General features: G+C 46.5%; 1 protein-coding gene across 1 annotated transcript; it reads right to left on the reverse strand.

Moving 5' to 3' along the window:
- Nucleotides 1–10,330: 10,330 nt before the first annotated feature.
- Nucleotides 10,331–95,373, reverse strand: RGMA (repulsive guidance molecule BMP co-receptor a). Its single transcript, XM_085644498.1, has 4 exons — nucleotides 94,988–95,373; nucleotides 59,064–59,185; nucleotides 31,248–31,759; nucleotides 10,331–13,331 (listed from the first exon to the last, which is right to left on the reverse strand). Exons 1-4 carry the CDS (start codon nucleotides 94,999–95,001, stop codon nucleotides 12,645–12,647), a joined length of 1,335 nt encoding a protein of 444 aa, XP_085500624.1. The 5' UTR covers nucleotides 95,002–95,373; the 3' UTR covers nucleotides 10,331–12,644.
- Nucleotides 95,374–144,179: the final 48,806 nt, after the last annotated feature.

A 144,179-nucleotide genomic window follows, 5' to 3' on the forward strand; every position in this document is an offset into this window, starting at 1 on the left:
AAAAGGTGGAAGCACAAGGATCCACCAGAAGTATCACACTGGGTGAAATCACTTGAAGTCTGGGCACGGGCGAAGGGTACCACCCTCCACAGGGAAGAAACGGCAGGGTTGCAAAAATATCCCATTGCACAGTCTTGGGATGAAATGCTAAGAAATCTCACACACCCTCAGGCTGCGCCGCAGTCGCCTCCAGCGCACCAGGCAAGACCTGGCGCCTAAAGAACCTCCAGGTCGCCGACACCCCGCTGCCTTTACATGTCACCCCACTAGTAGTCACTAGGCTAGGCAGGAACCTCACATTCCCCCCCCCAAAAAACCCCAAAATAAAACAGAAAATAAGAAAGGGGGGGGGGGGAAACCCAATGCGAAAGCAGCTCCTGAGCTCCTGTAGCGCATCACTTCCACAAACATGCCCTCATTCAGAACATTAGCATAGCAGCCCACACATCATACTTGCACGCCGGTCCGGCCCCGACTCCATCTGAAAGATACTCTAAACACAGGTATAATACACCCTAGGTTAACCGATGTCTCCATTTTTTTTTCTTGTTTAATAATATTAGTTATTGTTGTTGGATGAGGTTGAATTGTTGTTACGCAGAAGGGGGGAAAAGAAAAAAAATATTTAATGCATAGACTTGACGCTGGAACGCCCATCGATCTATTTACCCATAACACGTTATATGATGCAATTCCAGAGTTGGATTTTTTGGTGAAATGTACTTATCGGCACGCACTGGTGTTCTTGCAAACCACCCTTGCTGGCATGGAGAGGTGTACATAGTGCCTTCCTCCTGGCCCTCCATTGGAGATAACAGAGTGTGCGGGCTGTAGGAGCCCGAGGGGACTTGTATACGTAAATGTAACTCCCACGCCCTAGGCATGGATGATACTGAAGTAAACTGACGGAAATATTTTGATTTATATGCAAAGTGTTCAGGAACAAGCGATGTCGTTGAAATATTGGTGTGTACACCTGCCTGTGGACTAATGTACCAGAAAAGATAAAATGCAATAAGGATATTTTAAAAAAATTAAAATAATAAATGACGAAACGTGTTGACTACTGTGAAGAGCCATTGGGATCACATTAAACTACTTGTAAAGAACAAGATTGAAGAAACTACATCGATTGAAGACTATATTATTGCTATAGAATTGTTAAACATAAAAACAATTTTCGCGTGTGATAGATCGCCTTGGGAGACCATTTAGCATTGGTGATCCATATGAAGTAACAGTCTTTTACGATCTTAGTGATTAACTTGTCTCTTTGTTATTTCATGTTCGCTCCACCTAATTCTGTTTTACCGTCCGTCTTAATGATGAGTCAAGGGGCATGCTTAAACATGTGCATGGGAGTTTCTTCTCAAATAGTCGATTATCATTGCCTTTAGCAAGCCAGGTGTAAAACTGTTCAACTGCAAATATTTGTATAGAGGTCATGATGAGAAGGAAGTCAAGTACTAAGAGGTTGAGTTTTAACTATTATCTGTAGATAGTTACCTTTGACTGTTTTTGTAACAGTTGTTATTCTTATAGGCTCAGGTGACAATTGCTACCAATTATAGGGTAGTTTCTAATTATGGTGACAAGCCCCACCACAGCAAATCTAAGGTGTGTCCAACTGAGTGTGCCAGTGCAGAGTCAAGTTGGGAGAACTTAGTTCCATTAGGTTTGTGTTAGACGGCGACCTCAGAGGAGCCTGGAAGAGGTCCTGACTACCCTGAGACCCACCCTCAAAGTATCGTAGCCGGGCACTGGCGGGAGACTCCCCAGGGGGAGGAATCTCGTAGCTAGGATCGTACTTCTGACACCACACGACACAGAGTGACCACACCGGGTATTCTGAGAAAACAATCTTTATCAAGTAGGTTATCACTGCAAATATGTACAAGGTGAGCATGGGCTCAAGAGTCTCGGAAGGGGTAGGGGGTAGCGGGACAGTCTCTGGTAAAGGTTCAAGCAGGGACGTATCCGGCGCACAGCTCACAATCCTCGAGCTGGGGGATACGATGTTGTAGTCGGGGTCCGGCGGGACCGTGAGAGTTGGTTGGAGCCGCGAGTCACTCAGCAGGGCTCAGGTACAAGTTCGGAGGTCTTACGATCTTCAGGGAGCCGCGAGTCACTCAGCAGGGCTCAGGTACAAGTTCGGAGGTCTTACGATCTTCAGGGAGCCGCGAGTCACTCAGCAGGGCTCAGGTACAAGTTCGGAGGTCTTACGATCTTCAGGGAGCCGCGAGTCACTCAGCAGGGCTCAGGTACAAGTTCGGAGGTTTTACGATCTTCAGGGAGCCGCGAGTCACTCAGCAGGGCTCAGGTGGGTCCAAGTTTCAGGAGCCGCGACCGCGTCAGCAGGCTCTCGTTGTTCCAGCGTCGAATCTGCCGGACAGCCCCAGAGCACCCCTTGTTATAGGTCGACCCCTCTTTGATGTCCGGAGTCTGTGCAGGCAGGGGTCTTGTCACCTGGGGGTCGCTTGTCGGGATTTCCTGCTATAGTCTTTTGATCCTTTCAGGGCCGGGTCGGGAGGAGTCCCAGACACCCAGCAGGCGTGGTGCCAGCCCTCAGGGAGGCCGGAGGGCCGATCGAAACCCATCGTCCCGGGGGAGTTCAGAGGTGCGATAGAAACTGCTCCTCCCTCTCTCATCCCCTGGAAGCGTGATGTCCTCCAGCCGGAGTGGCGCCTCTAGGCCCGGGTCGCGCTGGGGCCGGGCGGCCATCTTGGGGCATGAAGTGGGCACGCGGGCCCGGGGTGGCCGAAAGGAGAGAGGCCAGGGACGGGGATGTCCGGGTCGGTGCGTGTGTCCTGGTGGGGAGGTTCGGCTGGGCCGGGTGCTTGGGCTGTAGGTACCAGGTTTCGGTGGTGCGGGGGCACGGAGGCCCATTCTACGAGGCCGGGTCCAACACGCGTCCCCCCCCAGCTGAAAGCCGGAGAGAACTGCCCATCAGCTTGGGGGGTTCTCTTCGCTGAGGCGGAAGAACCGGGAGAGGCCGTCAGCATTGGCGTGGTCCGTACCAGGGCGGTGTTCCACGGTGAAATCCATCCCCTGGAGGGAGATTGACCACCGCAGTAGCTTGGGGTTTTCTCCTCGCATCTGCATGAGCCATCGCAAGGGCCGATGGTCAGTTTGGACTCTGAAATGGGTGCCGAACAGGTAGGGTCGTAGCTTTTTGAGTGCCCAGACCACGGCAAAGGCTTCGCGCTCTATGGTGCTCCATCTCTGTTCTCGGGGCAACAGCCGCCGACTGAGGAAGGCGACGGGCTGGTCTAGGCCTTGGTCATTTACTTGGGACAGGACGGCCCCAATGCCATGCTCGGAGTAATCGGTCTGGACTATGAACTCCTTGGCGTAGTCGGGAGCCTGGAGGACGGGGGCAGTACACATGGCCCTTTTTAGGGCATCGAACGCTTCCTGGCAGGCAGCCGTCCACTGCACTTTCTTTGGCTGTTTTTTAGACGTGAGTTCTGTGAGAGGGCCGACGAGGCTGCCATACCCCCGAATGAATCTTCGGTAGTAGCCCGTGAGTCCCAGAAAGGCTCGGACTTCCGTCTGGGTGATGGGTGGTTCCCAGGCCAGGATGGCGTCGATCTTTGGCTGTAGAGGGGCGACCTGGCCACTCCCGACCTGGTGCCCCAAGTAGACCACGGATCCTTGCCCGATCTGGCACTTGCTGGCTTTTACTGTGAGGCCTGCCTGGCGCAGGGCGGTTAGCACCCTTCGGAGGTGCTGGAGGTGCTCACTCCACTCTGAACTGAAGACAGCGATGTCGTCCAGATAGGCCGCGCTGAACTGTTCTAGCCCGGCCAGGACCCTATTCACCAGTCGCTGGAAAGTGGCCGGGGCATTTTTCATCCCGAAGGGCATTACGCGGAAGCGGTAGTGCCCATCGGGGGTGGAGAAAGCGGACCGCTCCTTGGCCCCTTCGGTGAGTGCAATCTGCCAGTATCCGCAGGTGAGGTCGAATGTGCTGAGGAACCGGGCTGCCCCTAGTCGGTCAATGAGTTCGTCGGCTCGTGGAATGGGGTGGGCATCGGCTCGGGTAACGTCATTGAGCCCCCGGTAGTCCACGCAGAATCGGAGCTCGGGGGCGACACCGGGGGCCGCTGCCTTCGGGACCAGGACCACGGGGCTGGCCCAGGGACTGTCAGAGGGCTCGATCACCCCCAGGGTCAACATCTTCGAGACTTCCGCTTGAATGCAGGACCGGACCCGGTCAGGAACCCGCTAGGCTCGGTGTCTCACCGGCGGGCTGTCCCCGGTGTCCACGTCATGAACACACCAGTTGGTGACCCGGGGGGTCAGGGAGAAGAGGTCGGAAAATTGTCTTAGGAGCTGGCGGCAGTCCGCTTGTTGCTGGGCAGTGAGGGCTGGGGAGAGGTTCACTCCTTCCACGGAGCCATCCTGCTCCTTGACACACAGGAGGTCCGGGAGGGGATCCGACTCATCTTCGGCCCCGTCATCGGTGGCCAGCAGGAGGCTCAGTTCTGTCCGCTGGAAGTGAGGCTTGAGGCGGTTCACGTGCAGGACCCGGAGGGGATCCCGAGGTGACTGGACGTCCACCAAGTATGTGACTTCGCTCTTCCGCTCAACCACTTTGTAGGGCCCAGTCCATCGGTCCTGGAGGGCGCCAGGCTTCACGGGGGCCATGACCCACACCTGCTGGCCCGGCTGGAACTCGGCCAGGGTGGCATTCTGGTCGTACCAGCGCTTCATCTCCTCTTGACTTGCCTCCAGGTTGGCCTCGGCCAGCTCTCGGAACTTCCTGGTCTGGTTTCGGAGGGCCAGGACGTATTGGAACACATCTCGGGGGGTGGTCTGGGGTGCTGTCTCCCACCCTTCCTTAACCAAACTGAGGGGACCTCGGACGGGGTGTCCATAGAGTAATTCAAACGGGCTGAACCCTAAGGACTTCTGGGGGACCTCCCGGTAAGCGAACAAGAGGCAGGGGAGCAGGACGTCCCACTTACGCCGGAGGGGCTCTTCTAGGCCAGCGATCATCCCTTTCAAAGTCCTATTAAACCTTTCTACTAGGCCGTTCCCTTGGGGATGGTACGGGGTGGTGAACTTATAGGATACCCCACATTGTTGCCACAGGGATGTCATATACTTCGAGATAAAATTAGTTCCGCGATCGCTCACGACCTCGCGGGGAAAACCCACCCTGGAAAAGATTCCCATCAGGGCCCGGCCCACCACGGGGGCCGTAATGGTGCGTAGGGGGATAGCCTCAGGGTAGCGGGTGGCGTGGTCCACGAGGACCAATATGAAACGGTGGCCTTGGGAGGTGGGGGGGTCCAGTGGTCCCACGATGTCGATTCCGACTCGTTCAAAAGGGGTACTGACGACCGGGAAGGGTTGGAGGGGAGCCTTGCACTTCCCCCCACTCTTCCCACTAGCCTGGCACATGGGGCAGGACTTGCAGTGGGCCTCTACCGCTGCTCTCATTCTAGGCCAGTAAAAATGGGTCACAAGTCGGCTGTAGGTCTTGTCCTGACCCAGGTGGCCGGCAAGGGGGACGTCGTGGGCTAAGCCCAGGAGGAAATCTCGGAAGCGGAGGGGTACCACCAGTACCCTTCCGGATCCCAACTCCACCGACTTCTGCTCGCTGTACAAGATGCTATTTTCCCAATAGATTCGGTGTGTCCCGGTCTGGTCACCTGCGGCTTGGCCCTCGGCCTGGCGCCGCAGTCCGACCAGGGAAGGACAAGTGGCTTGCTCCCGGCAAAACTCTTCCCGAGTGGGCCCGCCCTCGTGGCGCCAGTGGGCCAACTCGGGTAGATCTCCCAACTCGGGGACCGGGGCGGGGTCGGATGGTGCGGGTTCATCGCGGGCGACGGACCCTTCTGCTGGGGGGACGGGAGGACCCTTGGCGGGGACTGTACTGGTCTCTTCGATCGGGGTGTCCTCGACTTTTCTCCGGGGAGTGAGCCGGGCTGACATAGATCTGGTGGTGGCGCACACCCACTCGGGGAGTCCCATCATTCCTAGGTGGGCCTTGCGCTCGACGTGCTTCCAGGGAGAACTCTCTAGGTCGTTCCCTAAGAGGCAGTCGACCGGCTGGGAGGTTCTTACGGCCACCTTGAGTTTGCCTATCACCCCTCCCCACTCAAACGGCACCAGGGCTACCTGACACATACTTTCCCTATTGTCTGCGGATATTACGGGGCAAAAGACGTTGGGGAGGATCTGCTCCTCGGGAACTAGGTGCCTGAGGACACCGGTGATACTGGCCCCGGTGTCCCGCAGGGCCTCTACCTGGTGGCCATTGATCTTGACGAGCTGCCCGTACTTCTGTGTGTTGGAGGGTAGGAGGCTACCAGGGATCATCTCTCTATCTCCCAGGGATACTAGGGCCATTGCTGCGGGTTCCCACTCCTCGGCTTCCTCAACCTCCTCCCCCAGAGCTACGTTGGCTATCTGTCTCGCAGGGGTGGTAGGGGAGATTTGGGTGGCCATGGGGCACTCTGGGTCATTGGCGTAGTGCCCGGGTTTCTGGCAACGGAAACATGTGACGGTCACCCGGTGTCCCCGTCTCCCAGGGGGCCCTGTCACCGGTGGGGGGGGCGCTGGGAAAGGTGGAGGTTGTGTCTTCGGGGGGCTAGGCTGGGACTCTCTCGGCCCTCCCTGGTTCCCTCCCCCTCTCTGGCGGGGTGGTCCCTGACCGGCTCGGGGGTACTCTCCTACCATGCCCCGGGAGACCTGGGTGTTGGTCCAGCGGTCGGCCTCCACAGCCAGCTTCCGGGGATCTGTGAGCTTGCTGTCAAGCAGATGCTGACGTAGTTCTATGAAGCAGTTCGCAGCCAGATGTTCCCACAACATGAGGTCAGTGAGTTCGGCAAGGGTGGTGACTTTGCTGCCCTTGATCCACCCATCGAAGGCCCGACTGAAAAAGTTTACATACTCCACCCAGGTGGTGCCCGGGATCTTCCTGCAGTCCCGGAATCGCTGACGGTACATTTCTGGGGTGAGGCCGTACCTTGTGAGTAGAGCCTCTTTCATGTGGCTGTAGGAGGTCTGCAGGGAGAGGGGTAGGTCGAGCAGGGTGTCCCTTCCTTCGCTCAGAAACCGCCCCCACAACCCCGCCCCCCAGTCCTTCTGCGGGATCCGATGGGAGGTCATGGCGACCTCGTAGGCCCTGAACCATTGCTGAATGTCATTGTTTTTATAATATTCCTTGACCACATCCTTGGGGATGTGGACCTTCTGTTCCGCCGGGGAGGTCGTCTCTCGGTTTCCCGGGGGCCTTCCTTCCTCGCTTCTGGCCTTGAGCTCGATTTCTTTCAAGCTGCGCTCGTGCTCTAGTTGGAGCTTCCTTCCTTCGTGCTCCCGTTGGAGCTTCTTTTCTTCTAGTTCGCCTTGTACACGCATTTGCTCCACTGCTAGATTTTTTTCCGCTAACTTCAATTCGCCCTCGATTTTGAGTTTGGCCAACTCGAGTTCATGATTGCGGCTTCTCTCTCTGTCCGCGAGCTCTTCCGGGGATAGGCCCCCGTCTGGTACGATGCCTCGCACCTGATTGCTACTGCTTTCACGTTGGGGGGGGTTCGGCTTCGTCGGGGCGCTCCCCCGTGCCTTCCGGGCGGGAGGCCCCGGTCTCCACCCAAGTTTTCAGTGCTTTCTGCAAATCTTCTTTAGTGTTGAGACCAGTGGTAGCGATTTTAAGTTCTTTGCAAAATTGCTTTAGCTCCTTGTGTGTGTATTCTTCTAGCTGCTCCACCTGGAACACCCTGTTGGCGCTGGTTTCTGCGGGGCTCACGGCGCTTCCTTCTGCCATCTTTGTCGGTAGTGCTTCCGTTGTTCACGGTACGATCTCTAGGTGATGGGCCCGAATCCCGTCGCTTGCCACCAATGTTAGACGGCGACCTCAGAGGAGCCTGGAAGAGGTCCTGACTACCCTGAGACCCACCCTCAAAGTATCGTAGCCGGGCACTGGCGGGAGACTCCCCAGGGGGAGGAATCTCGTAGCTAGGATCGTACTTCTGACACCACATGACACAGAGTGACCACACCGGGTATTCTGAGAAAACAATCTTTATCAAGTAGGTTATCACTGCAAATATGGAAAAGGTGAGCACGGGCTCAAGAGTCTCGGAAGGGGTAGGGGGTAGCGGGACAGTCTCTGGTAAAGGTTCAAGCAGGGACGTATCCGGCGCACAGCTCACAATCCTCGAGCTGGGGGATACGATGTTGTAGTCGGGGTCCGGCGGGACCGTGAGAGTCGGTTGGAGCCGCGAGTCACTCAGCAGGGCTCAGGTACAAGTTCGGAGGTCTTACGATCTTCAGGGAGCCGCGAGTCACTCAGCAGGGTTCAGGTACAAGTTCGGAGGTCTTACGATCTTCAGGGAGCCGCGAGTCACTCAGCAGGGCTCAGGTACAAGTTCGGAGGTCTTACGATCTTCAGGGAGCCGCGAGTCACTCAGCAGGGCTCAGGTACAAGTTCGGAGGTTTTACGATCTTCAGGGAGCCGCGAGTCACTCAGCAGGGCTCAGGTGGGTCCAAGTTTCAGGAGCCGCGACCGCGTCAGCAGGCTCTCGTTGTTCCAGCGTCGAATCTGCCGGACAGCCCCAGAGCACCCCTTGTTATAGGTCGACCCCTCTTTGATGTCCGGAGTCTGTGCAGGCAGGGGTCTTGTCACCTGGGGGTCGATTGTCGGGATTTCCTGCTATAGTCTTTTGATCCTTTCAGGGCCGGGTCGGGAGGAGTCCCAGACACCCAGCAGGCGTGGAGCCAGCCCTCAGGGAGGCCGGAGGACCGATCGAAACCCATCGTCCCGGGGGAGTTCAGAGGTGCGATAGAAACTGCTCCTCCCTCTCTCATCCCCTGGAAGCGTGATGTCCTCCAGCCGGAGTGGCGCCTCTAGGCCCGGGTCGCGCTGGGGCCGGGCGGCCATCTTGGGGCATGAAGTGGGCACGCGGGCCCGGGGTGGCCGAAAGGAGAGAGGCCAGGGACAGGGATGTCCGGGTCGGTGCGTGTGTCCTGGTGGGGAGGTTCGGCTGGGCCGGGTGCTTGGGCTGTAGGTACCAGGTTTCGGTGGTGCGGGGGCACGGAGGGCCAATCTACGAGGCCGGGTCCAACAGTTTGCCATTATAAATCTTGGTTTGGTGAGATGACTTTGGTTGAACCAGATGTTCAGGTCTCCAAAGACAAAGACATATAGCTGGTTGTTTACTGGGATTTCGAAGATGGTATTTGATAAGACATCAGTGAGAGCTCTGTAGTATGGCAATAGTCTGCATTTCAATGGGAATGTGAATAAAGCAATGGGGAAGCAGAGGACCTGTGGCACTCAACCAGTAGCAATAGGCATTTTGGAAAGGGATCCAAATGTTCTAAAGCCAAGATCCATCCAAGATGGATTTTAACCAAATTCCAAGGGATTTGAATTGGAAGCAGCTATCAGCAGAGTAAGGTTCCTATCCCGAAGTATACAAGGTAGTTTCTTCAGGGTTTATAATGTATTATGGTACATATCACCTTAACACAAGCACTGTATTGTCTGCACTTTCTTCATTTGCCCATATGCACCTGTACAATATTCTTTTAATAATAATGGTGCACATCAGAGTTGCCTTTGAATCTTTGTTTTTCATGAAACGTAAATAATTTGGAATATTTCTGGAGGATCACAAGGAACAGGATGTATTGGCAGGCTCAGGGCTCCCCATCAGTCATGTAAGGGACTTCCTGGGGAAGCGCACACTCCCACTTGCGTTGTGCTAGACACAATGGAGAAAGGATAAAACGACAAAGTGTATGGAACAAATGGAAGTGGCGAAAAGAGGGGAATACGATTGATGACTGTTTTCCACAAAGACAGGATTCGCATATGTGAGACCATTTTTCTGATAACCCAGGATGACATCATAGGGTGGGTCATTTGTTCCATTCATCGCACCTTCACAGCTTCCTATTGACTAAAAGGTGTGAGGAGCGTGAAACTATGGGAACTACAGTAAACATATTGGGGTCTTTCTCTTCCTGCTGTTGCCTTCAAGACACCCTGTGGTCAAGGGCCGCAAGGACAGTGTCATAGATACAGAAGAGCAAATCAGGAGTGAATCTGTTAATCCTGACTACCACCAATTTACATGAAAATGGAAGGGGAGAAAAGAAATTAAGGGAGAAAACTGAAAAGAGGAGAAAGGGAGACCATGAGGTGGATAGAAAATTTGATTTACTATAAACGAGCTTTGGAACTTGGGCTCAGGAAATAGGATAAGAAGCAAAAGAGGAGGAATGCAAAAATGTAACATCAAGTACACAGAAGAATTGTGAAAATAAACTAACCAGAATAAATAAATGTCAAATACAAAATAAGAAAAACAAATAGGTTCTCAAAAAAACTTTACTTGCATTTTTTTGGACAATAAATAATTTACAATATTTACAGGTGGTTTACACGTTGCACATCTCTCAAAAGCGGACACTTTTTTTTTATTTACTCATATTTGTCTAACATTGGGTCTGCATGAACGAAACTTCAACTTTAACCAGAACTCTGTTAAACACAACCAAAATAAAGTGCTCAACATTAAAAACAAAACCACGGGGGCCATCAGAACAAACAACATGGTAATGAACAAACTCGGGTACAGATTTTAACCTCTGCAATCAGATGTTCAAAAGACAGAAATTAATATTTCACATTACGGGTGGCAAACAAGGATGCTGGGAAACAATCATTCCTTACCAAAAAAAGCATTTGAATAAGCCAGCTCTACCATAAAAATGTGAAAGAAGTGAAGAAAACTGGTTATTGTGAAAGGCGTCTTTTTGTAGGTAGTCTTTGATAATGGCAAGGGTTCTGAGCTGGGAAACAAGTGGAGTGTGAAAGTTATCTGCAAAATGGCGGCTAGAGTCAGTTCGAAGGACTTTAGAACTATGTTATGCATTCAGAATAAACATTTTTTATTCAGTAATAGCATGGTGAGGACTTTAGAATTTGTTTATATGTTTAACCTGAATTAAACATAAAACACTCGCATAGAACTGTTCCATCACATCAAAGAACATACTTTCTGGACCATTTCAGTTTTGAGTGTAGCTTGCTTCTTACAAAAGAAAAAACAGAGTTGAAGCATTCTTAGACAATGCTGTTTAACAGCATGTCCTCTAGCATCTGTCCGAAGTAAAATCCCAGTCCTTGGGGTGAGTAGGGAAATGGGACTAATTTACATAGTCGGACACACTGAATACTGAGTCAACATGTTCAGCCATTTGTACTGCTTAAAGATGCATTACAGCAAACCTTTTAATAAAAGGACAAATATTTCTTCATGTTATTCTTTGTCCAGAAAGTGAAAAAGTGGCAAAAATGTTTCTTCCATGTTCACTCTACCCGAAATCCCTTGCCTATTGCCACTGATGCTGAATCAGGAGGCGAGGGCTGCCCCCAGTGAGTATACAGCAAGACTTCCAGCGGATACAGATTAGGTAGTGGCCAAATCAAATAGCAGTTTCATACTTTTAGCCTGATGGAACATACTAGATGCTGGGATAAAGTAGCAGCCTGACCTAAACCAGTTCCCTCATACTCGCCCTCTTGTATGGAAACCTTATCAGCGAGGCCTTCCATTGTGTATAGCCTAGAAGAAAATAACGGGGGTGGTTGTCCATTGGTTAAAGAAACGTAAGCAAAAGTAATAAACACATTTGTTTTTTTACATCTGAACAAATTACATCTCTTTATGTACAATCACAACATGTTGAAAGAGAGAGCTTCAAATATTAGTGACAATATAAATTACATCTAACACAAGCTGCATTTTCATTTCCCTTGAAAATGATCTCTAGAGGTGTTTGATGAAGAGAAGAATGGCACCAGTGTGCGTGTCACACCCGGTCGCATACCTCTGCGAATGTGGTATATTTTGTCATGGTAGGATTGCGGGACTTAAGTCAGAAAGCATGTCTGTCAACTAATTTTTACTCCTAAACACATTGCCATCTGTGGGCAAGCCACTGCAAACTACATAGGCCCACCTTGAAACATACTGGCTTTAAAATCCCTTCAGGGAAAACAAGCCTCCAGTTCCAATACTGGTAAAAAAAAAATATATTCAGAATGAACAAAGAGGGCGTGCTTTGGGCAACTATCAAACAAAAGCTCTCCGTTGAAGTAGACAAAAAGTAGTATTCCTTGACTGAGAAGGAAAGGAGGAATATGCAATAAGGAAACTGACAAGGAAAGAGAAAACATAGGGAGGAAAACAAGAGAGTTTAGAGAAAGAAGAGAGTGCAAGGGAAGGAGAGGAAGAGAAGGTATAGAAGAAATGTAGGATGGATATAAAATGGAAGGAGGGTTAAATGTGATAAATTAGGCAAAGACCACCACTGCCAAACGTTAAGCCACTATCACAGACACGACGCCACAGTCACCACAAACGACTACGGGACTAAATGAGGTATGGTGTGGATTGAATGCATTCCAGAGAGTACAGGTCAAGAGCATGCATCCAACAGGAATGATGATCAAAAGCTGAACACATGCCCAAGTGCTGCGATTATAGTTATCTGATCTATTCATTCATTGCACCTGCAATCCCTCTCCTCCAATCCAGGAAGGCAGGTTTTACAATGTATTGAAGATATTAAATCCAACACCCCCTCAGATCACCAAAAGTTTTACATAGTAAACACATTTATGGGAAGACGCATTGAATCAAGAAAATCAATGCCACAATCATCGCAAGGCAATCGGAGGGCTTCCTGGAGGCCCTATTGCCTGGGACTTTGCCCGTCCTTTCATAGAGGTGAAGTTTGTCCTTGTTGGAGTGCAAAGTTTTCACATCTTCAAAGGCGTAATAAGCAGCGAGTGTAAAATTCACATCGCCTGTGGTGAGCAGGTCGAAAACGCAGGACTGGAAGTACAGGTCCTCCACCGGCAGCTTCTCCTTGCACTTTGCTGTAGCTGTCTCATAGGTGAAGGCCTCAGCTGTACTGGTTCCTTGCCTCCGGGGCCGAGTCTCCATGGCCTGCTTGTGAAATGTTCGGAAGTCTATTTGCTGGTTAAGCGGGCACCCTCGAAGGCACAGATACAGTCCTTGGTTCTCTTTGTCCTCCACTGCATTGACTACCTCCTCGGGCATCTTCACAGCGAAGGTCAGGTAGCGTCCAACCTGCCTCACCACAATGGTGGTCCCAATGTACTTGGCCTGAATCTCAATGTGCTGCCCTGATACCTTCTCAATTATTTTCAGGCTGTTGGCTCCACTCTTGTCACCTCCATTTTTGGAGCCATCCACAAAGGCCACGGGGAGCTCGTCCATTTCGGCCTGGTACACTTTCTGATCTACACACTCCTGAAAGTTCTTAAAAATGATTGTAAGCTGTAAATTAAAAAGAACAGAGAATTAGGTTACGATACATTGCAGATTTAAGAATTCAAACAGAGCTAAAATTTCCACCAGACATAAGTAGACTACCAATACCAAGTTCATGTAGACTTGACGATCACTTTTTGGACTGAAGCGTAAGCTAAATTACATATTTTTGCATATGGAGTTGCTCTTGAGAATCTCCATAAAAACAAGTTGTTGGCAATAATAAATGTGAGGCTGGAAGAGCACACTCCTACCCCCCCACCCCTCCCTCTGGCTTGCGAGTCAGGCCCACTGTGTTTATTAAATGTAGCATATGTGCACTACACTTACCAAGAGCAGAGCCATTCAGAGTTGCTCATTTTAGGCCTGAATACCCCTTCTGTACCCCCTAGCTTAACTTCCCTCCTCGCTCGTGGCAGTGTACAGCTTGCCTCTGCCCTCACAAAGTACGCCTGCTCTGCAGAATGAACGACTGTCGTGAGTAAGTTCACTCCTATTAGATTCTGCTGAGAAATGACCAGGCGAACAGTGAGTGCATACAAAGGTCTACAGGCCAAGGAGCAGAAAGAGACCTTTGGTGTTTATAGGGAAACTATGGATATTTGCCCTGAACACATCTGAAAAGTGACAATGGAACCCTTTTGCATCTTCCCGCCCTGCTCCTTTATCTCACAGATTGCAGGCCCTAGATCAAAGAAGCCAGGTGCAGCCGGACAATACAGCTCTAGCCCTGCTGGAGGGTTTAATCACAAGGAAGAGCAGGCCATTGTAACCACTGCCTTAAACATGGGCAAGGAGGGGGAGGGGGGATTTCCTGAAAATTCCATTCTGTAATTACAGCATAGGCAAAGTGTTGTAAAATGTAAAGGAGACGGCTAATGAAAGCAGCGGTCATATCTAGGAGTGTCCCCGCCCCCACACCTCGGGCCCTGAAGGCCTGTGGGGGCAGCACGTTAAAAGCCTTCGACTTTCAAAGAAACCCACATTTCTCCGGGGAAAGTGAGCCCCGCAGCCGGGCAGTTTCTAGGTGAAGGGTTTGCATCGGGCCCTTTGGGCGCAAAGCATCGGTGTCTGCACAGGGCTGGAGAGTGACTCTCGCTCCTGTGTGACAGGGGTTTGGTTGTGAAAGACACGCAAAACATGCGTTCAGTACACACAGGTGCACACGCATTTCTCCGCCAAACGTGTCTCGTGGCCGCCGAAACACTGGTACAAAGAGGGCAACAAAAAGGCCGCCACTAATTAGCTTTGAAAGGCACACAAACTCTTTCCTAATTATACACTGGTGCAGCTGCTGGACTGATGAAGGGAGACGAGGCCTGCCAGGCACAGCAGTTCTCAGTCCGGCGAATATCACAAGGAAGTGATTCCACTGGGTCGCGGCCAAATAGGTAAAAAAAAAAATAGGTGAAATTTTAAAGATGAATGTGAACAGGTGACTGTTTAAAGATGTTATTGTAGGAACACGTAATCTCCTGGATGGGTCTGTAGACACACCATGGACAACAGCATTCTCATCAATGACCCGAGCCCATGGATCAGCGGCACCCCAAGAGTGGGTTACTCCCCCGCCCCTTCCCTCACTCACTCCCTTTCCAGTCTAAATCCCCAAACGCATCTCTGGGATTCTTTAGCAGGCCTCCCTATCCTGCTTCAACAAACCCGCTAGAGTCCCTCCCACTCACTCCCCGTCAGTATATCCCCATGATACAGGTGATAAACAGACTCTGGCCCGGCTGGGCAATACCACGGAAAGGAATCCGCCGTGGATACCCAGTAACTGGCTGGAACTAAACGGAAAGTAAGTGAGGATCCATATGTCTGAGGACACTTGTTTCGCGCCATCACTCTTAGTCAGACAAGCATTGGCATAGCCAATAGGTCTCGCTTTTGGGACCTTCTAAGTATTTAGTTATGCAGCACAATATCCTTGGTGCAACAACATCAACTGTTGCATGGCTAAACACTTATAAGGTCCCAAAAGCGAGACCTATTGGCTATGCCAATGCTTGTTTTTTTGTGGAACTTGTTGGAAGCACAGTAATTTGTACTATGCAATACATTTTAATTGGTTTGCCTTGATTAAAGTATCATTTGAATAAAAACATGTTTATAGAGGTTAGCAAAATATGCGCAGACAGCATGAAATAGCTGAACCCTGGCCTTTGTGTGTGTGGTTTCTTTTGTGTTTTGTTTACATTGTCTATCAGAGCATTCATAAAATAGTTAAACTGGGTATACATGTTATGTGTTAACCATTCTTGTCTCAAATGTCATTAAATCCCCACTACCCATTTCCAAGCACCTAGTGTACGTGTATTTTGCCATCCACCGATTCAATTGATAAGTGTGAGAGAGACAGCAGTGTGTGTCCCCTAGAGAGAGCATGGTGTGTAAGAGAGACAGCAGTATGAGAGAGACAGCAATGTAAGAGAGGCAGCAGTGTGAGTATTTTGCACTCTGTGCATGTTTTACTTGTGTGTAAATATACAATTTACATTTATAGTACACGGACTGCAGGCCAAAACATAGTACTTTTATTTACATACAAATATGAAATCAATGAACCCCTAAACGCTGTCATATTTGCATGTATAAAATAACGCTTTATGTGTACTATTTTAATAAACCTAGGCAAGGGGACTTTTGTGCGCAGATATTAAGAGTAAGGCCGGCCTTGCACGCACTCACACACAAGCACATGCTATGAAATGTTTCCGTACCAGTCGGATATGAAAGTGAAAAGTGAACCCGAGAAGAGTAGCCCCAAAACGTCTTTAGTCATTTATAGAAATAAAAACACATTCTAGAGGGCTCTTTACATCAAAGTCGTCTCTAGCGATAACATGATTATTGCATCACTAACTGCTTACTATGCATGTATTTGAGAATATGCTGTGTGGTTCGCACCTGAGTGCATGGACGTCCAGTAAAGATCGCGTGTGTGTAAAAGGGGTGTAAGCTACTTACACCAGGAGAGACGCATTCACTGCGATTGTCTTCGAAGGGAAGTCGTTTGCTGTGTGTGTATTTATATATATATTTTATATAGCGCAAACTCGACCCGAATATACGCGAGCGCTTTACATTAGCACCGATTACGTTATACAAGAACACATTGGCATGGACATATCATTATGTTTACGACTACTCACAAGTGTGTACACGCAGGCGGGTACGCGCACACATGCACACGCCCCTACTGTGTTCCCTTCACAGACAATGAGTGTGTGGTTGCAGGGCTCGCAACCCCCCCCCCCCCCAGCAGTGAGCAGCCTCTGAAGTGCTGTGAAGCACTTTGCAGTGCGCAAAGGGCCTGCTCGGGACGCAGTGCAAACAGGAACCCCTAAAGGCAGGGCCCCCAACACCTTCTGCTCCCTGGATTATTTTCTGGAGCAGACTTTGTTGGCTTCAACTTCCATGCCCTGGGCTGCGGCCAGCATCCCTGTGCTTCGAGCAGGGTGGGGGAGCAGGAAGCGCCCCACACAAGTGCTTGTGTTTGGGCACATGGCACACAGAATTCAAGCCATCATCTTCACAGCACAGACATGAGGCTGGGGTGTCGCCGGTGAAGCAATTAGAGGGCCAGTGTGAATGCCCCGCCCCCCCCCCTGCACTGGGCTTCCCCGATGGGCAGAGACTGCAGGGGGTCTCCCCAGACCCCCTCTCCTTTGCTAACAGGTCTGTTGTGGATTTGTGTGGTGTGAGTAGACCAGCCTGTTGGTGCTCGGTCGTGAGTCGGGGCACTTTACTAACAAGCACAGAACATTCATAAATAAGCGCCCTGCTGGAGGCCTCACCCCTCCTTATCGGACCAGAGCTCTGTTCTGGGGAGAGGAGAGGGTGGGGGGTCTGTCCGTGGAAGGGGGAGGGGAAAGTGCATCAACTGAGCAACTTTAACACAGCTTGTGGAGAGCATTTGACGGCCTTTCACGAAATCTATTTTCAACAAAATATGCGTGTGTAGTTTATCGGCAGCCCTGAATAAATAATTACACAAATGTAATTTTATAGATTAAATTTACAAGCCCAGTCCTCCAAATTTGGAGTATTCTGTAACTTCAAGACGTGTTTAGCAAACAGTGAACCACGTTTTCTATGAAAGCACTGCCGTTGTTATTGTTGTCTAAACACACTGGTGTTTTTATGTTACACACTCTCCTTTCAGAACAAGGAGAGAAGGAATGACAGGAAAAAAAAGAGCGAAAGGCTCACATGAAAAGCTTTGTGTGCCAAATGCATAACATGTAAATGTAGCTGTTGGCTGAAGTCCCCCTACTCTTCCGAGCGCTGTGTGAAGGAGAACAACAATGATAACAAGCGGCCGTGAAAGTGAAAGTGATCGCAAGTGATCGCAATCGCGATCACACTTCAAAGCGCGGCTGTGTGACAGGCGAAAGTGAAAGAAAACGAGTGCTTTCAGGCCTCCAAATGGTGCGCGCGCCCGGCACACATGCACTGTATTTGGAGGCCTGAAAGCACTCGTTTGCACTTCCAAAACTCGCTTACTATAAGTCTCGCCAGAGCAGCGCTGAAGCGCTGTCTCAGGCGAGACCTAAAAAACACGGCTAGTCCTCCGAAGGCTGAACAGTGAGGCTCCCAAATTAATCCGGAACCCACCTCCTGCCTTTGCCATCTGCAGACCCTTATAAAGGTGCCCCCTTGCTCCCGTTTGTCAAGTCTTGCTTGCTGCAAGGACATCTGCGCTGGCCTGACTGTGCTCTTTACACGCGCCGAGGACTCAGACCGCTGGGGCACTCCTGGCATTTGGACTCAAACGATGCGCCACAATTCCCCATCTCAATCCACTCTTCACTGGCCGACAGCGGCCAGGGGCTTTCAATTCAATCCCTCTATACTGTCCATCAAGAATCCAACGAACAAGACACGCCCTTTATTGCAACTAAATCTTAACACTGCAAACCGGTCAAGCACTAAAAGGCAGCTCCTTATCAGTGCGAGTTAACACTACAAGGATATATTCTGTTTCACACTGTAGGCCGGGTGCACTGGCAGATAGTGAAATTCAGAAATTAAATGAATGTAAACATGTTGCTTTTTCTAAGCAAGATAAAAATGCCAACGTGCATATACGGACATTCTCATTTGAGGCAGATATGTAAACGTGTAATTAATAATGGCATGGATTGTTGAACTGTGAACAGCTTTATGGCAAGCAAGACAGAACTTGGGAACAAAAAACCCAGTCCAAAAGGCCCTAATTTTTCCTGCCAATAGTTTGGCCACATGTTTTGGAATTTTTGTTTAAAACCCACAAATACATTTCAGTTACAATACATCTATTCATATTTAGGGCATGATTTAGAGTTTAGTAGACGGGATACTCCATCACGAATGCAACGCACATTCCGTTTGCGGTATTACAAGTGCATTGTGTCCAAAGGTACTTGTAATACAGCGACCAGGATTTACGTTATGTTTGTGATGGAGTATCCCAGCCGCCAAACTCTAAATAAGGCACCAAGGGGCATATCAGCAAGACAATTATCGCCGCTTTAGCGGCCGTTTTCGGCCGGAAAGCGGCGTTAATTATATCGCCCTATTAGCAAGGTCACACTATCACGTGAATCCTTGCCTCAGCGCCCTTTCCCTTAACGCCCATCTTTGCATCTCTAATGAGATGCAAAGTGGGCGTTCCTCCCCAGAATAACGGGAGAAATGTCGCTAAGTGGCATTTCTCCTATTATCAAGCTTCACGCTAACCTGCAGAGCAATAAGAAAAGTTGCGCTAACCTCGGTTATCGCTACTTTCCTTACGCCTGCTTTTCATCTGACTTAGCCATGATATCCTATGGAAGGTGAATATCATGGCTAAGTCTGTCCCTGCCCTATCAGCAAGCATTCGCCAAAAGTTGTGCGATTATCATTATTATTATTGATTTCCAGCGATATTCACACATTTGGCAGTTTGCGCCTTTATTTTTATCGCTGTTGAGATGAGCGTTGCTGATGGCACGCTATCTCAGCGATAAAACTCAGCGTTAGCCAGAGATAATTATCCTCGCGCTAAGCGCGCCAAGAGATAATTATCTCCGGTTCTTGCTGATATGCCCCCAAGTATCCTCCATGAATTCATAAACGCAGCAGTGACGGGATAGTTGACTTCTTAAAAAAACAAAAGTAAGTAATTTTAATTTTACTAGGCGTAATGGCACCTTAGTGCTGCTATGGGTAAACGTTTGGGGTTTCAGGAGTGAGACCAGATACTGGCGGCTTCGTATTTTGCTCCTACATTCAAAGAGCGTGCATCTGCTGTCATGTTGCCTGTAAGGGCGAGCAGGCTGAGCGGATCCTCTTGAATGCAGACTGAGGTTACTTTCTTGCGACTGGCTGGATTGCTCTTGGTAATCAAGTAGCCAGCTGGCTAGATGCCCCCGCTTGAAAACTATCGTTCGCAGTCATTCACATACAAGGAAAGTGGAGCACGCTTGCAAAGTCTGTCTCTATGTTCACACTGTTTGTATCAACAGTGGTAAGTGATACTTATAGTATTGGCTGCCATCGGTTATTTACTTACCATTTTTTTTACAGGGCAGGATTAATTTTAAAAACGTGTAAAGCTGGTGGGTCATACCTTGTGATTAAAGTAAATTATTTATTTAATGCTCTTATTTTCTCCTGTAATTATGAAAATTCAAACGGGACGCACCCAAGTGTTCAACTAATCAGGTAGGCAGAAACATATTTTACTGATAATGAGAAAGTGTGGCAAACTTGGATTGGCTAGGAAAACTATTGCCAGTTTTTCATTGGCTGGGACCTGTTTTTAGCGAAGGGACTGGCTCCAAGGACATAAGGAAGATGATTTCTCTTTACTGGATGACTGACTGAATCGTGAACTTCAGTGATATAACAACAGATGTGCGAACTCAAACTGCTGACTTGACTGCCTCCGCACTCTGCCTTTCTGTCTCAGTGAGGCAGAGTCCAGGTAAGAGTTAAGCAGGGAGGCCATACTGCGCCATGGGAATGCTACTGTCGAGTAGAGTCTTTCCGAAGGTGGTTTCAGTCGGACTGAACCCCCGAGTGTCAGAGGTGCTGCCTCAGAGACACATTATGGTAAAGCCTGGGAAGTGGAAATACATTTGAATATCACAAAAGAAGAACCACAATGATGTTTTTCTTCTGAGTCTCATCTAGTCATTGCTCACCTGTCAACTTGCAATTATTCAATCTGCTCAACATTATATGTTGGCATATAATCGCATTACAAGAAATCCTCAAGCTTAAATCAAAGTTTATCTGTGATACATGTGCATTGCCAAGTATCAATTCTTCACACCTGCATACAAGTTAAATGTGCTTTAGTGTATTTTCTTTCTGTTATACTCATTAGTCGAGGTGTTCTACCTGTGTGGCGGGAATGTAAGTTTTAGAACTAGTGCCCTCAAGGATGAAGATTTCAGGAATATGCCAGGGTTGTACATTAAAAAGCATCAATCTGTTTCGGCTCAGTTTTTTCAATATGCTATTAGGGCATACAGAAGCATCAGACACTGATTTGTCCATCTCTACTGTTTTCTGGATGATTAAACTTTAGTTGAAAATACACTACTTTTTCCGAACGTCTAGAACAGCATGATTAGGAATATCTTGTGTAGTGTCCAAATGAACACTGCCTAGAGGTTGAAAATCTGAGGCTGAAAATATCACTGGTCTTAGGAATGTGCATCTTGATTCCTGTAGGTGCATGCAATCTGGCCACTCGGTGATCCAGAAGAAACACTGCCCTATCACGGACAGCTTCACTGTCAGATTGTGGGCTCCCTGTGACGTCCAGATGGCCACTCATTTGACTGGCTGGTGGATTGATGCACAATTCCCAAATGTTAAGTGTTTTTGTGCAGATAATAAAGAAAAAAAACCTCAAACCTGTAACATGCATTCATAGGATAGTGCAAATTATATAACGCAAGATGCACTTGTACTGTCATTGGATTATAAGTTTGACGTGTAATTAGTTGTGTTACAATTAGAGGGAGAAATTGTAATTTATTTTTAAGACAATAAACAGGATGATGGTCAAATGATATAGGTCTGCAAATAAACATTTTAACAGAACGGTTTATAATTACAATTATTAGCTGGGACAATAGCTCTCATTAGATGTAATACTATTGGCTATTATTATGATGTACAGTCCAGCTCCAGAACCATAAATGAGGCTTGGGCACACTCCAACTCGATCATCAAAGGTCAGTCCCATTCCCCTTTTGTTAGCTCTCCCATGCTTTCGAGGATCTACTATTCCATTAAATTAGGCCCAGTGACTCGGCCATGTGGTGGTGAAGAACAGAGGGTGAGATTCCAGCATCACTCATAATGCAACATCTGTTACGGTCTCCATAGCTACAAAGGTGAGGTCATTACAGGGTCCCTTATGAAGGTTCCTGTTCCCATCTCTTTTCAACAAAAGATTTCTACCCTCATCCTGCATTTCAAAACTTCCTCTCTGCGCCAGAGCAGAAATGCCTGGGCTTTGAAGTTCTTATGTGTACGTTTTTCTTAGGTAGGGACACACATTTCACTTTAATGAAGACTGAATATTTTTTCAACACTTGTGCTCAGATCCTTTCTCAGACAATTGTTCAGCTTAGTTTTAGGGTTTCACATTTAGAAATCCTGGACAACGACATTTCCAGTAAAATCTATGTTCCAGCCGATGACACTTTACTAAGGATACCTCATTGCTGCCCCCTTCGCCCCAACACGTTGACCACATTCATGTTCCCACTAGAGCAGCCACACAATAAGACAACCTCAGGGAGCAGGGCTCTGCTCTAACAAGAGGCGGGATTGTGTACACTGCCCCCGTGCGTGCTAAAGCCTGTGTTTCACTTTAGTGACAGGTGTGTGCTTTCAAATGAGCGATTCAACAAAGGGGAACTGTTTCTGGCCAAAAGTGAGCCGTATCTGGCTGCAAGACCTGGCCAGGATTTTACCTATTTTTTTTTTTAAGTTTGGTCTTGATCGGGTCAAATCTACTGGGATTCCACAATTTATTCTTTTTCCCGCCTGTGAGGTTTAAAATGCATTAAGAAAATACATCAGTTTGAGCAGCTATCCTTTCTGTGATGCTGTTTCCCCTGTGCCTGCAGTGGGAGAGGTACACAGTCCAGTCCAGCCTGAACCCAAGCACAATGGCCTCGCCCCATGGCACTGTGGGCTTTCTGGCGTGTGGCGTTCTGCCAGCTCAGAAAACGGAGTCTCGCCCGCTATGGACTGCTGTCTCGGATGCAGTATTGTCGGGTGTGTTTGATGGTCAGCGTGACAGTGTCCACTGTGTGCGATGCTTTTTGAATCATGAAGACTGCTCTTATCTGCTACTGAACTAAGGGTCCCATAAGTGGCCGTGGCATTTGTTGGCTAGCATGTACTTTTTCCTATGAAGAGTTTGTTTTTGCATGTGAGTGGCTGAGAGATTTGTCACATGGACTTTACCTATATGCTTCTTGGCGTCTGATGATTGCTTTCAGCCTGGCGAGCTGGTTCACGCTGCACATGCTCCTGGTGTTGTAGTGATACAGTGGAGCGTCTTGTACGGTATTAGATGGACTGTTTTGAAAATGTTGCGGGTCAAGGCTTAATTACGCAACATTTGCTTACATTTGCCAGAGAGTTGTATTTTGTCAGGTGTGGTTTGCAACTGAGACAGAGCTCTCTTTGTAGCTGTTTTGCTTGAATGAGTGGGCGGGGCTGGAGTATTCTTCTTAAGACATTTGCATAGATTTTCTTATAAAAACTCTAGAGCCTGTTTTCAAAAGTTTGCAAGCAGGGTAAAATGGTTGCTTTTGTAAGAAACAACCACACAAAACACGTGAAGAGATTCTGCTAAAAAAAAGTGGAATTTTCACCTACAGGGGAAGTTTAGTGAGGTTGAAAAGTTCGTAAACTTTGTGGGTGAAGTTCAAATTTAGCAGCGTTTATAGATTACAAATAGCGAGTCTAATGTGTTGACGAAGGAACTTTATTCAGCCTCTGCTACCAAGCGACAGAGGTAGGATTATAGCTCGTCTTCCTTTGACGCTGCTGTTTAAGAGGCCTCACTAATTCACAGCTAAATTCCAGAGCTTCTGTGGGCACAACAAAATTATATATTAATTTACGGTATTGCATTTGTTAATCATATGGAACGAAACTCTTTAGACTACTCCGAAATATAAGAATTGCAATGTGCAAGGAACACATTAGGGCAGTATCACCCTCCTTACATTGGGCTGGTATTTTGTGCAATATTTCTTGCGCGCGATCAAATCCGGTGAGTCGGAATTTAACGAGTGTAAAAAATACCACCGAATTACAAATCGTTCCCATATAATGGGCAATAAATAACATGCAGATTTTGGTGATTACCACCACTCTGCATGTCACAGTACTTACTTGCCATTTTTTCCTTGATAAATAAAGGCAAGATTGACGTGCTGAAATTTAAACTGGTAGTGTGATTTTTATCACAATACTCGTAATTCCAACATATATTATAATCAGCTCTACACAATGTATAGAAACTCGAGGGCCAACTCGTCATGAGGACCACATTGTGGCCACAGGCTTCACATGCGACCCCTGGCCTTAAATTGAGACTAATCCTCGTTAACATTTGCATCTCTGCCAGAAATAAAAGCCAAAGCATTCTGAGAAGAGTTGCCGCGCCCATCAGTTAAACGTCGGCTGCACAAATGTGCAGTGTCAGCGATCCTGCAAAGTGGGCCATGGCTACATTTTGAGCTTGATGGCCATATCATCTTCGCGGCGCAGCATCTCTCGCCCCCCAGCTGACACTCGATACCGAGCCCTGCTGCGCTGCTCAGGCCCTGCTTTTTCCATGTGATTTACTTAAGAGCCATGGCTGTGGTTCATCTATCTTCCCTGCACTAATGCATCGAACACTATCTTTAGCACAACATCTCTAATGCCTTTGGCGTAATGGGAGCTCGTAATGGAGAAAAGTTCCAGTCCAAAAAGATGAGCACAGATCAAACTCCTGATCTAGGTAGCATAAAAAGCATTACCAGTGTCCACTGGGAAGAAATCGCTCCAGCAAAGACGTAAATGCTTCAGCCCATATGGCTGACATCCATCGCATTCACCCTTCATGGTAGGCAAGGATGATGAAACGCTGGCTCCCAGAAACAAGACGTCAAATACATGTGTATGTACACCTGCCTTACCAGGTACTTGTTAGCCACAACACACAGAGCAAAGCAGGCCGAAAAACTGACACCTGCAGGTCACCAGCTGAACAAAAGGATCCAAGCAAGCCGTAGAGAGGCACAGGACAAATGTGCAAAAAATGTCACATCCAGGAGTCAAGCCTGATTCCCATCCACAAGGACGGCGATGAACCCCAACTCTGAACATTCAAGGCCATGGGAGAAGGCTGCGGTCTCCACCAGGGGCAATTCTTAACATACCATGCCCAGAAAGAGGCCATACATACCACCTGGGAAGAAGGCCATACATACCACCTGGGGAGGAGGGGAAAATGCCATACATACCACCTGAGGAGGAGGGGAGAAGGCCGTACATACCACCTGGGAAGCAGAGGAGAAGGGACCATCGATCTTGGAAGCTCTCACACTCCTATTGACATATGGGGTACAACGCAAAGCTCTGACCTGCGTCAAAAGTGCTATAGCCCCAGCGTACTATGCTGACACATGAGAGCTGAAATGCAAATGGGGACAGAAAACGAAACAAAGCTGACCAATAAACAATAGGACCGCATAGTAAAGCATGCGAAAATGGTCAGCAGGAACCCAAACATATAAAACTTAATTACACACATTGCACATATCTGTCTCAAGCCTGACTAGCTAAAATATTTCCGGGAATGCCATTGAAATGGCCTAAATGCCAAACGAATGCAGCCGAGTTCTTTCACGTGCTACATGGGATTGTCCCTACATACATACCTACTGGACCACCCTTATAGATACACTAACAGACCAGACAGGCCAACAGCTACCACTAACGATGGCAGCATACCTCATGGGACGATTCCCCAAGCCAATGAAAGCCAAACGTCCACATTTTTAGGTCGAGTATTCAAGACCTCTTGAATATACTTTAGTATATACTTATATGTGTATGTACTGTGTCGGCTCTGGATATCCGCCCTAGGACTTGTCTGCTTCCGCTTAGGGAGTTTTTTTCTGTTCAACTGCCTCTATTCAACTGTCTTGATAGAAAACGACTAGTAGAGGTCAGTAAAATACCAGAATTGCTTTCTGCTTGTTCAACTGCCTCTTTTTAACTGGCTTGATGGAAAACGGTCATTAGAGGTCAGTAAAATACCAGAATTGCTTTCTGCTGAGGGACTTCATTTTTCTTATTTTTCTGGCAACTGCCTCTATTTAACTTTCTTGATAGAAAACGACCAGCAGAGGTCAGTAAAATACTGGAACCTCTAGATTCCCGTCCATAGAAATTGTCTTCCACAAGCACCCGTAGACAATTTTTTTTTCCTTCCAAATCTTGTATTTTCAGTGATATGACCACAGAAGGCCCTGATTCTATATCATAAACAGAGCTTTGGACTATACAATTTCCCGCTGAAGGGCAATATTTCTCTCCATGTGTTCCCATACCTGGCATGTCATGCAGTTTGGGGCTTACTTTCCCTCCATATTAAAGAACAGTAGATGTTTCAGCACCCAGGCTAATATGCTGCATAGTTAAATACGTATAAGGTTTCAAAGGCGAGACCGATTGCATTGCAAATGCTTGTTGGACCTGGCCTTATTACTGGGGAAACGCAGCATTGCAATGCACTGTAAAGCGCCCGCGCCTCCCCCGGTGGCTCGATGCCTACAAGACGTGATCAAATGGACCACTGCAGAGATCGCAGTTCAACTGTGCAGACATAAACAGACGGGGAGAGGAACATCATGGACTGAATGAGACATCCGACTCATGGCACTCCAAGCCCAACCAGACAAGAGCCACCCCCTACACCTCCCTAGGAGGCACTGACCGAGACTAACCAATCACTGCACTGGAGGGAATACCACACACTATAAACAACATGAAATGGGACCAATGAGACTTCTGTGTAAATAATCACTCATCCCAACTTAGAGGCACGGATACGTGGAATAAGAGACCCATGCATGAGAGGCTCGCCTCACAAGACATCGAAAAACGCGTGCGGGAGAGATACAAGAGTACGGGGTGACATAAACAAACTAAGGGGAATGCAAAAGGGAGTGAGGGGTCCGAAAATAAATGGATGCACAATAGTGCGGTGCATCCAACCAGACAGATTGGAATTGCGAAGGATACATTGTAATGGGATTGCTAAATTGTATCAAAGCTCAAGACTGACATTTATCAATGGATCCCCATGTTATCAATGTGGATAACACTGATGTTATATATGCACAAAATTGGATGCACATGCAGCAGATGTTAAAACCAAAAAAAGAGCTATTACAAAATTCTAAAAAATGAATCACAACTCTGCTCTCACTAGGTTTCCACCTTCACTCCTTCAATTCAGAAAACACCTCATGGATCACTCAAACAGCCATTTGAGCTACTCTGTTGACTGGGATGATAAACAGGTGCCACCCGTTCACATATTACTGTATGCTATCTTGAATCATTCATTCTCCTCTGCCATGTACGTTGCTATGGCCCTTATTGTTATATGCAGTGCCTCATTCCAGCCCAATTAGGCTCATGCCTACACATACATATGTACTATGAGACATTGATTCCCTCTATTTAAATCCCATGTAACAACATTGGTGCGACCTATGTAGGAATGTTTATCCCAGCATTTACTTAAATATGGAAGAGGTAGAATTGTCAGATTACGCAACGAATAAAGCGACTGTGGCTGGATGTAAAATGCCAACGAGGATTGGAAAACTGAGTAAGAACATTGAAATTCACCAACATATGGTTGACGCTAAACATTTACCCAAATGTATGTTCCCTGACCAATCTGCTAAATGCGAAACTATCTAGTTGACCTAGATCTGGCTAAAATAGTTTCTTCTCTTAATAAATCCTAGCAAAACAGAACTCCTAGGCAACCTAGCTGAATATCACATTCCCACCTATCTCAGTCTTTTGTGACAAAATACATATGAAGGATCAAGTTACCCATGTCCCCTCGGATAAATCCTCGAGCTTCCCTCTAGATTCCAGTTTCTTTTCTTTCCAAACACAGATCACCAAAATTACAGTTAACACTCCCCACCAAAAGTACGGTTAACATCCCATCCCCGCAGGTGATCAGTCACCCATGTCCCTGGAAGGTTTAGCAGTGGTTCCTCGGTGAATGTCACTCTTATAAATCGATGGGGAAAAAATATTTTAAGAGGTCTACAAACCCTTTCTTATGCTTATGAAAGCAACCCTATATTATCTAGCCTCTCTTGTCACAGGGGTGAAGAAATTGGATCCTATTGCCTTGCTATTCTCAAAGTTCCCAGCCAACTTACGGTCGCAAAACAGACTTGACCCCTACATCGCTCATGTAGTTACACACCTCCAGTTACAATCATAAAAAGCTTTCTAAGACAGGGGCTGGGTATCTCACTTCTTTACAACCAAGTTTCGAATCTGCTTCAATATGCCCCCGACTGGGAAATCAATCTAAAACCGAGTGTTCACGCTCCCTTTGTTGCTGGGATTCCACATAGCACTACATACTGCTTCACAAATAATGTTACTGATGAACTATCCAACGGTGCTACACGGTAAAGATAGTTCACCCTCAACAAACTTGTTGCCCCATTGTTTAAGGGCAGTGGAGGTGGCTTGCCTACAAGGGTTTTTGAGGAAGAGTTCAACTAGCAGAGTAGGGAGGTAGGAGCAGGAGGTCAGTAGACTCCTCTGCTGGTTTCCTGCTCCCAAGCAGGGCAGCAGGAGTGAAGTAGCCGAGCTCGCATACACACACACCCATTCGAAGATGTGGTGCCTTCAATTTTGCCCCAAACGCACATGAGCAATGTATTTGTATGACGCAGAGGAGAGGTAGGAAGCCACTACCCAACACAGAATTTGTACCAAGGCTCACAGTGGAAAAAAAACCTTCCCATGGAGGAGCTCATCCCAACCCACAGGCACCAGCCTCCCATATAAAGGTCGAGGTGCAGGACTGCACTTTTCGGTGCCCTGTCTACAGCTAGTCTGAAAGCAAGGCATCTTACAGGCGCACCAACATCTACCTAACATGATTTGATGAACTTTTCCAGTTCTTTCATGTCCAACGAAAGCACTCTAAAGCCACCATCAACAGTAATCGATTTGCAGGCAAGTCGGCACGTGCTACGGTAGTCTGCATGTATACAAATATGCATACAAAATGAGGATGCCTGCGTGCAGGCATGTTTGAATGGGTGTGTCTACTTGCAAGTCTGCCCGTGTGTGTAGTTCAAGTGCATTTGGAGAGGGCAGTATGAAGGCCAAGATATAACAGTGGTAATAGAATATAGCGGCCTCCTTGTAATTATGGTGGACTCTGTATATTATGTGCCCCCCTAGCATATTGTGCCCTACTTAGCATTAAGGTAGCCACCCATGTTACAAGCCTGCAATATAGATCATGGAGTTAACTGCTTAACACCGATATACACTATGATCTAAAGGTCATGAATTTGGTGAAAGTATTACCATTAACTTGGGTATTAGTGCCACCCATTAGTAGAGTACGTTGTGGTGGCAAACCATTATTATCATTCATAACAACAATGCTGGCATACTGTGGCTATTCTGGTGTCCACTCCTGGCATAAAGCTGCTCATGTAATATTTGGTTCATCCATAGCACATTGTGACCAATGATTGCCGTCAACAGCATAAAGATGGTTTACTGGTTCACTCTGTTCATTTGGCTTTTTTTATCCACCCCTGGCATATGCCTAAGACACACTGTGGAGTTTCCAGCTGGCCTTCTGTAAAAGCCATTCGAGGCACAGTTATGGTTATCAACGGCATGATGGTTTCTGCAATCATTGAATAATGATACCCATGGCATTTTGTAGGCACCCTCTGCAGTTTGGTGGCTATCTGTGGCATACTACTACTCATTCGATTTATACTGGAGGCAATTCCGGCATCATTGAGTCCAAGAACAGCATCAACTGCAACATGTCAAACTGTGGACATCCTTGGCGTGATGGTGGGCATTTGGGGCACCGTGGAGGCTAAATCTGATATTATGGAATAGTATGCAAATGCTTGACATAATGATGGCCAGCTCAGGCACAGCAGCATCTATACTTAGGGTAATAAAGCCCACCACCCTTACACATGGTGGCCACCTCTACCTTCTGACTGGAACCACTGGCATTGGAGCATTTCTGACATATTGGGCTAACACTGCTCCGTGGTGGGCATCCATTCCTCCCTGGGATGGTGATACCTGGGCATGTGAGACACACTCTATGGGGGGAAGCAGTATATGATGACAATGGAAAGCTGATATTTAGTGGTCGGATTCATATCTACTAAAAAATGAAATCTGTTTTTAGGGTTATTATCAGAGACAGTGACCAGTTATTGTCCAGGGGAATTGTGCTTATTTCACCAAAACGAAAAACTAGTATTTACTTTGGACCAAACTGTGTGTACTTTCTGACAATGGCAAAAACTAGTTAGTGTTTGAGGAAAAATCTGTTTAACAAAGACAACATTTCGAATACTATGTCAAAATCCGTGTGTTCTGAAAAATAATGAGTTTTGATGAAAACGGGATGCATGGACCTACTTAAAAATCACTTTTGAGTGATAAATCATGTGCAAAAGGACACCACTTTGTGTGACTGTTCTATCACAAGTAACGTGGAAACATGTTAGCATTAAGACTGATTTTTATGTTCGTTTTTATGACATTATTTATCTGTACTCCTTCTATCCGATGCCCAATACTATACAATTGGTGTAACCCAAGAGATATTATGCAGATTTTTTTCTGAAATTGGAGTGTCTTTGCAAGTTTCAGTATCTGGGACTGCGAGATTTTTATGACTAGAGGGATAGCTTAGCAGCCTATGATCTCAAATCTCTAAATCTGTACAAATTTTCTCTTCCCATCTGCCAACTCCAAGTAGATTCTTAGTCACAAAACAGGGCTTTCATCTTCTTATTGGGGTGGATGGAAAACTGGACTATAGTGTAAAGCTGAAGTGACGAAAGATGCTAAATACATCGTGGAAAACACAGAAAGTCACGACAAACTGCATAGGTAGAACATTTCAACTGCCTATAAAGCATATGATTTTTTTAAAACACCATTTAAAGAGGCTGCACGGTATAAAGTAGAGCTTTGTCATCATATTTTTGTCTTTTTCAGGCTCTCCCTAAAAAATGGGAATTCTAGTCAAATAAAACCTTTTTATTTTCGGGTCCCACTAGTTGCACATACTCAAAGTTTTCTTTTGTTTGCTGTGCCGAGAGGAGATTAAGTATTATAGAAAAAGGTAAATAAAAGACGTGGGCAAAAACCTTTTAGTTCACTGACTTCTCCTGTTATGTCATTCAGAAACAACATTCAGAGGTCTCTCATACTGTCTGCCACGGAGATAAAGCAAATCTTCTCACAATCACAGTCTGACCAAGTGAAGAATCCAGGATTAGAACTTCTGTTCCCTGGTACCACATACCTTTGATACTAGACTATATTTAGTCTCGAAGCAAACAGCTTCACCCTTGCATCAAAAAGAATGGGAAACTGATTGCTTGGGTGACAATGCCCTTCGAAGAAAACTTAAAGCGAAAACAAACATGAAGTTCCCCTTTCACTAGCTCAGTCTATTAATGTTTTATATATTACCACTTAGCTGGGTGCATCCTTCAAGGCACAATGCTACTAATAGAAGACATGGATGTTTTTTATACGTATTTCTCTAGTTGCCATATGTTTAAACAAACGGGACACTCAATTTACCTTGGTTGTTGCTGTGGCTGCAGATCCAGGTAGAACTGGGGAGTTGGTAACTTGTACATTCAAGTAGTTATTGTCTATTAGGGGCCAGGCGCCCTGCACTTTGCACGTCTGAAAGCTGTCACTAAAAGTCCTGAGGTGCGGGTCCCCGAAAAGTCCACAGTGGGTGTAGTTGGGAGGAGCAGAATGCTTGTGGAAGCTCTTCTCATAGTGGCAGATCTCCGGGCTGTCCGACCGCTCCTGACTGTCTCCTGGAGGTAAAGTTCGAAGGCGCGGCTGGGACGTCGGGCCATCCTTGGAACAGTTGTTTTGGCTCATGAGGTCATCTATGCCATGGACAGCAGAGTGGTAGGCAAGGTCTCCCCTGCAAGTGCGGGCGGTGCGCCGGGTGCAGTGGGCGTAACCACGCAGGGCGGTGCAAAACTCAGGCGAGTCCTTCGATACCACGTGATGGGAACCTGAGGTCGCTGCCAGGAACTCAGAGTTACACCTCAAAATCTTGCACTCATAACTCACTGCAAATAGAGAGAAACAAAATACTGTTACAAAGAGAAACATAGGCATGTTACAACATTTCATATAGCTTCATTTTGTCTTTTGATACGCCTGGTCTTGGCTCTGGATAAGAAGCTGGTTCTGGTTAACAGAGCAGTCTTCAAATTCTAGTGAAAAGGCTACCAAGACTGAATAGTGGTTATTTTAAAAACTCATAAAGATTGGTAAAAAGTGTGCCACTCTATAAATGCGCAGGATAAGAATAAAAACAGGCAGTGGCAAAGCCAATAGGTCCCACTGATGCGATATCGATTGGCTTTGTCAATGTTTTTAGCCATGCGAGTCTCGGCGCTAGCTCAACATCCTGTATTCTGGGCACATCATTTTAATATGCTGTTCCTATTAAATGCTACCTTGTGTATTGTTGGTGCTCCTGTAAAGGCACTCGGGTTGCGTTCCAGCTATATAAAAATAAACATAGGCAGTGAATGAAAATGTTGGTGTAGGCAGGAGGGAAAGCAGCAGGCGTGAGGTGGAGATGCTCACAAGGAAAGCAGCAAGACAGCAGGGGTCGAGATGAGTTCGCACTAATAAAAATTAAAAAAACAAAAAGAAATAGTACCTTAATCACGGGGCGAGCGGAGGGACACTACTAACGTTTAATCTACCTGTATTTGGTCCATGCTTCACACAAGGAGCAGAAAGCGATGGAAGAAGTGATGTGTTGTGACCGATGCTGAATTAGAAGGCAGCAAAGAAGAGTTCTTATGGTTGCAATAAATGGTAAGTAATGGGCGGGGTAAGGACCCCTTTTAGTAGAGGCTTTTTATTTCTTAGAAATATAACAGATCGTCGCCATAGCTACAGCGCATGCGAGCTGCCTGCGGGCTTGGCCTAAAAACGACAGAGGAAAATATTACAAAACCATGGTCATGAAACCTCAGAATAAAAGTTACAGTAAAAGTCGTATTTGATAATGTTTTTAGTCTTATCATAAAGTAATGATATTTTCAACAATGCAGAGCTAAACACTATGCTGAGATTGGTCTTCTAAAACGGGATTGAGAATAGGAAATGTTAATTTTGTGTGCGAAAAATGTGTTGTGATGACTAGATGCAAAAAAGGTTTTGCACACCAAGAAAGCCAAACGTTAAAGAGTATTACTGTAAGACAAGTGATCACAAAAATGTCCATAACCACTTGGAATTAGCTGCAAACACCTGGCTGCTGACAAATACCCGACCCTGCCACCCAACTAGAACTACAACTCAACAGGAGTTCAAGCTATAATTGGACACCCATCAATTTAACTAGGGAGACCAGAGAACATAGCATGTAGGGTTTTGCTTGACTCAACCTACCTCTTGCTTTGGCATCTCTGACAAGCATCTGAACTATAGGGAACGGCAGCTCATGCAAATATTGCAATAGCAGTCCCACAAGGCACTGGGTGAGAGAAAGTGCTGCGAGCAAGCCCAACCTTCTCAAAGAGGACAGCGAGTCCTCTCCGATAACAAAAATATTTTTACGTGCTTGAATGATTCACTTTACAGAAGTTCTACAAAAAAAAAAAGTTTTGGATGTAATAGGTTTTACAGGAAACAGGGAAAAAATGACATATTCCAACACTTCGACATATGGCAGAAAATCTAGGTGCATTTTTTCCCACCGCGGCAAATAATGTATGTGCTCACAAGAATACTGTAAGCACCACCACCAAGGCTGCTCCGAAAATTAGACTGGCTGAGGATCCCTGCCACTATGACCCGCACTTACGAGAGGAAGCCCCTTCTAACAGAGACTCAGAATCTCAGGGTTCACGATCACAAAATAACTCTGTAGGTCTGGTCCTAAAAGTCTAAACGTTGGCCCATAAACACAAACTATTCACTGTGGAAATTAATACTTGGATCAGAATATTTGTTTAGTACAGACATTAGTTTTCAGTTTCAGGGATGTAAGGGGAAACCTACAAAAAACCCTAAATGTCAGTAAACAACTGTCAGGCCACCGAGTGTATCCTCCTTTCCTGCTTAGCATACTAGGAGACAGGAGTTCTCCCCTGGAGTTGTCACACTGTGCCCGAGCCAGTTTAAAATGGCTGCTGTGAGGGGTTGCAACAGTGTCGAACATTAAAAACATGCCTTGATATTCTCAAGAGAAAAAAAACACACACAGGCTAAAAAAAACACACGCCTACTGCATGTGAACAGGAGAGTCTGGACTATTAAGTAAACAGCTGTCCTGCTGCTAGCAATGCAGGAGCCCCCCGGGGATCAGGAAAATGATACTCCAATCACATGTATGTCAATAAAAAAAAAAACAGTATTCATATCCTCCAAGAGTCATGGGCCTCACTAGAATAAACACCATTGTTTTCAGAAAGTCTGCCCAGCCCTTTAAAGAAGGCATTGTCACTCTGTGAAAATAGCTATTTAAATAATTTGGATTGGTTGGAAACTAGTATTAGGTATTTTGTGGGTTCAACTATTCCCTACTATGAATGGCATCAGGGCTACATTCATGTTACCAAATCTAATTGGACTCAGTGTATGGATTCACACTAGATCTGCCCTCCAGTGTTCAGAGTCATTGTAGAAGTCAAGGCTATGCTGCCCCTAAGTGCCTCAGACAAAAGTAACATTTATGATCGATCATCGGAAAAACACATCTGTAGGATTCTGGCTGCAAGCAGCTAATCACAAGCTACTCACCACAAGCCCAGCCCTACAAGGTGATAAAACAGAAGTTGATGGTCCAGAATGGACAAAGCCAGATGGCTGCAGGACATCAGAAATAAGCACTACATAAATCAGGTATTTTGTTTTATTAATAATACCAGCCTATTTGTTTTAAACCGTTAGATCTGTCTTCATTGATTACAATTTTACCGACTGTCGTCTTGTGATATCGAACATGAAGCTGTTATCTTAAAGCCCCGGCGGCATCTCGATGCACAAAGCTAGCCACACACAAAGGCACTGTATCTACACCGAAATTAACAACCAGCAGAGTTCATAGAAGCCTCCACCGACGGTTATTGACGACGTGACCTCCTATTCCAAGCGCCAGAACAATGCACGCCTGGCCTGTTCCGAGTCAACGCGAGAACGGTGCGTGCTGACCTCTGACCCCTGCGCCGGCGCGGTTTCTTGAAGGCTAAGGAGATATGAGATATCAAAGGCAACTGTGTAGAAGGAAGTGGTGAGGGAGAGGAGGGCGGGGCCTCTTTGTCCTTCGCGTCACCTGCCTTAACCACACTAATCCAGCAGCACAACCTAGAAGGGAACCCTGCATTCGGTTGAATAAACAGGCTATTTTACTGTTGTATCCCGTATATAGTCAATAATGTAATACCAATCAGATGCATGTTAGGTTTACGGTAATCTGATTGGCTACTGATACCTACGTCATTTTGGAATGCTGTATGGGGTATTTAACACACGTCACTGGCGGTTCGTGACCTTTTCCATTCAACAGGCGTGACGTGAGAGTGACAATCTGTGATTCCTGCTTGTTATTTCATGTAAAGCCGTAATAAATATCTTTGTTACAATTGTTGGAGCGGTGAATGATTCTTTACCATTGCACTTCATTTACCTTTATTTCTTTATTTATTTTTTCAAACATTTTCAAAGCTAACATAGGCTTCATGCACTCAGAAGCATTTGAGTGTTTCGAGCAAGAGACTTTGTGATTGGCCTGGCACTGATAGGTTCAGTAACTCTGCTGTGCTGACTTCTGCGCAGGCGCAGGACGGGCTCCATGTTGAAGAGCTGCCTACTGGCCGCCGGCGAGCTATGTGCACCTCCCAAACTACCCAGTGGACACTCCTGGTTTAACTCAACGGCCTTCCGGTAGGATCCTCGTTAAAGGTGGCCTGGTTAATTGGTATATGAGCGGTAATTCCTCTCCTTACCGAACACATTGCAATTAGGAGTTAGGGGGCTAAAACCGCACCCCCACAGTCTGACCTTCTAAAATTAGCAAGAGGTGTTTTTTTGGTGCGATAAACACTAAAATCTGCACGTTAATCTCCATTATTGGGGACAAGTTGGTCATTTATGAGACCAGGTAAATTCCGACCAGGGGAAGTCAGGGATTATGTCGAATAAGCATCCGCCAAAACACCAAGCCTGGTAAATAAGGCCAGCTTGTTGCAGTGAGTCAGGATATGTTCACAGTGCCTAGGTTTTGCATCAAGCGAGGCTGGTGATTTTTTTCATCATGGCTACTGCAAACCAAATACCCTCCAGATACTCCAGCCAGACAGCACATGGACATAAGGAGATCTGCTCTGGAATGCACCAATTGGTCCAGGAGGGGCCCGTTGATCCCAGATTCGACATAATGGAAACTGAGTCACATCTATGCCATGAACGATCAGGCTGTGATTTCTGCACGCACTGACCCACACATTGTAGTCACAAAAAGAAGGAAGATGGATCGCTTGGTGTGCGTGATAAGGCGTTTATAGGGCGGTTGCGGCACTAAGAATAGGTCCCTCCGAAAATGACAAGATGGTGGAAGTCTACAGCACAAGCGCAGAGACGTTGTGGACGCTGTGCTTCAGATGGTCATGTACCCTGGTGACCCACAATCGCTTGAGAGTCTGTTGGTAACTTCTCTCAGTCATCACTGGTCTCAGAAAAGCTATCTGGGGCACTGGGTGATAAACAGTAAAGTCTTGATATATACACACTTCAAAAACCACCCAACCTATATTTTCCACTTTCAAATTGGTATGCAACTTTCTTTAAATCAACGCTGTCACAGTGATTATCAACAAACACTGGGCCTATAGTCGTCTTGAAACCCAAAAGTAGAAAGCATGCAAGTTGGAGTCGTAGCCCACCCTGTGTTCCCTAGAGGAGGATAGGGGTGCAACAGTTCTCACATTGTGAGGAATGCAGGCTATGCTGCAAAAAGTGTAGTGAGGTGAAGGACAAGGTGGATTTGATGAACAAAAACAATAACAAGGTAGCATTAGTAAGCTAAAAGCGCAATATTAAATGGGATAAAAAAGTACAAGCCTTTAAGGCGATTAAACTTAAACCAAAATAGGTGATGATGGAAACATGCTGGCATGAATTCTGCCCGGCTACAGACTTGATTTCCACTTGCAATTAGGTACACCGCAGCAGAGCCAAATCACAAGCAGGGGATGAGTAGGTCTCCAAGATGCACACACTGCAAGCGATGAACAATTAGGGGCTACAGAGATGCCTTTTCTGAAGGTTCATGTGGTAACAGGCATTGGCAAAGCCAATAGGTCTGCTGTTGTAAACAACCTTGCTAATGCTCATTTTACTTGGTCATGATTTTGTAAAACTTAGTTGCAGGGTGAGCTGTCTGCCCTCATCAAAAGCAAAAAAAGATTTGTTCAAAAAACAAAAAAATAAATTAATTACACATTGCCATAGTGGCCCCTGGTACTGAATGGAACTATGTTGTGTGTGGATGTGTTCCTTGTGAAAGAACAGAATGACACCACTCATAGTGAACTAAATTAGCCAAAGTTGTATGCTGTACTGGGTGGATGAACAAGAAAATGACACAACAGACCTAGGGATGAAGAGGGCTGGCTGAAAGCACATATATGTAAGCAGCTGTGCAGAGGTTGCGTATCTGACATATGCCATTTTTCGGTCTGAGTCTAGACGGTGCACCCGTCAACTGACCTATTGCCAATAATATACACAGAGTGGGCTTTGGGCCTGCTTTTTTCAACCACTGGCTTCTTCAACCAGCCTCTTACAGCCATATGCTTGAGACATAGGCAACCGCGTCCTCATTTATCACAATTTAATAATCACCGGTCACCTATTAATATTGGCTGTTTCAGTGAATCCTTCCATTTCCACTCCTTACATGGAATTCATGACAAACTACTTAACAACTATATCCCTCAGAGCCCAATCTTGCTTCATTTGTCTCTCTCTGATGTGCTAATGCCGCACGTGTTCGCACATTAAACCGGACCTTTTGGCTTTACCAATGCTTATTTGCACGAGAAGTTCTAACATATTGCCATTTTCAGCCCATCCCACTGGTTACGTGGATTCTGCTTTCAGGAGCAAGTAACAAAACACACCCACTGTGAAAAGTTTTGTGAGAAAATATTAAAAATGCGAATGCCTCCCAATGAGCTCTGAAGGGCTGGGAACAATGACTGCTGCCATGTCACGGAATGCTCGGTTGGCTTCTGACAGCGTTCACTGGCTCTGTGACAGGTCATAAAGAAAGAAATGCCTGAAGGATTGTAAGCTCAGCTCGAATGGTTGAAGAACAGGTTTGTAGTCAGGAGTTTCCCAATGTTATAGGTAAATAGCTATGGTAAGGTGTTGTGCACATGAAAGTGTGGTGGAGTTCCTTACGTTTGTGAATTATAGTTTTGTTAAAGAAGTAGAAGGATTGTTTTGGCAAAGGTGTGGTGGCTCTGCGGCAGTGTTGTACACGAGAGAGGGGGGGAAGATCTGCCTAATGTATGTTGGGTTGCAGCTGTGAGGTAGAGAAAAGGCATACATTTGCTTAATTATTTCACCACACTTCTCTTGTGCTGTAGAATGTAAGTGCAGCTTTCTGTGCTAGATTATTGCTGTTCTCTCAGTAGTAGTGAATGACGTAGGTTAATAAGCTTTTCAGGATTTAGTGAGGTTTGGAGTCACTGCTGTCACTCGCTTAACAAGCAGTTGCTATTGACACAGCGCCTCTATGCACAAAACTGAGATATAGGACCGTAGAGGCTGCACTCAGTCTATACAGGGATACCATGTGTGGCAAAGACTTCGACAGCAATACTGTGCTGTCAGGTCGCACAAATTTCAATACAAGTTTTTGCTCAGTCTCGCAAGACAGAGTACAGTTAATCGTTGTAGTAAATATTTTTTATCCAGTTGTGGTCTTCTAAGGCAGCTTTTATACAGTTTCAAAGTCTGTGTTCTTGATGTTTTGCAGTCAACACGTTTGCCCCATATATGGAATGCAAGAGTGTCCCCCCCCTCTTCCCCCGGCTCAGCTGATGTGTGAGCTGTACAAAGTATGAAAGTGTGCATGTATTGTTCGGTATCCCGCAGGGGGGGCGGACACAGTAAGGCCTCTAAGGTGATTCTGGGGGGCTTGTTAGGCCGAAATAAGGGAGCACCCCCTGCCGTATATTACTGCAAGTCACTGAGGAGTTACATACACATATAAAGGAACGAGGCTGAAGGCCAAGTTCCCTTATAAGGTTATGGAACTCCGAGGTGACTTGCAATATCCTGATCACGCACGTCAGAGGTCATTTATCCCACATACATGGTCACACCATCACCTTTCCCACAAACCACTTACAACCTTGGTTCGCAGCTCTTTCATACGAAAGGGCAAGCATGTTTGCAAACATGAAGAATAAAAATAAAATCTCTAGTACAAAATTAACATAAAAAATCTGTTAGATATTTGTTGCAAACAGATATTAGAAACAGTTCAATAAAAGTCAGTTTAAAAAAACTGCAGTAGCTCGAAATGTGTAGAAACATGCAGAAAGATTCTATCTTTTCTCTATCCAAATGCAAAAAATCCATATATTCTCTAAACTTCCCGTTGTAAGCTATTAAAATAGTGTGGTAGAAAGAAAAGGAACGTTCTGTTTTCAGTTGCTTTAAACAGCTGCTTCAATTGCTTCGTGACCTGACGAGTTCTAACCTCTTTGTCGTAAATCCCCGATTATAAAGAAATTAGAGGTGCATTTTTACAGGGATTACAGAATCAATGTATTATAATCAAATACTGCTGTAATACGTCGTTACTGCAGGGTGTTGATTTCCTGTGGAGATGAGCTGGGTACAGCACTGAGTGATGGAAGGGGCGCGGTTATGCCCGCTGTATGCACGGTGCACCGTGTTGTGATGAGAAGGGGCAGCTTTTGGTCCAAAAGCCGGTCCGGCTGCCCTGCCAGGAGCCAGGAACCACTTTCGTTGGTTCTTGGGAGGCAGTGTAGCGAATTGTAGGAACAGGGCACCTCGTCGGATGAGGTGATGGTATAGTTTGGGGGTGGGGGCATGGTTTTCGGTCAGGTGCAACTCCTTATGCGGTTTAATTAAGGGTTAATCGATCTCATAAGCACTTGCAGCCTGTTTCTGAACCTGGGTTAAAGACAACAGTGCCCAAAAATGCAACTTAGACGACACACATTATACCATTTGTCAGATACCAGAGAGTGTATCAACAGGACAATAAATGCCTACCCATAAATTGTCTATGTGTATTATCCGACAGACATATTTTTTGTTATCTGACAAATGTTTAAACTGTGTCGAGCAAGTAACACTTTTTGGACATTCTTTCAATACGATTACCTCTGCCCAAATTGGTCTACCCGTTCCTTGTGTGGTTTCAGATGTGTGAAAACGCACAGGCGGGCCGAATACTACGCGCAATTTCCGAATGTGACAGGGCAAAATCCAGAAATCCAGGCAGTGGATTAGCAAAATCATTGTCTGTGGGCAGTGCGGATTGCCTGATAGGCAAGTGTGGCTTGGGTGTACAACCCCAAGTTCTGACTCGGCGCGGTTAGGTTAACACATGCTGAGTGTGTCTTGGGCCAATAGCCCCAGCTGCGGACTGTGGGCATGGCTACATAGATTGCCAAATGTGGGCAGGGTTTGATCCAAGCTGGCGAGTGGCGTCTGAGCTATGCTGCCAGTTTTTGACTGCAGATAGCGCTAAAGACCCTGTTGCAGGACATCGGGGGAATTACTCCCCACCCTCCTGTGTGCCGGGGCAGATTAAATCTTTAACAGCTTGCTGTGGACCACGAAGGAAGATGCCAGTTTAGTTTAACACCACAAAGACGTGAGGCAATGAAGTAAATCGCGTGTCGGTAAGTTTATCCCATGCGCCCGTTAACTGGCAACATTTCCTCCTAAGTGCTAGCTAGATAGGGAAATACACGCGCTATTTTCTCACGAGTACATTTTAAAACCACTTTGCTCAAGACTTTGAAACTGGTGACTTTTCTTTTTTTAAAATAAGCACTAAATACAAGGGGCCTCATTTATGAGGATTTGCCGCAGACCTTCCGGCTGCGCTGCCCTACGGCAAAAGAAAAGGGCAGGAATGCACCTTACCTATCAGATGTGGCGCATTCCTGTCCTTTTTCCCTGTGTTGGCACACAATGGCCTGCCGTGCGCCAACGCAGGCACCTTTGCACCATGGTACAATGGTGCCTGTGTTGCAGGATTAATTATTTTTATGCAGGAATAGAAACCTTCCTGCACATAAAGTATCACAAGAGGTTTTTTCCTCTTTCTATGTGTGCTGCATTCAGCACACATAGAAAAGGAAAAACGAGGAGAAATAAAGATATTTCTCCTCTTTGTGCCTCCCTTAGGTTTCCCCTGGGGAGGCGTAAGTTTTTGGTGCTGCCTGAGAGTTTCGATTTCTCGTAAATCTGGGGCAGTGTCAAAAAGCCATCAAAGTTGCTGGGAACACACCCAGCAACACCCACTGCACGCTCCTTTAAGGCAGAAAACTTCTTTAAAGGGACAGATATTTACGAGGCAGCATTAGGCACAAAAAAGTGGCTTAGTGCTGCCTCGTAAATATGGAGCAGGCTTCTTTCTGCACCACTGAACATCACAAGTGACGTGGACTGTCCAGCGGCGAAAGTCACAAATGACACCCCAGACTGGAGCGTGAAAAGCCACGTGCAGAAATCTTTGCATACTATTGGTACTTAAGGCAGTATATGCAAGAACTACACGAAGTTTGCGTAGACACATTTTGAGTCTTTTTTTCCCCCTTGTTTGTCATGTTTGCGTTGGTTCCGACAGTCTGACAGCATTCGCTTTGTTGTGCTAATGATTTCATGAAATAGAGTGTGGATATCGAAGGCGCTGAATAAACGAATCGACGCAAATGCTACCGCACTGGGAAGTTTTGCCCAACAACTAAGACTGGCCTCTAGGGGGAGTAAGTGTTTTACTTATCACCAATCAGACAGAGGCTGACAAGCTGTAACCAAACAAGGTGAGGAGCACAACCGGAAATATTTACAAGCGTCTAAGAAGATCTCTTACACAGCATAATGTCTATCGCCTAATTGTAACATAACTCTTGACAGCAAACAATCATATAATACACATTATTCTTCCGGATTACTTTTCATCAATTTTGATTCATAAATGTCAAGTAAAAACAAGATGACATATCCAAGATGAACAGACTACGCGTTTCGTTCCTATTCACACCTGGGACTCCTTCAGGGCGGCGCTCTGTGTTGTTGGAAGCCTTATCCTTAAACACCAATTGTCTGCACAATACTCTTCATACACTCATTCAGACCTCATACAGTTCCTCTATTGGTTCAAGATCTGTTGTTCACATCAATAACGCAATCAATTTCTTCTGTGATGTCTTGTTCCTTTCAACACTCTTTTATATAGTACTCCTCGTCTTATAACTTTAAGCATGTTTATGTGTTGAGGTCCTATTTTGTTCAGGCCTCACTTCTATAGGCCCTATCACGCATGCCTTCCACCAGCAGAGCGAGTAATGTCTCCTGGTTCTCACACGAGTCCGAATCCGGCTGACAAGCTGTAGCGTACATTTTGTAGTCGACTCTTCCCAACTCAAAAATGTAGGAGAAATTCTGGTGCGTGCCTTTAATATGACACAGAATATACATATTTTTTTAATACATGAAACCAACTATATATCCTCCTATCTTTAATCATCGATATCTTCACGTCTACTGCTCCTCCGTGTTAAACATTAAGATTCTGACTACAAAAGAAACATTAATTCAAGTAGTAACACACGGAATATAATGGTACGGCGAGCATAAAAGGGACAACCGTAACAAAGTAAGTGTTGTATTGCGGCTACACTGCCGAATGCGTTATCACAAGAACTGCGTTCCAATGCTTGGCTTCTCCACTTCATCACACTGTGATCCTGAGCAGCGGACCTCAGATCCTGTGCAAATGCCTGGATCTCACGAAGCCTCGGTTTATAAAATATGGAAAGTTTGGGACAGATATAGGTATGGTTTGCAAACCTCATCTGACAAAATAATAATTCACCGCCTTAGCAGTGTGATGGTGTTAAGTGCATAATTGCCCAGACAAAGTTCACAGTTCTTCGAAGACATGCTTTTTTTCCTAAGACCGCTGTCGTGAAAGTCACATCAGCAACTTACGTTTCACGACCAGCAGCACCCTCGGTGGAAACTCCTCCTCAGAACATTCAGCAGCATTCACATGTGGAAAAGTATGCTCACCAGCCGCTGACCACCCTGGCGCTGAAGCAGTGCCAGGGCCGGACCTCACACGTGCACACCTGGCTGCCAATCACCGCTGGCAGCTGAGTTTGGCACGCAGAATACTACGACACTGTGACTTGTTTATGGAGTCGGAGGCGAGCAGAGTTGCCCGCACACCCTCCCCTGTCCATTTCGTGGGCAGGCCATGTCTTCGAGACCATCCAAAAAGTAAATGGAGTTGATCGAAACCAGCATCAAAAGACATGATTTTTGCATTTCAAGCAGAACGATTAAACAACTTTAAAAAGGAGTGGGATTACACCAGTTAATTTATCTATCACCCAGGTGGGTAACTATGTGGAAACCACACATGGCATGGCACAAGCCATTCATTTTGTTATGGGTCTTGCGCCCAAACATTTTCCAGGCATCAGATGACCCGACAGAGTCCTACTCTGGCACTAAGATGTTTCGCTACGGCTGAAAGAAATATTTACCCACAAAAGCACTATGTATTGAACAACTTGGGTCCTGGATTCTAGAACACCCCCAGTGACTAGCAGCCTCACCCCTGATGTTAGCAGCCAGATGGAACTGGAGCAGAAAAACAAATCTCGCTCCAAATATGTCCTGCTGGGTTTGTTTGCCATAAAACAAGAACTTCGTTTTTCAGTTAAGAAAAAAAATCTCCCCACGTTCTCCTCTCGTTCTTTAAAGACTATTTTTAACTGGTAATGAGTTATAGCGGTACCTCCAAGCCCGCAAGTTCCCTCTGGGACAAAATGTCCCACGCGTAATTTTTTTTTATCCACACCATGGATTTAATGAAAGCGTTTGCCATCTGCCAAATTTCAGGGCAATCATTTTTTTTTAACGATCCTGTCAAAATATATAAAAATACACACAGATATATACATATACACGTAGGAACACTGAGCAGGTATGAGAAAAATGTATTATATAATGAACGTCAATAGATTTATTTGCATGTTAGCCATTCTAAGCCAGATTGCACTGTATTAAATCGGTGGTTCGACAAGAGCAAAGTGTTACTTGACACAAAGTTGTGATACTCAGAAAATTTCCCGTAATTTATCACAGCCCATGCATTATTCCACACATAACAGGCACCACCCCAACCCACCTTTAGCAAGGGGTTGAGAAGTAGCAGGGAATTACTAGGCCTCTCCAAGTTATCACAGACTGAAATGTGCCCAACGAGTGATGTGTTTGTGTCTACGTGTGACAGAACGACTGAGTCCAAAGCAGTAGGAGTTAATTCAGTAAAAAAAGACAGGGCGTATATTTTACTATGACTATTAAAAACAAAATTCTGCAAAGCCAGTCACTGAAACAATAGATATGCAGCCAAATGCATTTCTGACAGTGGAACACTGATCGGAAACTGCTAGTCAGAGGACCAGTGCTTAGAATACAAGCACCACTTGGGTAGAAGATGGCAGTTCCTAATTTAAAGGGGTGAGGGAACATAATGTTAGAAATACATCAGCTCTTTCAGGAGCGTTCTCAGTAACAAACACATCAGATACGAAAAAGAAGAATTTTGCACATCATACTGTGAAAGACTCTAAAATACCCCAAAAAGTCTGCTGAGGGGAACACAGGCCTAGCAAGCAATCAGCTGGGATGCTGCAATGACAAGTAGGGCGGTAGGATACACCCAAATAGCCAATAGCCTAATGGCAATACTAAAATACTTATCTGGCACCATTCAAGAGGAGGTTGCCAATGGTTTAAATAGGGTTGGTCCAAATCCCACTCTTCAAGAGGCTGGCTTTGGCAGACCTAAAAATATGTCTAGTTCAGGAAGTAATGGGGATAGTACTAAAAACAAAGCTCTGAACTATTTTCACTATGCACACCATGGACGGGACTAGATCTGATGCTCTTTATCTGGCCTAAGACCTATGTATCCTTTAAGGACACACTTTAAATCTCAGTGGTTCTCCTTGAGGATGTGAACAAAGCAGCATAATGTTGTCATTTCTCAAGTCCCCATGTAGCAATAGTCTAGTTGGCAGACCCAACATGAAAATATAACTGCATAACGAATCAGCCAAGCTCTGCAACTCCATTAAGTTTCAACTTTGAAAAGCCTCTCTTCATTCGGTGTTTTGACCGCTTCCTTGGTCCTTTTAAGGATGCAAGTACAACCCCTTTGGTAGGTTTTAGGGTGTGGGATGACCTTGGGAGTACCAACAAAAAAAACAATGAGGACAGCTTGGATGTGTACCTACCTATTAACTTCAGCAAGAAACTATCACTGTGTTTGCAGTGAGGCAGACAACCTCTCTTGCCGTGTGTGTGTGGGAGGGTGAGCGAGGTCCGATGATACACTCGACACTCAGCATTAAAAGGGTTGGGTACACTTTGAAGAGGTTGCTCTTGTGTACAGAGCCAAAATCCCATTATCTTGAGATTTTAGTAGCATGCCCTTTAGAAGGTAAATGTAACTAGGATTCATCTGATACCTTGAAGGATGCTCGTGCACTGTAAAATACTCCGATCCATACAAGATGTGACCACACATTTAGTGTTAGGTTGCTTGTTGGAGACTAGAAGCAATTCATCTAGAAATTAAGCATGCTTGCCTGTTCTGTTCCATTGAGTTATGTGAATCTGAACGAAACACAAGTTACGCAAAAAGAGCGTCGTAGCGTGAGTCAGCCTTCTAGATGTAGCCTGTCCACTGCCTGGGGCAGGCTCATCGCCCGTACACTAAAGTTCTTGTGTTCATTCAGCAATGGTTGAGACAGATACAATCAGCACTTGTTTAAACACTGTCAACTTCAGAAAGTTCAATGCAAAACCACCCTACATTCCCCATGACTATTTTCCCTTCAACGTGCTTGATTATGGGAAAGCGCCTTTCTAAAATTAAATCCACTCAACCTGAATACCATCAGCAAGCACTACATAGGCCCTCTGGCCCGTAAAAGTAGAATTGCTTTATTCTGGAAGCAGGACTACACCTTCTTGGACACTGACCGATTGGGCATGCTAATAACGGTAAAAAAATTAAATATATTACACACTAGATCCTTATCCTTCACAAAGGATTATACTTTAACTGATGTTCAGGGATTATGAACTTATTTCGTTTAACACATTTCTCAATAGGGAGTAAGAATTCTGTACTCAAACTTGATTAAATCAAGAGACAAGGAAAAGGAATTTTTTCAATTCAATTAAATTAATAATTAAGTAACCTGGAAAATTATTTACTTCAGCCGAAGTAAATATAGTTTATTTCACGAGTAACAATATAAACACAAAACAGTTTTTTGCCAATATACTACAAGCACAATTGAAAAGAGTGAAAGAGTGAACCCAGTGAGGTGATCATAGCCTTTAAAGTGAGAATTATGTGAATCAACCAAAGGTCTTAAAAACAACAACGAGAGGCATTTAACAATAAAATGAATCTTTCTTGCTCTCTCTTGGTTGGTGTCGACGACGTTTCAACCCACACTGGATGGGGGGTCTCTTCAGGACAATTATCTGGGGGCTTAAAATAAGGGAACTATAAGTACCAGTAGTATACTAAAGCCACTCGTTATTAATTTTAGACCAGGTTACTATTTCGCTTACCAATTGGTAATCTGTATCTTCAAAGTATTCTATAGCAGAACCACTGACCGAAGCAGGGTTACAGGAAGGACTTAGTCATATTCAATGGAGCCTACATTGAGGGAATAACATGGCAACCTTTTTAGTGCATAACGACCTAATCCCAAATTGCTAATACGGTTATGTTTCAATCTATGGCGCATAGAAGGGTAATTGTAAGGTGCCTTATGTACATGTAACAAAACATGATATTATAAGGTGACTGAACTCAAAGGGTCAGAGCCGATACTGCAATTCGTAAGTATAAAAATGTTAATAAATCAGGACTATCTCATATAATTAACTAATCATCAACATAATGCCACTATCTTAATCATGACCACATAATGTGGTCATGATTAAGATAGTGGCATTATGTTGATGATTACTATCAATTGAAAAAAATCCTTTTCCTTGTCTCTTGATTTAATCAAGTTTGAGTACAGAATTCTTACTCCCTATTGAGAAATGTGTTAAACGAAATAAGTTCCTTGTGGACACTGTTCTTGCTTAATGCAAAATACCCAGCTCACAAGAACATATGGGTTGCTCTTGTGTTTTGTAATAATGTTCAGGGATTATGAGGCATGAATTTCAGCCTACAAAGCACTGCTGCATTAAACCAATCCCTCTTAAAACGCTTACTGACCACCAACACGAAGGAGCACCAAGATGAGGGACATGGCTGGTCATGGAATGGGGAAAGCTTGGGGAAATGGATGAGCTGCTCAAAAACAACAACAAAAATGCAGAAGGAAGGGCCGCTACCCTGACAAGAAGGACGAGAGGGGTAAAAATGCAGCATCAAACCAGGTGTATGTAGTACGGTCCAGTTAGGCAAAGGTCCTGCCAAAGTGGCAGGTTTTCCTGGTGTCTCCCGTTTACTGGCCAGATGTGATGAGTTAATGCTCACCCTACAGACTATATATATCACCTGCTGTCGAAGTTTACTGAACCTTCATTCTATCCCTTTATTGTAGGTAAATTGAAGTGCTCTAAATTGGTTAACTATAACTTCTATTTACTGTACTAGATTGGCCGAAGTGGGGTACACAATGCCATAGAAAAACAAGTTTAAGTTTATTACTACTGTAAAGATTCCAGAGTTGTTCCCCTCTGAAAATCTCCGAATGTTGATAAAACTGCAACAAAAGAACAAGACCGATGACTAGGCCCTTGTTGGGCCATCGACGATCCACCGAAGGGTGTGTTGCAGATGCATTTGTGATGTTATGATACTGGGTAGCGACATGGCGTGGCGTTCGCCTATTACTTAAACCGTGGGTGCAGCACAGGTAAACGGGGGCCTCCTCGTGCATTGTAAAAGTGAAGTTTCGTTCAGGAAAAACGACTTTGGAAAGAGGTCTGTGGGGTCCAGTGAAGGGGGCTCACTAACTGCGCAGGTTTGAAATGTTCTTCGGTGGTCTCTGGAAAGGGGTGAAGCTGCAAAAAAAAAAAAAAAACGATTTGGTGGGGGGGGGGGGGGGGGTGGGGTGGGGGGGGAGATTGGTGTCCAACTTTCAGGGCGCTTATTTCCATTTCCTTACATTTTTGCCCTGAAAACTACACTCTTAGTTGATTATGTATGTAATATTTTAGGATCTTCAAAAATCGAGGCAAGACAGTGGCACGTGGCTGTATTTGTTGTAACACCCCACATGCTTAACGTAACCCCCTTTATTCTGCCTGAACCCACGCATCCCAAGGGCCGCCGACCGTACGTCATTTCCTCTGCGTCCAAAGTTCCAGAACTCTGCCGTTTCTTTCTTCCCACGCTCCTTGTTACAAAGGTAACTAAAGGCCGGTACTTTAAACAAAAACAAAAAAAAACATTCACATGACCCCTTTACGTCTGTCTGTACCCCACAAACCGAAACAATGCCTACAAGCAAACATAAACTTTGCGTGGCAAAACAAATTTCATCATAGGCAAATGGTGACAATTTGGAGGAAGGCAAATAAATGAGAATCTCAACTTTAAAGTCAACAATCTCGGTCTCGGTCTCGCGATCAGCATGTAAACAGCTCGTCAGGCTGGGTCCGGCCCGGAAGCACAAAAGAGCGCCGTTGAAAGGGGATGGAGCGCAGTGTCTGCAGCACAGGTCTGGCAGCGCGGGAGTGTTTGTGTGACTTGTGCAAGCCACTGACTTCCCCTCACTCCCCTTTTACTGCTAATCAGGCACAATCTCTGACAAGAATAGCCCCAGTGTTATTGCCCTATTTGCACAACAAAGGGACCCAATAAAACGGATTTGGCTGTGCTCAGAGGGGGTGTGAAAGGCTGAAAGCCCAGCTTTCAGGAGAGGGGGAAAAAAATGAAGCTGCCAGGAATGCAGTGGACTCCTCCGAAGTCTGAACCAAGGAATAAAGACAATACAATTCGCCTTCAAGAAAGGCCCAACAGACCAATAAATCACCAGCAGTGCGAACGAGGAGAATAGGGGGGCGGGGTGGGAGAGGGGCGAGATCAGGTTTCAGCTGCGCTGAAGTGGGGGTGGGAGGCCGAGGGAAAGGGGCAGATGGGGGAGGGGGCAGCTCTCTTGGAACAGAGGTGTGCCACGCAGCTCTCCTCTGACCACTTTCATGTTTTAGTGGAGGGGAGGGTCTTTTTCTCTGAACATCTCGACAGGACAGCCTAGTGCGGAGATGTCTACTGTGGAGGTCATGTGTTCACGGGGCAGACATGGTGTTTAGAACGTCACTTCCACGGTAAGAGTCTTGGAATTATGTCAAACTGGCTAGGGGCAGTTGTTGCTGTGTTTCGCCTCCATGTGTCACTCTCTCCATTCGCCAGGCTTATATTAGGACTTTTACAGCCCTGCGGCCTCTTCCGCCTTGCGTTTCGCGCATAAAATTAAATACAATCATTGGCAAAGCTAATAACTCTGGGTTGACTGCCAACCTTTTGGCTTTGTCAATGCTTATTTTGTTTACCACTGAGGGAGCTGCCAGCCCTTGCCAATTAAAAATAAAATACAAAAAATGGCTAAAATCGAAAACATATTTTGGTCTCAAATAGCACACATTGTCATAGTAGCACCCGTTCACATGAACCCTCCAACAAGCATTGAGATAGAGTCTGTGCAGACAATGTAATGTATTGGCAATTGCTACTGTGTAGTTATAGTTAGGACCTAGTTGCCATAGGAAGAGTGCTTTTTGGTTTGCTAATAACTATGACGCCATTTAAAAAATGTTCAAGAAACTTTCCATTTAAAAAATAAAAAAAAATTACCTAGCAAGCATGCTTTTTGGGGATTTGGTAAACATGTAGTTTTTGCGAAACTAAGATTAAAAAAATTATGGATATCTGGACGATTGGGTTTGCAGAACTCTCACACACTTGCCATGCACCATATATGACTGCCCATATAACATCACTTATGACGTTCTAGGACATCATTAATAACACGACTGATGACATCTGAAATTACATCACTCATGACATCAGTGTGCATTGTGGGGCTGCAAGGTATCGTTACGTGAAATAACTATCGCTGAGGAATTTCAGTGTTTTTTTAGGTTAAAATGTTACCTTTAATCTGACATTATTACCTACTACGTCACTTTAACCTTTGTGATTTTTTAGTACATATCAGAGGTTGTTTTTTAATGCAAAGTAACATATTACCATACCTAACTTTAATGTCATTTTACCTTTGTTTTTTTCAGTGAATCTATCTATTCATCCAAGTGACTTAAAACATTTAAAGCAGACTGTGAACTAAACATTAAATACAGTCTATGGAAGGGGTAGTGGTCTTTGGAGTATTTTAATCACTCCAGTTCTCCTCTTCACATCACTTTCTTCTGTAGTCTCCTGGTTAGAACTTTGCTTTATCTCCAGATATCATTCTGAAACCCTCGATCTACATATCAGACTCCCCATTTCTTTCCTCCTCAGCATCCTTTCCCACTCTTCTGCACATAAGTCCCTGCATCTCCCTTTACCTGCCAAACTCACAACACGCCCTCTCCCTCCTTAAGCACTGCATTTTTTTTTACCAGTTGTCCTGTCAATATTTCAACAGCTGTGTAACTCCTTCACGCATTTTAGCATAGAATCACACCTGGCACACCTGAACATTATACACAAAAAAACAGAAACAAGTTTGCAACAAATACAAAAAGCATGAAATATTTTCTTTAATCCACAAGTAAGAAAATATATACAAAAAAAATAATAATCGCCATTTTAACTGGTGAAAAGGCTGGAGTTTTAAAAAATTTACTTTTAGTTCTAAGATATGAAGTGACATGCCAGACTCTAAAAACTCAGGATAGGATTTGCTGATCATAAGCATCAGAGGACCACAGAATGGCAAGGCGCCAACCGGGACTCTGGCACGCCGCATCTATGGCGTTTGTGCTGGTCCACTATGCCGGAAGGGCGGCGGGGCTGGTGACAGCACCTGTGACGTGTCCGGCGCCAGACCGATCGCGATTGCTGGTTGGTTGTGGCTAGGGGTGCCTCAGAAGCACTTAAGTGCTTCTGGGGCAGAGGAGGTGGGCCCTATCCAGATTCTGCCAGTCAGAGGTAGTTTTTGCAGACCCCCTTTGAAGAGGGCTGTGAGGAGGATCAGAACCATGGGGGTGAACAACCCAATGTTAATATACCCAGCTGGACTCCTTACCGTCCTGATGACAAGGGCGATGACACCGACAGAACAGACCGCGCGGTAACAAAGAGTCTTTTCCCCGCCCCACAGTATGCTGGACTTGACCCGGAAGCCGTTCCTCCCGGAAGCGGCGGTACCCAACGGCCTGACCAATGGGAAACCAGCCAAGTAGGTCGAGAGCAGCAGAAAAAGCCGGAAGCTGAAATAATCAGCGTGCCACCTGAAAGGAAGCTTAGGGAGACAGGAGCAGACGCCGACGAAACCGAGGACGTCGCTGTACACCGAGAGACCGCCGAGGAGAATCCAGCCTAAGATCTAGAGTGTCCCAAAACCTGGACCGAGGAGTGGTGGAGCGCGGAGGACATGCACGAGCCGCCACAACTCAGAAGAGTTGTGGCAGACAGCGGTGCGTAACGAAAGCCGCGGGGACAACGAGCGAGTGGGGTGGGGCAATTTGGGGGAGATATTGTAACCCCTTGACTCTCATCTTGCTGCACTAGCCCATGAGCCATCCTACACCTCCCCGCCTGGTTAGAGTCATACATGTGGTAAAACTTCTAGAGACCCGCATATGCCAGGAGCCCAATAGCTCTTACTCTTGATTTTCCGGTGCACTTAGTTAAAAGCCCTCCCATGCGTTTTTCCGTAACTCACATATGGTAAAAACAACCTTGCACGTGGTGTGGTGACGGACTAGCTAAAAACATGTACGCAGGATATGGACAGTGAACGCTATTTTTCTTTTCTTTCTTTGAGTGGTTTTGGTACTCCGGGGGAAACCATACCAATGAGAATACCAAGAGCAGCATCGACCACCTGACAACACAACTAAAAAGAGGACCCTTTGAAGACAACTCCATAGAATGTTCTGTGCTCTACCAACAGGAATATTTGTTTTATGGACTTTAGTTTAAAAAAAATTTAAACTACATCCTGACTATACAGCGGGTTATTAAATACCATCAATAAAACCCTGCAATATTCACCCTACACGGCCTCCTCGCTTCGGTTTCCGACCTTCTCTCCGACAGGGGCTGAGGAGCGGCAGGCCAGCCCTTTTCCTTCGCCGCTCCACTTGTCTTGGTCCCACGTCATCGACTGCTGTACCGGCTACAAGACAGAATTTTCTTCTTGTGCCCACCCACCATCCCGAGGCAGCAGATTGATTGGTTGCAGTGTTTGTATCTTGTAACACAAGTTGTCTAAAAGTGTTTTCTTTTGCAGGTGGCAGTCTTTATCAATGCAGTCTTTATGGTATATATAACAAAGATTTTCTCTTACAGGGCAGTATTTATGTTGTATTTAGTTATGGTATCCTTGGTCTCCGGTAAGGTCATGATTGGTGGGGCATTTTATGGTCCTTAGTAAGCATTGCCATTTGTTAATGGTGATGCCTGTGGGGGGGGCATGATCAAATGGAACCCAAGAGGGTGTTTAAGGCCGGTAGGTTGGAGGGGGCAGGGAAGTTCAGCTTCCTGTAGGCCTTTGGGCCAATTCCCACACAGGCGCCAAGTTGGCATAACAGCACAGCTCCTTGGGGGTAGTATTTGAGGGTGTAGGGGGTGCCTGAGGTGGGTAACCTTTCTGGGTAATCGGGCCTCCTGCGCAATGTCACTCCAGTGGGAAGGGTGTACCTAGCATTTAGTTGGACCAGTCATGACCTTCCTTGCTCGTAGGCTCATTCAGGATACGCAGGAAACAGAATGTACATCATTTCGTTTTCGGTTAGGAGTGGCTATGTATTAGACACTGTGTTATGGTTAGCCTTCCATAAGCAAATGTAAATACATTGTATATACAGAATTTGATTTGGTGTACGAAGATTCAAGACTGTTTGGCGGGTTTTCTGCATATTGTAAATGTGACAATTTATTCAATGTTTGTCATTTTAATAAAATACATCCGGGGTTCTTCGACCCCTAACCCAACCAGTCGTGGTTTCGACATTTTCTATGCCTCGGGGGAGAATGGAGAGGTTGGGTCTCCTTGGGTGGCTCTCGGCAATACCTGGCCATACTGCGAGTGCAAGTTGTAGACAAAAATGTGAATGTTTGAAAAAACATAACCTGTGTACATCATCCTGTCCTTCTCCCTCCCCCCATTCTTGGAGGATCAGCCATGAGGCTACAGATGTAAGAAGATACATTTTTTCTTCAGTCACTTAGGCTGATATTGCCAGTGAATCAGGTTACTCTAAAACCTTCCCCAGAATGCCTTGCACCAAGGAAAGGCTGCCACTGATCTGTTCCATAGGTAGGGGGAAATCTCCTGCTGGGAGCATGCTGCAGTACAAGCGAGCATGTAAACTCTTGCAAATGGCAGCAGACAAATGTGGGCAATCAATGGCAGCCGACAAATGTGGGCAATCATTTCTATGCAAATACACCATGCTTGGATTCCACAATCACTCTCCCACCCACAGCTGAACCTGAGCCACAGTATGTATCCTTCAGCGAAAAATCACATACAAGTCTGCAGCTCCCTAAACTTGCCACTAAGGTAGTAGCCAGCCAGATGAAAACTTAAACGCACTCCACGAATAATCGATGAAGCACTTTCCTGACCAGTCCAGTAAAGTCTGACTAAGACTGTACAAAAATTACAAAAATTACAGATAATGGAAAGACAATACACCAAAATAGATAACTGGAGCACAATGGCAAGGGATGGTGTTGATGCTCTGAAGATAACAATATATCCACCAAGGAACGCATTGCTAATTGGAAATAGAGGGCCACATTTACTGTTTTTCATGCAGCACAGCAAAGCACCCAAAGATGCTTAGCTGCGTGAAAGGGAAAGGACAGGACAGTGCCATATCTATTGAAATTGGGGTTGGTATTGCCACCCCATGTGCTGATGCACTTTCTTGCACCCTAGCGCCATCTACACACCTTTGCACCATACTACAAAGTGGTTTGTGTGAGACTAGCAATGGTTTTGTACTGGACAGGTACCCTTCCACTTCAAAATGCCATCCTCAACATAGTCTAAAACGTTCCCACCTTGTTTGTGTTCTGTACGGTACCGCACACATGAAAGGTTTGACAACTTGCCATGTCTACAAATGTTAGTAGAAGGGACAGTAAAATGTCCAATACGAAGCACCAGCACTGCAGAATCGGTATGCAACACACTCCTACCGTATAATTCAGCGCCTTGAAGAGGCCATATGTTAGCACAAGTGCATATACATCTGCTGCACGGTAGAACCTCTCAGACAGGGTTCGATGCACGTGTGCATAAAATACACCAGTAAACAAAAACATGCCTGTAATATCAGTACGATTAACGACTGTCCAAGGCACCTCACAGGCAGGCACTAATTGATTTTCAAAATATTCCTTGTAAAAAAAGCATCGCACTTGTCACAGAATATTTCCACTCATGCGTCACTGGCTGCGTGGCAGAAGTGGTGTCTCTTGCCAACATTTTTGTTTCACACGTTTAGCCCCCTGTGCAGAAAGCTCGTCGCCGGGGGCTAGCACGGGACGCCATCGCCCATCGAGGGAAGATTTATCTCTCCTCTCCAACGCCCTCCTCCCCCTCCACCTCGCCACCGGCATGTCTGCAGCTCAGGCGCAGCGCTCTTCGCTGCCATGTTGGACATGTGCCAGGATCCTGGAAGACCCCTCTAACTAAATCAGTGCCGCCATTAAACCTGCATCATAAGTCCCGTAAAATTCTGAAGTTCTCAAAACTATGCACCCACAGGCGAATTTGGCGCCCTTTTCACACAGCTTGCCTGAAAAAGCCCAATTCAGAATGAATGAATGAGTCAATCAACGTCAAGCGCGAAGAGCGCTGCAGCAAAGACTGAACCATGCAAGCCACCTTTCAGGGGAAGGAAGGGTGGCGTCTTAGAACGACACATTTTGAGTTGTCCATTTGCCAACAGACTTCGATAGAGAGGTGCTAGGGTTTGGGGCCACAGACCGCTTTAAAATGTATAATCGATCAGGACCATGAAAGGGGGTTTGCACAGCCGCCTCATGCATCATATTTGGTTTAGTGGCGTGGGAGATGGAGTGTTTGATTTCGCCCTATCTATAGTCAACTGTTTGGAAAGGTTGCCTTTGTTGGAGACTGGGGGAAGGAGGCGGGGGCGGGTTAGGACGATTATATGTTGGATGGGGGAACCTGCAGAGATTGTCCAAAGTGGGAGAGATCATGGCTGGCGAGACTGCACGTCACTTTGGCTGACCTGCAGGAACCCTCACACGGCCCACCGATTCCATCAATGTCGCTTCAATAACTGCTGAGGGCAACGAACGCGCATCACAGACAATCACAGGGCTGAGCGGGGCACAGGTTCACTGTAGATATTTCCGGCTGCCCCATCCTCAATCAGGAATAGCTGATGGCCTCCAATAGTGATGCATAAAGCAAATTCATGAGTACCGCCCGTGAGCATCCGCAAAGAGCAAGGACTCAGTGGATGAACTGTGCACGTGGACCCGGGACCACCCTGGAAGCCCCTGGGCTCACGAGAAATGAGGGGTGGATTACCATTCGTGCATTTTACTAAACAGGTTATGGACCATGTGATCTTTGCCACGCCAGCCAGGTCCCAAGACGCAAACAGGTGCCAGGAACTGCCATCTACCAGACATCCGAATTTCACACCAACAGAGTAGACTGACAACAGAGGCCATGAACTTCGCTTCATGGCTTGTATTTTCCTCTCTCACAATACCTGAATTTACTTACTATAGCCATCAAGCACCCAGCGGCGCAGTAATTGTAGTTAGAGTGTATTTCTAGTTTAATAAACGCAAGTCTACGTGTAAGGGAGGGAGAAAAAACAGAAAACATTGGCCTAACCCGCTGAGCTGCAAGGGAATTCCAATTCTTTATTCATTTCTTTTTAACAATAGTTAACAAACAATGAGGCCTACATACGAAGACAACAGAATGCTTCTGGAAACGAGCACTCAGTGGATTACAAGACCAGAGGGGTTCTGACCGGCCTCACCCCCATAAGCGCGGTATTAAAAAAATATGGCACGCTCAACCTCCGAATCTGGTGACGCTGCCTGGAGGTACCGGGCTGGCTGGACATCGCTCTCCTAGATTTAAACAGCAGTCTTCAGGTTGAGTCAACGCGACGAGATTTTCACTAAAATCCTTCTGGAATTAATAACGAACCACTAAGCTGGCGTTATGGCCAACACTGCAACCGAGAGGGGAGCGAACAAAACTGAAGTCTGCGTGAACTGGGGGAATGTGCCGCCCGACAGCCTCCAAGACTTTGTTCCCGGTTTCAGTTCAGTGCTGAAAAAGAATAACCCTGCTGCTCCCAGAGACAAAAACCATTAATCAACCGAAGAAAATTCAATGGAGACAGAAACCCACCCCACCGCCTGGACACAAAAGCGCACTTTGGAAAAGAGAGCCCCGTTTGCTGCCAGCAAGTCTGCTCGTAGTTTTAAAGGGAGCAGCGCGCGCGCCTGCCTGGGTCCGGGGATTCGGGTCTCCACGGACATAGAATACACACCCATAAACGCGTTCACACACACCGTGCGGTGCCTCGCGTTATCGCCGACCCGACCGACTTATCCTGCCCTGATTAAGCCTCCGCCCTCCCACCCCTAAGAAAAAGTCTCACACAAACACGACTGATACAAATTACTTCACTAATCTCCAAGCAGCGTGTTGGGGGCATTTCTGAGAAGAGCGGCCTCAAGTGGGCCATGTTAAGTGCTTCAGATAAAAGTTATTGCCAGTGTCCGGCTGCCCTGCAACTTGGAAACGGGATGTTGTGTGTATTTGTGTGTGGGGAGGGGCAGAGGAATGCCTAAGGGGGGCTGCAAACAAGGATCCGGGGTAACTATCAGTTCGGTAAAATGCTGAGCTCAGTCAGACACAATCTCACTCACAGAATATTTTTTTCTGCAGATTTATATAGCGCGAACTCGACACGAAGGTATTGGAGCGCTTTACATGAGCACCATGTAAAGCGCTCCAATGTTCATGCTTAATCAAGCAGCTTGGGCTACAAGGTTGACTAGACGGCTTGGAGTTAATTTTATAAAAGTTTGGGTGTCGCAGCACCCCGCTTTCAGGCTAAAATGTAAACAGAAAAGGAAAGCTGGAGAAACGGGAGAGCTTGGCCAGAAACAAAACCCCCTCTGTGGAGGCGCACCGCTCCCCTCCCCCCAACAAAAACACGGACTTAAGGCCCCAAGGAATTTGTAAGGCAGAGAACTGCCAGCAACACCGTGAAAACCACGGGATGCTCATTGGAAGCAGATGTCTTTTCAGCTTCAGTGCTCCACGTACCTTTGCCCCCACCTTCAGCAGGGAAAATAAAATGAACAGGAGGAATTTAGGGCAACACCAGCCAAAAAGTTTCCATTGCATCCTGGTCTTAAGAAACACACTTCGCACAGCAAAGGGGCAACACTGAAGTGGGGAGCGAAATAGTCAAATGCATTTTCCCTTGACCCCGCTCAGTTTCATACGGAGAAAACCATTTCTGAAGTCCGGGCGATCTGTACAAAACTGTAGCTGAGTCATGGATTGGGGCGCAGAGGGTGATTCCAGGCGTTTCATTAAAAATATCTGGGCCTCTGAAATGGCGCGCCAGAATACAATCTTTCTAGAAAACAGGAAATCCAATGGGTTCCACTTACATTCAAAGCTTAGCGCAGTACACAAACATCCATGAACGGACATGCCCATAAATACCAACACTACAACATGAAAATGTCTTAAATCCATAGGTACTGCGCGATGAGGTAAAATATATATAGTATGCAAATTCGCATAGCTGCATATATCTCCACACAACATTGGCTACATATTTTGCATTTTTGGTCACATTTACACTGGATATTGTAACACCATAAACAATGCCTAGAATAAGTATGCAGAGGAATGCACACCGCCACAAAATACCCATACATGTACTCGTGATTAACGCCAGCTCTGCAAAGTGCCGAATAAACATCGCCCTCGCCAGCATACACACATTCAGTACACATGTACTCGTTTACGCACCCAGCCGCAAATACAGACAATTACATGTAAACATATTGCAGAACGCCTTAACAATAAGGATAAGTACACAACGTACACCAAAAAACAGACATAATGGAAGAAGAGCGTACATTTCCGACAGCAGAAGTGCCAAAAAATACCCAAGGACGAAGACGTACACATATGAAACAAATATACCTGCAATATCCCCCACGGTAAAACCTATAAAAATTGAGATATCAAAAATATATAGTCCAGCGAAAGCAGACGTACAGGAAGGTAGGAGCTGTCAAACCAACTGCTCAAGTAAAGAAGACGCTGCCACCGGCAGTGTCAAATAGAACACACACATAGGAGCTATCACCCAGGCACTACTACCCACACATACATTACAATTATACAACCGTAAATGCGGTAATAACCAATACGCAGAAAGTTGTGAAAACACCATTCAGGATAGATAGTGTGCTATTACACTATGCGAGTCACACCTGGACATAAAATACACATAATCACATATTTCCAATAATGTATTATAAAACGGGGCTGAACACATACCTTCTATAGTTAGAAACGCAATCATTGCAGATACACATGCTTGCCTCACCCTGTGTATTTGAAGCGGGGCATACAGCTGCGCACATGCATAGCTGCACTTATGGTGTGGGCTGTCCGGGGCACACGGATGCGCGCACACACACACGCTGACAGAACCATGCACAAGGTCCAGCTATGGGACTGGAGCACGGGGTCCAGTACCGAGCGGGGGTGACGCGCTGCAGACACGAGGCCCGCGCACAAGTGCCGCGGTGGGAGTAGCGCTCCCGAGGCTCGCTCGTCTCCTTACCTGCAGGGCAGATGCACAGCAGCAAGGCGGTGAACAGGGCTTCCACGACTCCCAGGGCTGCGGGTCCTGCCCCTCTCCCCATGCCCATCCATCCAGCTCGGCCTTTGACCACTGCCCTCTCCCTGCAAGAAGAGTGAGGGAGGAAAAAAAGAGAGGGAAGGAGTGAGCGTCCGGGAAGGTACAGAGAAGACGCAGCTGCAGTCACCAGACTCCTTCAGCACTCAATCAAGATTACATATTCTTTTTTTCTGTTCACCTTCCTCCTCCTCAGCAGAAGCCATCAATCACCCGCGCCTATCCAATCAGAAAGAGAGCCCGCCCCCACTCTCGGGTAGAGTTCTTGTTGGAGCAGGCTAAGGCCGGGACAGGGAGGGAAGGAAGGGGGAGTTGGGATCCTGGCCAGGAGTGGAAACAAAAGAAGGACGCATTAACTATTCCCTCTGCGGCTCCATATCCCGCAGTGAGCCCTGCAATGCACGCACACTCAGTAGGAGAAAAATGCACCAATAGAAGTTGTACTTGTAAATAAACTTAAGCAGAAGTAGAAAACATATTACTGTTGGCGCATGCAAGCATTGCTGCTGCAGGCACCGGCCACATGCTCTCCCCTCAAGGAAAGAAAGCGGGCCTCACCACAAACCTGGAATCCTGCCTCGCGAGAACAAAACATCATGGCAGCCCTGCTGGCCTCACATGGCGCGTTACTCCTCTCGAGGGCTTGCTTGTCTTGGCTCAGTGTCTACACAAAGTCAAAACGCAGACTGTTTTGTAGAACTGGGCGTTATAAACGGTGCTTGAAATGGATATATAGAAGGGTAGATTCTGACTCCCAAAGAACCTGGTTGCTTCTGAGATGCCCGTACTCCTCTCAAAAGTATTGCCTGAATGCTGAGAAGTGTTGGTAATCCTTTTTCAAATTGAAGAAGTTCAAGCACTCAGCACCTGACAGCACCGGCCCATTTAAAGCACCGAAGCATCGTGACTGCGCTTCTGAAATGTGTGTGCACTAACGAAACCTCATAGCATAACATATTATTGTAATTAACGCAGGTAATCCCAAATGCAATACATTGTACACAGCTGCAGTTATCAGTGCAATAGCAGTTTACAAAACACCCAGTTACACACCAAGATGCTGCACCAAAACCACAACAAGTGAATCACACTGGTCCTCAGACCCATCAAACACTACTCACGCAGATCACATGGCAGACTGACACTTCCACCCAGCTGCCTGAAACCCACTTCAGCAACTCATCGGGGTTTGAAGTGTTAATGCAACTACAATACAATATCACATACAACATTTGCTGCTGCTTGAAGCCCAATGAAAGAAAGAACAGTGCAAAGAGGTACGAGAGGCAGCAAATGGGAAAAAAGAGAGACTTGGTACTTTTTGGGCTTTTTATTCCCCCTTTTTTCAGTTCACTACCCTCCTGTTTAACTCCACTGCCCCAGTACAGACATGAGTGTGGTCGGATCGAGGGATGGAAGGGCATGTACCCGGCTGTCTCATGGGGCTCAGAATATTTCAAAGTCCATTTGGGCTTCATATACTTGTCGGTAACATGGTTTGAAACCCATGGCACAATATATCCCTGTTAACAATGATTGGTCAATGCCTTCCACAGGTCTGTGCGTTAAGCTGTGGCATCACTCATTAGAGTGGTTTTACATATTCTGCGTGAATACCTGATATAAACGGAGGTTTTTGCACTAAACAGGAGTCCTCTGCTCTGGGAAGAAACAAAGATGGTGACAGGCTGTCCATCAAATTAGAAGAAATGCGCAGTCTCACTTTTTCAGAAAAAAATGATGGCAAGCATTTTAAATTATGATGTCAGTGGAAGATGTCAGCCTCCCTTTATTTGGGTGTTGACAAGAAATCTGAAAAGAGATTCACTTGTGGGACAGAAGATTCCTATAGACATTCTTTTGGTCTTAATATCATTTTAATAGATACTGTAAAAATGCAGAACCTCCGTTTTAAAAAAAAAAATAAGAGTGCTCCACCCAAAGAGGGGATATGGGCAAATTAATATTTAATATTCCAGTAAGAGACGAGGTAGAGTAAATGTACTCTATTTAAAAAGAAAGCATGTGCTGTAGTGTGATGAAAAACTGTGCTACATAAATAAGTGTAGGCAGACTTCGGGCATTTCTGTCAGAGGGGGATCTTAAAGGCAAAAGCTTGTGAATGAAAGACAAATCAGAGGGGTGGTAGTTAAGTCATTATCAAAAAGAAACAGTGACAGAGATGTAAGTGCAGGAATTGCTGGTGTCTTCTATACAGAATTAAAACTTGGGGGACCTAAGTGCTAGGAATCAGAGACAAAGGGGATGTTGCAGACAGGCCAATGTGAGTGCAATTTCTATTGGTAGGCACTCTTTGCCAGCTCAAAATACTAGCCTTTCTTTCAAAGTGGCAGCGCCAGAAAAATCACAACAGCAATCCACCACCTTCAATAGGGCAGCACCAGCAGGCCTATGCAGGCAGTGTATGTCAGAGAGCACTTGAAGGTTGTTAACATATAGAGGCGTATCACATCAAGCGAAGGCATAAAGACCGATATGTGCGTTTCCCAGGACACAGAGCGTAAACATCTATAAATGTTTACTCAGAGACCTGTTAAAAGCACGACCTTGGCACAGAGAAAAAAAGAGATTCCTCTCTTCACAGGTCTGTTCTGTTGAAGCTTGCGCAAGAGGCAGCGGGATCTGCGGTTTTGCAGGGGTTGGCAGCATTGTTCAGCCAAGCACGTGGGTAGGTCTTTTGGCGGTACAGAGATAAGATGCACAATAACTTGCTTTAATGAACTGCCTTTCATTCAAGTCAGGTGCCAAATCTTTTTATAGTCAGCCACCAAGGAACGTTTGAACGCAGACACCTGTGAGCGCGCCGCCCTGCCCAATCCTGAGGTATTTGCGTATTTATAAAGCACCCTTTTAACCCTTTGGCATTCTGGCGCTACCTCTATCACACCGTACTGAGAAAAAGGCCCAGCAAATTCATTAGTCAACAAAAAGAAACGTTTTCTGAGATTTCCCAAAGCACAAGTAATCTGCAATGAGGTGAAGTGAGAAAGGGGGAGAGTTTCATAACCTTTCTGCTGCAAAAGGAAAAAACACAGCGCCTGATTCTGCATCTTCTTTATGAATGAGGCGCTGTTGCCATTTGCTTTATGACAGATACATAGGACTTTGAATTTGATGCGTTTGTGAACGGGAAGCTAATGTAATTCGTTCAAGTGGTCGGTGATAGGTGCCATCTTGGTAAGCCAAGGAATACTCGGCACTAAAATGTGCATAATTTGAAGCTTTTGAATTTGTAGTTGTATAAGACGAAATAAATATGTTTCAGTAATCAAGACACAATCCCACAATTATGATGCGTGCCCTTGGCTAATCAGTATGTATGTGCTCACAGTCACACATGGCAAGCGTAACAGAAGGAATAATTATTTTGCCGTAGTACATATGTGTATCACACTGACTTTGGGAGCCACGCTTTTCAGAGGGTGCACCAGAACGCCATGCAAACCGTAGCGCTTCATAAACTCGCTGGATATATAAAGCGCTACATAAATAGTGCAACAGGACCATCCTAATAAGTGGTTTGAGGTTTGCAAAGGGTAAGAAAGAGCTTTACCACAAGCAGTACAAAACAATCATCCAGTGCTGGAGCCAGTGGCTAGTGTGCATGTATTGACGTCATGATTTACACCGCTGTGCTTGTTTTGTCATATTTTCACTGTAAGGCCTGCTTGTGGTAAGTGCAGTTGATGGTAGTGAATGACTTAATGAAACTGACAGCTATGGATGCAGCTAGAAGCACTGGAAACAGCTGATAGGATGGGCTGCGTCTGGTAGGACTGGATGTAGGTGATGTCATTCCTGGCTGCTGAGGTCTGCCATTTTAATGAATCAAAGACTGTGCAGTGCAGGACAATGAAAAAGACAGTCTAAAAGCCCAATTAGTGGTGGGGTGTGCCGTCTTTTAGCAGAAGCGATCCTAGTGGTGGGGTGTGCCGTCTTTTAGCGATCCTAGTGGTGGGGTGTGCCGTCTTTTAGCAGAAGCGATCCTAGTGGTGGGGTGTGCTGTCTTTTAGCAGAAGCGATCCTAGTGGTGGGGTGTGCCGTCTTTTAGCAGAAGCGATGCTAGTGGTGGGGTGTGCCGTCTTTTAGCAGAAGCGATCCTAGTGGTGGGGTGTGCCGTCTTTTAGCGGAAGCGATCCTAGTGGTGGGGTGTGCCGTCTTTTAGCGATCCTAGTGGTGGGGTGTGCCGTCTTTTAGCAGAAGCGATCCTAGTGGTGGGGTGTGCCGTCTTTTAGCAGAAGCGATCCTAGTGGTGGGGTGTGCCGTCTTTTAGCGATCCTAGTGGTGGGGTGTGCCGTCTTTTAGCGATCCTAGTGGTGGGGTGTGCCGTCTTTTAGCAGAAGCGATCCTAGTGGTGGGGTGTGCCGTCTTTTAGCGATCCTAGTGGTGGGGTGTGCTGTCTTTTAGCAGAAGCGATCCAGCTCAGTTTGATTCATAGATGATCATGAACCTCAGGCTTGGAGCTGTCTCTCTCTCTCATCATGTTGGGGATGTAACATGAACTCTGGGGGCTCAGGGACAGAGCGTCGTGAGACTTGCAGTGTTTGAATATGTTTACGCTGTGAAATTCCGAGGGAGAACGTCAAACTAGACCCCATAAAGTAAACCTTGCTGGCTGGCAAACACCTGGTGTGGATGATGTGGAGCAAAATTTTGAAAGGGTAGTGCCACCTCTCGGATGCAGAGGTCTAGCCACTGTTGCACTGGTGGGCGGCAGACTCTCAAGCTCCGAGGAAGCAAGTGCCCAGCATGAGAGAACGTTAACAGAGGGGCACCCTTCACGGGCCTGCGTGGCATAGCGAAGGAATGACATAGTGAGTTGGACGGCATCTCGATTGAGAAGAAAGTAAACAGGCCAATAAAGCAGTGATCAAGAAGAGCAAAGTGGCCAAAGTGCTAGAGTGAAGTAGGACGGCTAGTGTGATCCGCAGGATGAGATTCAATTTAGCATTGTGAAGAGTATTTGGCAAGGTTCATGGGGAAAAGGAAATAGCGGTGTAGAGTTTTGCCTGTTTGCAGGATAAAACATTCACAGAAACGTCGTTGTGGTGGATGTGCTACAGAAAGGTGTGAGAGAGTATTATGAGATGTCCGGTAGCACACAGACTTAAAGACAAAGATTAATATTCCACAGACAATACATTCCATGGCCCTGACTATAGATACACTGCAATTTATTGGAGGATTACAAAAGTACAAGCACTCTCACCCATTGGGTCTAGAGGTTGCTAAAGACATGGATGACTTGACATTGACCATCCCAAATGTGTCATTAGATGAGAGGGTTTTACTCCATATTACTACATATTGTGTGAGCAGGGTTGAATAGGAAGGCATTCCCTAGGATAGGCTGAAACACGAGTTGTCTTTAAATGACTATTGATATATTTAAGAGATAACTAGGATCATTATTGACTGTGGTTGCCGGATGCCTATCAGACTTAAAAGGCATGAACAGAGAAAAATTGACAGATTAAAGAATTAACAAAAATCAGGTTGGTACCATTGGCATTTAATCTGATAGACTTGATGTAGATGAAAAAGCCCTGATAGTAGGGTCAGGGATGGAAGGAATAGTACAGAAAATCAATCTATGGTGGAAAATCAATTTATGGTGAAGTAATTCATTGCAGCAGCACATTTTTAAAGATGAGAATTTAATTTAGAGCTCGGTCTTCCAAAAACACCAAAAGCTAGTTTTTTCTTTGATGGTCACTAAAAATGTTGCAGTTTGAATGACAGAATTAGAAGATTGGGAGCTTTTGCTGACTCACAAGTATATATTTTAAAATAAATGTACTTCTCGTTTGATGGAAAGAAAACAGCTGACAAGGATAGGCATGCTAATATTTGTTTGGTTGGGGTACCTCAAAAGAATAATCTGCCTAACTTCCATATGTCCCCTAAAACTTTTTTCATGAAAAAGGTAGTCAAAAACACAGTTTTTCCAGAATCAGTAACTCACGGCTTACAAAGAGGCCCATACAGCCATACAATCATTTTAGAGTATAATAATAAAAACCTCAGCTACAGAATGGAAGATATAGAGGCTCTGTTGGGGAAGGGATTGTATTTGTAGGCAACATGTTGAGGCCCTGAGAAGGGATGTTTCACAAAAAGTGGTATCTCTGTTTTACACTAAAGAAGTGTGTACAGTGCACATATGTACATTCCTGAACGCTAATCATTTGAACAGCCCCTTTTGTTTAGACATAGAAGCCAAGCAACACCCCAATATTAAATAATAATAGAAGTCATCACTATGTAAAGGAGGAGAAGAAACATACAATCAATGCTTAAAGATATTAAGTTGGAGAGTTGCATTCTCAGATAGCCTTTATTGCAGCAGACAGCATTCCACACCTGAAACCAAGAGTTAGGAATGTGACCAATAGTGCAAGACACAGTTACTTTCTGTGAGGCTGTCGAGTAAACCTTACAATAAGTTGTAGCTGCAAAAGAAATCATGCAATTCCGACAACATGCACATCTATATAGATGACTCAATCATAAAGCAAGTACTGATACTTGACCAATGTGCACTATTGCAACAGTGCACATTGGTCAAGTACCAGTACTTGATTCATGATTGAGTGATTCATTGACATGCAAAACATCATGTCTACCAATGTAGCACGCTAGATAAAAGGAGTAGGATTACGAAGCTTTAGAGTAACATAAAAGAAGTGCTCCACTTTCAAACATAACATCTATATAGATGTACATTTGAAAAGATTTAAACCCACCTTAGGTGCTTTGTAAGTATGGTCTATTATCTATGGGATGCCAGATGTGAGAAGGTAAGGTGAATGATATGTTACTGAATACATGTCCGCGCTCAGATTTGGGAAAGTAGCAGAAGAGCACGTCAGTAATTGCAGTGCAAGGATAGGCAGCCAGCAATGTTTTACCTTAACAGTAATCCACATTATTTTAGATAAGGGCATATGTTGTACTTGTGCGTAAACATAGCCAATGTACCTGCCTGCCAGGCAGGGTTTTAGAGTTAGCCCTATTTGCTTTCCAGCCATCTTATGCCCTTCTACCCAGGCATGAGTAACACAAAATCCAACTTACTAGTTCTTGTGTCAGTTTTTTTATTGCAGGCAGACTGGCAGCCAGTGCTGGGATGAAAGAGATCATCAGCCACTGAGGGTGAACTTCAGTCCGTGTTATGACCAGAAGCGCTGATATATCCACCGGGATACTTTCTTGAGTTTAGGGAGATTGGGTTTGTGAGAAATGAAAGACTAGAGGCAATGACTAAGGAGTTATGTGCCACCCTACATTATGTATTCCCACAAGAAATGGCTTTCTAATAGTCTCTGTATGTTTGTGGTTATATAGCAACCAAGGTAAAAAGCAATGGAGCGCTCCACATTAGTGCAGTCTAAAGAGGTGGTTGACAGAGGTTAAAAACTGCGTACCTGGTTACAAGTGAGCATGGTAGGTGGGTGGATGCTGGGGTGTGTCGGCTGCGGTTTGGATGCCAGTTGCAGATGAGTAAGACATGATGTGGAGGGTACGTTTATGGGGTTATTCTCTATAGAAGGTTAGCGGACACATCATCTCCTTCCAATTGCCATGTTGAGTGACGCCTTGTTTCCTGTCACACAACCTCTCTGTGTGTGGAATGGTTGGGCACAGGCACGAAAGATCATTGCTAGAAGCTGGTATTAACATCACAACACATTAGGATACTGCACCCTATGTTAACATGGGACCTTTTCCACATAGCCCAATAGACTCACTGTCGCCTCTGACCTATTCATTAACTAGTTGCACCTTTTCACTTTGTAAAATGATTTATCTTTTATAACAGTGTATATATAAATATAAACAATGGAAACAGGCATTTTTGAATTTTATTTTTTAACATTTTTAGTACATCACATATCCCTCTAAAAGGATTTAAAGATGCCTGTCCACATGGATGCAGCATTTAGTGATCTAGCTGGCTTGACAGGAAGAGTATGTCACAATGTCGCCCATTCCAAGAACTATTATTGCAAACCTCTATTTGAAAGAGAATTCTTGCACACCCTTCAAATCCTCACCTGTCTTCTTACAGCCACACAAAAGCAATGGAAGAGTTTAACGGACACCTCTATAGATCAGGAGACAGTGGATAGGAGACACTCCTCCGACATCACAAGTGACACAGAGATCACTCACAAACACTTCAGAAATCGTATTTTGTTGTTTTTAATTTGCACATTTAACCCACCGTTTCCCATGCTAAAGGATGTCCCTTTGCTCTTGCATGCACCAATAGGAAACCGCCCGGCCACACTATAACCCACAGTGGAACGTCTGTTCGTTAAAGTCTCATACATTTTAATTTCTAATAGAAGGAACTATATGTGAAACTAGCTCCTATGAGGAGATGACAGCAGGAATGTATGTACTTAGCGTGCGAGGGGCCATCCCACCAGCTAAGGCCTGAGCACAATAATGTCTTGTACATAATTGCAAGATAATAAATACATCATATAAAATAAACCCATTTATTATAGAGTCTTAGGGCATCATGGTAAACCACAAGATTTGTACACAGGTTTATTTAGTTGTTATACTAATCCACCCCAAAAGTATTCTGTTTTGTTTGACGGCACTTTATTTTAATTTTATTGCTTCGTTGGCAAGCTCCCAAGTGAGGGATTAACGTTAATATGCGAGATCACACAATGCACGTTAATCTACATTCATCTCCCGCTGTCATTCCTCTGCCATCGGCACCCAACTTTCAATTGTCATCTTGAGCCGGAACAATAGTGTGAGCCTGGCGCTGTTTGTAGGCAGACACATATATGAACTAGGGCAAAAGCTCGAGTTACGCCTATGCTTTCATTTGCATATCGGTTAAACTTTTGTGAATTTGATCCTTTTCATTCTCTGGTACTTTTAGGAAAATGATCTAAAATGGTGAAAAACATCATAGGAACCTTTTCTAGCAATCTTTTTTTTTTTGTTTACCATTGTGGCAAATGCTCTTACCCCTTGGTGCCCTTTCACTGAAATTCACCCAAAACCCTTCTGTTTTAATTTGCAGAATAATAAGGACAGATACCTAGAGGTTTTTTTGTGAGCCGACCACCACTGCTGCCGAACACCAGTGTTGCCAAATACCAAGGCTGTCTGGTCTTGGTTCCACCGTCTGGTTCTTCCTTCCGCCCTCTGCACCTCCTGTCTCTTTACATCACTTTTGTAGGCTCTTTTTCATCCCTGTTTCTCTTTTTTCCCCATTTTCATATCTTTCTCTTTCTTCTTTCTCTTTTGTCTGCCTTTCTCTCTTTTGTTCTGGATCAAAGTCTAAAGATGAAAAGTAAATCTTGGACCTCAGAAATGACTGCCAGTTCCCACTGCCAGCAACCACCTCCACAAACGAATCCCTTCCTTGAGGTGAACCAAAGCCTTCCTAGCACTGCTAACCCAATACTTCATTCGAGGTGCTCCTTAATTCCTATATTCACATTGGAATCCACCCAAACACAAGTTAAATAATGGAGATCCAGACATCAAAACAGAGCATTATTTATACCAACACATGCAGGCATAGCTCAAGAGTAGTCTAGAGTGCATACAAGGCACATAGACAGGTAAAATGCAAGCCAAAGACATACATAGCGTGGTTTGGTGGCCAGAGGCACCTAGAGTCATAGCTTTGACCCAGAGAATGGTGTGGGGCAGGCATTTCGACCAGCCACCACTCTTGTGTGAAGCAAACCGTGAGAGTTTTTTTAATTTTTTACCCAGAGCTGGTGTAGAAAACACTGCACAGGATTGCACATTGCTCAGGAAATGGATGGGTTTTCAGAGAGAACTATTAGATTATTTAAGGAAGAGGGAGATCTGGACAAACCCAATCCCTGCCACCTTCTTGACTAAAAGAAGTGTATCCGACCCCACTCACCCTCCTGGTTTTCTCTAACAAAGAAATGAGCATGTGGCAGGCTTACACCAAGGATGCCTGTGACACAGGCAGCCCTAAAATGCCTCAGACTCCAGGTGCTTTGATAGAGATATCTTTCTTCACTGTATTCCCTCTAACACAAATATTAACAAGGGCATTTTTTGACATTTGATGTGTAGAAGCAATTGTATTGTGAAAACGATATTTGATATGGCATGGTGGGCCTGATCAGCCTGTTCCTTCTAGTGGATAAAAGTCCTGGTAAGGGTGAGTCTGCGCATGCTTAGTGATGATGTGCAGAGCGTTCGAAACTGAGAAAGGCGAGGTCAAGAGAGCGTGAGATGAGGCATAGAGAAAGGTAAGCAAGGAATGGAGATGTAAGGCAGAGGGAGATAGAAAGAAAGGCCATGTAGTGAGAGGTGGAGAAGAGAGAAAGGTGAAGAGAGGTAGGGAGTGGTGAAGCACAGAGAGAGAGACAGGACACAACACAGGGTCATACAGACCTCGCAGCAAGAGCCCCGCCAGAGATAGGGAGCAGGAACCCCTCTCTTATATTGAGGTTTTTTTCATCAGCCAGGCATTTGTGTAAAGAGGACAAGCATGCATACCACACACATTCATTGCTTCTTATGAGAGTCTGTCATTGACAGCACCGCATCCTTACATTTTCCCAGGTTAACATACTGATAATTTTTGGCAATGTCCTCACTCATGCACAGTTTTTGAGAGAGGGTAACTTTACAATTACGTCAGCCCATCGAGAGTCTGTGAATCAGCATCTCTTTAACATAACCGGTAGTGTGCGACCGTGTGGGGTGGCAATGCTTACGTTTCCAATGTGTCCATGTATTCATTTAGATCAAAGGAATCTCTATAATATACTTTCACCAAGGAGTGCTGGACCAAAATGTAACAAGATGCATAGCTGTCTGAAAAAAGACTTAAGTGGATGGGGGGACTAGAGCGTGATGCCGGATGAGCCTTCTCCGACATTTACACCTTGTGTTAGTGGCATTAAACACACCATCTAAGCCAGAGCCTAACAAGCCTAAGTGCCAATGGGGCTTAAAAGTCACATGTAGTCCTCAACATTTTCATGGTGGGGCTTTTCTGACCACTTGTTTCTTTAAAAAAGTGATAAGCAGGCAACAGCTTCATGTCAGGCTTGGGATGGTACACAATTCTGGACAGTGAGAGAGGAACTCTTTGTGCCTTTTCTATAGCTAAGTCCAGCCTCCGGGATAGTCCACAGATCTGTGTTGGTCCAGTGTGCACAAAACCCCTTCTGCTTAACAGTGATGGGAAAAAGCTAAGAAATCACCAAAATAATCATAAATAAGCCAATGTGTAGAAAGTAAAAGAAGACCCAGAACCTCCTGCAGTCCATGCAGAGGGTGCCTCATACACCTTCATTCTTTTAACGTGTAAGTTGGCCCAGATACTCATTTTGTTGGAGTCCCGTTCATGAGCCTAACACCACTGCCTAAGCAAGGAGTAAGTATAGATCTTTGCGGAGACAGATATTTCCTAGGCACTGCCTGAGATTCGCAATAACATACGTACCCCTCACGTTCTCCTCTCTGTCCCATGAAAACATGAATTCATGTTTGTCCATGCCACTATGCACACTTTTAGGCCGGTCTGTTGTTTTAAGAAGGACCTACTTTAATATTTATAGAGTTTTACTGCTGACCTTGTGTGCTCTTGCACAAGACGTACTCTTACCACAAGTGGAACTTACCTAGTACCGTAGCATAGAGTTCACTCACACTTCAATAGAGACAGTGCGTATCCACATGGAAAAAAAAGTCTACAAAAAGGAGGGCAGTGGGAGCTGCCCCTCTGCAAATCTTTTATTCTTCTTTTGTCATGTGGTGCCTCGGGACTGAATAAAAGACCCAACTCAACAACAATGAAATCAATCGCATCTAAAATCAAATATAAACTTCCTTTTCAACGTCTTAAGAAACCCACACCCGGTCTGTGGGTGGAGCCACTCCTTTTAGCGGTTGCCACAAAGATAAATGCCAAACATTTTTGAACAACGTGCAAATTCTTGGCTTGTGGCCATGTTCATGTTTAACTACAGTTTTAATTTGAAAATGTTAATGAAAATCCACAGTATTAAAAATTATTGAATGAGCCATTCAGTTCTTTTCTCGACTTTTAGTCCCTTCCAAGTGAACACATGACCAACTCATATGCTTCTTTCTATAGCATAACACTCGTTCAGTCCTGAAACCTAATAGGACTGGAGGAAATAGGAGTAGGGTGTGGTAACATAAGCTGAATAAAGTGTTTGTAATGTCTACAATTTCTCCAACAAGATTCCTTCAAAGTGACCCATGTGCTAAACCCAAGTGAAGGTTGGTAGATGAGCACTGTGCATGTCCAGCTGCAAGTTAATAATCCGCCGTCCTATCGAGGTCTTGGACGCCACTGGGATAAGCATCTCCAATGCAGGTATCCACTTCAGATTATCAGAATGCCCTTTGACTATGTTTTACTAGTACAATGTAGAATCAGTTGTGCATATCTTTTTTTCATTTGGTCATCCTAAAGATCTGGCATGGATCAGGTCAAATATTCAGCATGGATCAGGCCCTCTGGACCAATGCTGGAAAGCCCTGCACTTGGGCAACCTCTGAGGTGCAAGGGGCCAAAATAACTTCTTCTTTTACATACCCTAATAATTAATGTGTGTCAAATGTTATCTGTTAAACAATGTTAATATAGCCATTATTTGTAGTTAACAATGTCCCCATTCACTAAAGTGAAATAACCTTGTTAAAAGAATGCTTGACTAGATGACTCTGTTTGTTCTTTTTTCCTTCCTATATTGGAACTAGATGTTCATTTTTATGATAAAGCACCTTTTCTATTCACTGAATAAAATAACTGATAGCAAAAATGTAAAGATTTTTTTCTGCAGTTTGTTTTAAACGTCGTGTTTTTTTAGCCTAAGAGTTTTTGTTCTGAAAGTATGGCCTTACGCATTACTTATAGCAAAAATGTAAAGATTTTTTTTCTGGAGTCTAATTTTGAACATCTTGGCTTTTTGAAGCTAAGAATTTTTGTTCTAGACGAATTAGCTTATTTCTGAAAATCTATTATTCATGTAGCTTCACCTTGAATAAATGGGCGGGAGTTTGTTAGACAAAATTGTTTAATTACAGCACGGTTGTCCTTAGCCCACCTCTACTGGTCCTGGCATGAGTACAGAGGCGGGCCTTGGGCAACTAAACCGGAATGAATAATTCTTCCATTGCGTAAAATATCTGTTTCTTTCAGTCTCTGACACATACACTCTCTCTTTCTCTCTCTCTCTTTCTGCCTTCTTCCCTCTGCTAGAGGACAAAGTGAGGCTACAAAAGGCAGATTCGATGTGGCAAAACCCCCTCCTACGAACCCATCGACCTGTAAATAACACCCCAGTCAAAGTCAAACTAAATTCCCACATATTCTAGGACTAGTTTAATTTGCTATTCTAACTATTCTAAATCCAGCCCTAGCATATTTAGGTGCACATGGTACATGGTGGGATTAGGTGCAGTTCAAAATATTATTTATCTGTGTTTAGTGCCACAGAATGTAGATATATATAGCAACACGTTTCGACACAACTAGTCTTATGTATTAATAGGTGACCTTTTTGAACCTCAACCAAACCTTTTTCCCTTCTCTCTCCTACCACTCATTTTTCTGATCCCACAAAATGAAGGGGTTACAACAAGTCTGTATACTAAGATTGTGATACAAGAGCATTTTATAAAAGAAACCATTTATTTAGATGTGCTGAATAAATTAAAGAGAGGAGCCACAACTGAAACATACACTATGAACGTTTAGGACTCGGAAGTCAGAGCTATGTTTTTTAAGGCCAATGGAAGTGAGATTAATGTGGAGCACGAAGCTGTCATGAGATGCCTATGAATGTCTTTAAACCAGATTGTGATAGGAGCACACCTTCTACAAGGAGACAGCCACAGGGAGAATGGCAAGCAGGAATTTTCAGAGGCACACAAGTCAATGGAACAATCGTGGTATTGTTTTCTTCGTGCATCTGATTTTGAACTTTTGGATAGATGTGGATACACTAAGAGTGAAAAAGAAGATTGGGGCTGACGATTCAGTGAAGTGGAAGCCAGAGGGTCAGGGCCAGACTGGCCGTAGTGGCACCGGGCAATCCCCCGGTGCGCCGCACGGATGGGGGCTGGTTTTGGTCCTCTGGGGGCCGTTTTTGTTACAGGGCCGTTTTTGCAGCATAGCTGCAAAATCGGCCCTGTAACAAAATCGGCCGTAACCCGACCCTGGCAAAGAGCTCAGCGGCTCCCCCGACCCCGGGGGGCCGACCGAGCACTTTGCCAGGGCCGATTTTGGTTCCCAGTCCGGCCCTGCAGAGGGTATCAGATCTTGGGCATAAGTGAGAGTTTTGTGGAACACCACACTGGCTAAATCTCTTCTACTTTTGTGGTGATGCTGGTTGGGGTAAAGTGTGAGGAGTAGGAATGGCAGTGGTGAGAAGCTGATACGCAGGTTGTCGAAGACTGCATGAATTTAGGTCACTTGTGGATAGGGATGTCTATTTCATTTTTAAACTGATCAGCAAGAACTTGGAATCTGACAGAGGGTGTGGTCACGTCTGCAGCATGCAATCTTGATTCCATTTAGAGCATTGACAGTTTAGCACCTAAATACACCGTAGCAACAGAAGGGTACCAGCCAACGTCGGCAAAGGGCCTTTCAAAGGGCAACCTGTGCTGTCATGCTTTTCAAGTTTTGCTTAGGTTGTTTTGTATGTTGGTGAACTAGTGTCCTGACAAACTCTATGTTGGTGATAGGCTTCAGCAGGAGAAACTAGCTCTGCAGTGTAACGGAGAACACCGTCCACAACTAAATAACAGGTGTTCAGTTAAGTGTTCAAAGGCAGGCAGTCTGTTGGCATCAGCCGGTTGCGACTTGGATCAATATCTATACGGGGACTTTCCTGTCGGTTTCATAAATCCATCGTGCGGAGGGAAGCGTATTATCATCATACTGGAATGTTTTCTCTGTACTGTGCAATTATGCAGCACTGAACCTTTGAATTACAATCGCCTGTCTAAGCGAACATTGCCAGACGGCCAATGGTGCAAACTCATGAGATTACAATTTCAAGCTTTTTTTTTTTTTCCTTAGTGCTGCTGGTGGTGTCTTTTATCCCCACTATTTTCATTCATGTAATTAGTTTACATGTACACAGGGATTGAAGGAGAGCTTGTCTTGCATAGTTGGAGACCAAGATTCGTTAGTCTATAATTTTCAGCCTTGCTTTCATGAGTGACTAAAAGGATGTTTTGGGGACTGACTGAGATGTATCCCCAAATCTGGAAGATAATTGAAGGAGAATATAAAAATATTCTTAGTTGGACATTGTGGAATACCCCTTTTGTAGCTTTAGATGTTCCACTTTCCTTACAAAATTGCGCAACTGCATAGTTGTTGATCATATAAGAAAATGTAGTGCAACAGACTGTTTCTGGTCCTACCTCCTTAAACTAAAGAGCGAGGGTAGGAGAGTAGCGACCACTCACATGCACAGTGCGAGACTGTGACCCAGGTGGGACTGGCCACCTTTTTTATTCCAAGGAGTTAGCTTTGGGAATGTTTTCCACTATGAGGGGAGGACAGCTCATTGGGGATAATTTTGCCATGTTCGTCGCAAAGCGGTAATGGTGCAAGGAGGGCAAGGGAGCGTAAGGCTTGGGGTGCTCTTCACAGCTCTGTGGTGCTCACAGAAGTCACCCAGTCACCCAGGTGAGCGGTGGGAGTATTCGGGTGCTGGGCAAAACGGGGGATTTCTCTCACATTTTATGTTATTAATTGCAGACGGATGCCAGCATACAACAGCTCGCAAGGATATATGAGTCGCTCAGGAATACAGTGAACGGAGCAGCTGTCTGGCGTCATTTGAATAAAGAGGGGTGCAATAAAACATGGAAGCGCTCTCCAGCAAGGTTTCGGCTTCAGGTCCGGTACAGCAGAACTGAGGCTCGGCATTGTGAGCTGGCCGACGGTACCCCACCCAGCCTGGGTCCCCGCTTTAGGGGCCAGGTGAACTGGGAAGATGAATGGCTTGTCATACATTTGTGCACAGGGTGTAATTATGGTTTTTCAGCCAGGTATGCGGAGAGCCCGGCGGGCTGGTCACAATGTTCTTTGCATAGGCAGGGAGTTTGCCTGGAAGAGTGGAGTCGAAATTGTCAGTTTTTGGGACCCTCTCTTTTAGTATAGGGGCCGCCACTGAAGCAGCAGTCAGAGGTTTTGCTAGGAGTGAGGTGCAGAGGATTGATAGGTGGTCCCCAGGCTGCTACAAGCGCTATGTATGGCTGCATATTCTCTAGAGGTTGTGGTGATTTCCTAACTTACGGTTCTTTTTTCTCCCTGGTTTGACTTGCAGTTCCTACATCCTGTCCCGCAAGGGGGAAGCTTGCAGGGTTCGTCATCCGTCAGCATCTATTGTGGACCAGGTGCCCACCTGAGAGTACGGAGAAAAGGACGTGCAGGTTATTGGCCACTCATACATTAAAAAGGTTGCCTTAAATTTTCTTACAGGCAATTAGGAGCTTAGAGCACGGCAGCTCTGTTTTAAATTTTCTTTCCACGGGCAGGGTGGGTTGGGCTTTGGCCAACTCAGGGATATGTGGGTAGGCTTGCTGGGCCAGAATCAAGAACCTCCTGCAGCGTGTATCTTGCATCTAGGAGGGAATGACCTGATGCACCTGGGTAGGAAAGGCGTAGTTGGGACCCTGTTCACAGAAGTTGGGAGGCTGGCAAAGAGACGTCCTGAGGGTTTACTGGTAGAGTCACACATGATTCCCAGGTCTCAGTGGCGCGGGGGCGTGTCCGTGTGGGCCTTGAACCACTCAGAGAAAAGGATCAATAACCGGTTTGATCAATTACTCAGATCCCCGAAATTGCAGGTAATAATACATGGGTGCATCCGGGGGGAGACGCTTTTTTCCTACAGGATGGGGTGCACCTCTCGAAACAGGGTAATGAGCTGTTCATGGACAACTTACTTGCATGGCCAGTGATGGTACGGAGCAGGACATGACCTTTCTCGGAGGCAGAGGGGGGAGGCCAGATAGTCGGTCAACTATACTGGCCTGTGGCGGTAAGCATGATTGGTGAGCATAGTTTTCGGTCCTTAGTGGGCATCACCATTGTCAAATGGGGACGCCCGAGGGGGAGACAGAGGGTCTCTCATGGAACTCCAGGGGTTGTTACAGCTGGTAGGCTGGAAGGGTGCGGGGAGAAAGGAAGTCTTGCTTCCAGTAGGCTGGTTGGCCAATCCCCGTATGCGCATGCGCTCAAGGGCGCAAGGATGCAGCGGCCCCTTTATGGAGTTTAATGTTGAGGGTGTAGGGGGGCAGCGGCGGAGGTATCCATCCGGTAAGCTGGACGCCCTGCGCAAGGTCAGTCCGGTAGGGGTTGGGACCTAGCTTGATCTGGATCTGGGGCCGCCAGTCATTGACCTTGCAGTAGGCTTTAACAGGGATACGTAGAAAGAGAATATCTCAATTGCTTAGCTTTCGATAGGAATGGGTATGTATTAGAAGCATCTTAAGGTTAGCCAATTGACATCTTGTACCTATCAATGTATTGGACTTTCTGCGTATTGTGTACATAATGTAAATAATATTAATTTTAATGTTTGCTTATCTTATGTAATAAAATACGGCCGGGGTTTGCAACTCCTAATCCAAACAATGTGGTGTTTGAATTGTTTGCCTTGGGGGAAAAAGGGGCGGTGAGCCTCATGGGAGCCGGGAGGGTTCCCACCCCAAGGATTCTTGGTAAAGAGGAGGGGGGTTTAGGCAGTACCAGACCATATGCATTATGCACATGATGCAAATGCTGCATTGTTAACTCTGGGTGTCTGCTTGTTGTGGGCACATGATGCAGATAGTGCATTCTTTACAGCCTGTCTGTACTAGGCACATTATGTAAATATTGTATTCCTTACATTCTGAGTGCCACATTTGTACTGCACACATGATGTATATAGTGCATTATTTACAGTTTATCTGAATAAGTGACTATACTCGGCACATATTGTTTTGATGGTGCATTGTTTACAGCTGATCTGTGGGTCTGGCTGCACTAGGCACATTATGTTAGTAGCTCATTGTTTACAGTACGTCTGTTTGCTTGGGCTAGGCTCATGAGATGTACATACTGCACTGTTTACAGTTTGTTTGTGTGTCTTCCTGCATCATGCTTCTGATTACATTTAGTGCATTGTTTTAAATGTGTCTCTAGCTGCATGAGGTAGATGATGTTAACAGTGCATTGTTTAGAGTCTACTGTGTGACTGGCTGCAGTAGGCTAATAGTGCATTGTTTATAGTCTATCTGTCTCCCTGCACCAGGCTCCCGATGTAAATAGTGTCCTCATATAGTCCTGTAAAGTTAACAGTACCTTTTTTACAGGCTGCCTCGCTTCACCAGATTAATGTTGTAAATAGATTGTTGTTCGCACTCTTCTATGCATTTGCCCGCGCAAGGCACATGAAGTAGTGTGTGTGCCAGCACGAAGAGCATGATATAAATAGTGAATTGTGCACTGGCCATCTGAGTATCTGCCTGGAGTAGGTATTTGATATAATGAGTGCACCTATCGCATTTCATCTGTGTATATGCCTAGAGTAGGTATATGATATAATGAGTGCACCTATCCCATTCCATCTGAGTATCTGCCTGGAGTAGGTATATGATATAATGAGTGCACCTATCGCATTCCATCTGAGTATCTGCCTGGAGTAGGTATATGATATAATGAGTGCACCTATCGCATTCCATCTGAGTAGCTGCCTGGAGTAGGTATATGATATAATGAGTGCACCTATCGCATTACATCTGAGTATCTGCCTGGAGTAGGTATATGATATAATGAGTGCACCTATTGCATTCTATCTGAGTATCTGCCTGGAGTAGGTATATGACATAACGAGTGCACCTACTGCATTCTGTCTGTGATCTGCCTGGAGTAGGTATATTATATACTGGGTGCACCTATCGCATTCCATCTGAGTATCTGCCTGGAGTAGGTATATGATATAACGAGTGCACCTATTGCATTCTATCTGTGATCTGCCTGGAGTAGGTATATGATATAATGAGTGCGCCTATTGCATTCTATCTGAGTAGCTGCCTGGAGTAGGTATATGATATAATGAGTGCACCTATTGCATTCTATCTGTGATCTGCCTGGAGTAGGTATATGACATAACGAGTGCACCTATTGCATTCTATCTGTGATCTGCCTGGAGTAGGTATATGATATAATGAGTGCGCCTATTGCATTCTATCTGAGTAGCTGCCTGGAGTAGGTATATGATATAATGAGTGCACCTATTGCATTCTATCTGTGTATCTGGCCGAACTGAGCACATGTTAGTAGCGCATTATTCACAGTCTGTCTGACTACACGTGACACATTATGTAAATGGCCCTCTATTACAGTCTATCTTGCTCTCTACCTAGACTAGACATGTAATGTAAATTGTCCAGTCTTACTGCCTGTGTGTCTGTCTGCACCAACCACACGGTGCAATGAGTGGATTATGTAGAGTCTGCCTGCTATATGCACATTAAATAAATGGTGCATGGTTTACAGCCTGTGTCTGAGTGGTTGCTTGCATTGTGCATGTGATGCAACTACTGCATTATTTACAGCGTTGTCTGCCTGGGGTGGTAGAGTGGGCTAAAGAATGGTGATGGATCAAACCCAGATCTGTTGACTGGGTGTGAGTGTTTGATTGGTTCTGATGCTCCATCCATCACCACCCCCTTTTGTACCGCTTTGTTTGCCATAAGTTGGCAGGGTATGCTCAGACGTGAGTCCCTTGCTCACTTTGCCACTGGATTCAAGCAAGCCCGGCTGAAGACGGCTGAAATGCCAGAAACCGGTCCTAGGAAGCTTGTTTCCGGTCCAGGGAAGGCATGGCATGGCAGTTCGGGCTGGACTCTTCCCATGAGGCACAGGGTCAGACTGATTTGCATATGGCCATGTCTTAACTGGGGTGGTAGAGTGGGCTAAAGAATGGTGATGGATCAAACCCAGATCTGTTGACTGGGTGTGAGTGTTTGATTGGTTCTGATGCTCCATCCATCACCACCCCCTTTTGTACCGCTTTGTTTGCCATAAGTTGGCAGGGTATGCTCAGACGTGAGTCCCTTGCTCACTTTGCCACTGGATTCAAGCAAGCCCGGCTGAAGACGGCTGAAATGCCAGAAACCGGTCCTAGGAAGCTTGTTTCCGGTCCAGGGAAGGCATGGCATGGCAGTTCGGGCTGGACTCTTCCCATGAGGCACAGGGTCAGACTGATTTGCATATGGCCATGTCTTAACTGGGGTGGTAGAGTGGGCTAAAGAATGGTGATGGATCAAACCCAGATCTGTTGACTGGGTGTGAGTGTTTGATTGGTTCTGATGCTCCATCCATCACCACCCCCTTTTGTACCGGTCTGCCTGCTGTAGGCACATAAATAAATAGTGCATGGTTAAAAGTCTGTCACCCAGCCTGTGCTAGACACATGATTTAAATAATACATTGCTTTAATATACAGGCGGGTCTCGCTGCACTAGGCACATGATGCTAATAGTGAATTGTTTACAGTCTATCTCCTTGTGTGACTGCACCAGGCACATGCTGCTAATAGCCAGGACCACTGGAATTATGCGATTTTGTGGCTGCTGTGTTTCCCTCATATTGATGGAAAGGCCGCATTTCCCACATAATCAGGCTCCAGCAACATCAGATTTCACAACAAAAATAGTTTCTAGCTCAAATGGATGAAAAGTTACTAAAAATGTGTCAACACATCTTGCCACACAGTGGAAGGCCTTTCTCAAAGGTTAACTGGCTACCTTTCTATTGCTTATTGCTATATATATGGGTGCTATACCAATATTAATAAAGTGAAACCTATGCTCAGACAATATTAACAAGCGTATAAATGTCAAAATAATCAACTGATACTATCACAAAATGTGCTGCATTACGCCGCATAATTTGCCATTTCTCGCTATATGCTTTGGTCAAACCCTGAAGCATAATTTCATCCTTTCCTGACACATAAATCCAGTGGCCCTGCTAGTAGTGTGTTGTTTACATTCTGTGTCTGACTGCACCAGGCACAATACTAACTGTGCATAGTTTACATTCTATCAGTGTCTGACTGCACCAGGCACAATACTAACTGTGCGTAGTTTACATTCTATCTGTGTCTGACTGCACCAGGCATATGATACAAATAGTGCGTTGTTTACATTCTATCTGTGTCTGACTGCACCAGGCACAATACTAACTGTGCGTAGTTTACATTCTATCTGTGTCTGACTGCACCAGGCATATGATTCAAATAGTTGTTGTTTACATTCTATCTGGGTCTGACTGCACCAGGCATATAATACAAATAGTGCGTTGTTTACATTCTATCTGTGTCTGACTGCACCAGGCATATGATACAAATAGTGCGTTGTTTACATTCTATCTGTGTCTAACTGCACCAGGCACATCATTCAATCAGGATTTGTAGAGCGCGGCTGCTTCACCAGTGAGGGTCTCGAGGCGCTGTGGGATCATGCTGCTAGTAGTCAGGGCCGGCTCTGGGGTGGTGCGATCGGTGCAGCTGCACCAGGCGTTGACTTGGGTGGGGGTGTCATTTTTGAAAATGTGTATTAACATTTTAAAAGCACCTGCTACCTCGTTCCTGGCCTCCAACATCTTTCAGACATCAATTAAAATGTCAAGAGATTGAGGAGTCCAGTGATTAATCACCTTCCTGGAAAGAGACTGGAGGTTTGTCTAGTGAAAGTTTTGACTCATCCTAAGGTAGCGCAGAGGGTTAAAATGCCTGCTGCTAAGAACCTGTAACATGAAGATAACTGAAGTACATATAATGTAAATAGGTCAGTGGGTTGCTGCTTCTGTAAGAGAGCTCCTTTTGTTACTTATCGTTTACAAGTCAAAATGCTAATATAGAACATTGAGCCATTAACCATCACCCTAGAGCTGCTGCAAACTGCAAGGTATATGTTAGAGCTATATGTTTTTTTGCCCAGTCTGTAATTATCCTAATTTTGTGACAAGGGTTCATTTGGGTAGAAAATAATTCTTATTATGAAAGAGAACCCCTACCAATGATGTTACGTTTTAAATTCTGAATGTGTGCCTTTCCTGAATAAGAACTTTAACTATATTGCCTACCAGTATCGATGACATGTCACTCCTACACTACACCTTGGAGTACTGTCTGAGGTAACATTTTCTATACACTGATTTACACTCATATGATTGTTTCTGTGCAATGTGTGTGTGTTGTAAAGTGCTCTGACACCTTACACTGGTATGAGTGGTGCTATAAAACTAAATGAATCTGAGAGACAGAGGTTATGGAGACTTGAGAGGCACTGTTAAAGGGTGCTAGCGAGGGAATCCATGGCAGAGGTGGTCACTGGTGGGGCGCCACCATCGCTAAAGCCGCCCCTGCTAGTAGTGCGTTGTTTACATTCTATCTGTGTCTTACTGCACCAGGCAGGCACATGATACTAATAGTGCGTTGTTTACATTCCATCAGTGTCTGACTGCACCCGCCCCATGATACTAACAGTGCATTGTTTAAAGCCTGCTTGCACCAGGCTTGTGATGGAAACAGTGCATTGTACACTCTACCTGCGTTTCTGCTTGCAACCTGTGTTTGGTTGTAAATGATACACCGATGCACATAATGAAGATCTTGCTGATAAACGAGACATGTACAAAGGGAGAGCTAGCCCTGCTAGTTTTGTTATCTTCAACAAGGCATGTAATATGATGTATCGGCAGCAAGGATGTGTTTGACAAAGAAATGTGTCAACCCTTTTCTAGGATAGTACCGTGGGCTCTTTTTGAATGAGGTTCTCAGTAGCAGTCTTCTTAAGTAAGTAGTGACTTCTGTTTCGTGCTCGTTTTGACTAAATTGTAAGTGAGTTGACATATTACTGCTCAGTGCATCCCTTCCCGCCTGGAAGCACTTAGAAACAAGCAAGTTCCAATGTTAAGCCTACAGTATTAAAACAAGCATTTGCAATGCAATAGGTCTCGCATTTACGAGAGTTTGTGCTATTGGCATTGTAAGCGACAGTGCCATTTATTTATGTGTTGTTTTTAAAACAGATAAATAAAAGGCATTGTCATTTACAATGCCACTATCTTCAATTCTCGCAAATGCGAGACCTATTGCATGGCTAATGCGTTTGGCACCTGTGCTATAATTTTTTTTTTAAAGCATTAGGAGAGAGAGTGTCCACAAAGCTATTTGAGAAACTATTCCTCAGAGGCTGTAATTAAAGCCTACCGAATAACAACATACGTAACATGGGGTGTCGACATGGGAGGTTACAAAATGATGGTTGGTGGTAGTTCCGGGCGGGGAACAGCCATTTCAACGCTGTTTTTACCACGCGTTGCAATTACATTGCATGCGTTACAATGCATGCGATGTTACAACGTGTGGTAAAAACCACGCATACCATTACATCGCATGTGCTTTTCCAACGCATGCGATGTAATGGCTATCCACGTTGTTGTGAGGAAACTGAGGCTGTTTCCTCAAAACGACATGGACCTCTGACGACGCAGGAACCGGGAGCAGAGACGGCGACGCTGGAACCACGAGGAAAGAGGTAAGGCTGATTGTGCTTGGGGTGGGGGTAATGGTTAGGGTAGGGTAGTGTCGTGGTGGGAGTAGTATGGGTAGTGTAGTAGTGTTTTAGGGTAGTGTAGGGGTGGGAGTAGTGTTGTAGTGTAGTATTTTAGGGTTTAGGGTAGTGTAGGGGTGGGAGTAGTGTGGGTAATGTTGTAGTGTAGTGTTTTAGGGTAGTGTAGGGGTGGTTGTAGGTTGGCTAGTGTAGTAGGGTTTAGGGTAGTGTAGGGGTGGGAGTAGTGTGGGTAGTGTAGTAGTGTTTTAGGGTTTAGGGTAGTGCAGGGGTGGGAGTAGTGTGGGTAGTGTTGTAGTGTAATAGTGTTTTAGGGTTTAGGGTAGTGTAGGGGTGGGGGAGTGTGGGTAGTGTTGTAGTGTAATAGTGTTTTAGGGTTAGGGGCAGTGTAGGGGTGGGAGTAGTGTTGTAGTGTTTTAGGGTATTGTAGGGGTGGGAGTAGTGTGGGTAGTGTTGTATTGTTTTAGGGTTTAGGGTAGTTTAGGGGTGGGAGTAGTGTGGGTAGTGTTGTATTGTTTTAGGGTTTAGGGTAGTGTAGGGGTGGGAGTAGTGTGGGTAGTGTAGTGTGGTAGTGTTTTAGGGTTAGGGGCAGTGTAGGTGTGGGAGTAGTGTGTTGTGTGGGGTTGTCACTTACCTTGCATACTTTTACCACGAGTATAGCTTTACCACGCATGCCTTGCGTTGTAATGGCATGCGTGGTAAAGGCATACTCGTGGTAAAAGTATGTGATGTAATGGCATGCGATGTCATTTACATCGCGTAGTAATACCCGCGTTGTAATGGCACGCGTGGTATTAGTATGCGATGTAATGACATACATCCGTTCCGGGCGGTGGTTAATGTAGGCTGGTCCTGGCTTGTGTAGATCCTTGTGTGCGTAGATCAGCAGCTTGAATTGGCATCTCTTCTGTACAGGAAGGCAGTGGAGTTTCCTGGGGTGGGGTGTGTTGTGGGTTCATCTGGGAAGGCTGAGGATGAGTCTGGCTGCAGCGTTTGGTATGGTCTGAAGTCTCTGTAGAAGGTGTGAGGTGATTTCAATGTAGGGGGCATTGCCGTAGTCCAGTTGGGTGGTGATGAAGGCTTGTGTCACGGTGCGTCTCTTATAAGTATGGCGCATTACTGCCCTTTTATTTTGGCGCATGGCCGCGCCGCAGAAAGGCTTGCTGCTCTGCAGTGCATCAAAATATAGTAAATGAGCCCCTCAGTGTCAGCCAGACTTTGCGTTATTTTGGAACCTCACAGCCTAACGAAAAGGAGACAGGAGCTGCAAACGGTCACATAAAGACATACATACACACACTGTTGCCTTTCTTATTACAAAAAAGCCCATTCTGAACCCTGAAAGGACTTCCCAGCAAGATCCCAGCCAAAGGTATGGCACTGCACCCATATGTGTATTTTTACATTTGTTAATTTGCCTTTGTTTCATTGGCAACTACGCAGTGAGAGAGAAGAATGCTTGTAGGACAAGTCGACACATGACTTGTACAAATCTGCAGCTGCTTATAGTCCAGAAATGTCCTACTTTATAACAAAGACATCCAAAATAACCAAGTGAAGGACAGTGGAGTCGAAAGAGGCCACTTTAACATTCTCTTCTTAACTCTCCAATGGGCAAGTACATTTTATTCAGTAACCAAAATTAAGTAAGTACCGTTTTAATTGCGACGGTAATTGTTATTTCAGAAGAAATAGTAAATCTACCTATAACTATGGGAGAACTGGGAGAGCGTTGGGCAGCCCACTGCACTAGGATTCAGGAGTAGTGACACGAAGCGGCCTCTCGCTCTGCTTTAAGCAAACGCAGAATGGGGCAACAGAATCTATGACTGAAATGAATGGACAGAGTGCCAGTGGGTTAGTGCTGGAACATAATACACCCCAATGTGCAGTCCTGCTTTGCTCTATGGCAGCTTGCATGAAAAACAAGCATTGGGAAGAACTATCATTCTTGGCTTGGCAAGGTTGTGCAACTGCTTGTTGTTTTAATTGCAACCATGTGCCGCAAAAAGAAAAAAAAACATGACGCCACCTAAGCGTGGTTGCGTATGCTTGCAATAAAAATATTAAACCGAAATATAATTCACTGATGTGGCTGTTTACCACTGATGTTTTTAAATAACAAGCATTTTGATTGCACTTTATTATTTGTGAACTAGACAACAGTAAACCACCACCTAACCAAACACTCAAACTACAGGCAGCTTCTACATTACAATATCACTTAAAAACTTTATAATAATGTCTTCAAAAAGGAGGCAGAAGATAAATCACCGAAGATAAAGGAACTATTTCTAGGCGGATGTGCACGATGTACACAGTCTTTGTGCAATCACTCAAAGTGAAGGGAGCCAGTGGTAAAAATGAGCGGATGCATTCGCCCATGCTGTGTGTTCTGATGGGTGGAGGCAAAATGTACGTGTATTATGTTTGATTTTAAAATAAATAGCGAAAAACGGGAAACATACATCGCATGCCATTACAATGCGGTCATTAAAAGGACTACGTTGTTGCATCGTTAACAATTACATCGCAAGTCGTTACAATGACTTGCTCTAGGGGGCAGAAGGTGTTGGATTTACAATCCCTGCTGTTGCACAACTGGAGTAGGAATAATAAATTATACTATTCCTAAATCCAGCGCGCCCCCTACAGCAAGTCATTCTAACGACTTGTGATGTAATGGTTCACTATGTAACAACCGATCGTAACAACCACATTGTAATGGCATGCGATGTATCGCATGCGTAATAAAGACATATATTCCTCTGTATGAAAACACTACCACAAGAAGCCATCACGCTCGACCTGACAGCACTACCTGTTGTCATATTCACATTTCTATGACGGAAGCAGAGCTTTGTTTATTACAGAGAAAACCAGGACCCTCTTATTAAGGATCCACTGTAAGGAAACCATCCAAGAGCTGGAAATGTAAACATTTAACCTTTCTCCTACTCTTTTCAACTTCACCTTAGCGAGCAGCCTGCCGAATCCAAAAAGACCGTATAAATGAACCGAGAACAAGCTCATCTTTGAATATACTTGGTGCAGAACATCACAGGGAAACAACTCCGTCCTGAAGTACTCTGCGCGCGCAGGCTCGCCTCGGCTGAAAGGAGGAGCTCGAAGAACGTCTTCAAGCCCCTGTAAGCAGGTGGCGGGAGAATTATCTTCTATTCAGTTTTTGGGGGGAAATAGGAGGACCCAGTTCGATGGCGAACATTATGGGATCTTCAAATATGTTCTCCGTTTTCACAAGAGTATGATCTTTTTCACAGACGCTTTCCCACCTAAAACGCATCTACGCGTCACCTCTTACTGACAAGCTGCCAGAAGACCAAGAGCAGCGCCAGACTGTCATAGCGGTGCATTAACTGCATGGACGGACTGCTTTTGAGGGAGTATGAGGCTCTGATTTTGTTACCAAAATCACACAATGTCATGTACATGGTTGTCTTCTCTGGGCGTAGAATCTCCAATAAGAATTCCTTAACTAGCTTGAGCTGTCCACTGTACTCCTGCGAATCCATGGCTCGTGCACCTGCAGTGCACGTGGGTTCAGACTGATAAAGGCCTAAGTCAGTCAGTCAGTCAGTCTGTCTGTCTGTCTGTCTGTCTGTCTGTCTGTCTGTCTGTCTGTCTGTCTGTGTTTCTGTCTGTCTGTCTGTCTGTCTGTCTGTCTGTCTGTCTGTCTGCCTGTCTGTCTGTCTGTCTGTCTGTGAAGCAGTCAGGATAAGTAAAAGGTTTTGTGTTTTCAACCAGCGCCCCACCATTTTGTGTTACAACACTGATGTAAACATGCTGTAAGTGTCAGAATAGGGTAACACCTACTGTAACTTCCGCACTACCCACAAGGACAGACACACTCACCTATTTAGTCACCACTGTGTTACCCTTTAGAACCCCACAACCCGCCCTACAGTATTATGGTTTACACTTTACTCTCCTTAGTCCCATGGCCCCATACAGAATCATGCTGCTCACAGATGGGTATTATAATGCCCCTTAACAATGTCCTGCCTTAATGCATGTTGGCTTTATATCCACTGGGCATCTTTTACATGTTGATGTCTTATCAGCCTCAGTGAAGTGCAGAGTTTATGGGCCTTCTGTTACTCATAAGCCAGCGTTTAGCGCCTTGCGGTTTATTGAACCAGAATGTATTGGTGCCGGCTTTCTTTCTAACAGCTGATCCCACACCCATGAGTCCTTTACTGCTCCTAAATTATATGCAATTGGGATTTACAGTCGCGTCACGTGGTGTATACACACTTTGGCCCATCCTTCGAGGTCTCTCGGGTGCATACCAGATGCTGGATGGTTGGCCCTGGAGGAAGACAGAGCTTTTAAAAGCAGTGGGCAAACAGCACTCCGCCCTGGCCTTTAACACAAAGGGCTGAAATGGACGGACAAGGCACATTCCTCCTTGCCATTATTTTACTCTTACCTTCTTAAAACCAGACGAGGCACACCAAACCTCCCCGTCTCAAGGAAGTCTGCTCGATGGGCTAGACATTGCCGGTATCCTGATATACGCCATAAATGTTCCATGGTAGGATAACCTTATGAATATCAGTGGCAAATGTATGGTACATATTTCTAATGCTGACAGTGTTATGTCTCGCATCACAAACCGGACTGTGTGTTGCCGGGCACAGATCTCAGCAGGGGCAGGTGGACTTCCGTGGATATTTTCAAGGCGCCTAATTTGGGGGATTCTCAATAACTTCAATATTATTCAGGCCATTAAAAGTCTACAATGCGTCTACACACCCACATTACCTGCATGTGCACAGATTTGTTGGAAACAACGGTCTTATTGAATGCTTGGCCTTTTTATTGACACTGGCAGCAATCAAAAGATAGAGATTGTCAGGAGATTGTATAGTTGCAGGCGAGGAGGGTGAAACAATTACCAAAAGAGGTCTTCAAGCTTTGGCGTGCACTGCCAGGTGGATAGGGCACTGCAAACAACAGCCGAGGACAGACTTTCCCCTTTCACTCACGTTTTCAAGGTTATTTTGAACAAGGGTGGAGGTGCTGACAGCCAAATTTAAAATGCTGTTGGACTATATGGGATGGAAAAGGACAGCCCTGATGAAGACGGGGCGGCAAGCTTAGGGTGAGACTTACTAGAACACGGAGCCTGATTCGCAAAGATTTTTCAGTTACTAGGAGGGGCTTACGCTTGAATTTCCAGAAGTAGTGGCACCAACATATAATATTAATAATAACTTACTTTATGTGCCCTTCATGCTGAACTTCTGCTCTTTTCAGTGCTTTAAATGGAACCAGAGAAGTTCTGGAACTCACTATTCCAAGTGCCTGTTTCCTCTCAAGAAGAACTGGTTCTCTCCCATTAAATGTATTGCAGCACTGCTGAAAAGTATAGGCACCCCCCCTAATAAATGAAAGAAGTGTGGGCACTCAGCACCGGACAGTAAGTATCTGCCCATTAGAAGCACTGGCCTATGTCGAAGTTCTGTACACACCTGGTGTGGCCGTTACCCAGTTTAATCATCCTCAATGTAGGACCTTGAAAGGCTGAGGCCGCTTTGCTGGAATTCATCCTCAGCATTGCCGCAGATGCCAGCAGTGAGCATTTAGCTCAGTAAGCCTCCTTTCCAGTTTGTGGCATTCTATACAATTCGGACCCTCAGTGCCCGCTCCGGGTATCTGTAGTTTGTGCCACAGTTAAACTGTACAAGTCAGTGCTTTATCTGTAAGAAAACATAAGTGCCAGAGCCCTTCTCGGGAGGACACTGCAGCCGGCACCACTCACTACCCGTGCCAGCGCTGCCAATTACAGAACCAACACAAGTACTAACCATCGCAATGCTACAGGTGTGACAATTTAAACTGCCCCAGGCCACCCACAGCTATAATAATGGCATAAGCAACATATGTTATATTCATTTTTGAAGTATATTGACTTATGAAACACTGTTGTTGTGCTGATATCAAAATTTGACAGACAGCGCCACCACATGATGGACTGTCACTAGATCTGATACTGAAAATTAAGTGCCAGTGCCGAGCACAGGAAACCACCAGGTCAAATTAAGCACTGGTACAGGGTAGCTGTTAAAAACGGCCAGTGATATCCGAAGACTGGGTGAAGGGCCTAGAGTATTTGTTCTCTGAAGTTGTTATACCTAGTGCAGTGAGGAGTAACAGAATCTGTATCTTCCTACAAACGTGTTGTCACAGCACAGCTCACCTTGAAGGTGCTTTTTATACAAATCCAGACAATGCATGAGACACGGTCCCACGCGTTCCCTGGTCCCAAAGGTGAACAGAGTGATAGAAAGTGTACAATACCTCCAGTGTGTCTGGAGAGAAGAACAACTAGAGAAATACCACTTTCTTCCCCTCAGAGTCATCCAACTAACTTGCACCAGTGACACATTGAAACCTTTACCACCACCTGTCTGTTTGACAATATTACAATTGACGTAAGAAGCACACATTAGAAGCACTCCCTTCATTCGATCTGCCCTCACCGCCCAATTGCCCTGGTACACTTTATTTCAATCCTGGTGTTGTCCAGGGCTGCTTAAATGTAACTCGAGCCTGAACTAGGTACATTTTTTGAGCCCCCTTACTTATTTAGGTCTGGCCTCTGAAGCAGCATTAGCTGTTTTGCCAGACTACTGTTTTTCGCGAATATATGTCTTTATTACGCACGCGATACATCGCATGCCATTACAATGCGGTTGTTACGACAGGTTGTTACATAGCGAACCATTACATCACAAGTCGTTACAGTGACTTGCTGTAGGGGGCGCGCTGGACTTAGGAACAGTATAATTTACTATTCCTACTCCAGTTTGTGCAACAGCAGGTAAGGTGTTGGTTACACCTTCTGCCCCCTACAGCAAGTCGTTGTAACGACTTGCGATGTAATTGTTCTCGATGTAACAACGCGGCGTTGTAACGACCGCGTTGTAATAGCATGCGATGTATCACATGCGATGTAAACGATGTTTCCCATACAGAGGACCCTACCCAGCACCTGATAAACAAGGGGTTTCAGGGACTACAGGCAGGTTCAAAGTTAATCAAGACTAAACACTTAAACTCCCCTGCGGGGCCAGCCCCATGCCACTCCCAGAATTCTGTCCATGTGAAGTCGTTTCCAGTTTTGCAACGTTAGTGGAATACAAATCCGCCCATCTGTTAGTTGTTGCGCGTACACAAGATGAAACAAGGCCAGGTGACCGCCTGCACTGCCTCCAAGATGCAGCTGTCCTAAATCAAGCACTGGCATAGATGGCCTTCAGGAAACTCAGAGTAACTTTGGAAAATAAATGGATTGTGGCACAGACTGGGCTGGAACTCAGCACTGTCAAGTTATTTCGATATTAACCAGCAACTTGTGACATCCTGCAACAAACAAGTGTCCAGGAAGGTGAGGACACGCTGAGGGGGATGGGCCAGGCTGACGAGCATCCTCGCACGTCTTGTGGTTCATGATTTAGGGCGATGGCGAAGCTCGCCCCACCCCCAGTCAGCAGCACCTTTATAGGAGGTAAAGCGGGAACTGAATGTGGTTAGATGTCCAGTTACATTAACAGCATCTTATGTAACACGAAATCTTCTCACTGCTGTAGAATAAGTGTTAGGAGGAAATGCTGAGTCAGCCACAATTCTAAATGATTGTTCTCCTTTTTGATAACTAAACATTATGATATGCAGTTTGCACAGATCTCTGCAGCTGGCGCCCAGTTCTTGAGCTACCTCTCGGCTTTCCTTTCGTGTAGGGCTTTCCTATCAGTGCGGCCCAATTTTGTCCATTTCGACAGATGGGATTTTTCTGGCTTGAGTTTATATCTGCCGAGACCCCTAAGCCCCGGTGCTGAGCTCTCAGCTGTTGTCAAGGATAGTGCTGGGGGCTACATTGTCCATCTTGCTCAAACCTACACGAGGGGAAAACATACTTAAACGCGTCTATTTTTGTTGTACTGTTTTGACCGGTTCTTCGAAGCTGTAAGGAAATGAAAAGACGGCTTTGGCACAGCCGAAGCTCAAGCCCTGCAGGTGGCGCTGTGGTTTACCTAATCTTCTTGCGCATTCTCCAGTATACATCAACTGCAACCGAAAACCGCCTCGGGGGCGTCGGATTTAGCTGCCGTACAACCCCCATTAAAATCTCAATTTGGGAAAATTGATTCTCCGTCCGAGCAATTGCGATGCGATTACTGCAGCGGGCAGCAATCAGAAATTTCATCTGTGCCTCTCCAAACTCGTGTGCCGAGGCTGTGCGTGACACCAGCCCACCGGGGCCCTCAGTGCAGCAATCAGAAATCTCTTCTCTGCCTCCGTAAACTCGTGTGCCGAGGCTGTGCGTGACACCAGCCCACCGGGGCCCTCAGTGCAGCAATCAGAAATCTCTTCTCTGCCTCCGTAAACTCGTGTGCCGAGGCTGTGCGTGACACCAGCCCACCGGGGCCCTCAGTGCAGCAATCAGAAATCTCTTCTCTGCCTCCGTAAACTCGTGTGCCGACGCTGTGCGTGACACCAGCCCACCGGGGCCCTCAATTCATTAATCAGAAATCTCATCTGTGCCTCTCCAAACTCGTGTGCCGATGCTCTGCGTGACACCAGCCCACGGGGCCCTCAGTGCAGCAATCAGAAATCTCTTTTGTGCCTCTCCATACTCGTGTGCCGAGGCTGTGCGTGACACCAGCCCACCAGGGCACTCGAGGTCGAAATCACAAAATTCCTCTCTGCCTCTCCAACCTCGCGTGTAGAACCTGTGTGTGACACCAACCCGTCCGAGCCCTCAGTGTACTAACAACTGATTATAACACACGACCGGCCACGGTCTCGGCTTCGTAGCGCTCAAAATAACAGGTATCTTTCGGCTACTTGATCATTCCATGTCACTCGAGACGCCTGATGTCTCGTCTCGGCCGAATGCATGCTGGGAGTTGTAGTCGTCATATCCATTGGCCTTGTGCATTAGGTTGCACTGACTTTTACAAGGCCCAGGTCTGGAAAGGAGGTGTCCTGGGAGACGTGGAATCACATGCCAAACTATGAGTATTGTATAACTCATGGCTACTCATTTTTTGACAAATGAAGGGCAAAAGGCTAGGGAAGAACACATGGTAAAATGACCTGGATTACCAAACCCACCAGGTATTCCTTTTTCCACCCCTGTACAGCTATATCGTTCAGTCAACCTGAAACACGTGTCCAGCAGTTGATTTCTTCTGCTAATCAGCACACCTATGTCATTTGATTGTAACCATAATTGGCAAGCATCAAACACCACATCCACAGACAGCTCAAGACCAGGAGCCCAACGTGATCACATGCCGGCATATTGCACTAAAAGTTAGTGTTTCAAAAGAAAGCAGCTATCAAGGGCCGAGGCCAGAGTGAGACGTGAACCAGGGCGTGGGGCTCACACCTGCGTGGGCAATGAGTGATATTTGATTTGCGTGGCAGATACTTAGGAAAACCTAGCAAGGCTCGCATCCCTTTTCTTATACACCATCTCTAGGCACAAATCATGCTCAATGCTGTCAATTCAATTGTCAAGGCAGGGGATGGTAAAATTGGCATTTTATGTAATATTTGGCTTGTGGGTGTAGCGCCCGTCTGGTGCATGTCACACATTTGAATGGGAAGTAAGGCAGGATTCCATTCACACATGTTCTTTGCGTTGTCTGTGTGGTTTTGTCTGTCTTTCCCCTGATGACTGTAACAGGTGTGACCTTGTGCAAGCAGGTCTGGTGCTGCAGCACTTCATGAACCGCACGGTGATAGCTGGAGCAGACGCCGGAGACGACTCCTAATGTCGCAGCCACGTGCATCGTATTTTGCTTTTAAGCATACCCCATAAAAAATAATATTTTGAGGAAAATCAATCAAAAATTGTGTAGACTCAACGATAAGAGGAAATGACAGATATGCTTTACTTCTGATCTTTGTCGGAAACCGTGTCCATTTAGACTTCTGGGAAAATATTGAAATATTTAGCAACTGAGCCCCCACTAAACACACCTGGAGGCGGGACGATGGGGAAAGGGCTCTTGGATTCCATCTATTTGAGGCTTCGGAAGCTGATGCACTGCGCCATTTTTAGCATCCGATATTCGCCCCTACCAAAAGGACCCACCCTGCGCTCTTTGGACCACTCTTTGTGCTCCGCCGGAACGCCGATAGAGAGTTCATTGCCATCGTACTCAAACATACTCTGGAGAGCATGTCTTTAGGTATTGCCATGTTCGCAGGAAAATGCGGCACATTTTATGCACTAATTACATTGTGATAAAAAACAAGTCACACGTTGTATGTAAGTGATTTTAACATTCCTAAGACCCTTTATTTGCTTATGTTTGCAACAGAGGTGATAACAACCAAACAGAATAACCTTCAAAGTGAAAGCATATATGTTTCACACGTGCCGCAGTATCTACTCAGAAATATGTCCCTGAAAATACCTGTGCATGAATTGAATTGTGCCTACAGAAAAAAGAGAGGGGAAACAGAGACTGACTCTATGCCTTTCATCCTCACCACTTTAATTAGGCCATAACAAATCAGCTAATATATATACTACTAGAAGCCGACAGCGGGGCATGCAGCGCTATGTACATGACTGCCAATAAAGGAAAGCAACTGTAACCGAAATGCGAGTCGGCGCTGAGGTTGGATAAATCCTGAAGGTGTTTCAGTGTTACCGAATCTGGTGGCGACTGTGGGTGCCGGGTGCAGGTACAGCTCCTCGGAACCACGCCGTAAAAATAACAAGGCGACCATGCACATCCCATTGGAACGGGCTCATGTGAAGAGGCACGCGATTCTCCCACAAGTTTAAAGGCTCCGACGCAGCATTCCACTGCAAAAATCGCCTTTCTGCTCCACGCGCGGCAGCTCCCAAGCCTGGAATTTGATGAAACTGACACGCGAAACCAGAATACGAAAATTATCTGCAAATATGGCTCGCGGTGTCTATTACAAAATATTAAATCAGGGGCACTGACTTGGGAGGGGGCGAATAATAATAATACACCAACGTGTTATTAATTTCCTTAGAGGTGTAGCATTGGCACTGGCATGCAACTTCTGGATCAAAACAGTTGTACATATGACCATATGATACCATGGACTGTATTGGAGTGATTTACACATACCAGGTGGCTGCGCGTAGTGTGAGTTGGGCATGTCCTTGTATGAAATAAATCAGCACATGTGTGTGAAAACCGCACACACATACTTATGCTCGCAACACACCTTTGAAACTAGACCCACTGCAATGTTAGAGACCATTGCTTAAATTGCGAAAAATGTCCATCTGTACAGTACGTGGCAGGTGGTCCTATCCATTGCCGTTTTCCAAATCCAGCCGCTATGAACATGACCCCTCGTGAGGCCAGGTCCTAAAGATACCAAGTCCGGAAACTTGACCCAAGCCACCTTGGTCTGCATTTAGTGTAACAAGAAACGGAACGCTGCATTAGACCTGCCGCTCCTAGGGTCCAAGACCCAGACTAGAAAACGGGAAACTGGCGCTTTCAGACACTGCATTCTGGGTCACTGGCCCCTGCATGCAATGTCTGCACTCGGGCCCTAACAAACTCACATACTGGGCGTCAAGTTGCCCTAGAAAGTAGCCACTGAAGTTCAGAACTGTGGGACTTGAGTATCGAGGGGCTGGATGTCTGTTTGCCTCCCTGGGTGCGAGCCAGTCCCATCATAAGCATGTTCATTTCCGGAAAACTCGCCGAGCTCTCGCCAGTGCACCCTTGAAATTGACCTTCTCGTGCCAGCCAGACCCCACCAAATTCAGCGTCGGCGAAAATGACTCTGCATGTCAGTGGCTGAAGCAGAGACTGGCACACCTGACCTGAGACTCCTCAAGCCGCTTAAAAAACACAAATGAAGCAGGGAAACAGCGTCTCAGATTCCCAACAGCGCATCTGTTGAATTCGCCTTCCTTCCCTGTATCATTTTTCAGATACTGAACGTTGCAACATTGCTTGGCTCGGGCAGGGAGATCGCACCACACAGAGACGTGTGCACCCACATGCACACAGCCCCCCGCTTCAGGAAGAGGTGTGCACGTGGAGACTGTCCACCTGAGTCCCACGTCCCTTCCACCCTGCTCGGAGAGTGATCGCAGCACCGACAACCACCCCCTTCCACCTGCTTACCTTGGCGGCTGCATCAGCCTCTGCGGCCCTCTGGGGTGGGGGAGGGATGACCTCAGCGCCGAGGACTGGGGCTCAGAGTTCCGTCCGGGGATGGCTGCACCCCCCTGCCATAGATATCCGCCGAGCGTCTGTCTGGGTGTGCGCCGCACGTCAGACGCGGGGCACGCGGGGACTGCGCCGCCGACTCCCCTGCATGTCTACCGCAGACGCGCTGGCTGTGGCGCGAGGCAGGGTGTGAAAGGAGAGTGATTTGCCAGGCTCTGCTCCAGCAGACAGATAGCTGAGGAGACAGACAGCGCTCCCCTCCCCGCCACCCCCCTCTGCCCCGCGCGCTGGTGTGAAAAGGTTAGTTAACGCGCGCGGGAGGGAGAGCACGGGGTAAATACAGCAGCTGAGGGATCCGGAGGAACGGGGGGAGGGGGGAGCAGAAACACCGGGATACTTGCCTCGCCCTCCCTTTTTTCAGAGCTTCTTCACACTGAATGCTGATAGACGAGGTGGAGGAACTGAACAGCGGACAGGTTGTTGGTGTATTTCACACGAGGTGTGCCGCAGTGCAAGACACAACAACCGCGGAAATGACACGCGAACACTTTAAGGCACAGTGGATTGAAAATTGAGCTTTGTTTAATCATATAATCTGAAGATAATGGCCTGGTCTTCATTTTGGGAATGTTTTAAGGGCTTCAGGCCAGGAGAGGGGCACAGTTATGTGCCCTGTGCCAACTGTTCTGTGTCAAAGTAGGAAGTCAGAGCCGAGCCGCTACCAGAATACAGGCAGCACACAAGCAAAGCAGACTCTTACATGTTACTTCCAAAACACTGCTCCTTTATATAGCGCATGTAACGAACGGAGGGATCTTTAGGCGCTTGAAAAGTGGGTGTTACTGGGGCCATCCGGTGTAGGGAAACCAGATCTATTTACCCAGTCTTACATTTATAACAGTCAGCAACCATAAACATTCCAAAATGTTGCCTTGTTGTATGATGTCAGCTGAGGGTTTGAATGGTGTTGTGACGTCATTAACGGGATAGCCACTCGTTAATTTTACCGTCACTAGAATGATGACACTTTGATCCATGATACCAGCATTTGTAGTTGCAGTTACACAGAAATATCTGCAACGAGCAATTGGCCTGCCAAGCTATTTAAAGCAATTCTATTTCTGCTTTAGGTCTGGCACTGCTGTCTTCTTGTTACATTAATCGTGTTTCTGTTTTACCTTTGTTACTCCGTAGTTCCGCTCCAGCACTGATACAGGTACTGTTGAATCAAATATTGCCTCTACCACGGGGTAGTGTTTTGGTGCTGCCACTGTTTGCATCTGAGACGGTCCTGGCAGTGTGAGATCATTCATGGTCACGAGCTTTTTTGGGTCGGCTTCATTTTTGTCACAGGTCCGTCGTGACCTGTGGCTGATGTACCTACGCTTTCGGGCAGAAGGTAGTTTTTGTGCAGTGTGCCTCTCCCCAGCTTTATCCTTGTTCGGTGTGCTTTTTTTCTGGTACTCTTGCCTTCCTCGCAGTCTTCAGCCCTGTTCCAGTGCTGTTATTCTTTGAACTTTCCTTCTGTCCATGCCTCGTAGTAAAGAAGAATGGCTATAGAAATTCTGTTGCATGCAGTACTTTTTATGCACTTCTCTTTTAGCAGGGCTACTTTAATAATACACCTCTAACAAACAGGAGGGAATAGAATACGATTGTGGCTTCTATCCTCGAATATTTGGGGAAACTGTGCTTTTTGATAATTCGAATACACACAATGCACGTTGTGTTCTGTCAGTGCAAGGATGAGGGTGGGACCGGCTGGATTGAGGTTCCAGCAATGCTGAACCATCTCCTTAGTGTCCCGGCGTAGTGTGTCCACAGCAGTAGACATAGCAGCAGTCACCACAGTGGTGCGTGCTTTCAGGTTGTATGCTGTGCAGTTTGTAGTGAGCTGGGGACATTGGTCACTTTTTCTCTGTCGGCAGGGCACCTGGCTCCAAAGGACTCACTGTGTGTATTCCTTCTGGACAATCAGGGTGAAGGTAAAGCTAGCAGAGAAGGATGTTCCTACACCTTTTCCCAAATTCAGGAGCCCACCACTGGAAGCAAAGTTAATCTCAACATGTCATTTCACACACAAGGTAGCAAAAAGATAAACCGATGAAAGAAAGTGTTTTCTTTTCTCACTCTTCGTTGTAGGCAAGAGATTCAAGTCTTTCTATGCTCTATGTGTGTTTAAAGTATGAGGCCTTTGAGTTAAATGGCACAAGTAACGACAATATTGCTAATACAAACAGTAATGGATTTTGTCACTTAACAATTGTCGTTTAATGCTACAGAGCTTAGTGAAACAAACCTTATCAACCTTAGAAGAATGAAAGATGCAGTTAAATCCTGGAAGGATTCAAACCCATGCATTGAAGGTTACATGCAGATGTTTGGAGCAGGCCTATCACCCACTGTGCTAATTGACTGGGTTGGAATGTTTCAGATAAAGATAACACAAGGATATCTGTAGAAAAAACATTTACCAACTAAGCTTTTGTGCTTGTTTGCCTATCTGTGTTCTACTGGTTACATGAGGTAAATCTACTCCCTAGGCTATTTTCTGGCAAGTCAAACCTGTAGCCAGTAGATTCAACACATATCTCCCCAGTAAGGCATTAACCACATGACCTTTCTTTCCACAATTGCACCCTGAACATTTCAGTGTTGTATATCTGAATACCTCTAGCTCTCTGCAGAAGATGCATTAATATCCTGAGCTATATGACAATGTGGTCTGTATGTGACCAATACAGGAATCCAGAGCAGCTTCAGAACAACACTTATCATTGTCATTTTCCCTGGAAGGCAGGGTTTGTAAAAATAATGTATACATGCAACAGACCATGGGTTGACTGTCTCTGACCCAATCCATCATGACACTGTCCTTCCAGGCTCTGTTTTATCTTTGTCTCTTTTCCCTTCTCTGTGTCTGTTCCCCAATAAGTTGTGGATTCACAGAATACACAATTTCCATTTCCAGCCGTGGAAGTCGTAACACAAATGCGCAGTACTATTCTTGTACTGGGAAAGTCTAGTACAAACTTCAGTTTGTGTTCCCTAATAGTTTTTAAATTCTGGTTGCTGTACTGCGAAGTTTAGGTTTGCATATGGTACTTGTTTGATTACATTTATTATTGCCACTGTTATTTTTTCGTTCTTATCCGATTTACAGCAGTCAAAATCTGCTCTTTGTTTCTGTTTCACTTGTGCCGCTTTTTAGGTCTCGCCTGACCCAACGCATGCGCTGGTCTGGCGAGACTTTTTGTGAGGGCTTAAAAAAATGCTACCGCCGGCCTAGAACTACAGTGCATGTGCGCGGGCGCGCGCTTACGAGAAGAGGCTTTCCTCCTCATGCTCATTAAGCGCATCGCTTGCCATGCTTGATAGCCAACGCAATCACTTTCACTTTCGCGGCCATCTGCCTCCCAGCGCGATCACTGCTGCGCGCGCAGAGCGCGTCCTCGCTATCACGATCACTTGGGTTTTCACGGCCGCGCGGCCGTTACTTGTACGGCCGCGCGGCCAATGCGTGTTTACTGCTGTATTTGGGGATACTTAAGAACATTGTACTAAGCCCTGGCATGTTTTCTAATCGGTTCCTTCCTGAAAGTAGGCATAACATCCTTAATTTCTGTTGGGAGGGTAGCAGATTGGACATTTGCGTGTTTAGCTACTTTTTTGTATGGATAATACAACAGATGTTGCCATTTTTTTCTAAAACCACTATCCTGCATTTTTTTGTGTGGAGGATTAGGATTCTGCGCAACTGAAAAAAAACACTTACTCTACGTTATGCAGCCGCACATAATTCCTGCAAGACTACGAATGATGATGCTGATGGAATGATCGTTGCTGTGTACAATGGCACTTGGGTGCAGATGGTAAACATTGACTCTAGGCATCCACAGAAGTCCAACTTGTAGCTGTCAAGGAACATTCATATGTGAACACCTAAGAAGTGCTACTTAATGCTGCGGGTTGCTTAATGAGATGTCTGTTTACTCAAACCTAAAGGATTTTCTATGAAAATTATTTTCGAAAATGACTGGATCCTACTTGAAAGCATTATGACTCAAACATATGACTTTACATTGAAGATGAACAAATTACTTTCCTAACGGTATATTTAGATGTAACAATAAGATACACAACAGCTGACCAAGGTCAAGCACCTCAATTCCAATAGTTGCATATATCAAAAGTCAAGTGCAACAACTCCCCGCATCCGCTGTTGAAAGATGCCAAATCAATAAGCCAGTCCAAAAAAAATGGAAGGTGCACTCTAATAGGAGTTGAACAGGAAACACACTTGTGGTCCAAATACATTCTTCTTTTATTCACAGTTGTTTTGCTAAAAACGGCACACAGCCAACGCGTTTCGTTCCCCAGTGCCATGGGAACTTCGTCAGGGCTTACTAGGAATATCAAAACAATTTCTGAAAGAACATAAAGATTCAAGTTCAGTGCTTGAGGTGTATTCAGACACTACTACGGATACTTCAATTCAGTCAGTCCATGTAATTCTGAAACGTAAACCACAGATAACGAATATTCAACTTGTATCAAGTAATGGCTCCTAATAGTCAAAAGCAGGTATGTATGAAACCTGAAGTGATCCCTTAATTAAGAGAGAATGAGATACAAAATGAATCGCCAATACAGGAGCAGTAGTTTCACTCATGTAATAATAAACGGGAACCATTAGATCCCGCTATCGGTATCTCGTCAGCAATAAGGGAAATCGGACCGCCTGGTAACTGTTGACGGCGCGAATAGATAACTTGATACAAGTTGAATATTCGTTATCTGTGGACCAGAGTACAATACCCGAAACAATTGGTGGCTCCAGAGAGCAAAGAAAGCTTGAACCTTGTGAAAATGCACATGTCGTAAGGCCAACGACTCTACAATGTCATACCATTGGCACATATGCACTATGAAAATGCTGAGACCATAATACAAACAAGCATTGGCATAGCCAATAGGTCTCGCCTTTGGGACCTCATAAGTATTTAGTTATGCTGCACAATATCCTTGGTGCAACAACATCAACTGTTGCATGGCTAAACACTTATAAGGTCCCAAAGACGAGACCTATTGGCTGTGCCAATGCTTGTTATACATGTCCCAGTCCTACGATTGTCTGATTCTATTTCGGTTCTTCGGATTTTCAGTTCTGTTCCAGTTTACATGCTCTTAGTTTTTTTTCCCAACAATTGCACAGTTTGGCTCTTTTCTTGCACTGCTTCATTCTGTTATGTTCTTTTCAGATTCTAGCATTATTGGGTTTCATTATGGCACTGATTAGTTCTGGTACTGAATCAGTTCTATTTTGACACTGTTTTGAATGTAGGCGATTTAGTTTGTGTTTGATTTTCTCATAGTCCACATCTGCTCTAATTTTGAAACTGGTTTTATATATTTCAACTATGGAACTATTCTGATTTGCTCTGGCACCATTCACTCTTATTCCAACTCAGTGCCTGTTCAGGCTTCTTATAGTGCTGGCGCTGCACAACTAAGTTCGGTTTCTGCCTATTTTCATCCCATGTTTTGCATTGCTCTCTTTTGTTCCGGTATTAATGTGGTTCAGTTCGTGGCGCTATTGCAAATCTAGCTTTGGAGTGTTCTGTTCTACTCAGGGCACAGTTCAGTTCTGTTCAATTCTTGTCATCATTAGTCTGGTGCTGTTGTATGTCTGACATTGATCTATATTGTCCTAGTTCTGGCACTATTCAGTACTGATCGAACCCTGGCACTATTCAGTACTGATCGAACCCTAATTTTGTTTGTTTACAGTTCCGGTGCTGTTCTGTCTTATTTCATTTTGGTTCTGGTCGGGTTTCTGGCCCTGTTCAGGTATAGTTTAAGCTGGTGTAGCATTTTGTTCTATTCTAGTCATGACAGTGTCTTCTTCCTGTTTCTGTTTTGACTCTGTTTTATTCTAATTCAGTTCGTGCATTGTCCTGGAAATAGTCCTGTTCTAGGTCTGTTTTCCTCTGTTCCGATCTGGACGCTGTTTGTTATGTTACATTACACAGTACAGCATATGCTATTTCATTGCCCTCTTGACACTTTTGGGTATTTCCGGTTGTGTGGTTGATTGTAGGTTATCCCAATGGACGGTGCTCTTTTTGGAGTTAATTTTGCACTCTTTACCAATCCAGTGTGAGGGCCTCCTCAGCGCCAGGTAATTCACTGCCGCTATGTGGAGTAATTAGTTGATTCTGGGTATTCATATTTCCATTATCTGTGTAATATACCATGGATTCTCTCCCTCATCATCTGTGAGCTCCTTATCTATTGTCTGCAGGTTGTTGGTTAAACCCCAGCAGATGTCTCTATAACTAATAAGGTCTCCCAACTTTCCTTCAACTCATGCAGGTATGATTGATTTGTTGTTTTTTACGGAATTCCGCCACTGGTCCAAGTGGGTAGGGGAACAGGGGGACAACCTTCTCAAGCTTTATTATTTGATCATAGAACCCGGATCCCCAGGTTGCTCCTGACCCCACCCCTGACAACCCCACGAATCAGTGACTGACAAGAAAGCTTTGTGGGTGTAAGTGGCCATGTTTATTCAAGTCATCAACAATCAAACATGACAATATATTCCAAATCTAAAATCATACAAAATCAAAAACATGAATCAACTTTAAACGCATAATCATCTCAGCATAAGAACAATACAGGCAAATATCAGAATAATTTTTAGTCAGTATTCAGCAGGCTATTCCATGTGCTTCTCGAAGATCACCTATCCTATTCAGCACCCGTGCCCCCCAGGGAGAACCACGCAGGTGTTACCCACCTGCATCCTTGAGAGGTGATCCCCTGCCATCTGCTCCTTGTCCGCAACCATAGGGGCCCACCCCTCCAACACCCGGCTGCCCACGGGGCTCCTAGGGTATAACCAAAGGCAGCAGCCCCATGCCCTAGCTTGCCTAACCGAGCGCCCTTGCCCCCATCCGGTGTCCCTATTCTCCCTGAGGCCAACTTACCATCTGCCCCCTCAGTGCTGGCCTAGAGAGTATGCAGGTGGACTCCCCTTGACGTTGTACCGCAATCTATGTGCTCTCCTTACTGTGAACACACCCCACTGTACACCCCTTAATATACTTGCTCAATGAGATGAGTGGGTCTGTGTCGCTTCTTCTCCCGTCCCGGTGTAGATGCAAAGAGGACGATGGCCCAGGCCCAGGCCAGGGCACCCTAAATAGGCCCTCGACCCTTCCCCCCTCCCTTCAACATCCGGCAGGAGCGTAAGCGACAACACCCATGCCCCGGAAGGAGTCCGGAAACTCCTCCTCTCTGGCCAAGAAGTCGGGGACAGCCACAGAGGCGGGACCATGCTCCCGGGGTCCCAATTACACGCGTCCTTAAGGTATGCACTTTTCCAAACAGTTCCCATCATTTTTCTTAAAAACACAACAGTAACTGAATGGTTGAGGTGCTCCAGGGTGGAAGGAGATGTGGAGACGATGAAGGATCTGTTCTACTCTGAAGTAAGAGTAGAGAGAGGCAGCTAAAAAAAAGCCTTCTCTCCAGGGTGCCTGGTTCTGTTACTTGAAAGAAATGTTAGTCTGTGGAGTTGGCTAATCAGTAAAGCGAAAGTTTCCTTGGGGTCCAGTGTAAGCTTCAATTGATAGAATTTGTCCTTCTATTGGTAACCAGTGCTTAATTTATATTAAAAAAAAAACATGTGCCAGGGCATTCCTCAGGAGGCAGCTGCAGCTTGCGACACCTATTGCCACTGCCAGCGCTGCTAATGACAGTACCAGCATAACTACTAATCATCACACTACTACAAGTGTTACAAATCAGACTATTTCATGTCCCCAAAGCGATCAGAATGGCTTGGGTGGCAGGTATTAGTAATTTTTACTGTATATTGAACGAATAAACAACTATTGTCCAGCAGGTAACAGCGGTAGGGCAGTGAGGCCGCGTTGGGGGGGATTTCGAGGGAAGATGCTGAGGGAAAATTAATTATTTATTTAATTTTCCCTCAGCATCATCCCTCGAAATCCCCCCAAGCGGCTCCACCGCAGTCACCTGCATGGACCGCGGCTGCATAAGTCCCAGTGATGACAATTAAGTGCTGATGCCAAGCTCCAGAAACCACCGTCTAAAATTAAGCACTGATGGTAAGCTATGACAAAGGTTTTCAGAAGGTACAATCAGTACATTACTAAAACATGACTCGTGAAAGCACTGTAAACATCTAAATACAATCATTTTGCACTTTTGTTGATAGCCTATTTATATTGTGAGCAATATGTGTGTAATACATTTTTTAAACAAATGACTTGCATATTCAGAGTGCTTTCTGTTCCAGGGTTGGTAATTTTAGCACTGTAAATACACATCACTATTTCCCCAGTGTACAAACGAAGATTCAAATCAGTGACCATCCGGTTACACCCACATACATCTGAAGTAATCACATTAACCACATTTAAGTTGCATTTATATTTCTTTTAAGGTGTGTGGGTAATATTTTATTTGTAGTTACCTATAAATGAAATACTGACACTCATAAACAAGAAATTCTTAGACAACTATCCAGACCAGCCCACTACTTAAGACTTCCAACTGACCAAACTAAGGAGATTCAAAAGCGTATTCTAGACATCACAGAAGAAGGGGTTGCACAGGGTTACCTTAGTAAGAACTAATTCCAGTACCTCAACACCAAATCACCACGCATACCAGTGATTTACACTTTACCTAAGATACACGAAAACGCCACTACACCACCAGGACGCCCTATTGTCTCTGGCCTGTGGATCAATTCTTGAACCTCTGGGAAGGTATATTGATCACTTTATTAAGGATTTTGTACCTGCTACACAATGCTACATCAAGGACACCATGGCCATGGTTAACCTTGTAGAGGAACTCCCTTTTGACCCCCAAAACAGCCTTCTTTGCACACTTGACGTAGAGGCACTATACACTAACATTCCCCAAGACGAAGGAATTTATGTAATACGTATGGTCCTCAACTTTAGACCGCAACCCCACGCCGTCCCTACATCCTTTATTCTTCACCTCCTCAAGATCTGTCTTACGAGGAACTTTTTCCTTTTTGATGGCTGTTGGAAACCGAGGCAGCATCTGTGAGGCCTGCACAAATAACATGATTACATTTGTCCTTCACTGGGAACCAAACACCCAATTGTAGCGCCTGACTCTCAGAGGGTAGCGTTGCAGAGCAGTCTGAGGCTTACTCAAGGGAAGTGGTGTGGGCTAGTAATCGCCAGTTGCAGGTGAACAAAAATAACACTCAATAATTGATTGTCCAGTCTGTACTTTGCTTTATAAATGTAAGAGTACATTTATTAAACACACACACTACTCAATACTATGCACCGACTTACAAATATACATAAGCTGTTGGAATTACTTTGTGACATCGCATAACATCTCCACCCCTCCCGCAGGGGGGGTGGGGTCTAGTACCACCACTCCCATGTATGCACATCAACCTGCCCCCAATGCAGTTAGTTGAACATAACCTGGAGCGAGGGCCCTGCGCACTGGCACCAACCCAGTGGCGACCCACCCCATTACCTCAACAAGCATTAAAAAGGGGTAAACCTGCGTTGGTGACACATGACCCTGACTGAGCATCTCCTACTGACCATAAAGTATGCACCTCTATATCTTAAGGGCTAGCAGTCTGGGGTCTTCACCTAAGCGCAGCAGCAAGAATCCATGTTTACCCACACTTTAGAATGACAGTACTCATCACCTTGGTTGATCATTTGAATGCATTGCAATTACAGCCCCTAAAGGCATCACAGATGAAATCACATGATTGTGCATATACAGCAAGACACCCTAGCGGGACTGTCTGGCAACATAACCCCACTTGGCTTATGACATCTCCTTACACATGTGACTTACAGTCCCTTCAACAGAAGTACTCCTGGCAACTACACTTCTCCTGCAGTGCACTTCTTCACTTTAAAAGGAATCAGAGGTAAAAGCATGGGATTACGTAAATACAGCCAGACCCCCTAGCAGGAAGGTCCAGCAACATAACTCCATTTAGCTTAACATCACCTTACACAGGTACTTCACTTTACACATGTGACTTTCAGTCCACCTAAAAAGAAATAACCAATAGTAAATGCATTTTGGTGCACTTACACCACTTCACCTCCAGGGGATGCACTTCTTCACACATCCCCAACTCAGCCCTTCACTTCATGATGCACTTTTCCACACACCCTCAGCTGTAGAACAAAAGTTCCAGCCTAGAATGTGTTTAAATGCTAGCTGAGCCCTTGAGGGGTAGTTTCCTTTAGGTCCCCATGACACTGAGGGTGGGACTTTTCTTCGTGCTGGGGGGGGGGGGAAGACTGCGCTTCTCCAGCGGCTCCCCCAGCACCTTTTCACAAGTGAGGGCGACCCCCCTCCTCTGGGGGCCACAAAGCACCAAAATGGCAGATTTCTTCGTGCTGGGGGGGGGGAAGACCGCTTCTCCAGCAGCTCCCCCCAGCACCGTTTCACAAGTGAGGGTGACCCCCCTCCTCTGGGGGCCACAAAGCACCAGAACGGCAGGTTTCCAAATGCCTGGCGAGGCATTATGGGGCGCTTCATGCTCCTCTTTACCAGCCCCAGCCACTGGGAACACTCTCCTCTGCCCTCTGGGTCTCTGAGAGGGTAGATTCAGCAGTGTGCTGTCTTCACTGGCTCCCTGCGCCAGCCTTTCGCCTGACTCTCCTTCTGGGCCTCTCTTCTCCCTGCGCATAGGCCCCTGCTTCTGTGCACCAGTCCTTGGCTCTTCTTCTGGTGTTGATAGGGTCCCGGGGGCAGCCAGGGGGTCTCTCCTTTCAACTGCCCATTGCGCCAGGCTCCAGCACCTTCAGCCTCAGCAGACCACACCCCAGAGAGAGCTTCTCTTCCTGTGCAAGCACTTTTTAAAAGTTGATAAGGGGGCTGGCAGGAAGTCTCTGTTGGTCCTATCAAACAGCGACACATCACGTCCCTGCCCCTGCTCCCTCCTCCTTCTCCAGCCTCTGGGTTTGTTCAAAATGGCGTCGTCCAGTGTCTCTGGCCACGTGTCTGAAGCCCCTTCCGGCCACGCTGCCTTCCCTCCTTGGTGCAGCCTGGTGCCTGGCACCCAGCGACAGCAGTTGATGGATTGGCCTGCAGCCCCACCCATCTTCTCTTCGTGGAGAGGAGGCCCTAGCTTGTGGAAGAAAGGTTATCAATCCATCCAGCTGAGGTCAGCCCTCAGCCTGGGTCTGGTCATGGCTGGCTCAGAGAAATATGACAGTTCTGGATGACCCAAAAGCAGTACAAATATGACTTTGGACTCTGCAGAATACTTCTTTTCACATTTGCTACATTGGACTTAAGTGCGTGTCTGGAATCTGTAGGCCTAATGGAAGTTAATCTAGCCCCTGGCTCCACATTCCCATAGGGGAATAATGAAGTGAAAAAACAGTAAGACACACTGACTTTCCCTGGCATGTTTCTTTCCAGTGTATAAAGCCTATTCCATGTCACCACCCAATACTGCATACGTCCTGCCATACCATTCACTTTGTAGCTGCTCCTGGGCTGCGCACGCTAGGAATCTCCCCTGCGCAGGCCGTACACGTGTGCACACGCATGTACACAGGTGTCTGCATGTAACCAGCCCGGTGTCCCTTACTCCAGCTGCTCAACAGTGGCCTGGTCAAACCAGGGGAACACCAGTAAAATCCCCATGCAATCTCTTACATCCTGAGCTCACTGTGGGTGAGTCCCAACTTATGAGGCTCCCCCACAGTAAAAGCTCAACAATTAGGTGCTCAAAAAGCGAAAAATCCGGGCAGCCCATAGTGTCAGAACCACCTTCTAACAATGGCAATTTCTATCAGCAAGTTAAAGGTACCAGCATGGGCCTAGTTTTCGCTCCTAATTTTGCTATACTCTACATGGACTGGCTTGAGACAAACAGAATACTATCCCCTCACAATCCATTCAGAACTCACATCCTTGAATGGAAGCGCTATATAGATGATAATTTCCTCATCTGGAACAGCACTGAAGACAACCTCTCACAATTTCAGCACTGGCTGAATACACACAGTCATGGTCTTAACTTCACTGTTAACAGCAGCAAACAGCAGATTGCCTTACTTCACCTATGCATCATAGCCCACAATGGGGGCCTCTATACCACACTGTACCTCAAACCCGCTGAAAAAAATACCTAACTATCATACAGCAGCCACCATCCCAGAGCCCTCCGCGACTCACTCCCATACTCACAGTTTCTCCGCATATGGCGCAATTGCTTTTTTAAGAAAGACTATTTTTTGGAAGCCAATATTTTGTCTAAAAAACTGACCAGCAGAGGCTATCCCCGCAAATTAGTGAAAATAGCCCTGAAAAGAGCATGGTACTGCCCCAGGGAGACCCTACTTAGTCCCAAAGTAAGACAAAATCACGACAAAATAGTATGTGTCACCGCATTCTCGCCTATCTCCAACATAGTGAGAAAATGCATTCTTAAACACTGGCCTACATTTAATGCTGGCAACTTGAAGTTAGAACGTCCACTCTTTGCCTTCAAGAAGAGCAAAAGCATCAAAGACCATTTGGTCAGGGCAACCCTCCCTGACACTAAAAGGGATTCCTCCCTTAGAACCTTATGGAATCTACCGCCTTGAGTAGGCCACTTCAAATGCGCTGGGTGTAGTGTTTGCAGTCTCACAACGGACACACTGAAGATGACATAAGGTGGCAAGTCATTAGTGTGATTCTACAGCCTTCAAGAAATACAAACATTGCTGCTATTCTGGATAAGGAAGAACTTAAATGGATAATCCGTACTGACAGCCTCCATACAGGGCTGAACCGTTTGGAGGACTGGTCTAACTTGCTTTAACCAGATTATTAATGTCTGTAATTTTGAACTGGCTTTCTAAACCCTTGTATGCTTAATTATGTGCCTCAATTCCCTTTCTACTGTTTTCCTAATCACTCCTCCATGCCTCCTTTCCCTTAATTACCCCTCTCTCATCTTTATTCCCTGCTGATTTTTATTTTTATATTATTCAAACTTCTCCCTTTATCCTCTCTATAACCCACTCTTTCCTCTCCCTTGACACCTACTAATTAGACCCTTTGATTCTCTACCACTCGCTTCCTTCCTTCCTTCCTATTCCCCCATGCTGGCTCACTGTAATATATATATTATTCCTTTTACTGTTCACCTCTACCTCTATCCGTATTTTCCTTTTATTCCTATACCTCCTTTTTAGGTCTCGCGACCTGCGTTGCACTGCGCAGCAGTGCTCGCGCAGGCGAGAGTCCTTTTTTCCGGGGTTCAGAAATGGACCCTGGAATCACACACGCTCGTGCGTGTGCGTTTCCTTTTCAGCTCCCCCATTGGCCTTTGTGTGCGTCTTATTCTAAAAGACTGCACGCAATTGGCCCGAGGCGCGCGCATAGCTCCTCCCACCAAGCGCGTAATAGACACCAATACGCCATGGGAGAAGCTATGATCGTGCCCAGACACAGGCGTGACGCGCGCGCCACTTGTTTTTCTTTACTTTTGGTATAAGCGCGGCACCCGTGATTTACTTTTAATGTTATAAGTAAAGCGCGGATGCCGCGATTATACCAAAAGTAAAGGAATAGAAAAAAACATCGATTTCTTTACTTTTGGTATAATCGCGGCACCCGTGCTTTACTTATAACTTTAAAAGTAAAGCGCGGGTGCCGCGATTATACCAAGGGTAAAGAAATAGATTTTTTTTTGTATTCCTTTACTTTTGGTATAATCGCGGCACCCGCGCTTTACTTTCAATGTTATAAGTAAAGCGCGGGTGCCGCGATTATACCAAAAGTAAAGGAATAGAAAAAAACATCTATTTCTTTACTTTTGGTATAATCGCGGCACCCGCGCTTTACTTATAACATTAAAAGTAAAGCGTGGGTGCCGCGATTATACCAAAGGTAAAGCATTTGTAATGCAATAAGTCTTGCATTACTGAAAGTTTGAGCTATTGGCTTTGTAAATAATTATGCAACACCAATAACTCAAACTTTTAGTATTGCGAGACCTATTGCATTGCATATGCTTGTTATTGTTCTCACTGGCCTTCTACTTTCAGGCACTTGCCCACCTTATGGGTAGTTTTGCTTCTGCAATCACCAATCCCCTTACTGTCTCCCTACCCTTTCCATCATGGCCGCCCCTATGACAATGCACATGAGTTCTTCTACCATTTTCCATTCTCTGGGCGATACTTATTGAGCCCGCCTCCCCCTTCTCCTCCGATTCGCTCGTACTCTCTGATCCTCCGCCAGGTGACCTGCAACCTATCCTGCTCATTCGAGTTTGCGGCCACGCTTTTTAATTCCCTCAAGATTCCTTCTACAGGTAAGCGCTGCTACCTTCTGCCCAGCCCTCTTGTCACCTTGAATTCCTTTTCCGACCCGCCCCCCCCTCCCCGATCTCTAATCCCTACTCTCTCCCCCCTTTTTAGGTACCTAGCGCCTTCCCCACGTGAACTCTGGTCCCGGCTGGGACCCGTCCTCATTATCCCTTTGGAGTCACCCTCCGCGTACTGCCTGATGCAATTGCCTCACGTCTCCCCCGCATCGTGAACTTGGCGACCTGGTAACCGGACTTCTTCATTACGACCTATTATGGTCCTCGCGCCTACACGCCTTCACCGCTCATGGCCGCAGGTCACCCCCGTATCTCTACTACGTAAGTCGCTTCCCTTACTCCGCCACTCACCGCTGTGGTTTCTTTATTTTTCCCACCTTCACCTCGTTGTTTTTTATTTTCTCTTCTTTTTACTCATGGGGTTCCACTCTCACAATCTCTTGTAGACTATACTGCCCTCACCTATCGAACTTTACATTGACCACTTGGGTCAATTTCTATTGGTACACCTCGCACTGTATCATTTTTCTCTCCCCCCTCATTCATAGTTCTTATTCAATTCCTTTTTTGATTCACTTCCTATCCCAGTGCTCTTCCACATAGCACTTTTATCACTTTCCCTTCCATTTTCGGTATATCTTTACCGCTCACCTGATGCCTCCTAAATCTTCATTCCTTTCGTGTACATCACCTTATATATACCTAAATCTCGTTAACTGGTTTTGACCCTAAACTAATTTTATTCCACTCTTCCTCTCCCCCCTTTTTCTCCCCCTACCCTCTCTTACCTCTTTACCTATACCTACCCAGGCTAACTTCCCAGGCATTCTTGTCATCGTTTTGTCCTGAAGAGATCCCACTATTCTCATGGGGATCGAAACATCGTCGACTTACGTTTCTAAACCTTATACTGTATTCGATATCCGATTGATTGAGTATGAGATGCTGATCTGACTTTTCTGTATTTGCAATCTCTCACGCACCAAAAAGTCACCTTTTAAAGTCACCTGCCTGGGTTAAGGAAATCGGCTGATTTCCCTTTTACCTTGTCACGGTAAGCCCACTCACCGTTCTGCTTATTAATTGCTTCCGAATCACAGTTAAAATTGCATTTATCTTTTGTATTGACTACTTGTATAATTCCAATTTCTCATTGTATTAATTGCGATATTTTACCTACTCTGGTGCCGATTACGATCCGGTAAAAACCGGGTACGAACCGTCGGTCGGAGCGTTTTCCCCGTCCGACTCGTACCCGGTCGTAAAACTTTACAAACATGGAATTACGATTCGCACGGAAACACCATTTCCGTACGAATCGTAAAAAACACCGACCGACGAAAATATACATACGAATGTGATCCGGGAATGCTGCGACGTGACGTCGGTACGCTTCCAGGCAGCGTTTCACGACCCAGGAATTGCGATTCGAACCGACAGCAGTCCGGACGGCAATATTTTCACGGCACCCAAAAAGTGCCGGAAAAGCGAAGTACGGCGCGAATCGACCAGAGTAGGTGGCCCGGTACGCACCGTACCCCCCCCCCAGCCCCCGTACGTACGCGCCGACCCCCCCCCAGCCCCCGTACGTACGCGCCGACCCCCCAGCCCCCGTACGTACGCGCCGACCCCCCCAGCCCCCGTACGTACGCGCCGAACCCCCCTGTATGTACACCCGTGTACGTGTCGAACCCCCCCGTGTACGTCCGAGTCGAACCCCCCGTGTACGTTCGAGTCGAACCCCCCCGTGTACGTTCGAGTCGTACCCCCACCCGTGTACGTTCGAGTCGAACCCCCCCGTGTACGTTCGAGTCGAACCCCCCCGTGTACGTTCGAGTCGAACCCCCCCGTGTACGTTCGAGTCGAACCCCCCGTGTACGTTCGAGTCGAACCCCCCCATGTACGTTCGAGTCGTACCCCCCCGTGTACGTTCGAGTCGTACCCCCACCCGTGTATGTACGGTGCGTACCCCCAGCGCTACGCGCTGGGGGTACGCACCGTACATACACGGGTGGGGGTTCGACTCGAACGTACACGGGGGGGTTCGACTCGAACGTACACGGGGGGGTTCCACACGTACACAGGTGTACATACAGGGGGTTTCGGCGCGTACGTACGGGGGCTGGGGGGGGTCGGCGCGTACGTACGGGGGCTGGGGGGGTCGGCGCGTACGTACGGGGGCTGGGGGGGGTCGGCGCGTACGTACGGGGGCTGGGGGGGGTCGGCGCGTATGCGGGCACGTCTCCATGGTTGCTATGGGAGTTCGGTGCGGACGGTGTTTTTTCCATCCGGTTGTAACCTCGGACGCACGGGATGGATCGTGATTCCTCGGTCGGACTTCACCTTACACATTTGTACGGTATATCGTACGAGGACGTGTCGGACACATTTTCCGACCCGAGGACGTGTGGGGAATGATTCCCAATGCGGTTCGTATGGACTTTTTACCATGCGAATCGTGATTGCCAGTTCGTACGGCACTTGTACGATTCGTACGGTAAAAAGACCGGATACGAGTCGCACGGGGAAATTTTTTACCGGATCGTAATCGGCACCCATATGTGAATGGGACCACTGTTTCTTTAAAATGTAAATGAAAGGCCAGCAAAATTATTATAAATCATTTTGTTCTTTTTAGCCATGCCTCTGACACCGCCCCTATGCTCACTGACCCCACCCTCATTGTACTCTGGATCAGAGCTCCTAAACCTTTCTTTATGCACTTCGACCACTGAATACGGCCTGTGTGTTATGTAGTTATATTATGGAATAATTGTATGTGTGCTTGTCAGGCAATTTTTCCAGGGTTTGGAGAACTCAAAGCTAACTAAGAAATCCTTGCAGCAAGTATTGTGATTGTCCCCGGAACTATTGAAGCCAGACACTAATGCAAGCTAATTGACCTGGACCTGCTTAGTACTTCCCTTTAAGGCTATGACTTGCACAGACTAGCAAAGCTGAACCGTCCAGGCTTCCTCTAGAAGGTTAGTTTTAGAGTATAAAATGTATCTTTCAGATAAGGGACATAGGAGCTTTCCCTTAGATAACCTGCATGACAGTGGCACACCCAACTTTTTGCAGGACTCGGGACGGTGTGAACCTCAAAGTCTATGAGGTAATATGTCCCAGAGACAAGATTCAAAACAGCATTTCAAAATACAGTCAATAAGAAAGGATTTATGCAAAAGGGAGTTTGCGGTAAAAAATGTAGGAAAAACCATAAAGGTTTATTACAATTTAAAAGTATAATACACAAAATAGAAAATTGCAAATGCAGCAGCAATCTCATTGAGTCAGTAAAGTGCACTGGAATTAATTCCAATAAAGGCTCAGAAAAAATGCAATGTGAGCAGAAGTCAGATAAATAGATTAAGGGCCTGATTTCGATCTTGGTGGATGGGTTGCTCCGTCACAATGGTGATGAATAACCCTTCTGCTGAAATATAAATCTCATAGGGTATAATGAGATTTATATTTCTAAGGATGGGATATCTGTCACAGTTGTGACAGAGAAACCCGTCTGCCAAGATCTAAATCGGGCCCTAAGTCTCAAATGTGCAGTACTCTCACTATTTTCAGAACTGACTCTGGTTCTTCGCTCATACATTCTGGTCTCTAAGTCTGCCAGAGCAATCTCTTACTGCTCCTCTTGGGTACAGGCCACTTGTCTCCTCGGTGTGTAATCTCAACATTTCTTTTTTCAGTTGTGGCTACTGCTGAATCTTTTCCAATCTTGTCTTCTCCAATCTTTTCCAATCTTGTCCAAGGTGGACTTGTGCATTTGTTCATAAGCTACTTGACTCACTGTGAATCACTACTCCATGGGGTTCTTGAGACTCAAATTTCCAGCTTAACTGCTATTTAAGTCTCTATTTCGTCTTGTTGCTGATGACTTTGCAACCATGGTTCCTGATATTAAATTTGCTAATTTTCAATCTGGTGGCTAGTATTTTTACCAGGATCTTCTCCCCCACTTCTGAATCCATGCAGCTACTCGAAATCGACACTGTGAATCAGTGGTTGTTGTCACCACTTCTTTATCTGCAGTCTTCACTCTGTTCGTGTGAGCTGCATGAATCCAATGTGGAATTCTAACACAATTCACAGCAGTGTTTCACAAGTATGACTTGATGTGGCTCTTTCCATCTAGGTTCCAGGAAATTCTTGCAGATGTGCTTTTTCACCAGTACCCAGTCTCCTGGTTGCAGTGCTTGACACTGAACATATTATGTTAATTTTGTTGCCAAATTCACCTGGTGAGAGACAGATTTAACAACATCAGCTAGATTTATGGTCTGTAACTGCAGTGGAACATTTGCTCAGTTTGTAAGGCTGTACACATTAATATTAGGACCTTGCTTTTAAAAATTAGCTCCATGATCTGCCACAATAGAAGTAGACATGCCTAACCTCAGTACTAACTCACTCAACAAGAGTTCTGCTGTAGTCAAACTGCCATATCACCTGGTCCTATAGGCCTCAACCCATTTAGAAAACACAAGAATGTATCTGAGCCTGTTATAAACCAACAAGAACCATCCACTAATAATGTCAGATCAGCCATATCTAGGGGTCATCTTTAATGTCTGGTCTTGGTTTGGTACACATCTCCGTTACATTGTTGCAATAATGATCGCGATCTTCATCATTGTTTGGAATTGGTAGCAGCATTGCAGGATTTAAGTCAATCGCCATCTGATTGAACTATTCCAATCTGCCAGTAATGTTTGTTCATACTTTGTATGGTGGCTGTTTGTCAGGTGCTGAGTACGAGTATGAGTCAGTGAAATCTCATCTGAATAAGGGACTAACACAATGGGCCATATGCATAAAGAAACCGTTTTGCGATTCCCTAATTGTGAATCTTTGCAATTCGTAATTAGGAAATCGCAAAACGGAATGCATGAAAGTGTGTGGAACACTTTTAGAGATTCCTAGGGGTTTGCAAATGACCTACCTCATGAATATAAACGAGGTTGGTCGCAATTTGCGACCCCTTAGGAATCGCAAAAATCACAGGGATGGTGGCCTGCTGGGCTCAGCAGACCACCATGTCTGTGATTGGTGTTAAATAAAGCAATTTTATTAAAAAATGCCGACCGTATTCCTTAAAGGAAAACAGGATGCGTTTCAAAAACAAAAATGAAAATATTTCTTTTAATTTTTTAAGAGCAGGCAGTGGTCCGTGGGACCAATGCTTGCTCTTAAAAAATTATTTTACAAACATTCACAAAGGGGAAGGGGTCCATTCGGGACTCCTTCCCATTTGTGAATGGGTTACCACCTACTTGAAGTAGGTGGTAAAATGTGAATGTTTTGCGACCGCATTCACGGTCATAAAACATTTATGCATACCGTTAGGATTCGCTATTTGGAAGGGACGCCCTAAACACGCCCCTTCCAAACAGTGATTCGCAAACCCATTTTGCGATTCGGTAACAGATTACTGAATTGCAAAATTTTGTTTGCTGCATCGGAAAAGCATTTTTTAGCATCGCAAACGGGCTGAATCTGCAATTCGGCCCATTTGCGAGGAGAAAAATGCTTATTGCATCTGGCCCAATGAGTGTATAACCCATAACAAATTCTTTGTTTTGTTCAATTGCTAGGCAAACAGCTGCTAAAGACTTCAAACAACCAAGAAGAGTTGGACTACTGGATCTAATGTAGAGGAGAAGTAAGCGACAGGCCACTTTACCTCACCATGCTTTTGAACTATTGCTGAAAAAGTGCACCAATGTTTGTGGCAGTAAAGCTTAATTACGATTCATTGTAATTGGGCATTCCTAGAGTGGGTGAGCTTCAAAGATTCTTTCTGAGCTCTAGGAAGGACTTCATAAAATGCACTGGATTTTCTAAATTGTTACGAATAAGTCTCAGCAAAGGCTTTGCAATCAGGGAAAGTTTCGGAAACAATCCTTACTTGGATGGGGAATCCTCACCCACATTTTGCAGCAGGCTTCAACTTTGACAACCTCATCCCACCCTGGCAAGATGGTATTACTAGGGTGGACTCAACCTCACTAAGAGGAAGCTCTTAATAAATAAAAAAGACTGGGTAATACCTGGGATCCAGATTAACTAAAAATGCCTTGGGGTTATCCTAAGGAAAATTCCTCCTGAGCCTCCTTGGGCTCCGGGGTCCCCATTTCCCTTGACCTTGCTCTTCAAATAAGGGGAAGGGGCTGCACATCCCCCCTCCCTAAGCCTCCTGAAGCCCCGGGGATCTCATCCTTCATAGTCTTTCTCTTTAAATAAAGGGAGGGGTGCAACCCCCATCCATGAGCCTCTTTGAGCCCCAGGGACCCCATTCCCCTTGGTCTTTCTCTTTAAATAAAGGGAGAGGGTGAACAGCCCCCCTCCCAAGCCTCCTTTGGGTCCAGGGACCCTACCCCGGGTGCTTTCTCATTAAATAAGCGGAGTGGGGTGCATTTACCCCTCCCTGAGCCTCCTTGAGCCCCGTGGACCTCATTCCTAGGAACCTTCTCTTTAAATAAGGGGAGAGGGGTGTGCTAGCCCCCTCTCCGAGCCTCCTTGCGCCTCTGGACCCCATTCCCTAGGGCCTCAGGTGGGTGCCTTGGTGTTTACCTGGGGCACCTGCAAACCACTACATTAAGGGCTGTGGGGAGCCCAAAGGCCCCTTTTGTAAAACATTCAGCCCTAGGGGATGGGATCTGAGGGTCTGTTTAGGCTTAAGGAAGGTGGCTGCATGGCCCCCTCCCCTTTTGAGAAACATTTGGTACCATGGGAACGGGTCCCTGGGGTCCATTACGGCCCGAGGAGGGGGGCCGTGTGCCTCCTTCCATTATTTACAGAATGGCATTGGGGCATGGGGTCCTCAGGGATTCCTCAAGGTTTGGGGGAGGGGGACCATGCATCATCCCTCCCCAAAAACCAGCATATTGTGATTTTGTGGCGCCCCTTCGCACTTGCGGTTGGAGGGGAGTAGGTTTCTTAACAGCGTGTGAGTCCGCACTTTTAAAATAAATTGCCATGGAGATGCGGATTGTTTAAGAATAAGAAGCAAATAAAAAAAAAAAAGGTTTTGGCCCCAGGCTTCTAGGGCCACACCACCAGGCCTACGCTGTCAGGGTATCCCTATCCTGCTGCCTTATATTTATCTTTAGCCTTGATTGCTCAAAAAGTACTGAACGGATTTACACCAAATCACACAAAGCACTCTTTCTGGACCAAGATCTAGCTTTCTGCTAAATCTGGTGTAAATCCATTCAGCTGTTTGGGCTGTGGCTGTGTCTAAATATCCTATGGAAGAATGAATGGGGAAAACACGTTTTGGGACCCCTCTTTTTCTCAGTCCGTGGTGATTCATCACCCTGAAACTTTTCACGCACAAACTAGCCAAAAAATAGCACATTTTTTGGAAAGTTTTGTAAAGATTCATCAAATGGCGCCACAGTTATCATCAACACAAAAAGGCATTTTATAAGGAAACACGATCCTAACTATAACTACCCAGTGATATCTATATATATTTATTCATCAAAGTATAGTTAGGTGTTGAAATAACATTTAAAAATGTAATAAAACACTGATATCCACCAGTTATAGTTCACTGAGCTAAATGTAACTTGTAGCCCTGCCATGCACTGCCTATCCTCACATATTATATCACTCATGACATGTTAATTGACATCATTGATGACATCACTGATGACATCTCAAGGGACATCATTGATGACATCACTGATTACGTAACCAATACCACAATAGGGATTTACATCATAGAGTTACTGAGTGTTCATATGTGGATTCATAGCATGGATATAGTGTAAGCCCATGAGTGAATTGTAATTGTGCATGTTGAAAGTTTATGGTGCACCATTTACAAATCACTAAAGTTTACGGTGGAATTAGTGCTCTAAGTTTAACAAGGTAAATTGTGAACTCACCCGATGATATGTTATGTTATGCATATATGGTGATTCCGATGTAGAGTGCATTCCAGTAGCCAAACTTGCTATTGACTAGGTTGTGAATGATAGTTTTTCTAGTTTTGCTTGGGAGTCATTTGAAGATCTTCCTCAGCATCATCAGGGTGTGGAAGCAGGATGCAGTGATGGGGTTGACTTGTGTGGTCATGCACAGTTTGCTGTGGATAATTATTCTGAGGTCCCTGGCATGGGTACTGGCCATCAGTCCAAGTGTGACCAGCCACCAATTGGAGTCCCTTGGTGAGGTGTTTTTGCCAAAGATCACTATTTCTTTCTTGTCAGTGTTGATCTTGAGACAGTGGGCTTTCTTCCTGTTAGAGACTTCAGTCATGTAGGCCGCGAACATGTTTCTTGTGGTGGGGGAGAGTCTGAGTTGCATGTAGCCATGGTAGGAAAGCATGTTGATGTGTTTGCGGATGACGTTGGCCAGAGGGATCATGTATGCGTGGAATAGGGTGGGGCTAAGCAATAAACCTCGAGGCACCCCACAGAGGAGTTTGCAGGCTTCCGAAGAGTAAGTTACCAGGCTGACCGCTTGTGTTCTATTCATTAAATAGGAGCAGATCCAGTGGAGAGTGGGTCCTTGGATGCCAATCTTGTGGAGGCACCTGATTAGAATTGGTTTTGAGACCATGTCAGATGCTGCAGAGAGGTCCAGAAGAATGAGGGCTGTTGTGTCTCCTCTGTTAAGGATCGCGTGGGTGGCAGCAGTGAGTGCTGTTTCTGTTCTGTGGTTGGGTCTGAATCCAGACTGCATGGCGGTGAGGAGGTTGTTGAAGTGGTCGGTGAGGCGTCAATTGATTAATTTCCCTAAAACCATGCCAGGTTTGTAGGCGTGATATGGGTCTGTAGTTGGAAAGTGTGGTTGTGTCAGTGGATGTTTTTTTAAGCAGGAACATGACTGTGGCATGTTTCCAGGTGTACGGGAATGTGGATGAGTAGATTGAGGCATTGAGGATGAGGGTCAGTCCTTCAATGATTGGTAGGAGTCCTTTTGTGAGGGCGTGGTGGGGGCAAGGGTCACATGAGGCCTGAGGGATGGTCTTCATGGTAGCAGCAATTTTTAGGGTGGAAATGTCGGACACAAAGTCAAGGGTCGCTCTTCGGCTGTGATTTGAAGTTGAGTTGCGGCGTTGACGGGGTCCGGTTGAGGGTCGAAGTTGCTGTATCTTAAGTTGATTTTGTTACAGAAGAATTCCGAGAGCATGTTACAAACGTCTTGTGAGGGGGTGATGTTGCTTGAATTCCCAGAATGCACAGTGCAATCTTTGATGATGGTGAAGATTTCCTTGCTGCTGTTAGTGCTAGCATCAATGTGATTTGCAAGAGTTGTGCACTTGATGTTCCTTATCTGCTGGTCGTAGCCCTTATCACTGATTTGATGATGTCTTTATCTGTGGTGTCTTGACTTGTTCTCTATTTGCACTACAGTTGCTTACTGTATCATTTTGTCAGCCTGAGTTCCTCGATGTTGCAATTGGCCTGTGGTGAGGCTCTTGCAATTGGGTTGCGCTTGAGGGGAGCCAGGGTGTTGGGGCATGCAGTGATCTGGATGTTGAGGTTCTTTCAGTAAGTTTTTGGTGTGTAGGAGCCTGGTGCACGAAGATGGCAGAAGCCCACCCTTCTATGATGCTTTTCCTGGGGTTGTGGCTGGTTTCAATTGTGGTAGGTCTGTGGTGGTGCCGAATGGGTATGCTGAAACCGATGAGGGCATGGTCTGTCAGGGTCATAATTGTTGGTTTGTCAACTCTGAATTTGCTGATTGAGGAGAAAATCCGACCCATAGGTATCTGGTGGTGTGGATGGGTTCGGTAAAGTACTGTGTGAGGTCACATTTTCTGAAGTTTTCTAGCAGTGCTGTCGTATTTGGGTCGGTGCGTTGTTCTAAGTGAAAGTTGAATTCGCTGAGGAGGATGAAAGTGCTAGCTTTAATGATGAGGGGTGCAACAAAATTTGTGATGTTGCTGACAAAATTGGTGGGGGTACTGATGGTCTGTATATGAGGGGTTTACTCAGGGAGAAGTTGGCTGGATGCGTATCTTTAACTTGAAGTGTTCCATGTGGGGGTGTCCATGTAGTTGGTGCAGCTAATGGTATATTTGAATTGGAAAGTAGGTTGTTGCTTAAAGACAAAGCTTAATAAAAAATTTGTGCGAAAGGCTACAGCTGCCGTTGACAATAAATTATCCACCTGCTGATATTTGGACACATGCCCATGTTAAATATTTGCAATGCAGTGGGATACAGAAATTCAGTGCAACTAGGACATTTATAAGGTGTGGATGTTTATTTCTATATCTTTGCTGAAGGTTCTGAGGCATTGCAGATTGTAGAATAATATACTGTGTAGGGGTGCCCCACTTAGAACTTGTGTATCTCACTAGTGTTGTAAGCATGGCTCTATGTTTGTATGCCACTCTACCATCTCAGAAACATGTGTAGTGTATTTTACTAAACTATTGAGGGTTGTCCACAATGCCTCACAGAAGGTATATTTTCAGTGCCAACTGTATACCTTTCAAGCTCTTGACTTAAAATTGTAGGTCATGTGAAGACTTTTGGGGGCCGATTCCGATTTTGGCCGGAAGGGTTCCAAATGATGGTTGGAGCCCTTCCGACCGAATCGGAACGTGTCGGACGGATTCATTTCCGAACGAGCCATTCCGATGGGCTCGGTTGGAAAGTAATCCGACTCGGATTTCCGGATGGCTGACGACAGGCTCGTAGAGCCGGTCCGCCGTCTGGAAATACCTCAGTACTCCCCCGGCCGCCTCTTTACGACCGAGGGAGTATGATGGCAGTTTTTCACTGCCTTTTCGTGCCGGTCTTTCCGGCACGAAAAGGCAATCGGAAACTGTCTTTTGGGACCCCAGTAGGGCCCCCATGAGTGCGAGGCTGCCGAATGGCGGCCTGGGGGCACCTATGGTGCCCTCTGTGGATCCCTGCACCCGGTGGCAGGCACCTTGGGGTGCCAGCCAGAGTGCAGGGATGAACTGCACCCCTGCTTTTCACAATGCAAGCATTCATTCCGCTCGGAATGCATGCTTGCATTGTGAAGTATACAAGTGCGACCGAACCCTGTTCGGTTGCATCGTACTTGCAGGGCTGTAACCGACGACAGCAGGTCGGCCGATTACGGCTCCTGACCGATGTCGGATGGACCTGAGTCCGTCCGACATCGGAATCGGCCCCTAAGTCTTTAATCCAATTAAGTTGAATAGAAAAGTGTCCACAGGTGTTGCATTTTGAATCACTTGAAGTTGACAAACCTAAAAGAATGGTGTCACAATGATTGTAGGTCATCAGTGATGCCATCAATCATGTCATTTAAGATGTCATTAGTGATGTCATCAATAATGACATTTAACATGAAATGAGTGATAATATGTGAGGTCATAAGCAGTGCGAGCTCAAGTTATCGTTATCTCACTGAACTATAAAAGAATTTTAGTGTTTTATTTTGCTTTTTTAAAGATTAATTCAACACCGCACTATAAAATCACTCAATCTTTTTTAATCTTTGTTTTTTTCAGTGAATTACTAGTTTTTTTTTAATCGTGAGCAAAATGTAATATTATACCTAACCATAAAGTCACTTTAACCTTTGTTTTTAATCTGAGAATTTCTGGGTTATTAGCTCATATTCACCCAACTCCCTTCTGAGCATAGATTTTGGTTGTGAACAGCTGTGAGTCGCCTGCAGGGCTTGGCCTTTGGCCTTCCTCTTGCACCTAGCACCCATAGGCCTCCAGCCCCCAACCCGCAGACACCTTACCCCTCGCTGTGCATAGCAGGAGGCTGTGCCCTGTCCAAATACTCTGTGGGTGTCCTACCCCTCACCTCGCATGGCATTTGACTGTGTGCAGCATGAGACTGGCCACAGGACCTGGCCTCTGGTCAGGCCCTGTGCCCAGCCATTGTAGGTGCCATTTCTCCCATAGACCTCCACTCTGCAAGTGTATTTATTATTTTATTAAAAAGTTTTTTGTGGTAGCGCAGTACTCCAGTGGTACCGATATCAGGGGTCGCATCCTTAGTACCACGGAACCATGCAAGCTTCACCCAGAGGAGCTTGCACAGAATAACTCCTGTGCGGGTACCATTGTTCCTCATGGTAGGGCCATGCTGGGTTCCGTGGGAGTATATCAGTACCAATGGTACACATTTTAAGAAACGTTCTGGCCCCTGGGGGTTCCCTCAGGGTACCCTTCATGAATGCCTAGGGGTTTGGGTGTGCCAGCACTGCAACCGTATACGTTTTTATTTTTAACTAGTTCTGGTAATGGGTACCGAAGCCTGGTGTCATATATATGCGGCCTCAACATTTATCTTCATGTGCGGCCAGCCAACCAGATCGTTTGGTAGGCCCGATGGGACCAAAAAGGCTGCCCGAAGGAAAAGCTCTCGCAACCTATCGGAACCCCTTATTTTTTTTAATTTATGGTAAACCATTTCAAGCCCATCCTAAGAACCTTTTTAAAGACAAATTTCTCTAAAACAGTTATACAGATTTACACCATATCACAGAAAGCACACTTTCTGAGTGAAGTCCTTTTTGCAAAATTTGGTGTGACTCTGTTCAGCCATTTTTTCTGTGTTGCCACAAATATTCCTATGGGAATGGAAAGTTATGTGAAGACTCGTCAAACTGCACCAGAGTTATTAGCGACAAGAAAATGTTGTTCCTATGGAGCTCAGACCTAGCTGCAACTACACAGTGGCATAGTTATAGTTAGGATTCCCAGGTATAGGAATTCCTCAGTTTTTTGCTTACTAATAACTTTGCACCTGTTTGACGAATTTCCACTAAACTTTCCAGAACTATAGCTTTTTCTACTTTAGCGAAGGATGCAAAGGTTTGTGGTGATTAATCAAGAGGGCGCAAAGAAAAAAGACTGGTCCCAAAATATATGTGTCCACCAGTGCATTTTCCATAGACTTTTGTGTCGAACATAACTTGAAAATGGCTGAACGCATTCCCGTTAAATTTGGCAGGATTATAGATTATGGTGTGCAGATGATCTTTTTTGGTACTCCAGGTAAGTAGGGAGAGTATTTTGTAAGTTATAAGGCATTTTCACTTAGTGATATCTTTGGCCATGGTAATGTTGCAGTATTCCGTGAAAGTACCACAGTAAATAGTGATGACAAGACAGCCTTTCCAAAAGTTTAAATCAGCCATTTTGTTTTAAGTACACTTTGGCTGTGTTTTGCGTTACGCCCTTAAATATATGTAAGTAATAGGTTTTATATTTTTCCTTACCTATTACCACTTTACTAAAGTAAAGTGGTAATAGGTAGGTACAATTATTTATAAGTTTCTATATATTTAAAAGAAATGTACGGAGTACCTCAGTACTTCCTAGGAAGTACCACAGTAATTAAAATAAATGAATAAATAAAATAAATATGTAAAAAAATTGAAAATACACTACTACACTACATTTTACAAATATAGTGTACTACAATGTATTTTCAATTTTTCACATGTTTAATACAAAAAGTTCTACTGAGTACTGTGTTTATAACTACAAATTGCAGCTCTATTTAAATTTTGTTTTAAAAAGCGCTGCTCTCCGTAAAGTTCTGTAAAAACATATAAAAATAAAAAAATACATTTCTAAACCTATTACCACTTTAACAAAATAGTAAGAGGTAGGGAACAACAATAAAACATACTGCTTACCTACATCTAAGGCCCTAACCCAGAACACAGCGAACATGTGCAGATAACTACATGGCTGCCTATTACGTTTTGTAAAGAAAGCTATTAGCCAATCACATACTGCCTTCTCAAAGGCATGTACCACAGTATATCGCAAAGTTACCAGGGTATACTGTGGCACAATATATAACAAAGTATTTCAACACTTATACTTTACCACTACTTACACCATTTACACCTACTACCAAAAATTAACATTTAAACCTTATAATCAAAATGGAGGAATTGTGGCTCTACCCAAATACAATGAATAGAGCAATTGCTAATCAATTGAAAAGAATATTCTGGGGCTCCATGTTGTGTGAGACATGGAACGACCAGAAAAAGGGGATCCTTACTGAAAAATTCTTCCTCCATAAATGCACTCCTTACTTTGAGCCACTTATGGATATGATCAGACCTCTGCAAGCTAAAACTTTGCACTAGAAATTCGGGATTGGCTGTTTGCTGCTACAGTCGTTCACAAGCAAATGGGATAAAGCAAGATCATTGCTGACTCAGTATTCATTTTTCCCACTTTTTCCAGAGACGGAAGAACACATTTCGCTTTTCTGCCCTGCTTACGGTCTCCAGGGATGTAGATTTGTCAGTAAGACTGGGGGGTGTGCTTCAGAGTTTCTGACAATCACGCTAACATCTCATGTTAATCATTTTATAGGAAGCAACGCAAAAGGGGGGTTTTAAGGGCCAGGGGATAGGGAATGGAGTGCGGACCGTGAGGGGAGCTTAAAACACAGTATCTCATAAATGACCAATGTTTTAAGACCTTCAAAACAGAGACAAGAACGTATATGTGATATTGTCTGAGTAAGTATTTAAATATCCCAGGTGAAATCAAACAGACATCCTATTATACCTGACATGGGGTGGCTGGTATTAATGGTCGAAATGGGCGCTGCCCTCCCACCTTGTAGGAGAAAGAAGAAGAGGATGAAAAATAAATAACACTGGGCAGCTTAAAATAAAATGTAAGTTTGCATTTTATTTGATTCATTGTTTTTCTGAGGGTGGGTGAGGGTCCAAACGAATGGCATGTGACCGGACTATCCTGCACTTTGTCGGGGCGAGGTCTTGCTCGACCTGCAAGCATAAGCTTGAAATGTGATGTGAATAGTGATGGGAGTGGTTATTGTTCATTGTGAGATGCAGAAACCCATTTGGGCGTTCTTAGCAGTGGCCCAGGGCGTGTCTGGAGCAGTGCCATTAAAGTAAATGGGCAGGGGCGGGGTAGGTCTATGGAGATAACGAAAGGATGGGCGTGTCACTGGCCTCTGAAAATGCTGTTGCTCATTTTGATTGGCAGGCTGGGGCCTACTGAAGGAACAACCACGTTGCAGCAGCGTGAATTGTGCTTTTACTGTTGTGGGTTTGAAATCGAAGAAAAGAACCAAGCAGCCGGATTTTACTTATGGCCCAGAACAGCACGCTAGTTGTCTCACCCTGAACTGGGCATTTTGCTGCCCGGGCCTTCCAAGCTCTCTGTCTTGCCAGCTTCGAACTGAAGTGCCGGCCTGAGCTGCTCTGCCACAGGAGCTACCAGAGATTAGAGACCTTCTGAATTCAACAAGAGGAGGCAGTGCAGCTAAAACGCACCTCTAGCCGACCCCTCCACGTCATCCTGCAAATTAAAGGTAGGTTTTAATACAGTTACGTTTATTCAATTTCTTATGCTAAATATTGTTTGCAAATAAAGGAGTGTGCGCATAGCTTGACTAAATGAAAGTTAATTGAATCATGTTCATGTTCCTGTGAGTGTGAAAAGCTTCAATGTGAATAAATGCAATGGGGGCTTGGAGTTCTAAAACATGTAACCAATTAAAAGAGAAATTGTGATTAAAGGGGCAGGGGTAGTGTCGCCAGCAATGGTTGGTTTAACCGTAGTGACATTACCACCAGGTGCAGTTTGGCAATCACTATTTTCCCTTTGCCAAGCATCATTGTCATATAATCCAACTAATACATCTCAACAGAGGCCAGTGCTGTTTTGATATTCCTCTTAAGCAGCATGTCACACAACAGTGTGTTGAAACGTGCCAACTTAATTCAAGACACAGTGAAAACAGATCGCAAGAACCATGACAATCGTCTAGTTCAATTACAGATTTTGTCTAGGTGGGCGTAGCTGTCAGAAGTAATGGGTAGGGAACGAGGAGTATTGTAAATGCGGTTTTTTCCAGATTTCCTACTTCGTATAAACGTGTGAGCCATCTGATGTGTGACCTGTAACTGGGCGGTGCGCCGTGTGTGGGTGTACACTTTATATGGGTTCTAAGTGCACCCAGGGCCTTTGGAATCTGAACACCATCAGGAAACGTGGGCCCGTCTCAAGCCACAGCAACACGAGGGTTCAGTGGTGCACAAGATGTGTGCGTGAATGACTGTGTGCGCACCCCGCTGCTGCAACCCAGCAGCGGGAATTTGTATACAGAGAGGCCTATCCCATAGGACAGGAAGGGAGGGTCTCACCAGCTAGAAGCCGTGAATGTGGGGATGGACTGCGATAAAATGGAAGGGAAAGTAGGAGAGCAGGCTTGTATGCTTGTGTGTGTGAGGCGGCAGAGTGAGGAGGGTGAATGATGATTGAGAGAAAGAGCTAGTGAAGGGGGAGTCGGTATAGAGAAAGATCTCAAGTCTGAGGGTAAATACCAAGAGAGAGTGATGAGGGAGAGACTAGAGGGCAGAAGTGAGGGAGCCAGAGAGAGACATTGAGAGAAAGAGATACAGAAGAGAGAGAGAGTACAGGGCACGACAGAGGTAGACAGACTAGGAGAGTTGGGGATAGAGACAGAGAGAAAGAGAGCGAGAGAAATTGTAGAGGGCACGAGAAGGAGAGAGGAAAGAGATGGGGCGGATAGAGAGTGTAGAGGGCAAGAGAGGCAGTCAGAGAGAGGCTGTGCCTTGTTAAATAGGATTGGCACTAGTCTGTTAGCACATTGTTCAGAAGCTGTCCTGAAGGATTGCTGTTCCACAATGATGTGTGTTGAAGCAGCCAAGCATGTGTGCAGATGGAGATCTGCAGTGTAACTGAAAGGCACTTTCACCACTTGGGGGCCGATTCCAATCCTGGAAAAAGGTTGTACGAATCGTTGTACGGAGCGTTTTCTCCGTACGACTCGTACCCGGTAAACTTTCCGTACAACCTAGGAAGTACGATTCGTACAGAAAGCCTATTTCCGTACGTTTTGTACAAAAGCCCGTACGGGTCAAAAAACCTACGATTCTGATCCAGAACAGCTTGTACGCAACGTCCGGACGTATTCAGGCAGCGGTTTCCGGCCCAGCAAGTATGATTCGTCCCTACGTCACTCCGTACGGCTCTTTTTTTACGGGAGCCAAACACAGCCGGAAAAGCAGAGTCCTACGCGAACCGCTACGCAACGGAGCCCCGGTACACGACGTACACGCCATGAACCCCATCGTACGTGTTATCCCAGTCCTCCTAGCCTACGACCTGGTGCACCGGACCCGACGCACACGCCGCAGAAGGTGAGAACAACACCCAGGGGCCAGGGTGGGGGTGAGGGGCAGGAAACATACCCCATACCCAAAGCCAAACCTATAATATGGAGCCCATACATTACCACCAGGGTCTGGTCACTTGGGGGGCGTGGCCAGCAACCCCTGTGTACCAGTACAATAGTGATACGGACCGTACACACGCAATGAATGCGTGGGTACGGTGCACTTCACACGTATCCCTACTGCACCAGTACAATAGTGATACGGACCGTACACACGCAATGAATGCGTGGGTACGGTGCGTTTCACACGTACCCCTACGGCACCAGTACAATAGTGATACGGACCGTACACACGCAATGAATGCGTGGGTACGGTGCGTTTCACACATACCCCTACGGCACCAGTACAATAGTGATACGGACCGTACACACGCAATGAATGCGTGGGTATGGTGCATTTCACACGTACCCCTACGGCACCAGTAGAACAGTGATACGGACCGTACACACGCAATGAAAGCGTGTGTACGGTGCGTTTCACACGTACCCCTACGGCACCAGTACAATAGTGATACGATACGTACACACGCAATGAATGTGGGGGTACGGTGCGTTCCACCCGTACCCCTACGGCACCAGTACATTTGGGATACGAGGCGTACACATGCCACGAATGTGGGGTTACGGTCTGGCCCTGCATGTTACCTTCATATTGGTGTGTGTGTAGGTCCAGGCCAACAGTGTACTGCTCCAAGGGGGTGGGGGTGTGGGTGCAGAGGATACCCAGTAGTGGTCAGCCATATGGGGGTGGCTGCAGATCAATACCAGCAGTGTCCAGACATGTAGGGGTGGCTGTAGAGGACTCCCAGCAGTGGTCAGCCAAATAGGGGTGGCTGTAGATGAATACCTGCAGTGTCCAGCCATATGGGGGTGGCTGTAGATGAATACCAGCAGTGGACAAACATATAGGGGTGGGTGCAGATGAATACCAGCAGTGTCCAGACATATGGGGGTGGGTGCAGAGGACTCCCAGCAGTGGACAGAGACATGGGGGTGGGTGCATATGGCTACCAGCAGTGGCCTGCAATATGAGGGGTGGGTGCAGAGGACTCCCAGCAGTGGACAGAGACATGGGGGTGGGTGCAGAGGACTCCCAGCAGTGGACAGAGACATGGGGGGTGGGTGCAGAGGACTCCCAGCAGTGGACAGAGACATGGGGGTGGGTGCAGAGCACACCCAGCAGTGGACAGAGACATAGGGTGGGTGCATATGGCTACCAGCAGTGGCCTGCAATATGAGGGGTGGGTGCAGAGGACTCCCAGCAGTGGACAGAGACATGGGGGTGGGTGCAGAGGACTCCCAGCAGTGGACAGAGACATGGGGGTGGGTGCAGAGGACTCCCAGCAGTGGACAGAGACATGGGGGTGGGTGCATATGACAACCAGCAGTGGCCTGCAATATGAGGGGTGTGTGCAGATGAATACCAGCAGTGTCCAGACATATGGGGGTGGGTGCAGAGGACACCCAGCAGTGGACAGAGACATGGGGGTGGGTGCAGAGGACTACCAGCAGTGGACAGAGACATGGGGTGGGTGCATATGACTACCAGCAGTGGCATGCAATATGAAGGGTGGGTGCAGAGGACTCCCAGCAGTGGACAGGGACATGGGGGTGGGTGCATAGGACACCCAGCAGTGGACAGAGACATGGGGGTGGGTGCATATGCCAACCAGCAGTGGCCTGCAATATGAGGGGTGTGTGCAGATGAATACCAGCAGTGTCCAGACATATGGAGGTGGGTGCAGAGGACTCCCAGCAGTGGACAGAGACATGGGGGTGGGTGCAGAGGACTCCCAGCAGTGGAAAGAGACATGGGGGTGGGTGCATTGACAACCAGCAGTGGACAGAAACATGGGGGTGGGTGCAGAGGACTCCCAGCAGTGGACAGAGACATGGGGGTGGGTGCATATGACTACCAGCAGTGGCATGCAATATGAGGGGTGGATGCAGAGGACTCCCAGCAGTGGACAGGGACATGGGGGTGGGTGCAGAAGACTCCCAGCAGTGGACAGAGACATTAGGGTGGGTGCATATGACAACCAGCAGTGGCCTGCAATATGAGGGGTGTGTGCAGATAAATACCAGCAGTGTCCAGACATATGGGGGTGGGTGCAGAGGACTCCCAGCAGTGGACAGAGACATGGGGGTGGGTGCAGAGGACTCCCAGCAGTGGACAGAGACATAGGGGTGGGTGCATATGACTACCAGCAGTGGCATGCAATATGAGGGGTGGGTGCAGAGGACTCCCAGCAGTGGACAGGGACATGGGGGTGGGTGCATAGGACTCCCAGCAGTGGACAAAGACATGGGGGTGGGTGCATATGACAACCAGCAGTGTCCTGCAATATGAGGGGTGTGTGCAGATGAATACCAGCAGTGTCCAGACATATGGGGGTGGGTGCAGAGGACTCCCAGCAGTGGACAGAGACATGGGGGTGGGTGCAGAGGACTCCCAGCAGTGGACAGAGACATGGGGGTGGGTGCATATGACTGCCAGCAGTGGACAGAGACATGGGGGTGGGTGCAGAGGACTCCCAGCAGTGGACAGAGACATGGGGGTGGGTGCATATGACTACCAGCAGTGGCATGCAATATGAGTGGTGGGTGCAGAGGACTCCCAGCAGTGGACAGGGACATGGGTTGGGTGCAGAGGACTCCCAGCAGTGGACAGAGGCATGGGGGTGGATGCATATGACAGCCTGCAATATGAGGGGTGTGTGTAGATGAATACCAGCAGTGTCCAGACATATGGGGGTGGGTGCAGAGGACTCCCAGCAGTGGACAGAGACATGGGGTGGATGCAGAGGACTCCCACCAGTGGACAGAGACATGGGGTGGGTGCATATGACTACCAGCAGTGGTATGCAATATGAGGGGTGGGTGCAGAGGACTCCCAGCAGTGGACAGGGACATGGGGGTGGGTGCAGAGGACTCCCAGTAGTGGACAGAGACATGGGGGTGGGTGCATATGACAACCAGCAGTGGCATGCAATATGAGGGGTGGGTGCAGACTACTCCCAGCAGTGAACAGAGACATAGGGGTTGGTGCAGAGGACTCCCAGCAGTGGACATAGATACAGGGGGTGTACATCATTATCAGATGACCACACCTACATGATAGGAATGTCCAGGTGCTGGTCCAGCCACCAAGATGTTGTCTCTCATGGAAGGAATAGGGTGGAAGTCCCCTAGATACAATGCCCACAATTGTGAGTCGCGTGCCCAAATACCCTGCATAACAAGTACCATTTGTGTGGTAGGCTGTGATTACACACATGCATAGTGCTGAAAAGGGTGAATTTGTCCCTGAAGGCATTTCCACATACTCAAAACACAAGTACAGTGACTAGCATGGATGGCACAGACGATTCAGCAGTGGACAGAGACATAGGGGTGGGTGCATATGACTACCAGCAGTGGCATGCAATATGAGGGGTGGGTGCAGAGGGCTCCCAGCAGTGGACAGGGACATGGGGGTGGGTGCAGAGGACTCCCAGCAGTGGACAGAGACATGGGGGTGGGTGCATATGACAACCAGCAGTGTCCTGCAATATGAGGGGTGTGTGCAGATGAATACCAGCAGTGTCCAGACATATGGGGGTGGGTGCAGAGGACTCCCAGCAGTGGACAGAGACATGGGGGTGGGTGCATATGACTACCAGCAGTGGCATGCAATATGAGTGGTGGGTGCAGAGGACTCCCAGCAGTGGACAGGGACATGGGTTGGGTGCAGAGGACTCCCAGCAGTGGACAGAGGCATGGGGGTGGATGCATATGACAACCAGCAGTGGCCTGCAATATGAGGGGTGTGTGTAGATGAATACCAGCAGTGTTCAGACATATGGGGGTGGGTGCAGAGGACTCCCAGCAGTGGACAGAGACATGGGGTGGATGCAGAGGACTCCCACCAGTGGACAGAGACATGGGGTGGGTGCATATGACTACCAGCAGTGGTATGCAATATGAGGGGTGGGTGCAGAGGACTCCCCGCAGTGGACAGGGACATGGGGGTGGGTGCAGAGGACTCCCAGTAGTGGACAGAGACATGGGGGTGGGTGCATATGACAACCAGCAGTGGCATGCAATATGAGGGGTGGGTGCAGCCTACTCCCAGCAGTGAACAGAGACATAGGGGTAGGTGCAGAGGACTCCCAGCAGTGGACATAGATACAGGGGGTGTACATCATTATCAGATGACCACACCTACATGATAGGAATGTCCAGGTGCTGGTCCAGCCACCAAGATGTTGTCTCTCATGGAAGAAATAGGGTGGAAGTCCCCTAGATACAATGCCCACAATTGTGAGTCGCGTGCCCAAATACCCTGCATAACAAGTACCATTTGTGTGGTAGGCTGTGATTACACACATGCATAGTGCTGAAAAGGGTGAATTTGTCCCTGAAGGCATTTCCACATACTCAAAACACAAGTACAGTGACTAGCATGGATGGCACAGACGATTCAGCAGTGGACAGAGACATAGGGGTGGGTGCATATGACTACCAGCAGTGGCATGCAATATGAGGGGTGGGTGCAGAGGGCTCCCAGCAGTGGACAGGGACATGGGGGTGGTTGCAGAGGACTCCTAGCAGTGGACAGAGACATGGGGGTGGGTGCATATGACAACCAGCAGTGTCCTGCAATATGAGGGGTGTGTGCAGATGAATACCAGCAGTGTCCAGACATATGGGGGTGGGTGCAGAGGACTCCCAGCAGTGGACAGAGACATGGGGGTGGGTGCATATGACTACCAGCAGTGGCATGCAATATGAGGGGTGGGTGCAGAGGACTCCCAGCAGTGGACAGGGACATGGGGGTGGGTGCAGAGGACTCCCAGTAGTGGACAGAGACATGGGGGTGGGTGCATATGACAACCAGCAGTGGCATGCAATATGAGGGGTGGGTGCAGACTACTCCCAGCAGTGAACAGAGACATAGGGGTTGGTGCAGAGGACTCCCAGCAGTGGACATAGATACAGGGGGTGTACATCATTATCAGATGACCACACCTACATGATAGGAATGTCCAGGTGCTGGTCCAGCCACCAAGATGTTGTCTCTCATGGAAGGAATAGGGTGGAAGTCCCCTAGATACAATGCCCACAATTGTGAGTCGCGTGCCCAAATACCCTGCATAACAAGTACCATTTGTGTGGTAGGCTGTGATTACACACATGCATAGTGCTGAAAAGGGTGAATTTGTCCCTGAAGGCATTTCCACATACTCAAAACACAAGTACAGTGACTAGCATGGATGGCACAGACGATTCAGCAGTGGACAGAGACATAGGGGTGGGTGCATATGACTACCAGCAGTGGTATGCAATATGAGGGGTGGGTGCAGAGGACTCCCCGCAGTGGACAGGGACATGGGGGTGGGTGCAGAGGACTCCCAGTAGTGGACAGAGACATGGGGGTGGGTGCATATGACAACCAGCAGTGGCATGCAATATGAGGGGTGGGTGCAGACTACTCCCAGCAGTGAACAGAGACATAGGGGTAGGTGCAGAGGACTCCCAGCAGTGGACATAGATACAGGGGGTGTACATCATTATCAGATGACCACACCTACATGATAGGAATGTCCAGGTGCTGGTCCAGCCACCAAGATGTTGTCTCTCATGGAAGGAATAGGGTGGAAGTCCCCTAGATACAATGCCCACAATTGTGAGTCGCGTGCCCAAATACCCTGCATAACAAGTACCATTTGTGTGGTAGGCTGTGATTACACACATGCATAGTGCTGAAAAGGGTGAATTTGTCCCTGAAGGCATTTCCACATACTCAAAACACAAGTACAGTGACTAGCATGGATGGCACAGACGATTCAGCAGTGGACAGAGACATAGGGGTGGGTGCATATGACTACCAGCAGTGGCATGCAATATGAGGGGTGGGTGCAGAGGGCTCCCAGCAGTGGACAGGGACATGGGGGTGGGTGCAGAGGACTCCCAGCAGTGGACAGAGACATGGGGGGGGGGGGTGCATATGACAACCAGCAGTGTCCTGCAATATGAGGGGTGTGTGCAGATGAATACCAGCAGTGTCCAGACATATGGGGGTGGGTGCAGAGGACTCCCAGCAGTGGACAGAGACATGGGGGTGGCTGCAGAGGACTCCCAGCAGTGGACAGAGACATGGGGGTGGGTGCATATGACTGCCAGCAGTGGACAGAGACATGGGGGTGGGTGCATATGACTACCAGCAGTGGCATGCAATATGAGTGGTGGGTGCAGAGGACTCCAAGCAGTGGACAGGGACATGGGGTGGGTGCAGAGGACTCCCAGCAGTGGACAGAGGCATGGGGGTGGATGCATATGACAACCAGCAGTGGCCTGCAATATGAGGGGTGTGTGTAGATGAATACCAGCAGTGTCCAGACATATGGGGGGGGGGTGCTGAGGACTCCCAGCAGTGGACAGAGACATGGGGTGGATGCAGAGGACTCCCACCAGTGGACAGAGACATGGGGGTGGGTGCATATGACTACCAGCAGTGGTATGCAATATGAGGGGTGGGTGCAGAGGACTCCCAGCAGTGGACAGGGACATGGGGGTGGGTGCAGAGGACTCTCAGTAGTGGACAGAGACATGGGGGTGGGTGCATATGACAACCGGCAGTGGCATGCAATATGAGGGGTGGGTGCAGACTACTCCAAGCAGTGGACAGAGACATAGGGGTAGGTGCAGAGGACTCCCAGCAGTGGACATAGATATAGGGGGTGTACATCATTATCAGATGACCACACCTACATGGTGGTATGTACGCATCCCTAACTTTGGACTATGATGACAGTGCCATAACAACACATCACTGACAGCAGTGTCCTACTCCCAGGAGGATGGCTGTCTTTCACCCACTGCATGACACACCACATGTGGGTGTGAGGACAAGTAACACATGCATACCCACCCATGGCGGATGCAGCACAATACACACCCTGATATCATGCCACAAGACTGAATAGTCATGTAACTGCCTACAAAACTAAGATAGCCAAAGGGAACACACACTGTCACGCACATCCCAGGACTGATTGGCAGCCCCACAAGGCGATGTTGACACAACATCACCTCGTGGGGCTGCCAACACATATTTGTGACAAACAACCATCAACAGATTGTTGTGAATAGCCACACAGGCACCGCCCAGTGTGAGTATGCACAAGCCAAATGGTGTATCCCTGTCCAGTGGACACATGTAGCACACATTGGAAATATACAAACTAGGCCATGGAACAATGCCACAGAGGCAGACCTATGCTGAACCCACAGAGAATGTGCACAGTGTTGGATGACACACATGATTAGGAGGCCAGGGTGTCTCAGGGGATTGTAGTGGGCACACTGCTCCGTGTTCCTGGAATTAGCTGACTGTACCATGAGCAACCGTCATGGCACTATGCATATCTCCCACTCATGCACATCATGTCTGAGGCCACAACATTGGTCATGCATGCTGCAAGAGTGTTCAGTTGAAACCTCACACTCCTATGTTGAGACTCATCATCAGTGCCAACAAATATGGACCCCCAACATAGTGAACAGGTCATGGCACAGGCAAGGTACCAACACATGTCACAGACCACCCTCCCACATGATGCGGAAAGCAATGTGCACTTTGATTTTCTGGCACCCTAGATGACCATGTCAAATGTGATTACACACAGACCAGGGGACACATGTCAAGGAGGGGAAGCGATGAAAAAGAGCACCAGGTGACATTGGGGAACAGAAAATGCACTGCACATATAAACTCTGGGAGTGTATCCAGGCTACAGAGCACTTCCAAAAGCTGGTGACACATAACACAACAAACAGCCATGTACCCACCCCCTCGTTGCTGCAGTCTCTCCTGTAACTGCCTATCGAGATCAGGGAAGACCACCGCCAGGACACGGGTCATGTGGGAGGTAAGGCGTCGGCGCCCGCCGTGGGGGCGAGGAGTAACGAGCCCCAGCTGGACCCGGGCAATCCGCCGGATCCAGCACCGGATGTCCTGCCACCGTTGTCGGACCTGTGGTAGGCACCGACTGTGATCCCCCGCCAATCTCACAGCCCTGACGATGTCCTGCCAGATCACCATCTTCTCGTAGGCAGTTACCTGTCAGGATGACAAAGTGAGACAACATCACTACACCAGCTCCATGTCCCAGAGACACACATTTGAACATTTTTGATATGTTGAACAGGGCATAGGATGCTGACAGGAATGGCATCATTCTCTATGAGAAATTGGCCTGTGTGCAAGCCCCAATGCACTACATGGCATTGAAAGTCAACAGGTGGCATAAGGGGTGCGACACACTCACTGATCATGGCACACACTGTGCAGCACATGCAACAGCAGGCAGATGGACAGCACGTGCCAAGCAGTCACATGTCCCACTCCACTGACGCACCCTCAGCAGACTAGACAGACACACCCAGGCACAGATCACTCGCCTGTCAGTCACAACAGTGGATACAACCCTCACTCTGCACATGTGCCACTTGCCTGTGGGGTGTCACAGGTGTCGTGCTAGCTCTGCAAGTCAGACACACAGCACGGCTTACTTGTCACATCAGATGGGTAGAGCTGTTTCCTCCTCCATGCAGCTGTGGTGCAACACTTCACAATGACACTCACCCACATGACAAGGAACATTCACACACATCAATGTCCATGAGGTCGTACACATCATTTGGACACTCTCACCACAGGTCCACTCAACTCATACACATCTGTTGGTACAGTCATCTGTCACACCGGGGGGGACCACTGAATCACCTCAGGACAATAGGAAAAAAAACCACCAAGGATCTGCCAGGCTGAATGTGTCATGCACTATGCAGTGAATGTCACAGTAAGCACAATGCAAGTGAGGAGTTCACACAGGAACTACCTCATGCTCTGCATGAGAGACATAAGCATGTCCCCCCCTGGGACCCACTCTAAACAACTGTGCATGCCTGTCACACCTGAACACAATGACAGAAGTGACAGTCACACAACAGGTGCATAGGGAAAGGTAGTGGAGTCAGCACTCACCTGCTCCCATGGTCTCCCATACAGCTTGGGGTACTGTGGGAGGAGGACGTCCAGCAACGCCTCATTCTCCTCTAGGGTGAATGGCTGGGCCCTCTCCACAGTACGCGACATGGTCCAGAGGAAGCAGAGACAGCAGCAGTGTGGTCGACTGGAAAGTTGTGCAGGCAAGTGCCCTCTCATGGGTTCTGGCTGCCTTATATCTGTCTTGCTGAGGGGCATTCATTTAGAGGAGTACAGAGTGATTGGTCAGACTCATTCGCATCATACGTTTACTCCAATCACTTTAAACATACACCAATGACACGCATTCCCATCGTTCAAATTTTGAGCATCATGTCAAGTCAACAACCACTTTGCAACATTGTATTATTTGGCCAACTGGCTGTTCCAGGACACCTGATGGACACATTGCAAATGAAAACTCTGTATCCATGACAACCAGCATGCATTTTGGGCCTAATACTTGTCCCCTATGTAATTTTGAAATCCACACACATGTACGGTGCGTTTCACACATACCCGTACGGCACCAGTAGAACAGTGATACGGACCGTACACACGCAATGAATGCGGGTGTACGGTGCGTTCACATGTACCCGTACGGCACCAGTACAATAGTGATTCAGACCATACACACACAATGAATGCTGGTGTATGGTGCGTTTCACACGTACCCCTACGACACCAGTAGAATAGTGATACGGACCGTACACACGCAATGAATGCGGGTGTACGGTGCGTTTCACACGTACCCGTACATCACCAGTACAATAGTGATACGGACCGTACATACGCAATGAATGCGTGGGTACGGTGCGTTTCACAAGTTCACACCACTACAATAGTGATACGAGGCATACACACGGCAGGAATGGAGGGTTACGAGTCGCACAAGGATGTCCATCCAGTACTTGTCATTGCATACTTTCATGTGCAGGCCCTAGGTGTGTCAGCCAGTGATATTGCACAGGTCCACTCATCTAGTTGCACAATTGATGTGTGATGACCTGTGGACACATGTCATGTGTGATGGGGCACTATGTGGCACACATCACCTTGACACTTGCCACATGTGTGTCTGTAGTCCAACTGTGTCATGCACAGCAGCAGTGGGATAGCACAGTCATCACCACCCACACCTGTCTCCTGATGCCAGGGACAGAGACACTCTATCAACTGACATGTCACGATCAGCATGCCCCTATGTGACTATGTCAGGTGTGTGTCATGTGTTCCCTTGAGCTTGCTGTTAGTGTTCCGTCAACTGCATCTGCTGTTGGTGCATCCAACATGGGTCTGTGTGGAGATGGGCATGGCACACATCTACGCACACCATGCCACATGTGGATTCCCATGGCTGTAGGGTCTGTGTGCATTGGACATCATATTTTCCCAGGCATACATGTCTGCGTCGTCTCAATGGCTGTGTTTATTTGTTGTCACATGTACCCCTTCATCGCAATGTGTTTCATATGTACATTTGACATTCCATGTGACCTGTGCGTGTGTCTTGCAGTCAACTGTCTGGATGAGATGACAGCCTTCCAATGCTGCTATGTGGATGTGTGTCACTCCGGTGATATCACTGGCTGTTCACTCAGATTTGCCCTCGGCTCATTTCAGGGCATGTCATGTAGACTTGACAATCAACAGGTGTATCTGGCTTTTCGTAGGAGTGCCAGCAAGCTGGCATTTGTGTCCTGGATGTATTGCACACACCAAACTCCATAGTCACCTGATGTTTAGTAGCAGTTTAGCATGTGCTATGTTCATTGACATTGATGTTGGCAGACTCTCAATCTTCATAATTCCTAACAATGTCTTGCAGGGCATCGCCTGTCCCAAGAACAATGCCAGACTTGGCTGCCATGAGGGAACGTGCCTGCATCCGACGTTACAGATTCACTCAACAGTTGATTGAGGACTTGACCGACAAGCTGGCACCACACCTCCAACCGCGACACAGGTATCCTACTGCGCTGACCCCAAAGATGAAGGTGATGGCAGCCCTACATTTTTTTGCCACAGGTACGTTTCAATTGACCATAGCTGATGTTGGTGGGATGTCACAGACAATGTTCAGCCGTGTACTGCGTGATGTTTTGGCAGCCATGTAGGAGCACCTTGATGAATTCATCAAATTTCCTACTCCTGAGGAGTTGACAGATGTGAAGGGTGATTTCTATGCCCTGGGAGAGATGCCCCATGTCATTGGGTCCATTGATGGGACACATGTGGCTTTGGTACCACCACAGGCACAGGAGCAAGCCTATCGCAACCGTAAACATTACCACTCAATAAATGCCCTTGTGGGGTGTCTTGCTAACATGCTGATTTCCCATGTCTGTGCACGTTTTCCAGGATCAGCACATGATGCCTACATCATGAGGCGTAGCAGGGTGCCACAAATGATGCTGCGGCTGCACAACGAACGAGCATGTCTTGTTGGTGGGTATATTCTGTTGGTCCTGTGTGTTGCGGTACCTTTGGCTCTTACGGCATCTCCTGACCCACTTATTTACATGATGTTTCCATGTAGGAGACTCTGGATATCCCAACATGCCATGGCTAAAGACACCTCTCCGCAACCCAAGAACAGCTGCACAGGTACAACAATGCACACGTGCAGACCAGGCGAGTGATTGAGAGGACGTTTGGCCTCCTGAAGGGCCGATTCCGGTGCCTTGACAAGACAGGCGGGTCCCTCCCATATGCAAAGGAGAAGGTGTGCAAAATCTTCATTGCGTGCTGCATGCTGCACAACATGGCCGTTGAGAAGGCAGTGCCACTCATCCTTGATCCTGATGAGCAGCAACACCCACCCGTGGAGGATCCAGGGCTTGGTCACGAGGCAAGTGATGAGGAGGAGGAGGATGATATCTGGAGTCAGCTCATACGCAACTTCTTCTCATAATGGTGAGTCACTGGGTATGAGTGTGCAAGCTTGTAGCATTGAGTGGCATGTGTTGCAATGTGTGTGTCCAGCTGACTGAATGCAAAGTGACTTTGATGTGTGTACTGATGTGTCACTCGAGTGATGATGTCATGCCACACAGTTTTGCGGAGAGACTTTCTTTGAAATTTGCATGTGTCCAACATTGTTCATGTTTCGTAACTGACCATATGTGCAGCGAGATTTGTTTTAGGTGACTTCTTGTGTGTCTGTCATTCCCAGGTTTTTGCGCCTGTTGTCTGCTCGTGTAATCTTTGTCCTCCTGCTATTCCTCATGAGGATTGCAACGTGTGCTGAATCAGCGTTCCATGCACGGACATGTGGAAATGTGAGTTTGGGTAAGGATTGCAGCAAGGCTTTTTGGTGGTGGTACGGGTTGGGAATGTGCGGGGACTGCTTCTGTGCATGTTGTGGTACCATACATACATGTCTTCTCACCATGGAGCATATAGCATGTAGCATCACTCCCATGACATGATAGTCACCCTTCTTGACAGTCATCTGTAGTGGAGTGTGGAATCTGATGAAGGCATCAATGTGCGTAAACCTTGCCTCTGAAACATTGCTGATGCTACGGGTGGACATAGTGTGGGACATCACAACAACAGGCTCTATGGTGATTTGCAGCCTCTCCGTGTGCAGCAGGATGTGTTTGGCTCATCCCCTTAACTTGTGTGCCAGTTCAATGGGATTCATAACATCCGTGTTGTGAAGGGGGGGTCCAGCGTATGTCCCACATGTTTTGTCAACTGACCTGTGAGTCTGTTTGTATGGATGCATTTCCCTATGTGTGAGTTTGTGCAATAAAGGTGTTCAGCACAATCCAAAGTGCCTCATCTCTGTCACTGCAGATCTCTTGCCAGGTTGCATGCGTCATCTATGGCATAATTGTCAAAGATTGAGCATATGAGTGTATGTGTACTTCAGCAACATGCATGCAGTTCTTCATGGCTAATAATCTCTATTGTGCATGAAGTACCTGATTGTGTATGTATTTGTGCAGGTTGCTCCCCACAACGGGACGTCAAAGCCTGCTGACGGTGTGTCTCCTGTGCCCAGCTCCACATTTTGTTGCCTGATCCTGTGGCCGTCATTTTTGTTGATTCTTCATACATTTTCTCGGAGTGACCCATGAGTAACCTGACACTCCTTCCTTTACATACACCTGTTGCACTGTGCCTTTCTGACCTCCTTGTCTTTGTGTGCTACTTTTTGCCTAGTTTCTCACCCCTTCCGCCTGCTGCTGCCTCACCTGCGGCACCGCCCCACCAAGTGCCCTGATTCTGCAACCCACACGCCTCCAAAATGCTCCTCCCTTCCCCCCTCCACCCATTCATAATGCAGCCAGCAGCTTGTCTGTGCCACTGTTGCGCCAACGCCGTGCCAAAGGCAGGACCGCCTGCAACTGCAACGTGCACAGTGCACGACCCTCTGGTCCTTGCATGACCCACGTCACACAACAGGCTCATGCTGCAGCCATCCCTCCAAGCAATGTCCACCAGACAAGCAACCGCCTGCTATCAGGCAACCCCTAAGCGCACACACAATACCTTTGCATGCTGAGTGTGCAACTCCAACTGCCTACACAGCCCTGCCCCGCCTACCAGACCCTGTCAGGACAACCAGGTCATGTGCCTCCTACTCCACACCCGCTCCGTCCACCGGCACGCCATTGGACTCTGTTACCTCCTCAACACAACAGCCCCACACATCACCTTCATGACAGTAACCTGGATAAAAGCATCCTCAGCACACAACTTCTTCATTGCCATCTCTGATGGATACAAGATCACCCACAGGGACGGCACCAACAATCCCGGCGGATGACTTGCAATTTATTCACAAGTACACCCTCAGAGTCACAAATCCGGTTTTGCACCAACCCCCTTGCAACCCTCAGAGTAACTCTCATCTACAGATCTCCAGACCTACATCCACAAATCCCCAAATCCATCAACACATACATCTGCACGCACGCCCTCACCTCCACAGGCTACATGTGGCTGGGGGCCAGTAACTTCTTGCTGGAGGAGAACCACACCACCATCCATCATTGGTCCATCAACATTTGCATCCACGTCTCCAACAAGCAACACACTGCCCCACACCCCGCTACCGATCCCCCAAAGATGCTTGATGTAAGTCACCACAGACAAACTGTGTGGGACACTCGAACCAACACCCCTGCCACACCCTGCAACCTCACACACTGGATCGGCAACTGATCCAACAATCTTGCCACATTGACAGACTTTCCTGTGAAGCACAACAACAGTTAAGCCACCTGGGACAAGGCAGACCTACTGGACTCATACAGATCTAGCCGGACTCTTGTGCAAACCTTGCAACACAAAGAACCATCAGTTACCTTACAGCCCTGGAAAACGCCACACACAGCCATCACCATCTCATCAGCAAGGACAAGTGGAGATCCTTCAGATAGGGCCGAGGCACCACAACACATGACATAAAGGAGCTCATCAACATTGTGAGTGGACTGACAGCAGCTCTCCATCCAAAAGACACCCCACCCTTGCAAGGCAGATCAAATCCCTTGCAAATTTCTACCACTGCAAGCTCATTGACATACATGACAGCCTTGGCACACAGAGGCAGACACCACTATTATCCGCGGGACAAACCCCCCTCAGGTTCTGGACTCCCGTCAGCAGCAAATACACCACCTGGCTCAAGTGCACCATCCACTCTGGTTCTCCATCAGGCCCCTTCCCACACAACTTCTCAACCACATCATTCCCCATCCTTAAAGCCCACGTCCAGCACGTCATGAATGTCTCCTTTGAGTTTGCAGCATTCCATGGGAGCTGGAGGCATGCAGGGACCCAGGCCATTCTTAAACAACGGACGGCAGTACCGCAGGAACTCCTGGAACATCATCCTGCTTCCCTACCCAGCAAATGTCATCAGGAAGACACTCAACGAGCAACTGACAAACTTCCTCCACGCAAACAGCTCCAGGCAACCGGCACCAGACCATCTTCCACAGTAACCACACCACTGCAACCGTCATAATTGCCACCACCAGCGACAACTTTGCCCTGCTCAACAATGGTGAGACCATCCCCCTTGACCTTTCAACAGCATTGTACACCATGTGCTACCACACTGTCAGCTCACACATCTCCAACACTGGTATCGAGAGGAGGGCCCAGGATTAAATCAAGAAGTAGCTCACCAGCAAGGCCCAGGGAGTCGGCCTCCACCCTTCCGCATGTGGTACACTGGGGTCATCTGGCCCATGCCCCAGGGCTCATCTCTCAGCGTGACGATCTTCAATGTCTCCATGACCCCCCTCTCCACCATCACATGCGCACACGTCCTCATCATCATCTCGTATGCCAATTACACCCAGCTGCTCCTCACCCTCACCAAAGACCCAGCCATTGCCAGATCCAACCTTCAAGAAGGCATGAGATCCGTTGACGAATGGCTGAACATCAGCCACCTGAGGCTGGACTTGGACAGGACTGAGGTCATCATCTGAGGATTGTCTCCTTACGGCTGGGTCAATTCCTTGTGTCCCACCGGCCTGGGCACCGCACCAGCACCCATTGGCCACGCACGCAAGCTGGTGTTCATCATGCACTCATCGTTCACAATTACCATGCAACTCAACACCATCCTCATGCTGCAACACCCTCCGCATGCTGCAAATGATCCACAGATAGATCCACTCCAAGGCAAGACAGACCGTCCCCCAGGTCCATGACACCAGCCGGGTCAACTACAGCAACGCCCTTTACGGAGGGACAACAGCAAAACTGCAGGAGAACTTGTCCACATCCAGGGTGCATCCACACACCTCATCTTCAACATCCCCCGCCCCAGCCACATCACCGTCCACCTGAGATAGCTACAATGGCTCACTGTCTGCTGCAGGATCACCTTCAGACTCCTCACCCACACTCAGGAGGCAGTCCACAACCCCAGACCCAAAACCGACCTTGGACGTCTGTCATCCAACACCCCGTTGGCCCAACTCCGTGCAGACAACCTTGCCCTGGCCACCATTCATCACATCCACAAAACAATTGCATGCAGGAGATAGTTCTCCCACCTCGCCAAACAGACCTGGGACTCCCTCCCCGGGCACCTCCACATGACCCATGACCTCTACGCCTTCATGATACTCTTCCAAATTGGTCTGTCCGAGCAGTAGTGCAAGCCCCCCCTCAGCAGCTTGAGGCCATCACGGGTGAGTATTGGGCTCCATGTCTGTATTTGATGATACATTGTGACCCAGGTGTGTCCTCGACCGGACTCAGATCCCAGTGTATGGATGGCTGGAGTTAGTTCCACACTCAGGCATACTTTGACATATCCCCACACCTATGTTGTGGACTCATGCGAAATGACTGCAACATCAAATTTTTTTTTTTTTTAATTGTAGGTCTGGGGCGTGATTTGTGCAAGAAAAAGGTGCAATACAGGGACCATAGAATCCATAGTTCCCAGGGGGAGGTGGGATCCTTGGCATTTGAAAGCAGCAGAGTCCAGACCACAGTGTTTGGCATCATTGGCCAGACTGTGACCAGCAAGTCCATGTGGCAGAGAATGTCAGTCAATGAGGTGATGCTGTTGCACATGAAGGCCAGGTGCCAGGCCAGGTGACCTAGGAGATGTGGATGGCCCACTGCCTCTCACTGTCTTTTCCGTGGATGACCCACCTTCCTCAGGGGACCCTCAGATGTAGGCCTTGACGATGCTTGGGACGCTACGTCGGACAAATCCTCCTCCTCCTCCCTCGCTGTTGCTGGTGGTGGTCTTTCGCCTGGTGGCACAGGGAGGGTTGCCCATGTTGTCTGCGACCCGACAGAGTGAATGGCTTATGTCCATTTGCACCGCCAGGAGCTCAGCCAGTCTTGCCTCCATCCGTCCTTGGTTTTCTTGTTGACTGGCATGTTGCTCGGCCTGCTGGTTCTTCATCTCTGTGATGGTCCCCTTTATCTCTGTGAGTGTCCCAACTACCTGGCTGATCTCCCTGGTGTCACGCCGGTATGCCTCCATGATGTTGTGTGTGTGTGACATACCGGTCTCTTCAGCTGGCTGGTCAGGTTCTCGCCTCCGCCTGCCTCCACTCCCACTACCCCTGCCCACACGAGCCTGGCCTGCCGTTGTGGGCACATTGGGATTACGGGACCCCTGAGGTATGGCAGTGGTGGTGTTGTCTGCCTCCTCCTGGGTGCCTGGCGAACCTTGTCCCTCCTGGTCAGACTGGCTCAGTTGTTCACTGCGGGCAGGGCTCCTCGGTGTCTCATGGGATGTGGCAGGAATGGGGGTGGTGGTTGGCACAGATGTTCCTGAACCAGGTGCTGCAGGGGCTTGGACAGCAGAGGGTCCAGGTTGGTCGGGGTCATCCGTGGAGTGTTGAGAGGCGTCGCTGCCGGTGGGATCAGGTTCCTCCCAAGCCTGGGACTGTGATTCTTCACCCCCATTGTTTGGGGGAGATTCCTCACGTTGCCCTGTGTGTGAGAGACAGTCAATGTTAATGCTGTTTCATGCAACATCCATGTTTCATACACATTCTAGTTGGCACTGTTCCTCCAGGT

This window comes from Triturus cristatus, chromosome 3_1 (assembly GCF_964204655.1).
Source record: "Triturus cristatus chromosome 3_1, aTriCri1.1, whole genome shotgun sequence".
NCBI classification, from domain to species: Eukaryota; Metazoa; Chordata; class Amphibia; order Caudata; family Salamandridae; genus Triturus; species Triturus cristatus.

What these genes read in the sequence shown, in the direction of transcription:
- RGMA (XM_085644498.1), bottom strand. An exon ending in GCTGTGCATCTGCCCTGCAG is followed by an intron (nt 31,760 to 59,063) that starts GTAAGGAGACGA and finishes CTCTATTTGCAG; the next exon opens with TGAGTTATGAGTGCAAGATT. An exon ending in CAGCCACAGCAACAACCAAG is followed by an intron (nt 13,332 to 31,247) that starts GTAAATTGAGTG and finishes TTTAATTTACAG; the next exon opens with CTTACAATCATTTTTAAGAA.